Source organism: Physella acuta, unplaced genomic scaffold (assembly GCF_028476545.2).
Source record: "Physella acuta isolate Inbredline_101_S28 unplaced genomic scaffold, ASM2847654v3 ptg000661l, whole genome shotgun sequence".
NCBI classification, from domain to species: domain Eukaryota; kingdom Metazoa; phylum Mollusca; class Gastropoda; family Physidae; genus Physella; species Physella acuta.
In genome coordinates, this window is record NW_026732180.1 from 519,394 (window position 1) to 631,852 (window position 112,459).

The 112,459-nt window shown below is 33.9% G+C and overlaps 7 protein-coding genes across 14 annotated transcripts; 2 read left to right on the plus strand and 5 right to left on the minus strand.

Moving 5' to 3' along the window:
- Nucleotides 1-2,971: 2,971 nt before the first annotated feature.
- Nucleotides 2,972-5,356, minus strand: LOC131948801 (zinc finger protein 83-like). Its single transcript, XM_059310491.1, has one exon. The coding sequence runs from the start codon at nt 5,333-5,335 to the stop codon at nt 3,587-3,589; it is 1,749 nt and encodes a 582-aa protein (XP_059166474.1). The 5' UTR covers nt 5,336-5,356; the 3' UTR covers nt 2,972-3,586.
- Nucleotides 5,357-16,751: 11,395 nt separating this feature from the next.
- LOC131948796 (zinc finger protein 431) lies at nt 16,752-39,231 on the plus strand. Of its 5 annotated transcripts, none has more exons than XR_009388071.1 (3): nt 16,758-16,807; nt 33,936-34,003; nt 39,035-39,231. XR_009388071.1 is itself a non-coding variant. In XM_059310484.1 (2 exons), exon 2 carries the CDS (start codon nt 25,732-25,734, stop codon nt 28,147-28,149), a length of 2,418 nt encoding a protein of 805 aa, XP_059166467.1. In that variant the 5' UTR covers nt 16,752-16,807; nt 25,716-25,731; the 3' UTR covers nt 28,150-28,597. The 5 variants fall into 5 exon arrangements, 3 of the variants coding, with proteins under 3 accessions (XP_059166467.1, XP_059166466.1, XP_059166465.1); XR_009388070.1 differs by having other exon boundaries at nt 16,763-16,807; nt 38,841-39,231; XM_059310484.1 differs by lacking the exons at nt 33,936-34,003; nt 39,035-39,231 and adding an exon at nt 25,716-28,597 and having other exon boundaries at nt 16,752-16,807.
- A 311-nt stretch (nt 39,232-39,542) lies between these two features.
- Nucleotides 39,543-47,765, minus strand: LOC131948805 (zinc finger protein 883). Its single transcript, XM_059310497.1, has 2 exons — nt 47,559-47,765; nt 39,543-42,559 (listed from the first exon to the last, which is right to left on the minus strand). The coding sequence occupies exon 2, from the start codon at nt 42,531-42,533 to the stop codon at nt 40,821-40,823; it is 1,713 nt and encodes a 570-aa protein (XP_059166480.1). The 5' UTR covers nt 42,534-42,559; nt 47,559-47,765; the 3' UTR covers nt 39,543-40,820.
- A 5,473-nt stretch (nt 47,766-53,238) lies between these two features.
- Nucleotides 53,239-59,878, minus strand: LOC131948795 (zinc finger protein 431). Its single transcript, XM_059310481.1, has 2 exons — nt 59,556-59,878; nt 53,239-56,433 (listed from the first exon to the last, which is right to left on the minus strand). The coding sequence occupies exon 2, from the start codon at nt 56,415-56,417 to the stop codon at nt 53,934-53,936; it is 2,484 nt and encodes an 827-aa protein (XP_059166464.1). The 5' UTR covers nt 56,418-56,433; nt 59,556-59,878; the 3' UTR covers nt 53,239-53,933.
- A 3,504-nt stretch (nt 59,879-63,382) lies between these two features.
- Nucleotides 63,383-68,267, minus strand: LOC131948797 (zinc finger protein 883-like). Its single transcript, XM_059310485.1, has 2 exons — nt 68,160-68,267; nt 63,383-66,422 (listed from the first exon to the last, which is right to left on the minus strand). Exon 2 carries the CDS (start codon nt 66,377-66,379, stop codon nt 64,307-64,309), a length of 2,073 nt encoding a protein of 690 aa, XP_059166468.1. The 5' UTR covers nt 66,380-66,422; nt 68,160-68,267; the 3' UTR covers nt 63,383-64,306.
- A 5,840-nt stretch (nt 68,268-74,107) lies between these two features.
- On the plus strand, nt 74,108-82,790 carry LOC131948798 (zinc finger protein 260). 3 transcript variants are annotated; one of them, XM_059310488.1, is made up of 2 exons: nt 74,108-74,136; nt 79,208-82,790. In XM_059310488.1, exon 2 carries the CDS (start codon nt 79,252-79,254, stop codon nt 81,283-81,285), a length of 2,034 nt encoding a protein of 677 aa, XP_059166471.1. In that variant the 5' UTR covers nt 74,108-74,136; nt 79,208-79,251; the 3' UTR covers nt 81,286-82,790. The 3 variants fall into 3 exon arrangements, with proteins under 3 accessions (XP_059166471.1, XP_059166470.1, XP_059166469.1); XM_059310487.1 differs by lacking the exon at nt 74,108-74,136 and adding an exon at nt 76,385-76,532; XM_059310486.1 differs by lacking the exon at nt 74,108-74,136 and adding an exon at nt 76,385-76,532 and having other exon boundaries at nt 79,231-82,790.
- A 14,617-nt stretch (nt 82,791-97,407) lies between these two features.
- LOC131948800 (zinc finger protein OZF-like) lies at nt 97,408-105,664 on the minus strand. Of its 2 annotated transcripts, none has more exons than XM_059310490.1 (2): nt 105,580-105,664; nt 97,408-99,472 (listed from the first exon to the last, which is right to left on the minus strand). In XM_059310490.1, the coding sequence occupies exon 2, from the start codon at nt 99,449-99,451 to the stop codon at nt 97,721-97,723; it is 1,731 nt and encodes a 576-aa protein (XP_059166473.1). In that variant the 5' UTR covers nt 99,452-99,472; nt 105,580-105,664; the 3' UTR covers nt 97,408-97,720. The 2 variants fall into 2 exon arrangements, with proteins under 2 accessions (XP_059166473.1, XP_059166472.1); XM_059310489.1 differs by lacking the exon at nt 105,580-105,664 and adding an exon at nt 100,127-100,194.
- Between the last annotated feature and the right edge of the window lie 6,795 nt (nt 105,665-112,459).

Below are 112,459 nucleotides of genomic sequence, written 5' to 3' on the forward strand. Positions count from 1 at the left end.
GGATGGTAGGTATATGAATTGGGTGAGTTGTTCTGTGTGATCAGTGGTTCCATGAGGCTTGTGTGCCATACTCTTCAGTTAATTTGATTTGTAAATTTTGTACATGAATAATTTTGTCCACATATTTTTTTGCTTGATATTACAACTCCAATCAAAACTTTTATGACATAAATCACATTCATGTTTCTTAACCCTTTCCTCGGCAACATATTTGGTACCCTGTCCCCGGCAACTGGGTGGATCATACCTGGACACTTTTTATAGTGGGAAATACTATTTCTTCTGATTCCTGGCAACTGGGTGGATAACACCCAAAGACTTTCTTATAGTAAATTCTTTTCTTTGTTCATTGTGGAGTGGGTAACAATACTGAAATAGTTAAGTATTCAGGACATTGTAGTCATGGGGAACACAAGACATCTTTTTGTCAATGGGAGAGCTGTAATATACTACAGGTTGATGGGATTCTCAAGCAAGAGTTAACCTGTGGGTGGACACATGTAGTGATTTATACTCTTTGCTGGAGCTCAGACTTGCAGCTACAGACAGAACTGTAGTTAAAAAACTAATTTATTTTCCTAGCTAAAAAAAAAATCCCATGAGTTACCAAAGCTTTTATGAAAGAAATTAAATTATTTTTATTTTCTTAATCTGTGCATTTAAAAGCTTGCTATTTGGAAGGTTTTCTTTGTATTTGTTTTATTTTACTGTATTTTACTACAAGGTAGGTCAATTTTACCCATAGCCTATAATATTCCTAAGAATCTATTATAGTATTATGTCATATGTATATTTTAATGCATAACTTTTATTTTAATGATGAATTGACACTAAATACAAGGTTAATACACACTTCTACAATAAATTCTTAGTTTTTTATTATTGTAGGATGTCCCTGAGTTCACTCTGCACTAGTGGGTACCTGACTCATGTTTGGGAATCTAAAGCTGCTGGACATAGTGATTACAGCACTATCTCTTCACATGCTGGGTTAAAAGTAACAGGTGAACTCTACTTCTTCTGCTCCGTGGATCAGCAAGTCCAAATTTATTTTAGTAATAAAAATATGAAACAAATGTTAAAAACATGTTTTCAAAAAAATTACAAATGAATTAAACATACATTATTTATTTTAATGCAATGATTTGGTTTCAACTAATTTAAAATTTCAGAACAATTTTGATAAGGTTTTAATATTTTACATTTTGGCATCTGGAAGAATGTACCAAACAGGACAGAGCCCTATCAAGTATACAGTCTAATTAGTATTTTACAATCCAACATAAGAATTCCTCACAAATATATTCAAGACATAGTTAAAACAATTAAAATATTTGTTTTTAAATGCTTTTTAATTCTAAATTATCAAAAGCATAAAAAGAAAATAATTTAAAAGCATTGATCTCTCATACTAATCAGTGATCATTTCATGCTACAATACAGAAAATGTTTTTCGCGTATTTTTTTAGGGATTCATATTTATATGTGAAACTAAATAATATCCTGGTTTTTTTTTCATTTCATTAGTTATTATTTGATTGTAAAATTAAAAGTGAATTCATATGTTATTTTTATAATAAACAAGTTATTAAAAAGTCTAGTGACAATTTAAGCGCAATTTCCTTATGTTATCCATAACAATTTTAAATCGAGATAAATCATATATTCAGCAACAGTGCCCAAATATTAAAACGTTTATATCAGTATTTGGCTATGATTAAAACCCGCCCTCTTGTTTGTAAACATTAGCACGTGGAAAAAACCAAGCGACGCGTAGCTCTCTATTGCCGCGCATTTTTTTCGAGGTTTTTTGGCTTTTCCGGGAAATCCAGGAAGGAATTCCGGGAATTTTTTTGGCCTATGTTCATCCTCGGAACTTGCTTAACATATTTGCTTTTGGAACTAGTCCTCGATATTGCTTCGTTGAGGAGGAGATACGACTTAAAGACGACTTAAAGCTGCGGACACACATCCATCCATCCATTTATACATTCCCAGAAATGACGAGTTAATAAACGCAATTCTCCAAAATGGAAATTGCGCTAAAAATTTACAGACTTAATGCAATCAATGTGAGTGATTCATAGAATTGTGTAAAGTTTGCTAACATGCTATTCTTGCTAACGAGAACTAGAGGACTTATTTCCTTATATATGTGAAATAATCAGATGTTAACAATGTTTGAAGGAAAAGGTACAAGTTAAGATAGTATGCATTTGAAATTTGACTTAGTAACTTAAGATTGTTAGCTTGGTATATTTGTTTATTCCTATTAGCTTCTGGCTGTTTCAAGTTCTTACAAGCAACTATATTGGCTCAAGAAGGAAGACAAGATTTGTCTCGTTTTGTTGTGTCTATTGTGTCCTAGCTAATAACATATTAGGGATATTTTATTAGCCTTTATGGGGAAGGGGGTATGTTAGGATATAAGTATTGACATTGATTTAGAGTAGCGTCCCTTTTGTTTACATGTTTTCATTAACCTTGAAGCTATAGTTTATTTTAGTTATATTGAGATTAAAGTTTGTAAATAAATAGTACGCACACATTTTGTAGCATAGGAATGATTGGGAGGAAAGTGACATATTACGCAGAAAACTTAGATGTTAGGTAGGGTATAAAAGGCGGGGTTAGGAAAGTTTGGGGGGTCCTATAGGCAGCCTAGGTTTTATTTGATCTTTCAACCAATAAAGAAGTTAATTGTATACAGACTTCGTGTTTAATTATTATCGAACCTGCAGACTTCGTGTTTAATTATTATCGAACCTGCCCTCACCTCACATCGCAACAATATCCTGGGTTTTTTTTCCAATTAATAATTATTTGATTGTAAAATTCAAAGTGAATTGATGTTATTTTTATAATATAAAAAATGTATAGATTGTATGCAATTAATGTAAGTGATTAAGTGAATTGTGTAAAATTTGCTAACATGCTATTCTTGCAAACTGGAACTAGAGGACTTAAACAGTAAGAGAATTTTGTAGAAAAAAACACATACAATAGATAGAAAAAAAAATTATATTCTTTTGGTTGAAAGAACATTGTTAACATTCAGAAAAGAAAAAGAGTGTTACTGTTATATCTTTCTTGAAGTTCATTGAGCGAAGATTATTGTGTTAATGACAAATATCGAAACATGCATATTTTAAGGTTCAATCAATAAACAACATTGTATGTCAAACTTTTAACTTCAGATGGTCCATTTACTATGTGAGAATTTTGACACACAACACATTCATATTTCCTTATTCCCAAATGATACTTTTATGTTGAGCTAAATGATGCTTCAGAATAAACATTCTTTGACACACATGACATTCATGTGGACTGTCTCCTTAATAAATCTTTTGATCATATGATAGCTGACCTTTCTCACTAAACATTTTGAGAAAAAATGATATTCATATGGATTAAATCCAGAGTGAATATTTTTGAGATTAGATAAACTATACCTCTGAAAGATCGCTTTTTGACAAGCATGACATCAAAAGTGGATTAAGTGCAGAGTGAATATTTTTGTGTTTAGTTAAAATATACATCTGATAAACTTTTTATGACTAACATCAAATTCATGTGGTTTAAATCAAATATGAATTTTTATATGCTTAGCTAAATTAGACTTTTGATTAAACGTTTGTTGACAAACATCACATTTGTGTGCCTTAAGGACTGTATGAACATATTTATGTCGAGATAAATGATCTTTTCTTTTAAACTTCTTATGACAAACATCACATTCATGTGGCCTCTCATCTAAATGAACCTTTTTATGTCCAGATAAAATATGCTTTCTAATAAACTTCTTATGACAAACATCACATTCATGTGGTTTACATCCAGTATGGATTTTTTTATGTTCAGATAAATAATTCTTTCTACTAAACTTCTTATGACATATTTCACATTCATATGGCCTCTCCTCTGAATGAACCTTTTTATGTAGAGATAAATGATTCTTTCTAAGAAACTTCTTATGACAAACATCACATTCATATGGTTTAAGTCCAGTATGAATTTTTTTATGATGATAAAAATAATTCTGTGTACTTAACTTCTTATGACATATTTCACATTCATATGTCTTAAGTCCAGAATGTTTAATTTTTTTATGCATAGATAAACTTGACCTGTAACTAAACTTCTTATGACATACCTCACATTCATGTGGCCTCTCTCCTAAATGAAGCTTTTTATGATCTGATAAATACCACTCATAAATAAACGTTTTATGACAATCATCACATTCATGTCGCTTAACTCCATAATGAACAAATTTTTTATGTTGAGATAAATTCCACTTAGAATTCAACTTTTTGTTACAAATATTACATTCATATGGCTTAAATTCAGAATGAATATTTTTATGCTCAGATAAACTTCTTTTACAGCTAAACACTTTATGACAAATATCACATTCATATTGTGTAAGTCCAAAATGAATATTTTTATGCCGAGATAAATTAGACCTTTGTTTAAACATTTTATGACACATATCACATTCATATTGTTTAAGTCCAGAATGAATATTTTTATGCCGAGATAAATTAGACCTTTGTTTAAACATTTTATGACACATATCACATTCATATGATCCATCTCCAGTATTCAAACCAGACTTTTTGTGTATCTGTTTTGTAACTATTTTCTTATGTTGCTTAACATGATTAATTATAACAGTTTTTTGTTGATGCAAATCATACCCACATGGAATCTCTCCGGTGTGAGTTTTCAGATGTTGTGTAATTTTATCAAAATGTGAAAATGTTTGACAACACATATCACACTTGTTCGTCTTCTGTCCCTTATTATTAAGGTTATGTATTGATGGGAGATTATCAATAAATGTTGTATGAAGATCTGAGTTAAAAACAGTACTATTTTCATTGAAAGCAGTTGAATTTGGTGAAATTTCAAGCTGTTGAGGTACCTCTAAACCATGATTCTGCTTACCCTCAAATGATGAAAGTGTCAATATATCTGGTTTAGTATCTTCAAACATTGAAAAAGATGTTGGTTTCATATCTTTGAGAGTTGAAAATGTATTGTCCAAATTTTCATCTTCAAAATTTGAATATAATGTTAAATTATCTGATTTTATTTCATTTGAAATAAAAAATGGCTTTGGTTCATTTGATTTAATATCATCACAAGTATAATGTTGCATTTTTTCAACTGGTTTTTTGTTGTCTAAAGTTGAAAATTGTGTCAATAAATTTGGTTTAAAATCTTCATTTGTTTGTAATATATCACTTTTCATATCCTTGAGTATTAACTCCAATTCACTCTGACAAGCACTTTGCACTCTACCATCAATTTCGTTAGTGCTTTGCATTGTACAATTGATCAAAAGTTGTCAAAAACTGAAAATAAAATTAAAATTGACGGTAAATCAAATAAAAATTAAATATTAAAAAAAAATTTCATTTTAATAAAATGTTGATTTTTCTTTCTCTTAGTTTCCTTAGACAAAAATACTATTCATTTTATTTTACATATATAAATCTAATATATTTAAAGCTAACTTAGATATGATTATATAATTGCTTTTTCCCCAATAACATGTTGTAATTGCACTTTATATGAAATATGGATAAATTAGAAAGGAAGGGTGGTTAGATTCTAGTGGATATACTTAAACTGACATCAGAAGGTTGACTTATAGTTACTATTAAAATAAAATATATTTATTATGTTGCATAATTTGGCTGTTATTAACCACAGTATTTTGCCACATGTCATTCATTCAGAAATCTTTTTAATTAATTCAATAATCCAAGTAATAGTGATAATCCATTTTGAAGCTATTCTATTATTTAAAAAAAAGCCTTTGTGATATATATATATATATATATATATATATATATATATATATATATATATATATATATATATATATATATATATATATATATATATATATATATATATATATATATATATATATATATATATATATATATGTACATAATCTTCAACATATAAAAAAAGTAACTAAATTACATAAACAGGAAGAATTTTTTTAAATGAAGAATGGTGCTTCTATTCTACTTGTAAACATTTAGTACCACAGTGATTACATAATAGTTTGAGTAGTATTTTTTTATACCAGACCTTTTTTGCAACTAGTTGTTTGGTTACATATTTAAATATATTTTTTTTTCAAGCTGAGATTATGTACTAGGTTTTAAATTTGTTTTACAAAATTCACAAACATAAATAATGAAAACTTATATACAATAACAAAATGACAAAACACTTCAAATTTTTTAAAGTTTTTATATATATTTATGTAAATATTACCTGAAATATGAATAGGTGCTATTTTGAATTTTAAATCTGACAAACTAAGTGCCCCACTTTTTAGCACCCGTACATTTTAAAAGATTTTTACTAATCCAAGTAGTTTTTAATATTGAAAATAATGCACAATTATTCAACACATATTAATAATAACAAAGGCTATTAAATTTACTTTAAATTGGTTTAACCTAGCATTTAAATCCATAACCCCCAAAATCAGCTTTTGGGGCTTATGAAGCCAGGCCATGTGTACACACACTTTAAATGATACCAGCTATCACTAGGTCCCATTGATCCAGTACACAATTTATACAATTGTACTCTACATAGGGACTACTTTCTAGTAGTTTAGAGTAGGCACATAGGTATAGCTAGTGTGTAGCTGTTCAGAGTTAGGATTCTTTGATGTAAAAAGGCTGGTACTAACTAATCTACCTTTATGTTTCCCCCTGATATATTGCAAACAATGTTTTTTAAATTGAATCTCAATGGAAAAAAAACACACTAAAATATTATTGGATCTAGAGGTGTGTAAAGTAAAAAAAAAAACTTAGATTGCCTACTGACAGATCTGTATAGATCTATAAAGGACCTAAAGAAAAAATGATAATGCCAATTTTTATAGGCTACAGTATATAGAGTTTTAGTTATAGGCAACTGTAATGGAAAGAAAAGTTTAACACAGAAAAATTAACACTTTAATTGATGTGATTTTAGGAATGTATCAAAGATTAGGTCAACTTCAGTAAATATTTTATAAATAAGAATATTGTAATTGTGAAATGTCAATCTTTGAGTTTTAGCATATCTCAATATTTTGCTTCAGAAACATTATGAGAACCATAATTTTCTAAATTAATAATAACATTCTAAGCATGCCACACACTGACACAAATGCAAAGTTTATGTCAAATCGTGAAGTATCTTAATCATTGTATTGTATTTAGTAGCCTCTAACTCTATACATTGCCTGTACAATATGTAGAGCCTATACTAACATTCTTATTACTTACATAGGAATCAATATGCAAAGTTCAATCATCATTTTTTATAGCAGCACCAAAGAAATACAATATTGAAATTAGCCTGTAGTTAATCATCATAATCTGACAGTGCTGCACCATTATTCATGTTCATTATTTTTAGTTTTCCTTTAGCTATGTTTATTTTACTTGCATGTTTGTATTTTTACATTCTCTAGTCCTAATATCTAAAGTCTCATGGTGGTATATGAAATAACAACCTATGGCAGTCACTATAGAACAGTGAACTGTGCAACGCCCCTAAATTTGACTTCATTATTGGGGTCGTCCATAAATGACGTCACACTCGTAGGGTGCAGGGGAGGGGGGTTCAGATGGTGTGACGCCACTTTTTTGCATTATAAAAAAGCAATGTTAGAAAACTAGTATTAACCGTTATTTCACGTTTTAGAAAACGGATTTAATAAATTGTAATAGGATTTATCAAAATACTCAATGTTGACAGAGTTCTGACAAGATTTTGGAAAAATATCAATGTTTTAAAAAAATTCTACAGCAATTTTGAGGGGGGTTATAGGCTGAGGTGTGATGTCATTTTATGGGGGGGGGGGGGGGGTCTTGCTTTTTGTGATGTGTGACAGAGGGGAGGGGGGAGGTAAAAATCGTCAAAAAAAGCATGACGTCATTTAAGGATGACCCCATTGCTTGTTATCATTTTTTCTAACTTTTATTTTTTTACAGACTTCTATTGCCTTTATCCTGGCAAAGTTTATCATGTCTTTAATAGCAACAAGGGTATGCAAGTTTAAAACCAATCACAACTCTTGAATGCAATGGAGGCCAGCAAGTTGATGAGAATACTTCTATCTTATCGCTGACATGGATAAATTTCATTTTTTTTAAAGGCCGTAGAAGTAATAAAAAATAAAAACTTAAACCTAAAAATAATCAGGGATGAGACCAGACAAGGAAAAAAAAGGAAATTTTCTTTGTATACTCAATATGTTTTATCTATTTTTGATTGCAGTTAAAGCAGTCTCACACTGTTTATGTACTAATTGTTTAATGAGCTGATCTTTTAAATAAAAGAAGTTTATATTACTCTAAAATAACATTGAAAGTCTTGTCTAATTGCAATTTAATGTTAACCTTATGAATAAATTTTTTTAAAAATGTTTACAATGTAACAAAAGAGGCAATTAAGTTTTATTTTAGCATCCAGCTAATTTAAACTGTACTAATCTAGTCTTGTTTTAATCTTGTTTTCAATTTTAAATTATGCCTTTATTCTTTTAAAGATTGGTATGGTAAAAATGTTAGTCTTTAACTGTAATGAGCCTAGAGTTATTTTAATTGTAATTTGAAATTGTTAGGCTCATGTGATGGAAAATGAAATCGACCAGATTAGCTGAAATTAGAAAGGGTCTGATATGTAAACCAAAGTTAACAATTTTGGTAGCCAAGCCACATTGTTATTTATGTTTTTGGAACCAGGAATGGCTCCCCCAACCCTCCTCAAAATTGAATTAGAATTTTTTTTCTTCTAAACATCGATTCTTTTTTCTAAAATATTGACTGAGCTCGACCAACATAGCTTATTTTAATCAATTTCTATTACATTTTATAAAACTGTTTTCTAAAATGCGTAGTAGCGGCTAAAATTCAGTTTCTAACATTACTTTTTTAAATACAAAATTATGACATTACACTATCTAACCCCCCCCCCCTATCATACGCCACAAAATTACGGATACCCCCCCCCCCCCCCTTTCGTGCGACATTATTTATGAAAGACCCCTTATTAAAAACAGCCCGTATCATATTTTTTTCATCCACAAACAAGACACTGTTGGAGACATGGTGAGTTTAGTTGTTTTTTTTTTTTATCTGTAGGCTTATAGCATAGGTATTGCAGGAAAAACTATTTGAAATTGTCTTCGATAGTGACATCATTTTTATTTTTTCCCCCATAAGCAGTATCAAACACGTATTTGGGGTCATGGTGAGGCCATCGCTGCTAACCAAATAGTCAGGATTTTATAACCCGTATTAATTTTAATTACATAGCTTAGGCCTATGATTTTTAAAATATTTTATGGGTTTCTCAAACACCTTTGGAGACTATTCTCGCTCGGGTCCATTTACAATTAAACCTAATGACTAATGAGTTACATAACTTTGAAAATTTGTACTTAAAAACCTATTTGGCCGAGAATGATAATTTTTTATTTTTGTGTAGGGCCTATTTAGAAATGGGTTATAATTTTCCATAAATCTACGTCATAATCAGGGAAATTTTCCCAATGTCAATGTACCTTTTAAATTAAGTAGGCCAACGCAGTAAGTGAAAATGAACTCATAGTATAGTCAATATGATAGTGAGTTATAGTTATAGTTATAGGCAGGCCAGAGGCGTAGCGAGGGGGGTGCAGGGGGTGCGGACCGCACTGGGTGAGTGACACCATTTAGGGGGGTGACACCAAGGCAAAAAATAGCAAAATGTATAGAGAAAAATGATAATTCCACTTAATTTAGTGATTAATTCGAGTGTTAAATACTTTTTTAAGAGGTAAGAATTGAAAGTTTGAGGGAGGGGGGGGGGGTGCAAATCAAAAGTTTGAGGGGGGGTGCAAATCGAAAGTTAAAAGTTTGTCCCCGGGAAGGGTTGCTACGCCTCTGGGGCGGTGACACTATTAAGTGCAGCACCGGGTGACACCCAACCTCGCTACGCCACTGAGGCAGGCTACTACTACTAACTTAACTTTACTTAACTCAACTCAATAACTGTCCTGATACTTAACTACTAATAACTAGTCTACTTTTACTAGATTCTACTAGTTACTAGATACTAACCGTAACTAGATCTAGTTACACTAAGTTACAGTTAATTTACAGTAGTCAGGAATGCTTACTAATTTTATTATCTAGAATCTCAATCTACTTCAATCTAGGCGTAATACTTAATACTTACCGTTAATTTTTAGTTCAGACTAGTTCAGATATTTAAAAAATTAGATTGAAAATGAAAGGCAGGTATGTTCGGGGATTAAGTCGGTTCACAGCTTCCAGGTTGGTAATCTATAGTTTTAGTTAGACCCTATATTAAATATTATATTTAGATCTATGTCAAATTTGACAAAATATAATACCTAGGCCTAATTGATTTAAAATAACAATCAGTGACCAAAACAATTTAAAATATCATTAAACTAACTTGAAACAAGCGGCAATCTTTGCAAACAAAAATTAGAGTAGTTTCCCTTGAAAAAAAAGTGTATGTATATTGTTTTGACTTTTGTTGTTAATATTCTTAGCTGATTTATTTAATACGAGCCGACCCGCAGCGTATCATACGCCGCTATTTAGTTGTTTTATTTTCTACTTTTCAGTAATTCATAATTTGTGAATTCGACAGTACCAATGCTGCCACTGAAAATATTTGCTTCACAACACTAACCCCCCCCCCCCCTTTCCCCTAACCCCGACCCTATACCCCCCCCCCCCCCCCCCCGTGAGGGAACTGCAAGGAGGCGCTTGCAGCTTGTTTTCTAACGGCTCCCAGAAGAGAATTATATATATAGATAATATAAGTAACTAGCGTACCCGTCACCGCGCGTTGCCGCGGGGATAGAAGAAGGGTTTCATCCATACGTTACCAATCCTATATTCTTAGACGCGTCACCTTTTTTTCTAAAAGTGAGTTATTTAAATGTAAACAATGCCTGCGCTTGGATCATAAATACTGGGACACGGGTTTACCTACACGACCGCGTTAAATCCTTATGTGTACATTAATCACTAACCGAAATAATCAGGTAGAACACACTTCGGTGACCACCCATGTGTTAGGGACGTAAAGGGGCGCTCTCAGGAGCACATCCCCCCCCCCTTGATTACACTACCGCATAGGCGCCACGTAGGGCCCTTGGCTCCTTAAAAACTAACAGGAGCCATCGTGCCAAATAGCATCCTGTTAACAATGATGCAGAATTCGTCATTCGCAAAAGTGACACAAATGAACAGAATTATTTTTTTAGCACGTAAAAAAGTATTTGCAGAACCCTACCAGGTAGTGTTCTAATCAACTCCCCAAAGTCTCATGGCTATCGGATCTTCTTCTTCTTCTTCTTCGTTCTTAATTATTAGTGTTGAAGGGGATCGAGATTTATCTGCCATTGGGTTTGAACTCGAGACTTTGTTCGAATTTTATCAACCATGAGCTTTTTGCCGACTCGACCACGCCTCCAACACAATTAAGTGTTACGTGTCAACTGGTTATGCGCCATTGAGGCCATTGACTCCGATTTCAGCCTGCTTTTCTTTTTGGATTTGCTTCCATAGCCTTTGTCCAACCAAGAACAAACTACAAGGCAGCAGTTGTTTGATTTTGGAGTTGTCTCTCCTAGAAGAGTGGCTTTCCCCAGCTAACGAGCCTCATCTGCCCGAGGGCTATGGGATGAAATGTTTTGTTTAAAGAACCCTTTCCTGGAGAGTTCAAAGGGACTCACCAAAGTCTCATGGCTATCGGATGAACGGTGTCAAACCAAAATCGACATTTATTTTTATATACTATACATAGAGAAAAATCGCACCCTCCCGTGGCGCCGCCCTTGCAAAATTATGTATGATTTTTACAGAACCCTTCACCAGTGTTCTAATGAACTCCACAAAGTTTGATGGCAATCGGATGAACGCCGTGAAACCGCAATCGACGTTTATTTTTTATACCGTATACAGAGAAAAATCGCACCCTCCCGTGGCACCGCCCTTGCAAAATTAAAAATTATTTTTTACAGAACCCTTCCCTAGAGTGTTATTATGAACTCCCCAAAGTCTCATGGCTATCGGATGAACGATGTCAAACCAAAATCGACTTTTATTTTTATATACCGTATATAGAGAAAAATCGCACCCTCCCGTGACGCCGCCCTTGTGAAATTAAAAATGATTGTTTTACAGAACCCTTCCCGAGAATGTTCTTATGCACTCACCAAAGTTTGATGGCGATCGGATGAACGGTGTCACTGCAATTCACTTTTATTATTTTTATACACCGTATATAGAGAAAAATCATCGCACCCTCCTGTGGCGCCGCCCTTGCGAAATTAAAAATGATTTTTTTACAGAACACTTTGCTAGAGTGTTCTAATCAACTCCCTAAAGTCTTATGGCTATAGGGTGAGCGCTGTCAAACCAAAATCGACTCTTATTTTTTTTTATATACCGTATATAGAGAAAAAACAAATCGCGTCTGCCGGGGCGCCACCCCTGCGAATTTGATTTTTTTTTTCCACAGGAACCTCCCCAGGAATATTCTTAACAACTTCCCAAAGTTCAATGGCGATGTGGCAAGTGGTGTGGTAATGCATAAAAGACACACAGACACACAGACACCACACACACACATACATTGCATACAGAGTTTCTTCCAGGCATCTCTTCGGGGGGGGCCAAGCCCCCCCCCCCCCCGAAAAATTTTTACCGCCCCCTCCCCCCCGAACGAAATGAAATTTATATAATTTATATAGCAAATAATTACTTTTAACAGTGTCCGCCCCCCCCCCCCCGAAGAAAGTTTACCGCCCCCCCCCCCCGAAGATTTCAAGTGCCCCCCCCCCCCCCCCCGGAAAAAAAAGTCTGGAAGAAACGAAGAAACACTGATTGCATTATATATATATAGATGAGTCGGAAATGAAACCGCCTTCTTCTTCAATTTCAATTGAAACGAAGGCTAAGACCTCAAAATCTGTTGGAAGGTCCAACATTCAAACCTTTTTTTGTGCTGATTAATTTGTCAATATTAGGTCAGTCAATATATTTAAGGTTTTTAGGTTTGTCATTATATGAAGGACAGGTTTTTTTCGTTAGAAATAGTGATTTAGGGTTGAGGGTGTCGCAGAACTTTGCAATATGATATTAAACGAGCCATCTGGTATTTTAGTTACCATTAGGGGAGGGAGAATCGATTTTTTTCAGATATTTTGTTACAAAAAAAAAAAAATTAAAAATCCGCTGCCGTTTCATCCCCCACTTTGCACAACCTCACCAATTTCACGGTTCGCGTGACGAAATTTAACGCTGGGCAAATTTTAAAGAAAGAGATACAGTAATTTTTAAGAAAATCAAAACAGGTACTAGATCTACATTGTTGGGACTTTAGTCAAACGAATAGATCTAAATGATGTCTAGTTCGATAAATTGTGTTAAATTAAACATGGTGGCGTGCGATTTTCCGCCCACCTTCGTCCATACAAATGTACGTAATTTTAATATGCAGGCTAGATGTCCTGAGATTGTAGGCTCTAAAACGGTTTCCGTAAATGCGCTTGTGTCACTGACAACAGGAGAGGCCACTCCGCTCTTGAAGATGCTCCACGCTTTATTATAGACAAAACTGATGTTCTCATTACGTCGGACTTAGTCGTAAAAAAAAGTTTTGTCTTATTTTGCCTGCAGCCAATTTTATATTGGAGTGTCGAATACTGTGTTAGGAGATATCTGGTTAAAACCTTTTTTTCAGAAGTGGTTTCACGAGGGGTCAATTTGTTGGGACCTATTAGTCGGCAGGTTTTTTTTTTTTGCAGGGATGATGTGTGAAGATCGTTTAACACGTCTCAAGATGTCAGGCTTGAGATAGTTACGATCATTCGTTGTGAACAAGGTATGCATAAACACTAACTTTATGTGTTCATCACTTTCAATGAACATAGCATTATAGAGGTCTTCCATCAGTGATGTCACGCGCGTTCCCCGTGTATCCCTTCTTTATATAATACATGTTGATTACGTACCCGCCTGAGTTGACGACACAGACCCTCTCCCTCCCGTAGCATGTCATATGTGACAGCATTTATGGACAATCCCATTGTGAGTACTCATTGTGAGTATTCAATTTTGACAATAAATATTCAAAATGTGTTTGAAAGACTTGGGGATCGATCATACAAAACATCACACACCTAAATGGTGGAGTAACTGATTTTTGAGACATTGATTTACGTCTAATTCGAAAATGATGAAAAACGATGGATTACCGGTTTAGCGTAACTGCTTTTTCTCAATATCGTGCACTATATGTAAAGCATAATTATAGATTTTTATAAAAAAATAATAGTATTTTATCAAATCGGAGCATAAAATGAACAGCTTCATGTGATAACAGTCATAACTATGCTAAAATTAATGCTGAAAGTCATAAAAATGCTTAGAAAAACAATACCAAAAGTCATAACAATGCTGAATAGCAATCTGCTGCTACTTAGTTCCGATGTCATTTTATTCTCGAATTGTTCAACAAATAATTACATTCATAAACAATAAGACAAACTTAATAAATATGACAAATATTCTTTGGATATTGTTCCGCAATGATGAACAGAAACTCAGCAAAAATGTTGTCATGAGCAAATCGGCTTTGAAATTCGTTTTCCCGAAGGTAAGATGGAAACAATGCACGAGCAGTACTAAACTGTCTCTTAAGCTTTCTCTTAGTTCTCATCCAAAAGTTTTCAATATTCTGAGTGTGAATCTGGGCATCGTGTGGATTGACAAAGTTGTGGTCAGAGTTTCTTCCAGGCACCTCTTCTGAGTCTACCGCCCCCACGGACGAAATGGAATTTATATAGAAAATATATACTTTTTACAGTGTCCGCCCCCCCCCCCCCCCCAAAAAAATTTCAAGTGCACCCCCGGAGAAAAAAGTCTGGATGAAATACTGGTTGCGGTCATGAATTACGACTCCATGCTAGTAAATACCATGGGCTTGTTGTGTAATGTTTCTATACTATACAACCATCAGACATGATACGAGTCCCAGGAAGAATGCGACGAAGTGTTTATGATTCAAGTGTTGCCGCATCGCGATTAGGTACTTCTACAAGAAAACAACGTACGGATCCTCGCTCGATTCCACCGAATACCCAATGTTCTTCGTGCCAATGTCCGCGATTGTATTTACGGTGGAAATACTTGGTTTTGTCAATCTCGGCAATCACGGAATCACCGTTTGCATCGAAGCCCCCGATTTGAATTGCATGTCTATCTAGATACACAGCAATGTCTTCCCTACAGAAATTGAAACAGTCCACAATGGTATTGGGTCGTAGGATGTCAGCTCCTCTCATTATTAAAGCTTGCGGGAAATCCTGCCTGAAACAGCACATGGAGACGGTTATTTTTTTGAGGTGTTAAATGACTCCTTGCAAAAAACGATCCGTCTCGCACACTTGTTTTCGTATTGCACCAATTACAGGACCATCGCTTTCTATCTATACCTGCATTGTTAACTTGCAGCTTGCATTGGACGTTGCAGACTTTGCAAATCATTTGGTTCTTTAGCAGCTTCCGCTGAGCAAGCCAAACGAGTGCAGCCTTTGGGGTTCGGAGGTGTTCTGACAGCGTTATCAGCCGCCATGACTCAGCACGGATATCAACATCGTTAATACATCACCCTCTGGATTTATTGTTCGTCGATCAACTCGTGGTCTCCCTGCCATGGCGAAATAAAAACGGATGCCATATGTTTGAATTTTTAAAATTTCAGGAGAATTCCAGGAGGTTTTTATATTTTTTTAATTCCAGGAGAATTCCATGAAGTTTTTACGTTTTTTAAGATTTCAGGACTTTTTCAGGACCTCCTGGAATTTCAGGAGGCCGCACGAACCCTGTATGTGACTCTTGCCAGAGGCGTAGCAAGGGTGGGGCGGGGGGTGTGGACAGCACCGGGTGACACCATTTAGGGGGGTGATACCAAGGGGGGTGTAGCAGGCATGAAGACTTTTTTTAAATTCTTAGAAATATTTTTATTGACTCGCCTCTAACGATCTGGCCCAGACGATAATATCTCCTTGTGGTCATCGGAATCAGGCTTCGACCTGCAGGCCATGAGTAATGATTCTACCATGTATTCCAGCGGCATGTTCTGACTCAACTTTAGACATAAATCATTGCGGGTGTCTTCTCATCATTACGTGTCACTCATGCACCTGCATAGAGCTTGTAGCCCTTGACGATCAGCGTGAGCCGATAACATTTAATTAAATTTTAGATTTTGGATTTCCCCTGACTGAAAATCTCCAATATCTTATATTAACCCCTTGGGCTTTTGTAACGAGTACTTAGTTACCTAAGCCCTTTTAATGAGCGACAAAGTGAATATATGTTACTTAAGAATAAATGTAAGGGGCTGGGGAGTTATTTAATTATTTTATAACAAAAAGGTGAATGTCTTTTTGTATTCCTCAGGATTGTTGTGGTTTCTAGTTAAGTAGTCCGCTATTCTGGCGCTGATATGATTAGGATTTGAAAATGGTTTATAATTGCTTTGTCTTGTTTATATTTTGATGTAATTTATGCAAACATTGTTTAAGGAGTGTGGCTCCACTTTGCTTTAAGTCCTGAATGTTACTTATTATTGTATTAGGGACTATTTTTTTCTTGTGCGTATTGTTTTTTTTTGTTCGTGAATGTAGTGTGTGGACAGGGAGTGGAAGAGTTTCTGTGTCACATTAATGTGGTGTATGGTAACGTAGGGTTATTTTTATAGTGTTTTATTATGTTTTCCTTTTAATTTGTATACAAGGTGACGGTAAAATCACGATATAGCGTCGGTTATTATTCCGGAACTGTACAGCAGTAAAAAACAGTAAAACCATGGCTAGGCTTTTTGATGAGAATTACAGAATGATTTTTTTATTAAAAATGTATCAATAATAGCTTGCACACTAGTAAACTAAGCCAATTTAGCATATTTTAACTTTCTGTGCAAAGTCATTATTACTGAAAAAAATTCCAAAGTCAGGTCAGCCTGTGGCACCCTCCACTGAACATGACAGAAGGAAAAAAAAACTTGACCCGTGACCTTCATTAAATCAGAATTTGCTTTTGTTTTTTTTTCATTTTTAGTAAATATGTGCTTAATCTTACCCAATAAGTGATAAAAATTAGAAAATTAATTTTAATTACTGTTGTAAAGTGAGATAAACAGCTTAATAAACACGTGTTTTCTTGAGGGGGTGTGGCACATCCCGACATCGCATTGTTTGTAACTTTATATTTGTGTTTTATGACTATATTTGTTCACAATCAGCATGCTATGCTTTTAATTTTGATAAAGGGTAAGTATACCAAGTTACAAAACCTGAAATCTAACTAATAATTCATACTTTCAGTTTAAAAAAATAATGAAAACGATCATCAATGAAGAAAGCGTAAACATTCTATTTTTAGGTGTGACATAAAAAACAGTCATAAATCTAGCCGAATGATTGGATTCTTGCGCGTCACACATTTTCCCGCGCTTCGTGTTCACCAAAAAAGATTATAATAAAATGGCATTATTATTCTTACAGAGCATATCTCATGCCTACCATAAATTATTACCAGTTTATTGTAACGTGTGTAAAATTAATGCTTTCAAGTAAAAAATAGCAATAGTCTGGTTAAAAATACCTGCGGTATTTTATAGTTATTTGATTCGAAAGATAAGAATTATATAGAGCTACTTTCACTAAGGCGCCGCTTGCGAGACAAACATAGAAATTAGGCCAAAAGTAGATCCGACAATTCTTAAATAACAGACTTAAATAGAAACGGATAGTTCCGATTTCTTAAATTAACGATGGCTTCGTAATCATTAGTTTTATCGCTCTACCCATTAGTGAAAGCGAAACTGGTCGCCATTTTTGGTAAGCGCATGAGCCGTGAGATGGCTTCAAAACAACAAACCCGGAAGCTGTGAATTCGAACGGCCTAACCATGGCGTAGTCTGTCGAGCCGTTCCGGAAACCACCGGAAATACTGTAAACCATCATTTATTTGCCGCCATATTATTTTTAATACATAATGTTTAAAAATGTGCAAGGATTGATTTTAGTTGCATTTTAAATACTGTTTTGCTAATTATTTTGTATTTCTAATTATTTTAAGTGTATGTGCTAATTATTGCTGCTACTAAACATTATTCTAGTTTTAACTTTAGTTAATCTAATCGTCTTATTTACTAACAGAACTAGAGCTGGTTGTCGCAAATCTTCTGCAGGTTTTTTTCTGTTTCTTAAAAAAAAAACATTAATTACTACACTCGACTTTATTAATAATATTTAGATTTAGGCCTACTAATTGTTGCTAATTTTTTTGTCAGTTAAACATTAAATTAAGTTAAAACAATAATTTAATGCACTTGACTCTATTTTTATTTCACCGGTCAAATAAACTATGGTTTACAGTAACGAATGTTACCGAAACTCAACGAACATTACCCAATAATTTCCGACGCTATATCGTGATTTTACCCAAGGGGACTAAGTACTAGATCTATCGGGGGGAGGTAAAAATCGTCAAAAGAGCGTGACGTCATTTATGGATGACCCCAATGAGGTCCCGCGCCGGGTTACACGCGACTTCGCAACGCCATTGACTTTACATATTTGATGAGGACTGTTGTAGATTTACATTGAGAGCTATTTCTTTCATTCTTGTCTAAACATGTGTACTTATTATACAGGATTTTTACAAAGTAGGAGCTCCATTTCTGAAAATAAAGATTATATGTTTGGAGAGATGAGAGTTGTGTATGAATACCTGGAAAGGGGGGGTTGGGGGGGGGGGGTGGGTGGGGTAAACGGAAAAAAGTCACAGGAAAAAAAAACACAGAAAAAAAGTCACAGTTTTTGCTAGGAAAAAAAGTCACAGAAATAAAGTCACAGAAAAAAAGTCACACAAATCTTTTTAGAAATACTTTGATTTATTTGTTAAGAATTGTAAAATTGTGTATGTTTATTGTTGTGGGTTGTATTTTTTGATAGCTTAAATTATTTATAGACGTTAAAAGCATTATGGTTTATACAAATTGTAAGTAAAAATACTCTAAGATAATTTACACAACAATCTTAACTTTTGTTACGTATTTAGTTACATACGCGGTAGAAAAGTTAACTATAAAAGAAATTTAGGCACATCATTGTGTTTTGCATAGGTTTTGCCGCAGGCTATTCTATGGTCGGCCTCTCCTCAGTCGGCATTGTCTGAACATATTTTGTGTTGTTGACGTTTTGTGTCAATGACAGCCTATGAACCTTGTCGGCTCTCTGTTTTGATCCTAAGTTTTGTTATGTAATGAGTGTGATAAATGTGGGCAGTAAAGGTGGTTGAACTAAGCATAACTATTGTTGCGATGAGTTGAGGGCAGTAATTCAGATGACCTTACCATTTCACGGTAATTTAATTTTAAAAAAACACGATGAAAACAGTGGACATTCTATTAAATGCTATAAATATTATGTTTAACATAATTACAATCTACATAATTCATATTAAATAATTTTAGATGAATTATAAAAATTACTATACGTATACATCCTACACACATTACATTACATTTAATTAATCCTAAGTTAATTTGCACTCTCTGAATATTTAATACATAAAAGTATTAACAAATCCCATGCAAATATATATTTGTGACTTTTTTCCTGTGACTTTTTTCTGTTTTTTTTTTCCTGTGTTTTTTTTTTCCTGTGACTTTTTTTCCTACAATCGGGGGTGGCGGGGGAGAAATATGTGGGCCATCTTATTATCTTATTGTACAAATAGATGTTCCTTTTAGTGGTGGCGGATACAATTTCTCCTTATGTTGAATACTTATTTTTATTCATTTTTGGTTGAAGAGAATTTCTATGCTTTGGTTTTCACTCTACGTCAAATAGTAACAAAATTAGGTGTCTCGAACCGGAAATGAGTCTCCTTTTCGTGCCTGTGAATAGCCCCACTACGGCTATTCACAGTCGGCTGTCATTTCATGCTTAATACGACTGAATAATATCTTAAAATAATAAAAGCATTTATTGTGACTGGGGAGTGAGGTATAGATTAAGTGGGAGTTTTACCGATTAAGTAGGGTAAGAGAGCAGTGCTATTTTTATTTTTGATAGGCCTATATTTTTATAAAAAAAGTTTTTAGGCCTATGGTTTAAGTTGAGTTTAGCTTTTAGGCTCATATCAGACATATCTGCTACAGGCTACGTCTACGTAGGTCATAGACTTGTGCACTCTAAATCTATACACTAGAATAATAGATCTAGTAATTTTTAAAATAAATAATACTTATTAGGCCTAAGCATCAGTTTAGTTCGTTGTTCACATTGCTATTTAACTATCAATTACCATTAAAAATTCACATTATCACATAGTATAAATATCAGGTGAAATAGGATGCCCTTTTTCATCAGCTATAATTCACAGTTTCCATGACACTTTTGTGTTTTTTCTCTTAGCAAAAATCTACGGGACAGTTATATTTTTTTTTTTGCTGATATGTCAACAATTACGTCACAAAAGAAAAAAAATTAACAAAAATAACCCTTCAATGAGTAACTCAAGTAACTGTGAAAAAATATTTTGTTAATAAGATTAAAAGGCATAAGATTAAGAGTCATAGCAATATGTCATCTGATGGAGTTGAACCCACGCCTTCTGGCATGACAGCCACTGCCCATGACTGCTCATCTACACATCTTCTTGCCCAGTTGGGTATTTTTAACATTAAATCTATCAAAAACGGTCACGACTGTGAATAGCCCCAATACGGCTATTCACAGTCGGCTGTGAATAGACACTTCGCACAAATATATCAAAATATACTTCTATTAAAGCCTTGACAATGAGGTAACTTTTTTGTACATTACTAGCCGCGGGCGATTTTACGTACCCTAAACGATAGATAACCGGTGCCGTAAGACGTTTGACAAGGCCAAGGGATGCTTATCGCTGTTGAGGTAGATCTAGATTAGATTTGTCTTGTAATTTTTAAATTTTTTAAAACTAGAATCTAGACCTAACCCTAGATCTAGACTAGAATAAAAAAATATAGGCATATTGGGAAATTTTTCCTAATTATTAATTACCACAGAATGATAAAATGGACACAGATTAATCCTATAATATACCCCATTGATAAAAATACCAAATTTATCATTCTAGGCCTAATAGTTTTTTTTATATGAATTATCAAAGTTATGTGTTTAACTTGTTATGTTTCATTGTAAACTGCATTCGAGGCGTGTGATTGGCTTTAAACTTGCATACCAATGTTGCTATTAAAGATATAATGATAAAACTTTGCACATTTGTACTCAATGATATTGGCAATAGAAGTCTACAAATAAAATAAAAATTAGAAAAAAGATAACTTGAAATAATGAAGTCAAATTAAGGGGTGTGGCACTGTTCTATAGTGACTGCCATAAAAGGATTTCCAGACTGCACAGCTAGGTTGCTATTCCATATACCATCATGAAACTTAAAATAATAGGACTAGAGAATGTAAAAAATACAAACATGCAAGTAAAATAAACATAGCTAGAGAAAAACTATAAATAATGAACTTGAATATGGTACAGCGCAATTAGATTATGATTAACTACAGGGTAATATTGTACTTCTTTGTTGCTACTATAAAAATAAAGATTAAACTTTACATATTGATTCTGGTGTTAGTAATAAGAATGTTAGTATACATATTGTACAGGTAATGTATAGAGTTAGAACGTACAAATACAGAACAATGATCAAGATACTTAACGATTTGCCATAAACATTGCATTTGTGTCAATGTATGACATGGTAAAAACGTTATTATTAATTTAGAAAATTTTGGTTCTTGTAATGTTTCTGATGTTGAGATGTGCTAAAACTCAAAGAGTGACATTTCACAGTATTCTTATTAAGTTATTTATAAAATGTTTACTGAAGTTGACATATCCTTTGATAAATTCTTAAAATGACATTAATGAAACTGTTCATGTTTTCTTTCTACTATTATATAGTTGCCTATAGCTTAAACTGTAATGCAGTGCAGCTTATAAAATTGGGCATTATTATTTTTAATTTAGGCCCTTTATAGATTATATAAGATAGGCCTGTCAGTATTTACATTCAGGCCTAAAAGGTTTTTTTATATATTATTTCACATCTCTAGACCAAATATTATTTTAGTGTTTTCATTTCCATTAAGATCTAGATTCTATTTTTTTTTTGTTGTTTGCAATAAATATAGGTTTATTTCTACTTGAAAATGCCTTCATAATATAATCTATTTATCTGCAATTCGTTAATTCTAGTTTGCTAGATCTAGTAAACCTGGTATTAAGAAGGTTAATAAATTTCTGGCTAATTTAAAATTTTAGAATTTAGGCAGAAATTAATTACGTTCTTTCCATTTTTAATTTAATAATTTAGATATAGATCTACCGTATATTTATTTTAAAGCCAATTTTATTGTAACAGTCCATTTAAAAACGAAAACAGTGCGATAGACTATGGATAAGAAAGGTTACTATAGACTTTAAGTGAATGAAATCCGGGCGTCCTCCGGCACCCCGACAGGGTGCTATTTGGCGCCCTGGGCCTTCCCGTGTACGCTATGGTACCTACGTTTGCGTGAGTTCAAAAGACTATGAATAAGTTATGTACTATAGTCGTTTACTAAGTTGAATCAGGCGGTTACGTCATTGTGCATCCTCTGTCGCCCAGACTGGGTGCTATTTGGGGCCCCGGGCCTCACGTGTCGGTTTGGCGCCTACGCTCGTTAAAGTGAGTGCAAAAGACTATGAATAAGTTGGGGTACTATAGTCGTTTATTAAGCTGAAACATGCGATTCCACCCCGGGCTAGACTGTGGGCACATTGCATTTATGTTCGCGTTGGTGTTTTCTTTGTGTTTAGGTTGGGTTTGCATTAGTGGTTGCGTTTTGATTTGGTTCGTTTTTGTTCTTTCTTTTTTCGTTTGTGTTTTTTTCATTGGGTTTGTGTTTGTGGTTGGTTTTGCGTTTGGATTTGGTTTGCTTTTTCGTTTGTGTTTTTTAATGTTTTTTTCTTTGGGTTTGGATTTGGTTTGTTTTCGTTTGCTTTTTCGTTTGTTTTTTTCTTTGTGTTCGTATTGGTTTTTGTGGTTGGGTTTGTTGTTAGGTTTTTGTTTTCGTTTGTATTTGTAATTGTGTTAGCGTTATGTTTGCGTTTTGTTGTTTTGGTTTTGGTTGGTTGTGGTTTGGGTGAGCAATGCTGGGCTTACCATGATTACTTAACACACAGGTAATGGTCTTTAACAGAAAGGTTTTTCACAGAAGCCAGAGCAGGGCCTGGCCGGGACGGCTAGTATAACATATAATACACTGTATATGCAGCTAGGCATAGTGCTGACCACACAATCACTTTTCGCTTGTTCGCAAAAAAACGGATGTTCAGTTGCTACGACAAAGGGAGAGGAGGGGAAGGGGAGGGAAGATATATTTTGTGGTGCGACTGACCGTGTGATTGTGTGCGAGTATTTAAAAATGTCATTTAATGAAAGAATGGTAGCCCTCAGAATTGTAAGGCTCTCGATTTTCCTGCTATTTTTGTATTGTTTGAGTTTGCATGCAGGCAGTCATACCAAAAATTTATGGGGGAGGTGTGTGAGTGGTAGTTAAGATATAATTTATCAGTCTGTAAGGGGTTATCCATTTATGACGTCCAAAAATTTTTTTCGGATTTTAGACCCCCCCCCCCCCCCACATGCGTTCACTTTCGTTGGAAGTAATAATTGATATTAGCATTTATAAGATTAATAAGTCGCAAGGCCTCCTGTATTTCTGTTTGCTTCATCGGTCGCTTACCAAAGAGGTACTATTTTTATTTAGGAGTCGTCCATAAATTACGTCACACGTCGGGAGGAGGGTTTTAGAAAGTGTGACGACGCACCCTTGCAATATTGTTAGGGTAGTTATAAATACCGTGTTTTATTTACACGCTGTGATGGTTTTTAAAATACCAGCACAGTCGTCTTAATTTTACGTTCCACACGCAGGATACGAGTTTTATGTTTGTTTTAGAATGGAAGCACTTCGATGTTAAGTGTAACTTGTGGATATCTGCATGAACCCGAACACCCCAGCCCACTTAAGTCTTTTTTTACCCCTTTCCCCCCCCCCCCCCCCTCTATGTGGACCTCATAAATGGATGATCCCTTCCTTTAAACTGTTTTTTGAAATCTTTGCAAATGCTGACGATTAAAGCTAGACTACCACGCCCCTCCTTGTAACTACCGTCACTTGTTGCATTTTCAACTTCAGAGGATCAACAATCAGATGAAACATTTTCTTATTCTAAAGATATGAAACCAAATGTTTCAACAGTTGGTACTGCTTGGTAAGGAGGGTGGGGAGGGTATAAGTCACTTTACAGTTCATGCTATGACGTATTAAACCAGCATACTGAAGTCTAGACTACTATGACCTCACAGTGACCCCTTCATCATGTGTTGTGGGGGGGGAGCAAATATTAGGCTACTCAACAAGAGCAGAAGGGGTCGGCGTGGTCGAGTCGGTAAGCTCATGGTTGCTAAACCGAAAAGTCTCGAGTTCGAACCCCGGGCAGATGAGGCTCGTTAGCTGGGGACAGCCACTCTTCTAGGAGAGACAACTCCAAAATAAAACAACTGCTGCCTTGTAGTTTGTTCTTGGTTGGACAAAGGCTATGGAAGCAAATCCAAAAAGAAAAGCAGGCTGAAATCGGAGTCAATGGCCTCAATGGCGCATAACCAGTTGACACGTAACACTTAATTGTGTTTAAGGCGTGGTCGAGTCGGCAAAAAGCTCATGGTTGATAAATTCGAACAAAGTCTTGAGTTCAGGCAGATAAATCTCGATCCCCTTCAACACTAATAATTAAGAACGAAGAAGAAGAAGAAGAAGAACAAGAGCAGACCTAAATTAATACATTGCATTATTATTATTAAAAGTAATTAGCTCTCACTATTATGCAATACCAATTGAAAACATAGGCAATGAGATCATAAACAGATTATTTAAGTCTAATGTTAGAAACAAAATAGTTGCATCATTTTAATCAATTATTTTAATTATTAAAATTTTAGGTGGAATGGAGTAGGAAAAGTGATTTTCTGTCAATTTGGCTAGAGAAAATTCAATATGAATATAGCTCAATTGCCTATAATAAATGTCTATTTAGTATAAGTAATTATAATGAGAGTACAAATGTTGCATCATTTTATAAATTATTCGCTGACATATTATCTGCATAAAGTCTGGAATTTTTCCCAAAAAGTCTGGAATTTCATTTTCAAAAAGTAGTACAAACCCTGTATTCTGAGTCAGTGAGTCAGAATATTCCACCGTGTATCCTAGTCATTTCCCATTTGCGCTTGGAAAAAAATTATTTAATCTGATAAAGATTTTCCAACCAGCAACTTGTGGTCTAGTTTTCATAGACCTTTCTACATCGTATGAAGAGAGTTACTAAAAGTTAAAAACTTTTTGAATATTATTCTTGTTGATGTATTAAAATAAAATAAAATGTAGATATTTTAAGGGGAAAAATGTTTAAAAAAATTTTTTTTTTTTTCTGATCATGTCATTTTTTATTTTCTCTTTTTAAGCCATCCATTTAAATTTATGCAGAACAGACTGGGAAAATCAGCCATGTCTTTACAAAGTGCATTTGTGGTTAACCAGGAATCAAGTGACCAAGCAATACAATTTATGGATTTAAAATCAGATGTAACATTGGCAATTTCAACTTTAGAAGATGTGAAACCAAATTTATCAACATTGATTTCAACTTCAAATGTTATCAAACAAAATTTATCATCACAATCTTTACCTTTAGAAGACAAGACAGTTGCATTTTCATCTTCAGAAGATCAAAAATCAGATGAAAAATGTTCTTATTCTAAAGATATGAAACCAAATGTTTCAACAGAATTTTTAAGGTGTGATGTTATGAAAAAAGATATCATGACATTTTCAACATTTAAGGGCAAAAACGAAAATCGCTTAGATGTTCAACAACAGCTTGAATATTTACCAGATTCAGATGCTTTTATTGAAAATTTTGCAGTATTAAAATCAGATCTTCATCATGATTTAAAAGAACTCAAGGAATTGCATAAAGAAGTTATTGATAATTTTCCAAAAAATTATGAGCTCAGGGATAAGGGACTGAAGACATATAAGTGTGATATGTGCTGTCAAAGATTTACTCATTTTCATCATATCACACAACATATGAAAACTCACACAGGAAAGAATTCATATGGGTATGATTTTCATCAGCAACAAGGTGCTATGAACAGTCATGTAAAACAGCTTAAGAAAATAAACAAGAACCTTTCTTTGCATAAATTACATTCTGAAGACAGATGCAATGAATGTGATGTGTGTCATAAAAAGTTTGCTCATAAATCTAGTTTAAATACACACAAAATTATTCACTCTGGACATAAGCCATATGAATGTGATGTTTGTCATAAAAGTTTCAAGCGTAAATTTATTTTATCTCAACATAAAAATATTCATACTGGAATTAAACTACATGAATGTAATGTGTGTCATAAAAAGTTTAGTCAGAAAGGTTATTTAAAAGTACATAAAAATAAACATTTAAGTCACATACCTTATGAATGTGATTTATGTCATAAAAAATTTACTGAAAAGACAAGTTTATCTATACATATTAAAATTCATGTCGGATATAAATGTGGTGTGTCTAGTTTAAAAGCATACAAAGTCATTCACTCTGGACTTAGGCCATATGAATGTGACGTGTGTCATAAAACGTTTTTTCGAAAAAATTATTTATCTCGACATAAATATATTCATCTACAATTAAGACCTTATGAATGTGATGTGTGTCATAAAAAGTTTGCTCTTAAATCTAATTTAAAAGCACACAAAATTATTCACTCTGGACTTAAGCCTTATGAATGTGATGTGTGTCATAAAAGTTTTAGTCGTAAATTTATTTTATCTCAACATACAAATATTCATGCACAAATAAGACCACATGAATGTGATGTGTGTCATAAAACTTATATTCGAAAAATTGATCTGTCTCAACATAAAAATGTTCATTTACCAATCAGACCGCATGAATGTAATGTGTGTCATAAAAAGTTTATTCATAAGTCTAGCTTGTCTTCACACAAAAAGATTCACTATGGACTTAAGCCACATGAATGTGATGTGTGTCATAAAAAGTTCACTACGAAGAGTTATTTATCTGTCCATAAAAATACACATTCTAATCTCAAGCCATATTGTTGTGATGTTTGTCAAAAGCGATTCAATCTTAAACATTATTTATCTCAGCATAAAAAAACTCATTTACATGTGAAACCATATGGAGGTGATGGACTAAAGCCACATGAATGTGATGTGTGCCATAAAAAGTTTTCTCAGAAAAGTCAACTAACAACCCATAAAACAATTCACTCTGGAAACAGACAATATGAGTGTGATGTGTGTCATACAAAGTTTACTCAGAAGTCTAGTTTCATGATGCACAAAAATAGTCATTCTGGACGTGAGCCACATGAATGTGATCTGTGCAATAAAAAGTTTATTAAAAAAAGTCAATTAGCAAGACATAAAAATATTCATTCAGGAAAGAAACCATATGAATGCGATATGTGTCATAAAAAATTAGGTAGTAAATATAGTTTATATGGACATCTAAAGTCTCATTTAGGAATTAAGGCAAATGATGAATGTGATGTGTGTCATAAAAAGTTTGTTTCAAAAACTAATTTAATTCAACATCAATTGTCTCATTCTGGACTTAGGCCCCATGAATGTGATGTGTGTCATAAAAAGTTTGCTCAGAGGTACCACTTATCTCGACATCAAATGACTCATTCTGGGCTTAGGTCACATGAATGTGATGTTTGTCATAAAAAGTTTTCTCGGAAAGATATCTTATTGCAGCATAAAAAGATTCATTCAGGCGTTCTACATGAATGTGATGTGTGTCACAAAATGTTTTCTAGTAAACCTTCTCTATCTCGTCATCATAAGTCTCATTCAGGAAATTAGCCACCAGCATTTCATTCTAAAGAAAAGCAAATACAATTTGTTTAACTTAAGTGTTTAAATTGTGAGGATTTTTCTTGTAAACATTTGAAACATCAGCCTGTAAATAATATGTTTGATGTCACTACACTGTGGCAGGTTCGATGACTTCTGCAAAATAAATCTTGTACAATGCAGTTTCAGATATACATGTTATGGACATACATATTTATGTTATATTCATACAAGTGTTTTTTTTAAAATCATACAACCGCTGTTTCTCTGACATCATTTCATTTACTTCTTTGTATTAGTATACTTTTTATAATTTATTTAAATGTATATTTTTTTTTCAAAATGCGAACAATTGAAAACATGAAAACTTTTTATATATAGGCTACAATTGTACATTTATATATACCAATTTTATATATATATATATGTGTATATATATATATATATATATATATATATATATATATATATATATATATATATATATATATATATATATATATATATATATATATATATATATATATATATATATATATGGTGAGAGAGTGAGTAAGTAAGGTACTGTTAGACTAGAGGTGACAAGTTTCTGTAATTGGGTGACAAAGTGTGAAAGCGTAAGATTGATATATCGGTCATATTTTAATTTGTCTTGATTTTAACGTGTGTTAATCAAATAAGCATTGTGTTTTTTTATTGTTTTTTTTTTTATCTTTAATCCATTACTATTTCATTCACTTTACCATGTGTTTTACAACAATTATGCATTGTCACTTTTCATCCTTGAGGCCCTCAAAACATGGACTAAAATTAAAATTATGTAATTGAAATAATTTCCATTTGATTACTGAACACTATGTAGTGTTAAGACTTTTCATTAGCTCCTACAAGTTTTTCTATATCCTAGTTCCTAAAAAAACTAACCTTCTAAAAATAATGTTGAGATATCCGTTGCTGATTATAATATTAACAACCTCTTTGTCTTCATTTGAGGACATTTCTAACAAAGTATTGAAGATTTCTTCAGCTCCAGTTATCTCTGCATTGCCAAACTGTTATCCAAAACATTTAAGAATCCAAAGATAATCTACACATAAAATCTCAAATAACTACAGACCAATTTCTATACCTTCTTACCTTTCCAAACCATTAGAAGATAGGCCTGTGTATTAACCGATGCATGTCTAACTACTAAGAAAAACACAATCTAGGTTTATTTTATTGTCTTACGGCTCATCTTTTATAAAATGAATGATAGCCAGTGGCGTCGCTAGATAGGGTGTACTTTATAAAGTAATGTTCACTATTTCCAATTTCTCAAAAACCGCATGTGAATTTATAAAGTACTAAATAATATTCCGCACTATTATAAGCATCTTTATTCGGCGCTCTCTTGGTGCACAATTCTTTTTTTCTATGAGATTCTATTTTAAAAAGTTTAAGTATTTAAAATGGATTAAAAATCATAACTATATCCCGAGTTCCCATCCCTGTTGTTTTATATAAGAATATTCGAGAAAGTTTAGGGGAGAACACTCCCGGTTTATTTTATTTGTATGTATCAATGATACTTCTAATGCTTATCGATGATAGACAGTGTGAGATGTTTGCAGTTTATACTTATGTACATTTTTCAAACAGCGTTTAAACACGTTGACTACCAGCTACAAATATAATATATGTCAATAAAATATGTCTATAAAAATGATATTTCTAACAACACTTTTCATTCATTTGACATTGTGTTCTTGTGTTTAGCGCAATTTCCATTCTGGAGAATTGCGTTTATTAACTCGTCTTTTCTTGGAATGGATGGATGTGTGTCCGCAGCTTTAAGTCGTATCCCCTCCTCAACGAAGCAATATCGAGGACTAGTTCCAAAAGCAATTATGTTAAGCAAGTTACGAGGATGAACATAGGCCATACAAATTCCGGGTTTCTTTCATGGATTTCCCGGAAAAGCCAAAAAAACTCGAAAAAAATGCAGTTTTTGGCCCATATCTCGGCAACCAGACCACTTAGCGACTTGAAACATGTACCAATCGATTCCTGCCATAATTTAGAACAATATTGCCGAAGAAAGTTTTCAAAAATATCCTTTCGTTCGGTCACAAAAAAATGTTTGAATTAATTAAAATTTGGACCGAATTAGTAGGCATTTTATGCAACCACACCACACGCGTCATCACGTTCAATAGCTGCGCCATCACGTTCAATGGCTGCGACGTCACGTTCGGTAGCTGGGCGCGCAATGGTTTTTAGTCATGTTACAAGGAAATTGCGCAAAAATTGTCACTAGACTTTTTTTAATTACTTGTTTTAGTGGAAATGCGGATGTTTCTTAATAAAGCTGTAAAGAAATAACTGTTTTCTAACGAGTATTTAAAAAGGTTTTTTTACCGGAGCCTCCCCCCTTAAATTCATACACCGTAGTTACTAAGTCTTATCCGGACTGTCACGCACACAGACACACACATATATACAGTGGCGTAGCGAGGTCGAGAGTTACCCGGTGCGGCACTTAATGGTGTCTTCCCCCCCCCCCCCCCCCCATAAAAAATTACATATATAGGCTATTTATATAATGCAAAAAAAAGGCTCCGCGCGGAGGTCTGCAAAGAAGTCACCAACCAGTTCTATGGCTCATGCAGGTTTTATTGAGCCGTAGAGATGGTTGGTGGCCTACTTACCAGCCCGATTGGCACTATGCCCCGCGTATTCCTAACGCCGGCTATGATTACATTAGCAATTATTAATATAGCAAGGTACACATACATGTAAATTTATTAGTAATTTTGCAGCATAGTTTAAAAGTAGTTGGACGTCCACATTGAAGGGGAGGGGGGGGGGGGGTTGTGTTCGTCTAAAGTGGAAGCGTTTGGAAGTCATTAATGGATGACGACCCCGGAATGCGGGGGATTAGCCCGTAGTGGCGAAACGGAAGTACAGATATTTTAAACTTGGAATTAGGTCATCAGGGGAAACAAGTCTAAATAATATTGTTTGTAAAGATGGCCGCTGTTTGTAATCGGTATGAACTATGAATAGTTTTGTTGATTTTAACATTAATGGACACCAGTGAGTTTACGAAAATCCTTCCGTAATGTTGTTGACATGGAATAAAAATGTTTAGTCATTCCTTGGACCAAATTGCAGTGGAGAATGTTAACACTTTACGAGTCTAGATTAGTCCAAAACTTGATCACATTTTGTTGTTGATGTATGTAGAATAGGCTTTTTGATGAGAATTACAGAATGATTTTTTTATTAAAAATGTATCAATAATAGCTAGAACACTAGTAAACTAAGCTAATTTAGCATATTTTAACTTTCTGTGCAAAGTCATTATTACTGAAAAAAATTCCAAAGTCAGGTCAGCCTGTGGCACCCTCCACTGAACGTGACAGAAGGAAAAAAAAACTTCACCCGTGACCTTCATTAAAACAGAATTTGCTTTTTTATTTTTTTTATTTTTGGTAAACATGTGCTTAATCTTACCCAATAAGTGATAAAAATTTGAAAATTAATTTTAATTACAGTTGTAAAGTAAGATAAACAGCTTAATAAACACATGCTTTCTTGAGGGGGTGTGGCCCGGGTGTGGCACATCGCAATTATAACTTTATATTTCTGTGTTTTATGACTATATTTGTTCACAATCAGCATGCTATGTTTTTAAAATTGATAAAGGGTAAGTATACCAAGTTACAAAATCTGCAATCTAACTAATAATTCATACTTTCAATTTAAAAAATAATAAAAACAATCATCAACGAAGAAAGCGTAAACATTCTATTTTTAGGTGTGACATAAAAAAACAGTCATAAATCTAGCCAAATGATTGGATTCTTACGCGGCACACATTTTCCCGCGCCTCGTTTTCACCAAACAAGAATATAATAAAATGGCATTATTACTTACAGCATGAAAAACATTGTTGTCAGCCTAATTATATTAAACAATTCTATTTTTATTTGATAGTAAAGATGTTATAAAAATTGGGTCTAATAAAAAAGTTATTGGATAACGCACCTGCTTTAGTTTATTTGACTTGAAACGCAAGCTAAGTAAGCGTGACTTTCTCTCGACGGCCTCGTTAAATACAAATAAAGAAATTAGGTCAAAAGTACATCTGGGAATTCTTAAATAACAGACTGAAATAGAAACGGATAGTTCCGATGTCTAAAATTAACGATGGCCTCGTTATTATTAGTTTTATCCCTCTACCGTTTAGTGAAAGCGAAACTGGTCGCCATTTTGAGTAAGCGCATGAGCCGTGAGATGCCACAAAAATGACAAACCCGGAAGCGTTGAACCGAACGGCCTAATGTAGAATTGTAGATTGTAGCCTAGTATTTTTGTGTGGTGCTCCTGCACTAACAGTACATAATATGATTTTTAACATATACAGATATTTTGCCTGGAGTTGGGTACGGTGTATGTGTATAGTTCTGCAAGCACTGGATGCAGGATTTAATTCTCAGCAAGTAGGCCTAAAGTGTTTTAGAAAGTGAATTCTGAGAGCTATACTTTTTCTACTTCGTTCTTAATTTTAGTGTTGAAAGGGATTCCCTCCAAAACAATTAAGTTATTGCTAGGCTTTTCGATTCGTCAAGTCTTGTTCTCGCGGTTTCGTGGCCACCGTGTTTTGGGCGGACATATAAAATATCGAATCATTTCTTTCTCATGAAGTACATGATAGTTAAAAATAAGGATTGTATTGTAATCGGAAACATTTGTACTCGAAACCGCCCATGTATTTACGGGGCGATTAATTAACATTTTAATAATGATAGCGTGACCTGATTTCTTCCTTTGTCTTAAACGAGGCAGTCAAGAACAAGTCACTCATATATTAGCGCGTGTTCAAAGTCGAATAAACTAAAGCAGGTGCGTACGGCGTGAACTTTATTAATATTGTTTCAGATGAATTTTATAACATCTTCACTATTTAATAAAAATAGAATTGTATAATAAATCATCTGTGTAAATTAACCATTAATTTGGGTGGCGACCATAGTAAAAAACCCATAGGACGCCATTTTATAATAATCTAGTCGCCGATCCCGGAAAAGGTTAAGGGGTGGGAGGGGGGGATGGGCTTTGACGGACTGATTGAGTAAATAAAGACACTTCACTTGAGTAAAAAAAAACTTTATTCGCGCCTACAATATGAAATAGTGTTTATAATTCAGCCCTTTTAAGAGGCAGATAGGTTTTATTAACTTATTTAAAAAACGGATTAAGATGTGGACAGAATTTTGTTATAATGGAGTATGACACAGTGAGTGTTTATGTCGTGTAGTACTGACGACGACGTAGTTTCACTAGTAGTTTTAGTTTAGGATAGAATCTAGCTTATAACGTCGATGGCTGAGATGAGAAGATCTCATAATAGTTAGCATAGATTTTCTCTTAGCTAGTTAATTACTAATTACATACCACTTACAACTGCCAACAGTTTTGTATTATTTTAAGTAATTCATACCTTAATTAATAATTTGCTAATTGTTTCTGAACTGAAAAGATATTGCATGGGCCGTCAATAAATCTTCTGGAGGGGGGGGGGGGGGGGGGGTAAAGAAATGTCACATACATCTAGGATGTTATTTTGTCATTCTATTGAGGAAATTGTGATTTTTGTTGGGGGAGGGGGGGGGGGAGGGAGGACATAGTGAGAATTTGGGTGGTGATTAGTGAGCATAAATTATGCCATAATTATAGTAACAGCAGGATATCTTTTATAGATGATATTCAGTATTGTTGAATTTTGTAAATCCTTTTTTTTTTCTCAGAATGGCAGATCATGTAAGTACTTCCTCTGGTTCAGCAGAGGTTACAAACATGGAAACTGAATGTTCAGGTGAGTATGAACATACTGCTAAAGATGTGAAGAACTTAGTCAATACGTACAATAATATTCACCAGGCTGTTGAAATTAAACTTGGGCATCTCATTTATCTTTGGATGGAAAATACTAGAAAAGTTATTCCAGCTGCAAAAATACTGAAAGAAATTCTTAATGCCAGACAACCTGTGAGTTTCAGTTGTACAACTGATACGTTAAGTGGTTCTGTGAGACGTTTTTCTAATGAATTAAAAAAATTTAGACCATCAAGGAACATGCCTGAAATTGTTGAATTTCTAGAAAGACCATTTATTTTGCCACAAACTAAACCTAAACCAGTGGTGGTCCAAGAAGAAGTTCAAGTGATGCAGCCAGAGCAAGAACTTGTAGTTGAAGAAGGAACTAAGAAATTAAAAACTGACTGTCCAAAGTGTTCTCTAAAAAGAAAATCTACAGATAAAATTGCAAGTCAAGGAATTTAAAATGGAACTACAAGCCAACAAAGTTTATAAAATTAAACACTTGAATCAAAAAATAAAAAGACTAACAGCACAACTCGAACAACAAAAACAAATAAATGCCCAATTAAAAACAGCACATAAAAAGCCTACAGCCAAAAAGTCCCCGCCCAAATGGTCCCCACCCAAATGGTCCCCCACCCAAAAGTCCCCCACCCAAAAGTCCCCTTCCAAGACCTCACCATTCAAGTCCTCTCCTTAAAAAGTTTGTAAGCCAGCTGTGGTAAATATTGAAAAGCAACGTAAATTTAAAATTAAAAGCTTAAGTGAGGCTAAAAGAAGAATGATCGGGAAAATAAATTCTTTAAAACAGGAGCTGAAGGAAAAGGATAGCATTATTTCCCAGTTAAAGAAAACAGTAAAACAAACCAGCGAGATGTATGATTATTTGTTAGCTGAACTTGAAGAAAGTAAGGCAGAAAAATCAGAAAAAAAATATCATTGATGGATGGTAAGACATATTCTACAGAGACGAGGATCTGTATGTACAGAGCTCTCATAAATAATGTCTCTGTAGGTGCTGCTGGTCAGCTGCTAAAGTTTTTCCTGGAGCAGGAAGCTGGACTTGAAATTGACTGTGTGCCTCAGCAGTCTACAGTGGCTCAAATGGCCTATGAGATAGGCATTTTGGCTGACCTGCAGATTGCTAAGGCACTGGCATCTCATGAGAGCATAACGTTGTCGTGGGATGCTACTACCATTGATGGAAGTCATATTAATGAAGTCCATATTTCTGCTCCAGGAAAAACTTTAGCTCTTGATGTGAGACCTTTACCAGGTGGCAAGGCCGTGGACTATGTTGAACACATCAGTGTTGAACTTAGAAATGCTGTAAATATTTATTGTAAATTTATGAATGTTGAGAATACTGAGGAGATGAATTTCTCACTGATATGCTCAATACAGTCCACACTAACAGATAGGGCGTCTGTCAATCATAGTGCTGTCACTCAGCTCAGCACTTTGTTTGACACGCACCTTCTGGAATTAAACTGTAATGTTCATGTCCTGGATGGATTAGCTATGGGTGCTAAAAAAGCGCTGGAGGTTGATATGGGCCCTAAGACATTAAACTGTATTTTAAGCATATCAAAGCTTAGGTACAAACAAAGCAGTGGGGACCCATGTGGGTTCAAGGCCTTTTGCAGAGAAAAAGGAATTGTAGTAGGAGAATTTGTCCGGTATGTGGGTAATCGGATGCATGTCCTGTTCCATTCAGCAGGCATCATCATTTTTCATCTGGATGCCCTCAAAGAGTTTGTAAACTCAGGAACATCCAGTTTAAAAGTAACTATAGGTGAGCAGCTAAATGACCCTAGGGTAATAGCTCAACTCACTGCTCTTGGGCTTATTGGAAAATCCATAACTGGGCCATGGATGACTAAGTTTTATTCAGATACCAAGAATTTGGCCATGGTTCCAGTGATTCAAAAGGCAGAAAAAGTTATGGAGAGATTTTCAAATGACCCAGAAGAGCTAGTCAGACCCACTGTGAATGTCTTCAATGAGCTCCTTAGTGCTGACAAGGATTTGGTGTTGTCAGCCCTCATCAAAATTGGTGAAACCCCCAGGGGTGAAGTAAAGAAGACTCTGACAAATATCTTGAAGGAGATCTCAAGCATATTTAATCGCAAGTTAGCTTGATACACCCATGGTGATCTGTCTGACCCCACCCCCCAGCAGTTGGCACAAGCTTCAACTGCTTTATCGCATAACATGGCATCTGAGCGGATCTTGGGCATGACGGACTACTTGTTGCGACGTGCCCCCCATGTGACTAGTGGTTTTATAGATGGTAAGATTAGAGGGAGGGTTAATGTCGGGTGGCTTTTAAGACTTGATGGACAGGAAAGACAGAAGCTAGTTAAGTTTGCTATTGGTGAAGGAGTAGGGCGAGGAAACTGGCAGTTGAGAAGAAGAAGTTGACAGAACAGGAGATAAGTCAGAGGCGTAAAGATGATAAGCAGAAGAGAGACAAATCCAACCGTAAGTCTTTGGAGGCTGCGGTTGGATCTGCTCTTGATGCTAAAAATCTGAGGGCTGATGTCTTTTCTGCTGCTTCTGCTGTGGTTATGGATTTAGTATCTAAATCTATAGCTACAGACGACCCTGTCTCTCAGCTGTCAGAATCCTTTGTAGGCAGCTTAGTTAGTCATTTATGGGTAGAGGGGAGGGAAGAGAAAATGTATTTTGGTAGGTTTGTAGATTTTAGACAGTTGAAGGCAGGTATTATGTGTACGATAGCTTATTGGGGGCTCGATGACTTAGAAACAGCTAGTGAAGACTATGACTTGACAATGAAATCTATAGTAACGGACTTACTGCTAGGGGATATGACGTTTATTAGTTAGGTTGACTGTCCCTAAGAACTGCCTAGGTGTCCATGTTATACTGGGCCACCCCTGATAAAGTCTCACTATTGTATATACTTCTTTACTTTGTTGTTTCTCTTTTTATGTAATATAATTTTTTAATATTTCATGTCCTATACTTATGGTGTACATACATTTTTACTTAGTTTTTTTGTTACATGTGTTTATTTTTACACAGTTATGTGTTTATCGATTTTGTAAAAATGACAGTTGTGTTGCAATACCAAACATTGATTTAAACAATTAAAAATTTAAGTCAGTTTGCCTTTCAATATAATACACACCACTGACATATTACATTGTCAGCGGTAAGTTGTCTGGCTAAAGTTTACAGTAGCTGACAGCAAAATGTTAATCTGTTTTATACTACATCATGTTGATTCTGAACATCATTGTCAGTTTGCCATTCAATATAATACACACCACTGACATAGTCCATTGTCAGAGGTAAGTTGTCTGGCTAAAGTTTACAGTAGCTGACTGCAAAATGTTAATCTGTTTTATACCACATCATGTTTATTCTGAACATCATTGTCAGTTTGCCATTCAATATAATACATACCACTGACATAGTCCATTGTCAGAGGTAAGTTGTCTGGCTAAAACCATCAAGAGTTTTTAAAAATTTGAACTGAAATGAATGTTTGGTATTGCAATACTTCACAGTGAATCTGAACACTGAAGACAATTTAATGTCAACCTTACTGTTTGAAAAACACAAAACTGCTGGTTTATGTATATATTTTTAATTTTGACTTTTCCAACTTAAATTACATGTACATTAATTACAATTTTTATTGTCTTGAATGTGTAAATATGTACATAAAACATTGGTTTTTTAAAGAATTTACTTGTTACTTGTCCTCTGTTTTGCATTGTACAGAAATGCTGGTTCATTAACTTCATTGACATGTATATTGATTACAATTTTATTGTCTTGTATGTGTAAATATGTACATAAAACATTGCATTTTAGAATAATTTACTTGTTACTTGATGTCTGTGTTGTTTCATACAGAAATGCTGGTTCATATAACTGATTTTAAACTTTTTCAACTTCATTGACATGTACATTAAATAAATTTGTATTGCCTTGTTTGTGTAAATGTGTACATACATTATACATAGGCCTATTTTATGATTGTAAAATTATACTTGTTTGTTATTGATTATTGTGTTTATTGTGTTGTGTAACTCCACCATTGCCTGGTCCCCAGTCCAGGATGAGAAAGGAGGAGGGGACATTCACAATTGTTTAAATCTAATTTCATAAAGTTTCTTTTATATTTATGCATACTGTTGTGTCACTTGTACCTAAAAAAATGTTAGGTCAATTTACTGAATTTAGTGTGCTTTACAAACAAAGCATTCTTTCAAATAATTATCTTCTATAGAAAGGAAACACCCATTTATTAAAAGAAAACACCTATATTTTAAAATATAGACTCCCATTGTCAACTATCTACAGTTGTGCACAGTGTAAGTAATTAAAATACATAAATATGGATGATCTTAAAATTAGAACTATAAGGCCAATTTTTGGTATTTCCAATATCTGCCAACCTTATTCATTAATATTTTTTTTAAAGTTATTAATCAATCTTGGTTACTTTTAGCTATCTACATTCATTTCTAAGCTATTTTAATATGCTTCTGTTAAGTTTCATTGAAAAATGTTAAAAAATAATCCAGATATCCACTCATGAAATCAGGTCACAGGTCTAGGAGTTATTTCTTCATTAGCTATGCCACACGGACCCATGACTTTGGAATTTTTTTTCAGTCATAATGACTTTGCACAGAAAGTTTATATATGCTAAATTGACTTAGTTTATCATTGTCCTAGCTATTACTGATACTTTTTTTTTAAAAATTAATTTTTCATCAAACTGCCTAGTTATTGCCCATAAGGCCGTTGACTCTGATTTCAGCCTGCTTTTCTTTTTGGATTTACTTCCATAGCCATTGTCCTACCAAGAACAAACTACAAGGCAGCAGTTGTTTGATTTTGGAGTTGGTCTCTCCTAGAAGTGTTACTGTCCCTAGCTTATCGAGCCTCATCTGCCCAGGGTTGAACTCAAGACATATCGGTTTAGCAACCATCATCTTTAACCGAATCGACCACGCCAATCCCTACATGTTGGTTTTTTTTTCAGTGGATGGAAACATGAGAGAAGACGTGTGATAAGAATTGTGACGTATATAGAATAAAGTAGGCCTACAAAGGCGAAGACGTCTCCTTTTATTGTGAGAAACTAGTAATGTAACACAGCATTCCTAGCCAACTCAGTAACATCAACAACTAGGCTACACAGTACAGAGACTACGCATTCAAGGGAAATCACTAAGATATATATATATATATATATATATATATATATATATATATATATATATATATATATATATATATATATATATATATATATATATATATATTTGTATGTATGTATATATATACACATATATCACATTTTAACTATAACAAGCAAGACATAACATATCAGTATATAATCCTTGTAGTTTTCACATTAGCTTTAAGCTTTAAATATATATATATATATATATATATATATATATATATATATATATATATATATATATATATATATATATATATATATATAGCAACTATTACTAACTCACATTTTTAATAATGATACATGGAAAAAGAACATAAACAACTTTTATAAATATTAATAAATACATATAATAGTAGTAAATCTATATCAATATTTACAAACCACCACCCACCAAAGTATTACTAGAGATGTAGCCTCAACCCAATTCACACAACACCATTCTTAATTTCTATACAATAAAAAATTCTGAATTTTGAAACAAAATATTGCAAACAACTTCCTTTATAAAATAACATGTGACATCCATATTTTAAAAAGTTGTCATAATATATATATTTTTTTTTTAATTTATAGAGAATATTTTTTTTGGACATAGTGCTGACCACATACTTCATGCACTGAATTCATAGTTACAGGTGAACTCCACTTCTTCTGACTCATGAATCACCAAATCCAAATTAATTTTAGTAACAGAAATATGAAAGAAATTTTAAAAACCAATTACAAATGCAATTATCACACATTATTTTAATGCATTGATCTGTTTAATTTGCACTACTTTAAAATTTAGGTAGTCCTGCTATTTTGATAATGTTTTAATATTTTACATTTTAGCATTTGGCATACTGTACTAAAAATGGACAGTCTAACTTATTTCCAAAATCCCATTTAGAATAGACGCTAACTTATATCTAATCATCCTTGATATGAATTCCTCAAAAATATATCTGAGATATTGTTAATAAAATAAAAATGCTTTTTGTTTTTTCTGAGATATTTTGGGTATTGTTTATATAACAAAAAAGTTTTTTTTTGTAAATGTTAAATAATTTATCAAGAGCATAAAAAGAAAAAAAAAATGTATTTTTATGTGAATTGAATTGTCTAAAGTTTGCCAGTATGCTATTCTTGCAAACATGAAATAAAGGTCACAAAAAAGTATGAGACATCTTATAAAAAACACATTCAATAAATTAAAATATTCATTTTCTCTTGGTTGAGAGAACATTGTTGCTCCACACATATTTTGTAACAGTGTACATATTTTGCCTATATGTCAGATACACAAATTCTTGGTCAAAATGTAGCACACATAACAAATATGAAGTGAATATTTTAAACAAACTTCATTCTGTAGATAAAAACTGCATTTACAATTTGGTGGTATATTTTTAAAATGGATGATGCAATAAACATGCATTAGAGAAAAAAAAATGTCATATCTTCCTTGAAGATTTGTGTGCGTGTATGTGAACATTTAGATCACTAAAGGTTTTACGACAACCACAACATTCATGTGGCTTAAGTACAGAGTAAAAAAAAATTGTGTTTAGATAAATTATACTTCTGAGTAAACATTTTATGGCCTCATTTGTCCAAAATGAGACTTTAAATGTCTAGACAGATGAGACTTCTGGGAAAAGGTTTTATGACAAACATCACATTCGTGTGGCTTAAGTCCAAAATGAATATTTTGTTTATGCCTAGATAACCGTGACTTCATACCAAACGTTTTATGACAAACATCACATTCATATGGCTTAAGTCCAGAATGACTACGTTTATGCCAAAAAAAATTAGACCTATGATTGAATGTTTTATGACAAACATCACATTCATGTGGCTTAAGTCCAGAATGAATATTTTTATGTTGAGATAAATGATCCTTTCTAATAAACTTCTTATGACATATTTCACATTCATGTGGCCTCTCTTCTGAATGAACCTTTTTATGTTCTGATAAATGACATCCATAAGTAAATGTTTTATGACAAATATCACATTCATGTGGCTTAAGTCCAAAATATATATTTTTATGTTCAGATAAATGACTGTTTCTAATAAACTTCTTAATCATATGATGTACATCACATTCATCTGTACACTCTTCTGAATGAACCTTTTTACATTCTGATGAATGACCTTCATCATATGTAAACTTTTTATGACAAACATCAGTTTCATGTGGCTCAAATCCAGCATGAATGTTTATTTCATGTTGAGACAAATTACTTTTGAGGTTAAATTTTTTATGACAAACATCAAATTCATGTGGCTTAAGTCCAGAATGAATTTGTTTATGCCTAGTTAAATTAGACCTATGGGTAAACTTTTTATGACAAACATCACATTCATGTGGCTTAATCCCAAAATGCATAGCTTTATGTTCTGATAAATTACCTTTCTGTCTAAACCTTTTATGACAAACATCGCATTCAAGTTGCTTTTGTCCAGAATGAATATTTTTATGCCGATGTAAACTACTCTTACAGTTAAAATTTTTATGACAAATATCACATTCATACTGCTTGATTCCAGAATGAATATTTTTATGCTCAGCCAAATGATTAGACCAATGATTAAACATATTATGACAAATATAACATTCATATGATCCATCTACAGTATGCAAACCAGACTTATCGTTCACCTGTTCTGTATCTATTTTCTTAAATTGCTTAACAGCTTTTTGCTGATGTAAACCATACTGATAGGGAATCTCTCCTGTGTGAATCTTCATATGTTGTGCAATATTATCCAAACATGAAAATGTTTGACAACACATATCACACTTGTATGTCTCCTGTCCCTTATCATTGAGCTGATGTTTTATTGGGAGATTATCAATAAATGCTGTATGATGATCTGATTTTAAAGCAGTAAAATTTTCATTCATAGCAGTTGAATCTGATGGAATTTTTAGCTGTGGTTGTACTTCTAAACCATGATACTGCTTACTCTCCCATGATGAAAGTGTTAATATATCTGGCTTTACATCTTCAAACATAGGAAAAGCTGTTGGTTTCATTTCTTCAAAAGTTGAATATAATGTAAAATTATCTGATTTAATCCCATCGGAATTAAAAAGTGGCTTTGGTTCATTTGATTTTTCATCCTCACTAGGTAAATATTGTAATGTTTCATCTGGTTTCTTGTCTTCAAAAGTTGAAAACTGTGGCAATATACTTAGTTTAAAATCTTCTAAATCTGATTTCATATCTTTGAATTTTAACTCCATTTCAATGTGACCTGCACTTTGCACCATACCATCAATTTCGTTTGTGTTTTGCATGGTTTGGATTGATCAATTGTCAAAGACTGAAATAAAATAGAAATTAGCTAAATAAATCAAATATTAAAAAAAGAATTTTATTTTTATAAAATGTTGAAAATCTTTCTCTTGGTTTTCTCAGATGTAACAATATTAATGTTTGTAATTGCTTCTTTTTTTTCACTTTGCACTTTATATCAAATATGCATCAATTGGAGAAATTGTGTTTAATTACTGAAAATTTTAAAACGTTGAATACATCCCCTCTTTTAAGTCAGAAAAAAAAACTGTCAGGATTTTATAAACATATTAATTTTAATTACAATGTGCATGATTTTAGATATATATATTTTAGTCCATCTCATTTCCTAAACTGGAAATTACATCTAACCCAGAAACGTAACGTTTTTTTTTTTTAGGGGGCTATCTACAAAAATGAAAAAACTGCTAATCTCGTCATTATTATAATGCGAAACACTAAGGAAATGGACAATAAGCCTTTTTTTTAAAATCCCAGAAATGTTTTGCGAGATATGTAGTTCTAATTGATACAAGCATTTCTGGTGGAGCACTCTCTGGAAAAACTAAACTGCGCCAAAAACTTTGTGGCCTACTCAACTAGTCTATATGATTTATATGAAACGAGCCGGCCCGCGGCATAAGATACGCCGCTATTTAGTTGTTGTTTTTTCTACTTTTCAGTAATTCAAAATTTGTGAATTCGACAGTACCAACGCTGCCACTGAAAATATTTCTTTAAAACACTATAAGTAGCTCGTTAAGGACCATAACCCCTCCCCCTCTTCCCCCCCCCCCCCCTACGTTTAAAATCGTTGGCTCTGCTTGTAAACATTTAGAGTGAACACAGCTCACTAAAACCATGTAGGGGAGGAGAGGTAGGGAGCGCGTTTACAGCTTGTTTTCTAGGCGCGTTTGCAGCTTGTTTTCTAGCGGCTCCCAGAAGAGAATTATATATATAGATTATATGTAGTATTTAATTAAGTAGTATATTTTAAACAATGATTGTTTTGTAACCTTTTTTTTTTGGTGCTAGATCTGATTAGGCCTCTGGGCAATTTTTTATTTTAAGACTCGGTTAACCTCGTCAATGCTGCTCAGTCTATCCATCATAATATTACTGCAAACGTTGTGTTCGTTAAAGATATAGGAATTGTGTAAAATGTATACAGCGGCTACATGAAACAAGTGAGTGTTAGAGTATTTTTTAATTCTGTATTGGAAAATCTATTCAATACTCCAAATATAACTAATAAACTCTAATATAGAACTAGATACTCTACTATTAGTAGTATAGAAATAGATTCTAGATCTAATACTATTTACTCATACAAAACAATAATTTATGTTTGGAATCACGATATATTTAGTCTTGCTATTACAAAAAGAAGCAGTGTTTGGTTTTAGTTTTAGCCGTCTTCTGATTGAAAAAGCCTACTATTTTATTTTTTAACACATCGTGGCATGGCAGAGTGAATAAATTAATTCGGTAGCTGATTTGGAATCAGAAGTGGTGAATCAGTCTTGTTTTGTTTTATTTTTTCACATAGAAATTATCACTAGTGGGTTTTTTTTCTTTTAAAATCTGTTCTAGATTTAAATAAAATATTAAAAAAAAAGGATTATAGATGTTTTTCCAACATCATTGCTCCCGAGATCAAATGCTTACAATTTCTTGTCTGCTGGAGAAAAATCCTAACATGGTCGAAGGTTCACCATAAATAGACACGAGCGAGTAAAGTTTCAAAGGTATTCTAGAGGCCCATTAAATATTTCAAAAATCATACACTGCGTAATTATAATGAATATGGTTATAAATTCTTGTCTGTCTGGTTTTTTTTGGACTTTACTAAAGATTTGATGTTTTTAATACATTCGGTAACTAAATAAAAATTTTAAGAAAGCAAAAATAATTTAGTTTCACGTGAAATGGCGACATAAATAATTACATCCTGCTATTCAATAGGCTACCGTAAATTTTATTGTACACATTGTAAGCGAAAAAAAGGAAAACTAGATCATGGGGTCAAAATTTGAATTGTTATTTTAAAACTTTATCTGCAAAGTTTTGTAAACAAAAAGCTATAATGAAATGTGGGGCTGTCGGAAATCGATCACAGGGTTCCTGTATAGCCAATCAATGTTTGTCTTACGAAAGTGAAACGTCGAGTTATAATGCCTTGATGAAAATACATAGATCTAGAAATGTTTATGTTTAATGTAGCCTTAAACTAAAAAAATTCTTTAAGTTCTCTTGATTTGCAACTTTTATAACATTGATTCTAAAATTATTAAATTTCTGATTTTTTTTTTTTAGGCTTAAGTTTTTATTTTTTTATTATTTTACGGTTGCTTTCATTGCAAAATCTAAAAAAGCACTAGATCTAGATTTCTATATGAGTATATGATGGAAGGATTCTCGTCAACTCGGTCGCCTCCATTCAGCAGGCCTTTTGGTAAAAATTTAGAGAAAACCCTTGATATTTCATAGTATCCGCCGCCAACCAATCAAACGCGCGCTTTCAACGCGTTTTGGTTGGCGGCTGACGTCACGATGACGTCACGCGACCCGTAAACACGGCGTTTTTGGAGCTAAAAAGGGCCGAAAAAGCCATTTTTTCTACGTGTAGTTCGGATTTTTTTACGTTTTTTAAAATGGGCCCGAAAATGACCCTTTTTAGAAATGGACATAGCCATTTTTTCGAAGAATTAATTCAAAAAAGGGCTGTTTTGAGCTATGTTTCGATGTAAACAAAGGCCCATGTCAACACGTGTCAAACCACGTGAAGGCACCCGATCGACGATTTCGGTCACGCATGAGTGGTTTTCGTACGTTCTCGTGAACTAAATACCAGTTTCTTGACAACAAATTGGAAAACGACAATTTCGTGAAAATAACGACCCTAGCCTAGAGGAATGGCTTTTGAAGATTATTAAATAAAAATCGATGTATTGGCTACATGTGTTGATTCTAAAGTTGTCTATAATTGACTAGTAGGGCATGCTGAAACAACGGCCTTAGGGCGCCGTGTAGTGTGTAGTTTCGCTAAATGTAAATTAATCAGCCCGGCCGCAGATCGACCGCAAACTGTTAAGTTGGTTGAATGTGAAAAGCATACTACTTACAAATTACTTTTGATTATTCACATCACACAAAATAATCCCAAAGAAAGCACAAAATAAAATCCGTTAGAAAAGCATCACCATGAAATTTGAAAACCACAGTATGTCAACCTTAACCAGCCATCTTTGGCTCGATCTAGATCTAGAGGTCATTCTTTAGCCTACACATGTGCCTTGTCAACCAATTTAGTTTCTGACGGTACACGACATTTAGATCAATATATTAATTAACAAACTAACTGAATTCCAACATTCTATCACTCTAATCCTAAAGTGAAACAGAATTTGAAGCACAATGATCTAACGAATAAATCCCACTCTAAGTAAGTGTCGCAGCTTTAATCCTGGATAGAACCATAGTGTGTAGTCGTGTTGTGAGTAAACTTGCACGAGATAAAACGCCGACCTAGACCTTCCTGATGTGTATGGCCCCAAAGTTAAATGCTGGGAGTAGGGGAGGGGAATTTAACACCAGAATAGATTTTTTTTCAATAGTTCAGTAGTTCACGCATCCTAACGGGGTTGAAAGTGTAACTTTACTATATTCAACTAGGCAAAAGGTGGAGGGTGGGGTCATTTAAACGACGGAGCTATATTTGTAGTCCACAAATACGGGGAAGCCGGTATTTGAAGCCGGCATTTCATTATCGTCATTGCTATTGAGTACAACCCTTTATTCTAGTTTAATGCTCGACTAGGCTACTCATTACGAAATCTAAAAAATGCCGTAGTGCTACCATGCAAAAGTAGCCTAATATTTCTACTGAATGGGGTAGGTATTTGACTGTGTTTATTTAAATGCAGATCCCGTTAGCCTAAAAATATTTGGATACACATTTTAGTTATATAGTAAGGATTAATTTTATAATACAATGCATATATTCTGGTAGTCCTTCAAGTATTAGTAGTTATTGGACTATCCATAACTTGTATTTCAAAGATTTATAATGAGCGGGATGCACTCGATGTTTTAAGTGCTACATTCGGTAGCTGTTACTTTGTGTATGACAGCATCCCAATAGTTCACTGTTAATAATGTAACCTGAGCTTGACGAGACTCCCATCGCCAAGCAATCGTATGATAGACCAAGCAAGCATCACTCGTTAAATTCGACATCATGACTATACCAGTCCTTGATTTTCATTACTGCCTTGAAACGCCTAGTTCTTGGTTTTAAAAAAAAAAAACGTCCCCCCCCCCCCCACCCCTTCCCGCTAGCGCCGACGTCATCATAGGCCAATACCACGGTGCATTTTTTTTTCACCGAGTATAACACACACCTCTCTCCCCCTCACAGGAAGCGCCAACAACGGTCGCCCAAGGCCAATAACACGCACCACGGTGGATTTTTTTTTCAATGAGTATATACCCTACCCACCCGCCGCCTTACAGCATACCGCTAGTCTTTACAAACGGGGTTACAAGTTTAACTTTGAGTTCAAGAAGGGGAGAGGGTGGTATTGAAACAACGATGTTCTTTAATAATATGTTTAATAGTACAAATACATAGTAAAAATTATACTTACCTACTTCTATAGCATCATACATAATTTTATAATTAGCAAATTAATTAATTAATTAAGTCTAATGATAATGAAGGGAGATAGTTTATTTTGGTTAAGGCACGACACAAAACACTATGCGTGCGTGGTATGTGGCCTGACCGACCGAAAGGAGATTGTTTATATTATTGTTTTGAGTTTATATTTAACTCAATGCAACGAGCCCGCCGGTTGGTTGAGGCCACGCCGGGGGGACGATATGTCCGGGATTCAAATGGTCGATTCTAAATATCATCCGGCCTGCCTTTTTACTGAGTTTACTCACTCAGAACTCTGTGAGTCACTGAGTTGGAGTGTGTTACTGTTACTTGTTACGTTAGTCTATTATTTACAAATACCTACCGCTAAGTTTAGTATAGAGTTTAGAATTTTAGTTTAGATTGTTAGATAGGCGTAGAATGAACGGGTTTGTTCAGGTTTGGTAGGCGTTTCCGTTCACAGCTTCCGGGTTTATTTATATCCATCTTTCAGCCCTAGGCCTAACACTAGACCAGAATGGAACTATTTAACAAGATGGCAGTTTGTTTCGTTTTCATTAAGTGGTAGAGGGATAAAACTATTAAACCAAATATTTTGAAGCCATTGTCAATTTTAGTAATCGGAACTATCTGTTAATAATGAACTTCGTCTTCACTTCTAGAGTAGATCTAGATCTATGTTTGAAAGCAGCACTCTCTGTAGATTTCTACTGTAATATTTTCATATATTTTTTGTTTATTAATTTAACCAAGCTGCCAGTTTATTCATTCTCCTAAGAGCGAAAAAGGGGGCACGTTGCTGGGGGGGGGGGGGCGGTCACTGTTAAAAGTATATATTTTCGATATAAATTCCACTTCGTTCGGGTGGAGGCGAGGGGGAGGGGGGCGGAGACCCTCCGAAGAGATGCCTGGAAGAAACACTGCTTCCTACTTGAGACATTGTGTGCAATTTCAGCAGAGAGAGTGCGGTTTTGCATTAACAGTACTGGTCTTCGCCAACATTAAACTTTAAAGCAGCCAAATTCGAGTTTTCAAAGTGGGTTTAAAAAAAAAAAAGTTATGAAAAACAATTTGTCAAAAATTGTTGTAGAGCCAATTGACATACTGAGTGAGGTTAGAAGTCCAATTTGATGTCAGATTACATCTTGATCGGGTCCTGACCCACGTGCCAAGTTGGAAACGAATTGGTCAGTGAGAAGTCAGTGGCGTAGCTACTGTAAAGCTTGCGTAAGCAAGGCATAGGAGGGGCCCAAGGAAAATAGGGGACCTTTTCCCTCTTTAAAGAAAATTATAACTTTTACACTGGAATTTTAATATTTCTCTTATAAAAATAATTTAAAAAAAAAAATGGAAATCCAGTTTCTTTTCTACTGTAGAAAAAAAATCATAAGTTCCAACCCCCCCCCCCCCCAGACCGTTCTAACTGTAGAGGTAATGGCATTCAGTTTGGGTGTGGGGGGGGGGGGCTATATAGCTCCCCGGTAATAACACTACAGGCGTTGCTTCATTGTCGGTAAAGCCGTTGAGAGAATTAGAATAAAAATGAACTCTTTTGTGCGATAGGCATCCGGCACCCGTACATTTGCAAGCATCGCTACAAACCTTCAGCAGACTGGGAGATTCTCTACCTTGCCCCGACAAACCTTTACCCCCCCCCCCCCTCAAGGGATCGTCCATAAATGACGTCACACTATTAGGGTGGAGGGGGATCCGTAATTTTGTGACGGTGTGTGATGAGGGGGAGGGGGGGGGGTTCAGATAGTGCGACGTCACACTTTTGCAATATAAAAAAGCAATGTTAGAAAACGAATTTTAGACGTTATTTCGCGTTTTAGAAAACTGTTTTAATAAATTGTAATAAGAATTGATTAAAATACTCTATTTTGACAGAGTTCAGACAAGATTTTGAAAAATATCGATGTTTTAAAAAAATCAACTGCAATTTTGAGGGGGGTTGTAGGCTCAAGTGTGACGTCATTTTAGGGGGGGGGGGTCTAGCTTTTTTTGACGTAGTGTGACGGAGGGGAGGGGGTAGGTAAGCGCGACGTCATTTATGGATGATCCCCAACTGTCTGTCCTCACCGAAATTCCATCAATCCATGATTACAATTGAGCCATTTTTACTTTCTCGTATATACGAAGTATAGAGAAAGTATTGTAATCGTGCAAAAAAAAAAATATTTACACCTCACTGATACGGAAAAGCATAATTTTGCAATCTTGTCCGTATGTCTGTGTGTGTGTGTCTGTGTGTGTGTAAACACGATAACTTGAGTACCGTTACAGCTAGGTTGATGAAATTTCATATATAAGTATTTTATCAAAATCGTAGATCCGTATCAACTTTTGAGCGATTTCCGATAACTGGAAGTGGTACTTTTTCTACTTTGAATTTTTCAAAAGCCTATAACGTGAGTACTATTTCAGATAGATAAATGAAATTTCACATGTAAGTAAAACATCTAATTCTCTACCTTCTGTTAAATTTTGAGTAATTTCCGTTGACGGGAAGTACTAATTTACGCTATTTCCGATTTCTCAAAAACGCATGTAAATTTATCAAGTACTAATAATAATGCGCACCATTATGAACATCTTTATTCGGCGTTCACTTGGTGTACAATACTTTTTTCTATGAGATTCTATTTTATTTTAAAAAGTTTATGTATTTAAAATGGATTAAAAATCATAACTATATCCCGAGTTCCCATCCCCTGTTGTTTTATATAAGAATATTCGAGAAAGTTTAGGGGAGATCACTCCCGGTTTATTTATTTATTTTTTAAATAACAGCTGTGGACAGATAAGTCAAAAATTTGTCAATGTTTTTCTACTAGTTTTAATCTTAACAACATTTTTTTGATTGATTTAATTTATCTTTGATAATATGCCGCTACTACTAAAAGATTTTTGTTTTCTGTCTGCCTGTCCTTTATGCATTAATACAAAACTGAACCAATCGCCATAGAAAAACTAGGAAGTAGTTTAGAATACTTCAAACATACTTCAACTTACCGTAACATTTCCTTTGCAACCCCACACACTAGGAGCAGTGGCTCCCCTCAAAGAGAAGCCAGAAAGAAACACCTGTAAAGTTTTCTGCAATTAATGTTGTCTTTGTTTCGTTCGGAGAGCAGCGCCCTGGCAGTAAGGCGGTTTAGTTCGTCACCCAGAGTTTCCCAGCGGCTGTATTAGCACCTGGGGTCAGTTGATTAGGCGTCCTGCACAAGGGGTTAGGGCTACTGCTTTATTCAAGGGCCAAACTGCACAAGCGCACCAGCCGGCACCCCTGGCTCCCTTGTGAGCACTACGGCACATATACTTGTTTTAATGAGCACCATGCCATAGAGATACGGAGAACTACTATATTCGATGACTTAATAAAATAAGGGGTGTCCTCCAGCGCCTCAACAATAGCAGCCTATACTGTTGGGCGCACCGAGTCTCTTCATTATGATGATGTTATGAATCAAGTTGTAGATATGCCCTTTGGGTTAGTAACTTAGCCATTCTTAGTATCGAACATACAAAAGCAAAGGGGCCACTGTGAGAAGTGCTCGAAATTTCGCTTGGCAGTCTCGATCTATTACGACAGAGGAAGCAAGTTAAAAATAAGCTTCAAATTAAAATGTTTAAGTTAATTTTACTTGTTAATTTTCTTTAAATGGTTCAAATATTACAAATAGACAGCATTGTGACTTCTAGCTCAACCCTCCCATAATGAGATGTGTACAAATTATTACAACGTGTCACAATAGATTATAATGTCAGTAAAAAAAAGCCGTATATAGGACTAAAATATTCATAATCGAGACAGCAGAATCTTGAAATAAAGATGATTGTAATGTAAGAAATGCACTGTTGATTAATAAAAATCCATGCATCAAGTAATTTCATATTTAAAAATCATATAGGCCTATTTGTAGCTACGTAGCCAGAAAAATGATATCAAATAAGCTGATTTTGATAAAACTATAAACACATTTTTATCTCTTTTTAAAAATTCTTTTTAAAAAAATTCATAAAAAACGTTTTAATAACAAGCTTTTATGTAATAATGCACTAAAAAGTAGAAAATAAATTATCGATTACTATTTAAATAACTATAAAGAAAAGCGTGGGTCACTTTAGTATCTATTGGATACCTTTACTGATGTTAAGGAAGACACCCACGCTTTTCTTTATAGTTATTTAAATAGTAATCGATAATTTATTTTCTACTTTTTAGTGCATTATTACATAAAAGCTTGTTAATGTTATTAAAACGTTTTTTATGAATTTTTTTTTCAGTTCTTTACATGTTTTATTTACATTACAGTTACATGACTAAAAACCATTGCGCGCCTACTGAACGTGATGGCTCAGCTATTGAACGTGATGACGAGTGTGGTGTTGTTAGATAGACATGCCTACTAATTCGGTCCAAATTTTAATTAAAAAGTAATTAGGCATCCAATTAAGGCAAATTTAATTTCAGATTGCATTGTCTTCATGTCTTGACCCACGTGCCAAGTGTGAATAGTATCGGTGAAGTTTCCGAATTTTCACTCCGGCGTTTCGGTCTAGACAGACAGACAGACAGACTGTCGAGGAAGTGAGTTAAATAAAAGCTTGTTTATATGTAAAAACAATAATTAATCCACAAGAAGCTTTTAATACTAACTAGACCATGGATTCGAAAACTGTGGGTCGCTACAACCAAGAGGGTCGTGAAGGGCTTTCTGGGGGATCGCAAACTGGTCGACCAGTGTTTCTTCCAGACTTCTTTCTCCGAGGGGGGGGGGGGGGGGGCGGTAAACATTTTTCGGGGGGGGGGGGGGGGGGGGGGGGGGACGGTAGAGCCCCCTTCCCCCAGAAGAGATGCCTGGAAGAACAACTACATAATATTTTTACACAATAATCCAAGCGTGGTTATCTCCTCTGAATATTTAAAATTCATTCGAAGGTATTCCTTACTTTTTCTTTTGGACTTCGGGGCCATTTCTCTTTTATTTTTTTACGGGGACTTGCGGGTCACTTACTTGTTATAAAAGGGGGTCGCAACTAGAAAACGTTTGGAAACATATGTTCTAGCACTTCACAATTGTCGTTTTAGACTTTTTTTGGACAAAGGGAAAGAACCACATAAATATTTTTTTGCAATATAGTCCAAACGTGGTTATTTCCTCTGATTATTCATATCTCTATACTACTAAAACTCAAGTTTGTTTACATGTTTGAATATTTATTTGTCTGCTTGACTACTGGAGAGAATCTGCTCTATGCGGAAAGCTGACTAAGTCAGTGTTTCTAAAAGGCGAAAACGTCTGAAAAAAAAGTTTCATAAATATATATAACACTATTTACTGCATATGTTTCGGGTTCATGTAATGGAAAAGTTTTTAGTAATGCAACTCTATTGTATTAAATATTAAAAAGTACTCTTAAAGATGCTTGCAATAATAAGCATATATGTAATAACTAGCCATCTGTACCTGTTACATGTGAATTATACTTATAGCCATATATTTTTTAAATGTTACACTTGTTTTAATATAACCCAAGCTACCAATACCTATTGGAAAAATTAAAACTAAATTATAATATAATTATATACATTAATACAGTTTAGTTAATATATTTAATACATCCAACATATAACTTTTTTTTTAAAAAGCTGTATCTTATAGTGCTCCATATATTGCTTAACCTTATGTTCTCAAAGGTAAATTTCCCCTCCAAAACTGACGGTCTATTAGGCAATAACCCTTAACAGAGCTGTGTGGACTGAGGGATGGTCTATTGACTTGAAGTAGAACGTGGTTTCAAACTTGAGACTAACGAGTTAACAGTCTAGGCTACTCTGTCCCTTCACTGATCTCATAACCTCAGAAAATATGTTGAGAGAGAGAAGTGCGTACACAGGTTTTTATATATTAGGATTGTTGGATACTGTCACCGAGTGTATATTACAGCTGTGGTTGTTAGTACGTTGAATGCCATTAGACCTTATTATTAATTGTAAAACTATGTTTACACAATACTTAATACACAGAGTACATATGAATATGTCCATAATTTATTAAATCATAATGTAGTTATGTAAAAAATATTTTACAGAAAAATCATTTGTAAAAAAAAAAAATTCTTTGCTTTTTTATATAAATGAATACAAAAGAGGTTTAGAACACAAGTATGGCATGTTATCTGACACATAAAAAAATGGTAACCCTATAACCAACTTAGATTTTACATGAATAGATTCCTGTTAGATTAGTTACAATTTTCATCATTAAGACTATGGAGGTCAATAACCTTGCCATCTGATGAGGAGGTATTCCTATATATATATACATATATATATTTAAAATAAAATTCTTAGATAACCAATATATTTGTATAGAACAAATTATACTATGATGAGGATTATATCATGTATGCAACACTTAACGACAATGAGAATTTTTTTTTATGACAAACATCAAATTCAGTCATGTTTTCTGTATTCACATTGTGACCTCGGCACAAAATTCAGCATTTTATCATAAACACATTAGTGATCCTTGTGAATAAGAAATTTATGACCAACATCAAATTCAGGTGGCTAATTTCCTGAATGAGACTTCTGATGGGTAGATAAAGAAGATTTCCTAGAAAACATTTTATGACACACATCACACTCATTTTTTTTTTCTGGAGTGAATTGATTTATGTTTTTTTCATGTGGCTTTAGCCCAGAGTGAATAATTTTGTGTTTTTATTATGGTTTCTCATGTACATGAGTTTTTTTGTGTTGAAATAAATCACGTTTACAATTGAAAAGTTTTTGACAAACATCACAATGTGTATTTTTATGGTCAGATAAATTACTTAACCTAATGAACTTTTTATGACACACATCACATTCATGTCTTTTAATTCCTGAATGAATCATTTCATGTATAGTTAAAGAACATTTCTCTCTAAACTCTTTATGGCACACACCACATTTATGTGGCTTCAGTCCAATATGAATATATAAATGTCTAGATAAGACACACCTTTCAGTAAATTTTTTATGACATAAATCACATTGGTATTGTCTGTGTCCAAAATGTTTATTTTTATGTTTTTCTAAATTACCTTTCTGTCTAAACTTTTTATGACATACATCACATTCATGTGGTTTAATTCCAGCATGAATATCTTTATGTATAATTAAACTATTCTTCACAGTGAACTTTTTATGACACACATCACATTCATATGGCTTAAGCCCAGAATGAGTCTTTTGATGTTTAGATAACTGGGACCTCTGAGCAAACATTTTATGGCACACATCACATTCGTGTGGCTTTAGTCCAGAGTGAATAATTTTGTGTTTAGATAAATAAGACTGCCTGACAAACTTTTTATGACACACATCACATTCATATTGTTTTTCATGAGTTTTTTTATGCTCAGATAAATAGAATTTAAGATTGAAACGTTTTTGACAAACATCACATTCATATGGCTTGAGATTAGAATGTGTATTTTTATGTTCAGATAACTGAGTCTTCACAGTGAACTTTTTATGACACACATCACATTCATGTCTTTTGTCTCCTGAATGAATCTTTTCATGCATAGATAAAGAACTTTGCTGACTAAACATTTTATGGCACACACCACATTTATGTGGCTTCAGTCCAAGATGAACATTTATATGTTTAGATAAGACACACTTTTCAGTATATTTTTTATGACACAAGTCACATTGGTATGGTCTGTGTCCTAAATGTTTATTTTTATGACTTTTTAAAGTAACTTTCTGTATAAACCTTTTATGACACACATTACATTCATGTGGTTTAATTCCAGCATGAATATTTTTGTGCGTAATTAAACTTTTCTTCAGAGTGAACCTTTTATGACACACATTACATTCATGTGGTCTAATTGGTAAATGAACATTTTTATGTTGAGACAGATCAACTTTTCGAACATAAGTTTTTTGACACACATCACATTCGTGTGGCCTTATTTGTGCATGAATCTTTTTATGTTGAGATAAATAAAATTTACGCTTGAAACTTTTATGACACACATCACATTCATATGGCTTATTTCCAGAGTGAATCATTTTGTGTGTATATAAACTAGATTTATAAGCAAACTTTTTATGACACACATCACATTCATATGGCTTAAGCCCAGAATGAGTCTTTTGATGTCTAGATAAATTGTACCTCTGAACAAACTTTTTATGACACACATCACATTCATATGGCTTAAGCCCAGAATGAGTTTTTTGATGTCTAGATAAATTGTACCTCTGAACAAACATTTTATGGCACACATCACATTCATGTGGCTTTAGTCCAGAGTGAATAATTTTGTGTTTAGATAAACAAGACTGCCTGACAAACTTTTTATGACACACATCACATTCATATGGCTTGAGATTAGAATGTGTATTTTTATGTTCAGATAACTGAGTCTTCACAGTGAACTTTTTATGACACACATCACATTCATTGCATCTGTCTTCAGAATGTAATTTATGCAGAGAAAACGTCTTGTTCATTTTCTTAAGCTGTTTTACATGACTATTCATAGCACCTTGTTGCTGATGAATATCATAACCAAACAAATTCTTTCCTAAGTGAGTTTTCATATGTTGTGTAATATGATGAAAATGAGTAAATCTTTGACAACACATATCACACTTATATGTCTTCAGTTCCTTATCCCTGAATTCATACATTGTTGGAAAATTATCAATAACTTCTTTATGCAATTCCTTGAGTTCTTTTAAATCATGATGAAGATCTGATTTTAAAACTTTAAAATTTTCAATAAAAGCATCAGAATCTGGTAAATATTCAAGCTGTCTTTTAACATCTAAGCTATTTTCGTTTTCAACCTTAAATGATGAAAAAGTTAAGATATCCTTTTTCATAACATCACACCTTAAAAATTCCGTTGAAACATTTGGTTTCATATCTTTAGAATAAGATAGTCTTTCATCTGAGTGTTGATCTGAAGTTGAAAATGCAACTTTTTCATTTGACTTGTCTTCAAAAGGTGAATTTTTTAGTTTTATAACATTTGAAGTTGAAATTAAATTTGATAAATTTGGTTTCACATCTTCTAAAGTTGAAATTGCCAATGTTACACAAGATTTTAAATCCATAAATTGTATTGCTTGGTCATTTGATTCCTGTTTAACCACAAGTGCACTTTGTAAAGACATGGCTGATTTTCCCAGTCTGTTCTGCATAAATTTAAATGGATGGCTAAAAAAGAGAAAATAAAAATACATATGAACAAAAAAAAATTTTAAAACATTTTCCCCCTAAAATATCTATATTTTAATACATCTACAAGAATAATATTTAAAAAGGTTTTAACTTTCAGTAACTCTCTTCATAAGATGTGGAGAGATCCATTACTTTAGGCCTAAATATTTTTTAAAGGTTTAATAATTATATATTTGCTTGTATTAGAACAATAACAATATTAAATACATACAATTATATATATTCTTGTATAGGCTTATGATCAGAGGCTAGGGTTTACACTAAAAAAATATTATATCAATCAATAGGCCTAATTTTCTCCTGTTGTGGTATAGGGGTTCAAAAACAGTTCAAATATACTTGCTACAACCCTGCTTGCTTATCATAAAGGTATCAATTTATCTTTGGTGCATGTATATCCATGATAAAAACCAGAAGTACTGTCCTAAAATAAACTTGGCCGCAAAAAACAGATATCAGGACTGCCCGATTTTTTTTCCGTGGTAACAATTTAATGTTGACATAGATCTAGATCGAGTTAAAATGTATTTAGCTCTCTATATTATTTCAACACCTAAGAATCTAGTACATTTTAAAAAAAAACAGTACAGTGTAGTGTCAAGGAAAGTTTGTGAGGTCAGATGATAATCCTAGATCTAGCAGCAACCTAGCTAAATCAAACTGTCCTTTAACCTTTAGGCCTAGCTGTCTAGCATGCGTCTAAGTCTATATTGTTTATCCTACGTGGACTTAAAAAAAAATCAATTTGCTTGAGGGGGGTGGGAGGAAGAGAGAAGTAAAGACAGACGATCTTGTGTGAACGTCTATGACGTATGCTTTAGGCCTGCTGAGATTTTCCACTCACGGGATAGTAAACGTAAGGCAAGCAATCATGACAGTGACGATGTTTGGAAATTTTATTTCGAATAAACTTTTGAAAACAATATTTATTTGATCTAAGATTCCAAATTATTAAACATTATATTATATTGATAGCAGTTGCAGCGGTCATGTTATGTTTTTAAATACTATTATCTACATAGGTCTAGATCTGCTGTTAAGCACTGAATTATTTTCATGTTTTTAGCTTTGCCAGATATAGATCTATTTCTTTTCAGTAGTCCTACACTTACTATGCTATGCAGCAAAACGATTTATATCCTTTTAGCCTACCCATTTCTGATTGAAAGCCCAACACAATAATATTAATTTTACTTATTTAAGTAATAATTTTTATATGATAATTACTAGGTTGAATTATGGATTTTTTAAAATAAAATATTCTGTTATTTTAAATACACCATTAACTTCCTTACCCCTTAAGAGAACATTTGACACCACATTTAAATATCTAGCTTACTCGGTTGACAAAAAAAGAGAGAATTTAAAAATTATCTTAAAATGGAAAATGAACGAGGAAACAGCATTCTTACTCCTGGACCGGCATAACATTACGTCGTGGACTCGTGTCCACGAGCTTTTCATTCCCGCCATGGTAATTGCGTCAGCTTAGGTAATTTACTCACCGGAAAATAACAAAAAGCAACTGGTTGATAATAAAACTAGATCTAGTTATTTTATTATTTATTAAGTTCTACTCTACATGTTATTCATACCATTTTATGAAATAATGAACACCTGCATAAATCAAATGACCATAATAAATATTTTTATTTCAAATTCTAATTTTCTAATTTTAAATAATAAATATGCTTAAAATGATATGATAGTAATAGTTATGATAGTTTATAAATTAACAGTGTGGCAGCTGAGGTTCATACATGGTATTAGTGTATTTTTTTTTTTTTTTTTACATTACATTTTTTTTTTCATCTTGAAAGCATGACGTATGTGATTTTTTTTAAAAATAAAATCTCCAAACATCGTCACTCGCGTGATTGCTTGCTTACGTTTACTATCCCATGGATGAAAAATCCCACCACGGTCACGGGGTCACCGTGACTTCAGCAGGCCTATAGTACACGTCATAGAATGAACACGCGTACACGAGATGGTCGGTGTCTTCACTTCACTCTCTCTTCCCCCCCCCCTTCTTCAAGCAAATTGAAAAACAGACCTACTTCCCTACTTCTGGACATTTTTTAAAAAGTTCGGTCATTTTTTTTTTAAAGTTCCATATCAGGCATGCTAGATTATTTTTTTTAACTAGATCTGTCTATGTCTAGCTTAAAAAAAAATAAATAAACGCTTAAAATGCCCGTAAACAGATTATTTAGCGCCAAAAAAAAAAAAAGGCCGCTGAACGAGCATTTTTTTTTTAAATACGCAGCAATGAAAAAGGCTAACGGCCGATCAATTAAGTCTAAAAATCGCCCGTAATTAGGCCTAGCTCTGAAAAAGGCCACTGAACGAGCATCACTAATTATATAAACGAATAGGCCACGCAGCGTTGACGAGGTTAACCACCGGTCACGAATGCAACTGTTGGCCCACAGTGAAGAAAAAATCAATATACTAATAAAATTACTAATACAATAATAATGTCCATAATTTTCCGCACATGCTACAATTGAATTATAATAAAAATACTAGACTTAACAGTTCATTCCGTAAAAAACAAAAACTAGTTGTTTCTGTCTGGCAACTAGCGTAACAATGACGCAACGTTACTAAAAATAGCAGAGAGAAATTTTCTCATGGTTACTTACGGGGTAATTGGATTTTTGGTAAAGATCATTCATAATACTGTAAATATACATGGTAAATATCTCAATTATATATTAATCTACTGTTATACGGGCCGTTTTCCAGGTTATACGGTCGTTTTTGGCCGCGGTTCAGTTTATACGGAGAGTGCTCCACTAGAAATCCTCTCATTATTTACAACTACAATTCTAGCGATTTTTTCTGGCATTCTAAGGCATATTATCCATATTATTAGCATCTTGTGTTAAAATAATGATAAGAATTTGCGAGATTAACAGCTTTTTCATTTGTCGTGGATAGGACCCCTAAAATAAACGTAAAAACCGTCAGAAAACGACGCGTGACGTTTCAGGGTCAGAGGTCAATCCAGCCATCTAAGCAATGAGGCGGCCTAATAATTACTTAGTGTTTACAAAAATCTCAACTATTTTACAAATGAGTAACTAGCTTACCAAGCTTAATAGAAATGATTTGAGAAAGTTAAAAATATAGATGGTGCGGTGCCGACTTCTGCTGTACCGGAGAGTCTAGGCTCTCTAAACACACAGACAACCTTCCTGTTCCTTCAACATCTGCCGGAAACTGACTTCCACACACCTCGCAGACTACACGTAAACAAATAGTCCCTAATTCACAGATAGCAAACAACACGCCATGAAACATACGACAGAATTATACAAAAAGATACTTTATACAAACATTGACAACAATATAAACAAAATATATACAAACTAATCGTAGACAGCAACATAAACAATTATACAGCAGCGCCATTATACAGGACTACATAACTAAAAAGAACGAACAGTTTACGAGATGAAACGAAACGATACATTCGCCATTTTAAGTTATAGATAAAATAATAATAACAACACTCCAGCCGCTCACATACACGCCCCTTACAGCTTGTGGTCACCGCAAGCCAAATAAAAAACAAAGTACTATAGCTAGTATAACAAAATGCCAATGCCAGGGTAACAGTTCAAACAAGTAAAATAAAAAAAATTCCAACCTTAGGGTTCATAAGAACCAATAAAAAACTTACATCAGATGTGTTCATAAGAACCAATAAAAACTTTCACAACAATACATATCTTACATAAACGTGGAGTTCATATGAAACATAAAACTTTTACAAAAATGAAATTTTACACAATTCAACCAGTAGCGTACGCAGGGGGGGGGGGGGAGCAGGGGGAGCGGCCGCTCCCCCTCTGGCCATTTTCAGCAAAGTAGCGCCTTTTTTGGAAACTTTTTAAACTCACAGTTTTAAACAATGATATTTGTTAAAAAATATTTTTGGTCGGCACATCTATGCAAATCACAAGATTTCTTTTCATGCAGCAATTAAGCATTATTGTACTAGTCTAGTAGTGTCTACGCCTCTGAATTCAACACACATGGTACATTTATAAATCTAGCCTACTTGGGGGGGGGGGGGGTGCGCTCCATGTTTGACCTGCTCAGAGGTGTGCCAGGTACTGTGGGGTTACCGGGTTTAACTGTTGCTCGGGGTCCCGGTATTGATACTGTATAAACTACATGTCTGCGTCTTGGAGCTGCCGGTGGACTTAACTTCACCGGCCTTGGGGAGAGCGTCTGAGCTTTGGGAGGCACATATCTTCTTATGTGGGTGCTGGCCACCCTGCGGGTGCCGGAGGGTCTATCCCTTTTCTTGATGGCATAGCACCCGCCAGTGATCGGGGGCACTTCGACCACCACATATAATATGGTTGTGCCATATAGGTCTTCCATTTTGTGTCTGCCAAGGGGGTGCTATCTCAACAGGACCAGGTCGCCTGTGACTAGTTCAGCTACTGGCCTATTGCTGATCTGTTTGTCCGTCCTGGTTGCCTCCATTTGTAGCCTCTCCTGCGCCAGATTGTGTAGGCTGGCCAATCGTGCTATGTGTTGCTAGAGGTAATCCCCAGCACCACCACTACTGGACGCAGGGGCTTGGTATCTCTAGAGGTATCTCTGCTTCACGTCCAAACAAAAGCTGGAACGGGGAGAAACCTGTAGACGTGTGTCATGTCGTGTTGTAGAGGAAGACAAGCTCGGACAGGTACCGAGGCCAGTCTTTCTTCTTGTCCACAGGTAGGGTCCGTAGCAGATCGTGTAGTGTCCGCTTGAACCTCTCTGCTTGGCCGTTACCTTGTCCTGGACCTCTGTATACCATAATGGTCGCACAGTTGAAGTATGACGGCTGCCCCAAAACATTTGCCCTGGTCAGAGTGTAGTCGCCTAGGGACACCGTAGTGAACTATCCAGTTCAGGACCAGGGCCTTCGCCACGGTCTTGGCAGTCTGGTCTTTAGTCGGAACAGCGACAGTCCACTTTGTGAACACATCTGTGAGTACCAACACATCTGCCGCTTTGTCCATCAGGGTGAAGTCGATGGCCACAACCTCTAGGGGCATGGTGGCTAAAAGATGATCCTTAGGTTGGTGCACCTTCAGACCAGCCATTTTGGCATGCAGGCAGCGGTCACATGCCTGGCAGTACTGGACACCACATGTCCCAGGTAGTGCACGCTCTCCACCCCAAATACACATTTCTCAGGGCTAAGTTTCAGGCCGATATCCCTCAGCCGTGCGAGTATCGTGCGCAGGTTGGCCAGGTGTGAGGTGAAGTCTGGGGCATATATCAAGATGTCGTCCAGATAGGCCAGCATGATTCTCATGATGTGCTCACCCTTCACCCCCTGCATCAATCTGGAAAAAGTCTGGACTGCTCCACATAGACCAATGGGCATTCTGGTCCACTGGTACAGACCAAAGGGCGTTACGAAGGACATCTTTTCCTGGTCTTCTTCAGCCATGGCAATCTGGTGGTAGCCACTGGCTAAGTCCAGCAATGAGAAGAAGGTCGACCCAGTCAGGGCATCTAAAGTTTCATCAATTCTGGGCAGCGGTAACGCATCTTTCCGGGTTATGCCATTCAGCCTCCTGTAATCGCAACATAATCGGATCTCGCAATTCTTCTTCTTTACAATGACCATTGGAGCTGCATTGGGGCTGGTGCTGGGTTGGATAATGCCCTGGCCATCAACTTTTCTGTGCGTTTTTTTTTTACTGTAGCGAACTCTGTAGGTGGAACTCGGCGGTATGGCAACGCCACTGGTACGTCGCTGGTTAGTGGGATGCTGTGTTTTATCTCTTAAAACCCAACTGGTCGTCCGTCCAAGCAAAGACATCTGTGAATACCCGGAGTAATTTCTCCAGAAACGCCCGCTGTGGTGGATCCAGGGTTTCTGCCATCAGGCTGGAAAATGAAAGCTCTGGTGTGAAAGGGTGAGTCGCGGTTGACAGGGACGAATCTATGACCACCTCAGCCACTAGAGAGTTAACCCTCTACTACAGGTTTGGAGGGACCAGCTCGAGCGGGTGGATCGTGGCTAGACAGGTCCTACTGGAGATGTAGACGGGCTCCCCAGACAGGTTGGCCACCTGTACTTTGGTCCACAACGTACAAAATGACCCCAATGACACATCCTCCTTTTGTATTCATTGTTTTTTTCTGTAAATTTATACTTACAATTGTTTTGTTAACTTTAATAACGTATATGATCTTATTTGAACTCTTTTATGAGAAAATTTCCCCCAACCCACCCCAACACTTTCGTCTCGTTTGTATTCATATTCTTTGGTATTTACTATGTTTATTGTACAGAATGGGATGAAATTTGAAATCCACGCAAATCAGCTTTGTTTTCGACTATTCTTCCATACGTTATACTCTTTCACCACTTTTGTTTGCAAAAATGTTCCAAACCAGCCTCTGTCCAATTTTTTAACCTACAAGCTTTAAATTCAATGTATCTTATGCATTCCTTTACTTATTTCGCTATTTATTTACTATACTCTGTACATCAATGTAACTACCTAGTAAATATCCACCCAAACGGCGTGGAATGTTACAGGTCTATTTATAATGGTTTGGAAAGGGAATAAGGTATAGAAATAGGCCTGTAGTTATTTGGGTCTTGGGTGTTACTCTTTATGTGTAGTCGTATAATCTTTGAATACTTAAAATGTTTTGGATAATAGCTTGGCTATGCAGAGATTACTGGAGCTGAAATCTTCAATACTTTGTTAGAAATGTCATCAAATGAAGACACTTAGTTTCTTAATATTATAATCAGCAACGGATATCTTAACTTTATTTTTAGAAGATTATATTAGTTTTTCATAGAAGTCAAGATATAGAAAGACTTCGTTGTGTTCAATAATCAAATGGAAAATATTTCAAATATGGCAAAATTTTAATTTTAGTCCATGTTTTGAGGGCGTTTCAAAGATGAAAAGTGACAGTGCATAATTTTTGTAAAACACATGTTAGTAAAGCTAATAAAGAGCAATGGATTTGAGATTATACAAAACGTTAAAATCAAGATAAATTAAAAACGTTAAAACCAAGGTAAATTAAAACAGATTCGATATATCAGTCTTAATCTATCATTTTGTCACACAATTACACAAACTTATCGCCTCTAACTATACCTTATTTTTCCTCTCTCTCTCTCTCTCTCTATATATATATATATATATCAAACTATTACATATATTTATATGTACAATTGTAGATTATATATAAAACATTTTGATGTTGTAAGTTGTCCGTATTTAAAAAAAAAACATATATATATACATTTAAATAAAGTATAAAAAGTATACTAATACATGGAATACATAAAATTATAAGTGAGAAACAACGATTCTATGAAAAAACTTAAATAAATATAACATATAAACATATATGTCCATACCGTGTACAAGATCCATTTTGCAACAAAACCGTCATCAAACCTACCATGGTGTATATATAAATATACAAGGTAATCTTAAAGTATGTGCTGTGATGATTAATGACATCCATTCTTACCTTGAAGTGCTTTTTCTCTTGTGTGAATATTTATAAATTATTGTTGCAAAAATTTAATAAAATTAATTTTTCAAACTAGCATTAACCTCTTTCTTAGTGGCATCATACAAATGAACTACAGGCTGATGTTTCAAATGATTATAACAACAATCATCAAACTTTAAACACTTAAGTTTAAAAAACATTGTATTTGTTTATCTTTAAAATGAAAAGTTAAAATAAACAATAGACCTATTAATTTCTATTACAAAAATACTAGAATGATGAGGATTATTATAAGCCTATCCTGTATAAGACACCTATTGACAGTGAGAACATTTTAATGACAAACATGAGACTTCTGATGGGTAGATAGAGAAGATTTCCAAGAAAACATTTTATGACACACATCACATTCATGTGGAACGCCTGAATGAGTCTTTTTATGCTTCAATAATTCATCTTTCAGAGTATACTTTTTATGACAAACATCACATTCATGTAGCCTAAGTCCAGAATGAGACTTTTGATGTCGATATAAATTAGACTTATAAGCAAATTTTTTATGACACACATCACATTCATGAGGCCTAAGTCCAGAATGAGAGAGTTGATGTTGAATTAAATAGGCTTTTGAAACAAACTTTTTATGACACACATTACATCCATTTGTCTTAATTCCTAAATGAGACTTTAGATGTTTAGTTAAACTATATTTACTACCAAATTTTTTATTACACACATTACATTCATGTGGTACAATTTCTAAATGAGAATTTAAATGGTCAGACATACTACGCTTACTACTTAAGTTTTTATGACACATATCACATGCATATGGTTTGTTTCCTGAATGAATACTTTTATGTCTTGCTAATCGACCTTTATTAATGAACTTTTTATTGCACAGATCACATTCATGTGGCTCACATCCAGAATGAATATTTTTGTGCATTATTAAACTAGACTTACGAGTAAACTTTGTATGACACACATCACACTCATATTGTCTGTTTTCAGAGTGAATTGTTTTATGGGTTGCTAAATTACTTTTCTGAATAAACTTTTTATGACACACATCACATTCATGTGGCTTTAGTCCTGAGTGAATAATTTTGTGTTTAGATAAACCAGACTGCCTGGCAAACTTTTTATGACACACATCACATTCATACTGTTTCTCATGTAAATGAGTTTTTTTATGCTGACTTAAATGACGTTTAAGATTAAAACGTTTTTGACAAACATCACATTCATATGGCTTGAGATTAGAATGTGTTTTTTTATGTTCAGATAAATTACTCTTTATAGTGAACTTTTTATGACACACCTCACATTCATGTGGCTTTAGTCCATAGTGAATATTTTTATGTTGAGATAAATAAAACTTCCGAGCAAACTTCTTATAACACACATCACATTCGTATGGTCTGAGACCTGAATGAATATTTTTATGCCTTACTAATTGACATTTCTCTGTAAAACTTTTAGGACACACATCACATTCATAAGGTCTTAATTGTAGATGAACATATTTATGTTGAGATAAATGAATTTTTCGATAAAACGTTTTATGACATGCGTCACATTCATATGGCCTAAGCCTAGAGTGAATAACTTTGTGTGCGTATAAACTAGACTTATGAGCAAACTTTTTATGACACACATCACATTCATTGCATCTGTCTTCAGAATGTAATTTATGCAAAGAAAACTTCTTGTTTATTTTCTTAAGCTGTTTTACATGACTGTTCATAGCACCTTGTTGCTGATGAAAATCATACCCATATGAATTCTTTCTTGTGTGAGTTTTCATATGTTGTGTAATACAATCAAAATGAGTAAATCTTTGACAACACATATCACACTTATAAGTCTTCAGTCCCTTATCCCTGAGCTCATACATTGTTGGAAAATTATCAATAACTTTTTCATGCAATTCCTTGAGTTCTTTTAAATCATGATGAAGATCTGATTTTAAAACTGTAAAATTTTTAATAAAAAAACCATCAGAATCTGGTAAATATTCAAGCTGTCTTTGAACATCTAAGCTATTTTCATTTTCACTCTTAAATGATGAAAATGTTAAGATATCATTTTTCATAACATCACACCTTGAAAATTCTGTTGAAACATTTGGTTTCATATCTTTAGAAAAAGAAAATGCTTCATCTGATTGTTGATCTTCTGAAGTTGAAAATGCAACTGTTTCATTTGTCTTGTCTTCAAAAGGTGAAGATTGTGATGATATATTTTGTTTGATAACATTTGAAGTTGAAATCAATGTTGATAAATTTGGTTTCACATCTTCTAAAGTTAAAATTGCCAATGTTACATCTGATTTTAAATCCATAAATTGTATTACTTGGTCATTTGATTCCTGTTTAACCACAAGTGCACTTTGCAAAGACATGGCTTATTTTCCCAATCTGTTCTGCATACATTTAAATAGATGGCTAAAAAATAAAATAAAAATAGATTATTTTTTAAAACATTTTTCCCCCTAAAATATCTAAATTTTAATACATCTACAAGAATAATATTTAAATAGTTTTCAACTTTCAGTAACTCTCTTCATAAGATATGGAGAGGTCCATTACTTTAGGCCTTACATTTTTTTAGTTTTAATAAAAAACTCTCTAGCTATTATTTAATACATCAACATGAATAATAATTATTTTTAACTTTTTAGTAACTCTCTTTATTAGATGTGGAGAGGTGAAGTATTTTGGCCTAAGACAAAATTCAGTAATTTTCCTTAAAAAAAAATGTTGACACTCTATATGGTATACTTTAAAGTATGAACCCTATAATAAATACCAAGTATATAGTGATCTAAGGGAAAAAATCCAATGTGCAAGGTTTATTTTGTTTGAACGGTGTTCTAAACAACTTATACTAGGATATATGTATTTAACAAAACTACTGCGCAGTAGCGCAGCCTAGAGGGAGCATAGCTAGTGATATTGTGTAATGTTTAAACTGCCCTCCTAAAGATATAATGTAGGTCTAATTGTAATATATATATATATATATATATATATATATATATATATATATATATATATATATATATATATATATATATATATATATATATATATATATATATATATATATATATATATATATATATATATATATATATATATATATATATATATATATCTTCTTTCAGCTCTAGATGTTGATTTGTTTAAAGATTTAAATTTTGCTGGAACATTTTTCCTTTTAATTTTGGGGTAGTTAGAATCAAGTTCTCGATGTACCTGTACAGCCTGTCTATTGTATTACTGTACATTGTATTTAATTTTGTTATTGTTCTAATACAAATTATCTATATATATAATTCTCTTCATAGTGACCATACCAGACACCTTGCAGCTTAGCTTTCTACCCCGCTATCTAGGCATATCCCTACCACCCCCACCAGTCTGGTGAGCTGTGGTTCACGCCAAATGTTAACAATCATAGAGCTGAGTTTAGTGACGACTATTAGGGGCAGTTAATTTAGTTATTAAGTATTTAAACGATTTGAAACTAAGGGCAGATAATAACATGTTCTGCTTGCTCTTTTCATTGTTGCCCGTAAACCGTCGTCATAGATGGGGTGGGGGGGGGGGGGGGGAATGGAAAGTGAGGGTGAGAATCTAGCTGTTGATAGCAGTTGCAGCGGTCATGTTATATTTTTACGTACTATTATCTAGTCTAGAGTGGGTTTCCCCTTCCTTAGGTCTAGATCTAGTTTAACAAAATTAATTTTTCAACTTTGCATAAATTGCACTCTTAGTGCCTAGTGGCATCATACACATATAGAATCTATTATCTACAGGCTGATGTTAACAATGTTTACAAGAAAATTCCTCACAATTTAAACATTTATTTGACTTAAAGTCTGTAATTGTGTGGAAATTCCCTTTTCTAAATTCAAGACTTTTTCTAGACTGCGTACGAAGCCTGTGTGTTAAACAATGTGTAGTAGCAGAAATGTTTTGTTGAAACATTTAAAAATAACTAGTTAGGCCTATGCAAAATTAGGTAATCTATCGTTTTGGGTACGTAAAATCGCCCGCGACTAGTAATGTGAAAAACAGGTGACTCCTTAAATAATAAATTTTAATAATTATTTCACATTTTGAGGAAGATTTATGTTTAGAAAAATACAAAAAAGTTTCCTTGTTTCATTTATGTACCTGTTTTTTTAACCATTGAATTAAAACTTTTCAGAAATAAATGAAGACTAGTGATGTTTTCATCAGATGCAACCATGCTCATTTTCTACAGCAGCCATCTTGTTTAAGTTTTATTTTGTTAAACTTATAGCGGAAGATTCAGCCTAAGCCACGCTATTTTACAAATGGCTGCTGTTTATATAGATCTAGATCTAGTATAGTATATAGCAAATCTTGCTCTCAAATAATGCTGTTTAAAGTTAATTTCTGATATATTTAGCCATTGATTTTGGTTGATTAGAAAAATACAAAAAAGTTTCCTTGTTTCATTTATGGGTAATCTATCGTTTTAGCGTAATCAATTCGGTCGTCACTAGTAATGTAGGGATAAGGTAACTAATAAATATGGCTTAAATATGAATATATTTTTGCATATTCTACTAAAATACTAAAGATAATTGAATATTAAACCATATTTAAGGGTTAAATCAATAAAAATGTCATGAAATTAAGGTTTAACAACGATGTTTCAGATACTAAATTTGCTATTAAAAACAGCGGCCATCTTAAGAAAATATTATTTTGAGTCATTTCCCTTTAATTTCTATTTGTATGGAAATGTATTGATGTTTGCTATTAAATACGTCTGTCTTGTGTTTAAATACAAAGCATGCGTTTTTTTTTTTTAATTCTGCCCTTTAAACAATTTAAACTTTAATTGACTGACAATAAACATCAGTTCTAGAATTATTATTATTATAGATTATGACTGATTATGAGATGCAATTTTTTAAGAAACTCCCTATTTTTATATAGCTACCACTACATATCTAATGTTTATTTAAATATTAGTTTGAGTTAATTGTTATTGTTTGTGTTATTGTTTGTTTGCTATTTTCATTTCATATTTTCATGCTTTTTTCCTTTAATTAGTGATTTAATCATAAATGACGTCACGTTTTTTGACATCTCTTCACCGTAACCCCCCCCCCCCCCATTTTCGCCGTCACGAAATAGTCGTAATGTCGAAAATTACCTTTTTGCCCTGCCTGTTATTACTGTTAAAACGTCAAGCCATAATTCATAATTCGAACGAAAAAGAATTGTTTCAGCATTTTTGTATTAGGCCAAATACATAACGTTTCACGTTTCTTAACTCTCCCCTTTCCCGCGTAAAACGTCGTCTCAAAACCAGTTACTCCACCCCTCAAGTGCTTGATGTCATTTATGGTAGATGTCAAGTCCTAACCTCCAATACACATTTTGAACAACCTTTGTTGTCAAAATGTTGATACCAAATACCCAAAATGAGAAATATGGGGTTGTCCATAAACGATGTCACATATGCTATTCTAATGTGACGTCAATTTACGTAGGACTGCAATTTATGACCTATAATGAAGGGGTGATCGGGGGGGGGGGGAGGGGATGAGTGACGTCAATTATGGAAGACTTCTATAAAGCTGTGCTCATTGAAAATGAGGAACATAAAGCGTTCGTTTTCATGCATACCTTTACTCATAACGAATGATCATAACTATTGCAAGCCTGTTGTCCTTAGCGGTGTTAAACAACCTCAGCACACCATCCCCGCCAAAAAGGGCCCGCCACTAAATGCCTACCGACGAAAATAGGCCGCACTACATTGACACCAAATGTAATAACTTCTGACAATAAGGCTCAAACCAAGTAGCTCCAGGCAACGATATTCGACAAGAATCCAAGACAATTATTGGCTTGCAGGTAAAATTGGACAAAACAGCAAGTTTCGCGACATGGGGCATAACAAAAGATTAACCCTTAATACGACAGCAGCTAATGTAAAAAGCCAGAGCTCAGTATAGGCTTGAGTTTAATATAGAAATAGTGTTAGCAGTGGACGGTGCATTAGGAATACGGCAGTCGGCTAAACGCCCGAGTCCGACGATGTCTGAACATCAATTTTGTCTTTTATGAAGTGTGGAGCACCTTTAAGAGCTGAGCTTGGGGGGTGGGGGGGGGAGGGAGGCCCCCGTTGACACCACCACTAGCGCCGCTTATGTCCACATATCAATCAAAAGTTTTGCGTGGAGCTTAATCGGCAGACAAAGTTTATAGGTGGGAGCGGGAGCCTAAATGTATTTACGGAAGCCGCTGTGTCACGGGCATTTTAGAGCCGAACGTCTCAGGGCAGCAGGTTGCAGAAATTAAAAGCACGCGAATTTTTGTAGTAGAGGGAGCACAGCATGCCACTGTAATAAAATAAACACCAATATAATATACCGTACTAAAGTCATTTAGATCTATTCGTCGGACTAAACGTCGCTAAAGTCTCAACGCAATAGTGCCTGTTTTGAATTTTTTAATTACGCGGCATCTCTTTCTTTAACATTAGCCTAATGACAAATGACGTCACGCGCGCCGCGAACTTTGTGACGTTGTGCTTAGTGGGGGATGAAACGGCGGGGTTGAGAAAAATAACGTATTTCTTTTTTTTAACAGACGAATAAGTGATAGATTCTAATTTTCCTACGAACTATAGGTTGATCTAGTTTTTTTTCTATAGGGAGATATCACTATATAGTGGGTGTTTTTTGTTTTTGTAATAATGGATGGTGGGGATGGGTAAACATCGACTATTGAACAAATCAAAAAACTTATGAAAGCAGAAGGCAAAGAAAAAAGCCCATGTGGTATTCAGATGTAAATAATTAAAATTTAAAACTATTTTTATAAACACAATAATCTTAATTCAGAAAAAGTGTAGGCCTAGGACTAATGTCTACAGACAAAATAAACAACTAGGCTTAAATGGATCACCTATAAACAGTGCCGGCGCCAGGTTATTTAATTAATAAAAGCGCCCCCCCCCCCCCCCTCTGCAATTTTTTTCATGCCCCCGTATTATCAGAGGCGTAGCGACCCGGGGACAAGCTTACGTTTTGCACCCCCCCCCCCTCAAACCTTCAATTTGTTTTTCCAACCCATTTTGGCGCCCCCCCCCCCCCGCCTAAGGACAGAGCCCTAGGCGACAGCCTGGTTCGCCTTATAGGTAGCGCCGGTCCTGTCCATAAATGACGTCATACTTTTCCCGATGAATTCCCTTTCCCCCAATCGTCACTAAAAGCAAGATGATGATTTAATATCATATCGCAGTTCTACTATACCCGAACGAAGGCGTAATCACAATTTCTAACGAAAACGAATATATTCTTCATCATGTTTTTAAAAAATATTTTACCCCGTCCCATATTTTGAGTCCAACGTCATTTATGAAGAATATGGACGACCTAATAATTGACAAGTTCATCAGTACAAAAGGGTTTAATAAATGATGGACCTCCCAAAAGTTTTTGAGATCTTGGATTTACATACATGCATAACCTTAATTTCAATTGAAATTAAAGATAAGAAGATGGCCCTCTGTCCTACTTATATTAAACAAGACAACTATGTATATTAAACAACAAAGTCAACACAATATACATACGAATAGACATTTGTCTCAAGGGAAACTACTCTAAATTTTATTTGGAAAGATGGCCGCTGTTTTTATCTACTAATATTTATCTCAAACACCTAGTTTAAAGTTAGTTTCATGATATTTTAAATTGTTTTGGTCACTGATTGTTATTTTTAATCAAGTATCTGTTATATTTTGTAAAATTTGACTTAACTATTAGATCGTCTTCTGGCTGAGATGGCGGGATGACCTCTGACCCTGAAACGTCACTCGTCGTTTTTTTCGTTTTTTTTCGTTTTTTTTAGGGGTCCGTTACACGACAAATGAAAAAACTGCTAATATCGCAAAATCTCATCATTATTTTAATGTGAGATGCTAACTAAATGGACGCCATGCCTTAAAATGTTCGAAATATTCACGAGATACGTGGTTTTAATTAATACACGCTATTTTTGTCGAGTACTCTTGGGAAAAACTGAACTGCCGCCTTAAACGGCCCAGTACATGGTCGAAACCCCCTGGTACAAATGCAGAAATATATAATTGAGATATTTATAATGATTAATTACAGATCTGTTGATACATTTTTTAAAAATCGAATATGAGGATGAGGTACCCATGCAGAAATTTCTGTCCGCTTTGTTTACTATCGTGACGTCATTGTTACGCTAGTTACCTCACAGAAACAACTAGTTTTTGTTTTTTGCGGAATGAACCTTTAAGTCTAGTATTTTAATTATAATTCAACTGTAGCGTGTGCAGAAAAAGTAAAATTGTGGAAATTATTATTGTATTAGTAATTTTATTAAAATATTAGTAGGGCCTATATTGATTTTTTTTTCTTCACTGTGGGCCGACAGTAGCTGCATTGAATTTAATTCGTGACCGGTGGTTAACCTCGTCAACGCTGCGTGGCCTATTCGTTTATATAATCAGTGATGCTCGTTCAGTGGCCTTTTTCAGAGCTAGGCCTAATTTCGGGCGATTTTTAGACTTATTTGATAGGCCGTTAGCCTTTTTCATTGCTGCGTATTTTAAACAATGCTTGTTCAGCGGCCTTTTTTTTTTTGGCGCTAAATAATCTGTTTACGGGCATTTTAAGCGTTTATGTGTTTATTATTTTTAAAGCTAGACGTAGATCTAGTTAAAAAAAAATGTGCGCGAGCATCATTTTCGTCTGTTAAAATTACAATTGGTTTAAGTTCAGGATGGAGATCTTTTATCGTTTTTTTTTCTTGACAGATTTTATCAAGATAGATCGACTTCAAGTTGATATTGAATATTTAAATTACTTTACCTTACTACATTAAACTACATTTGCTTTATCTTTTAAGAGAGTAGACAAAAAAAAAATTAAGCTAAGTTTTAAAATTAGTCTTAGTTTTGTATCCATTCGGCTCTACTCTATTATAATTTGCTTGAAGAAGGGGGGGGGGGGGGAAGAGAGAGAGAGAAGTGAAGACACCGACGATCTCGTGTACGCGTGTTCATTCTATGACGTGTACTACAGGCCTGCTGACCGCACAGTGACCCCTCGACCGTGGTGGGATTTTTCACCCGCGGGATAGTAAACATAAGCAAGCAATCACGCGAGTGACGATGTTTGGAGATTTTATTTAAAAAAAATTACACGTCACGTTTTCAATATGAAAAAAAAATGTAATGTAAAAAAAAAGACACTAATACCGTGTATGAACTTCAGCTTCCACACTGTTGACTCAATATAATGTGAATTGAGTGTAAAATGTAGGCCTATTTCTTGTATTTATAGACTATCATAACAATCATATTATTTTAAGCATAATTTAATAAAATTAGAATTTGAAATAAAAATATTTTTTATGGTAATTTGAGTTATGCAAGTGTTCATTATTTCATAAAAATGGTATGAATAACATGTAGAGTAGAATTTGTAATGTACATTTTCCTTTACCAATTTAATAAATAACTAGATCTAGTTTTATTATCAATCAGTTGGTTTTTTTTTTGTTATTTTCCGGTGAGTAAATAACCTAAGTTGACACACCCCTTAAAAAACTTGTGCACACCAGTTCACGACGTCATATCTAGAACGTGGGTTTTGTCATTCATTTTCCATTCTAGACTAATTTTAAAATTCTCTCTTTTCTCGTCAACTGAGTAAGCTAGATATTTAAATGTGGTGTCAAATGTTCTCTTAAGGGGTAAGGAACTTAATAGTGTATTTGAAATAACAGAATATTTTATTTTAAAAAATCCATAATTAAACCTATTAACTATACTTATTTAAACGAATATATTCATTAGTTACCTCTCCCGCACATTACTACTGCAGCCGAATTGATTACGCTAAAACGATAGATTACCCATTTATGTACCTGTTTTTTTAACCATTGAATTAAAACTTTTCAGAAATAAATGAAGACTAGTGATGTTTTCATCAGATGCAACCATGCTCATTTTCTACAGCAGCCATCTTGTTTAAGTTTTATTTTGTTAAACTTATAGCGGAAGATTCAGCCTAAGCCACGCTATTTTACAAATGGCTGCTGTTTATATAGATCTAGATCTAGTATAGTATATAGCAAATCTTGCTCTCAAATAATGCTGTTTAAAGTTAATTTCTGATATATTTAGCCATTGATTTTGGTTGATTATTCAGTTATCTATAGGCCTAATATTTGACACAAATATTTCACAATATACTAGATCTAGATCTATATAGTAGATCGTCTCCTGGCTGAGATGGCGGGATGACCTCTGACCCTGAAACGTCACTCGTCGTTTTTTGCGTTTTTTTTTCGTTTTTTTTAGGGGTCCGTTACACGACAAATGAAAAAACTGCTAATATCGCAAAATCTCATCATTATTTTAATGTGAGATGCTAACTAAATGGACGCCATGCCTTAAAATGTTCGAAATATTCACGAGATACGTGGTTTTAATTAATACACGCTATTTTTGTCGAGTACTCTTGGGAAAAACTGAACTGCCGCCTTAAACGGCCCAGTACATGGTCGAAACCCCCTGGTACAAATGCAGAAATATATAATTGAGATATTTATAATGATTAATTACAGATATGTTGATACATTTTTTAAAAATCGAATATGAGGATGAGGTACCAATGCAGAAATTTCTGTCCGCGTTGTTTACTATCGTGACGTCATTGTTACGCTAGTTACCTCACAGAAACAACTAGTTTTTGTTTTTTGCGGAATGAACCTTTAAGTCTAGTATTTTAATTATAATTCAACTGCAGCGTGTGCAGAAAAAGTAAAATTGTGGAAATTATTATTGTATTAGTAATTTTATTAAAATATGGCCTATATTGATTTTTTTTCTTCACTGTGGGCCGACACTAGCTGCGTTGAATTTAATTCGTGACCGGTGGTTAACCTCGTCAACGCTGCGTGGCCTATTCGTTTATATAATCAGTGATGCTCGTTCAGTGGCCTTTTTCAGAGCTAGGCCTAATTTCGGGCGATTTTTAGAGTTATTTGATAGGCCGTTAGCCTTTTTCATTGCTGCGTATTTTAAACAATGCTTGTTCAGCGGCCTTTTTTTTTTTGGCGCTAAATAATCTGTTTACGGGCATTTTAAGCGTTTATGTGTTTATTATTTTTAAAGCTAGACGTAGATCTAGTTAAAAAAAAATGTGCGCGAGCATCATTTTCGTCTGTTAAAATTACAATTGGTTTAAGTTCAGGGTGGAGATCTTTTATCGTTTTTTTTTCTTGACAGATTTTATCAAGATAGATCGACTTCAAGTTGATATTGAATATTTAAATTACTTTACCTTACTACATTAAACTACATTTGCTTTATCTTTTAAGAGAGTGACAAAAAAAATTAAGCTAAGTTTTAAAATTAGTCTTAGTAACGTTAGTTTTGTATCCATTCGGCTCTACTCTATTATAATTTGCTTGAAGAAGGGGGGGGGGGGGGAAAGAGAGAGAGAGAAGTGAAGACACCGACGATCTCGAGTACGCGTGTTCATTCTATGACGTGTACTACAGGCCTGCTGACCGCACAGTGACCCCTCGACCGTGGTGGGATTTTTCACCCGCGGGATAGTAAACATAAGCAAGCAATCACGCGAGTGACGATGTTTGGAGATTTTATTAAAAAAAAAATTACACGTCACGTTTTCAATATGAAAAAAAATGTAATGTAAAAAAAAAAGACACTAATACCGTGTATGAACTTCAGCTTCCACACTGTTGACTCAATATAATGTGAATTGAGTTAGGCCTATTTCTTGTATTTATAGACTATCATAACAATCATATTATTTTAAGCATATTTAATAAAATTAGAATTTGAAATAAAAATATTTTTTATGGTAATTTGAGTTATGCAAGTGTTCATTATTTCATAAAAAATGGTATGAATAACATGTAGAGTAGAATTTGTAATGTACATTTTCCTTTACCAATTTAATAAATAACTAGATCTAGCTTTATTATAAATCAGTTGGTTTTTTTTTTGTTATTTTCCGGTGAGTAAATAACCTAAGTTGACACACCCCTTAAAAAACTTGTGCACACCAGTTCACGACGTCATGCCATGCCGGCAGGGATCGAGAACGTGGGTTTTGTCATTCATTTTCCATTCTAGACAAATTTTAAAATTCTCTCTTTTCTCGTCAACTGAGTAAGCTAGATATTTAAATGTGGTGTCAAATGTTCTCTTAAGGGGTAAGGAACTTAATAGTGTATTTGAAATAACAGAATATTTTATTTTAAAAAATCCATAATTAAACCTACTATATAGATCTAGATTCTAGATCTACTTCTGCTTGACAATGAAGTAACTTTTTCGTACAGTACTACTACTAGAGCTCTAGATCTAGATCTAGATCTTAGCTGTGGCCGATTTAACGTACCTAAAGCGATGGATTACCCTAAGCCCTAAATAAATATTGTTGTCAAAAGTTAATTTTAGGACAGTACTTCTGGTTTTTATTAAAGGTGATCTATCATTTAGTTATCTGTAGGATTATTTGGATGATTATAGATAACTGTGTCTGATAATAGAATCTTCTTTAAAAAAGGGGTGTTGGGTAATGTTAGTAGTATTGTAATGTCGACTAATTTTATGGTTAGAAATTAGGGTTAGGCGTATGGTAGGACCAGGGTTGGGGTTAGGGACAGGGTTAGCATTGACATTAGATAGCCATGTGTGCATTTAGTTAACTACCAGTAACCTAACACCCCTTTTTTAAAGAAGATTCCATTATCAGACACTGGTATAAACATTCTCCCGGCTAATTGAATTGTTCATTTAAAAGATAGCAGAAAATTAAATTTATCTAGCGTATCTACTAATTAATAATTAGTAATTATAATATAGGCCTGTAAATACAAGGCCTACTATCAATGAAGCCACATTCAGACGTTCATTTTTTTTGCTTCTTTGTGTACATTTTTAATTTAGAAAGAGTGGGCCTACCTGCTAACAACCTAGTACCTTGGACTAAATAATAGTATTTAATTAAATTTAATAGTTAATTAATAGATATAGGCCAGGGGTCGGCAACCTGCGGCTCGCGAGCCGCATGCGGCTCTTTTGATATCAAGATGCGGCTCTCCAGCTCCTTGAATAAATACTAATAATCTTAATAAAAAAATAAAATATTTGAATTTTAAAAAATGTTAGTGGCTCTTTAAAACCAGGGAAATTTTGAAAATTGTAACTTTTGGCTCTTCCGCTTCAAAAGGTTGCCGATCCCTGATATAGGCCTACACTACTTAGGTCTCATATCTATCATATTATGAGAGGAAATGTGCACTGTTTATTTCCTCGACAGGATGTAAAGGAATTTAAGCACTTTCAACATTTCCTCTATACTATAGAGTATAGAATAGAGGAAATCCTGAAAGTCTACAGCTATATAGTAGTCTACAGTATCATGAAAAACAAAGACACTACTTTACATAATAAAATATAGATCTCTAGGTATGTCAAAGTATACTTATTTCATTGATTCAGTTAAAATTCATGGTAACTGTAATCTCACGATATAGCATCGTTATTATTCTGGAATGGTACAGCAGTTAAAAGCAGTAAAACTATGTCATGCCATTCCGAAAACCACATAAAGTACCGTGAACTATATTTTATTTTGCGCCATATTTTTTTTAATACATAATGTTTTAAAATTTGCATAGATTGATTTTAGTTGCGTTTTGAATACTGTTTTGCTAATTATTTTGTATTTCTAGTTATTTTAATAACTATTGCTACTTGTAAACATTGATCTATTCCTTCTTACTACCTTAGACTTTAGTAAATCTAATCGTCTTATTTTACTTAATTACTAGATCTAGAATTAGTAGAATCTACTGGACGCAAATCTTCTGCGTTTCTTTTCAGTTTCTTGATAAAACATTAATTACTACACATGAAATTACTATTACTATTTAGATCTACTAATTGTTGCAAATTTTCAGTCAATTAAATTTAAGATTAAGTTAAAACATGAATGCATGGTCAAAAGAAACAATATTTTACAGTAACGAATGTATACGAAACTCAATACAAATATTAAGATTTTTGTAATCTCACGATATAGCATCAGAAATTATCTGTTTGAAGAAAAATCAATTGGCCTAACAATGCCTAACATTATTTTCTAAATCTATACCTAGCCCTAACCCTTGCCTCTTAGCCTAACCACTAACCCTAAACTAAGTAAGATATAATTTGTTAAAACAATTATGATAATAGTGCCTTTTGCCATAATATCATTAAAAAAAAATACAATTAAGACAGGTTTGCAAACCGAAACCAAAATTTGATAACAGCCAAACTATCTATTCTTTCACACAGTACTAGAAACAATAAGTAAAAAATAACAATTCATTAAATAAATCTAACCTCTCTTAAAAATTCTAACATTTCCATTCAAAAATTCTAAAAATATAAATGCCTACAAATGTAAGCTAAATATAGCAACAGGAACCTCATTCTTACTAACCCAAAATTAAAATTAAGGCCTAAAGGGGGAAAATGTTCAGCAAAATTTAAATCCTTAAACAAAACCACTTCAAGAGCTGAATGAAGATATAAAGACATAATGTAGGTCTATATATATATATATATATATATATATATATATATATATATATATATATATATATATATATATATATATATATATATGTATATATATATGTATTTATATATAAATATATATAAATATATATGTGTATATATATATATATATATATATATATATATATATATATATATATATATATATATATATATATATATATATATATATATAAATATATATAAATATATATAAATATATATGTGTATATATATATATATATATGTATATATATATAAATATATATAAATATATATAAATATATATGTGTATATATATATATATATATATATATATATATATATATATATATATATATATATATATATATATATATATATATATATATATATATATATATATATGTATATATATGTATATATATATATATATATATATATATATATATATATATATATATATATATATATATATATATATATATATATATATATATATCTTTAGGTGAGCTGTTTAAACATAATTTTATCTTTCTGTTCATATCTATTATTATTTTCTCTTTTTTAGCCATCTTTTTAAATATTTTACAGAGCAGAGTGGGAAAATCAGCCATGTCTTTAGAAAGTGCACTTGTGGTTAAACAGGAATCAAATGACCTAGCAATACAATTTATGGATTTAAAATCAGATGTAACATTGGGAATTTCAACTTTAGAAGATGTAAAACCAAATATATCAACATTAATTTCAACATCAAATGTTATCAAACAAAATATATCATCACAATCTTCACCTTTTGAAGACAAGTCAAATGAAACAGTTGCATTTTCAACTTTAGAAGATCAACAGTCATATGAAACATTTTCTTATTCTAAAGATATGAAACCAAATGTTACAACAGAATTTTTAAGGTGTGATGTTATGAAAAAGGATATCTTAACATTTTCAACATTTAAGGGCGAAAACGAAAATAGCTTAGATGTTCAAAGACAGCTTGAATTTTTACCAGATTCTGATGCTTTTATTAAAAATTTTACAGTTTTAAAATCAGATCTTCATCATGATTTAAAAGAACTCAAGGAATTTCGTAAAGAAGTTATTGATAATTTTCCAACAATGTATGAGCCCAGGGATAAGGGATTGAAGACATTTAAGTGTGATATGTGTTGTCAAAGATTTACTCATTTTCATCATATTACACAACACATAAAAACTCACACAAGAAAGAATTTATATGTGTATGATTTTCATCCGCAACAAGGTGCTATGAAAAAAAAAAGCAAGAAGTTACATCCTGAAGACAGATGCAATGAATGTGATGTGTGTCATAAAAACTTTGCTCAGAGGTACCAGTTATCTCGACATCAAATGACTCATTCTGGGCTTAAGCAACATGAATGTGATGTTTGTCATAAAAAGTATTCTCGAAAAGATAAATTATTGGAGCATAAAAAGACTCATTCAGATGGTCCACTTGGGCCTCATGAATGTGATGTGTGTCATAAAAAGTTTGCTTATAAATCTAGTTTAAATACACACAAAATTATTCACTCTGGACATAAGCCACATGAATGTGATGTTTGTCAAAGAAAATATTCTCGGAAAGATCAATTATTGGAGCATAAAAAGACTCATTCAGATGGTCCACTTGGGCCTCCTGAATGTGATGTGTGTCATAAAAAGTTTGCTCATAAATCTAGTTTAAATACACACAAAATTATTCACGCTGGACATAAGCCATATGAATGTGATGTGTGCCATAAAAAGTTTAGGCGGCGAAGTCATTTATCTATACATGAAAAGATTCATTCAGGAGACAAAAGACATGAATGTGATTTGTGTCATAAAAAGTTCACTATGAAGAGTCATTTATCTGTCCATAAAAATACACATTCTAATCTCAAGCCATATGAATGTGATGTTTGTCAAAAACGTTACAATCTTAAATGTCATTTATCTGAGCATAAAAAAACTCATTTACATGAGAAACCATATGAATGTGATGTGTGTCATAAAAAGTTTTTTCAGAAGTACCAGTTATCTCGACATCAAATTGCTCATTCTGGGCTTAAGCCACATGAATGTGATGTGTGTCATAAAAAGTATTCTTGGAAAGGTCAATTATTGGAGCACAAAAAGATTCATTCAGGTGGACCACTTAGGCCTCATGAATGTGATGTGTGTCATAAAAAGTTTATTCATAGGTCCCGGTTATCTCGACATCAAATGACTCATTCTGGGCTTAGGCCACATGAATGTGATGTTTGTCATAAAAAGTATTCTCGGAAAGATCAATTATTGGAGCATAAAAAGACTCATTTAGGCGGTCCACTTGGGCCTCCTGAATGTGATGTGTGTCATAGAAAATTTGCTCATAAATCTAGTTTAAATACACACAAAATTATTCACTCTGGACATAAGCCATATGAATGTGATGTGTGCCATAAAAAGTTTAGTCAGCGAGGTAATTTATCTGTACATGAAAAGATTCATTCAGGAGACAAAAGACATGAATGTGATGTTTGTCACAAAAAGTTTGCTCATAAGTCGGGTTTATCTTGTCATAAAAAGTCTCATTCTGGGCTCAATCCACATGAACGTGATGTTTGTCATAAAAACTATACTCTGAAAGATGAATTATTGTAGAATAAAAGACTCATTTAGGCGTTCTACATGAATGTGATGTTTGTCAATAAGTGTTTTCTAGGAAAGCTTCTCTATCTCATCATCAGAAGTGTCATTCAGGAAATTAGCCACCTCCATTTGATGTTGGTTATAAAATTCTTGTTCACAAGGATCACTAATCTTTATGATAAAATGATGAGTTTTGCACTGAGGTCACATTGTGAAGACAGAAAATAGGACTTTGATGTTTGTCATTTAAAAAGTTCTCACTTTCATTAGGTGTCTTATACAGGATATAATCCTCATCATTCTATTATTTGTCATAGAGAATAATAGGCCTACAAATGTATTGACTATCTAAACATTTCATTTTTAAAGATTAGCAGATACAATTTTTTTTTTAAATTGTTTAAATTGTCAGAATTTTTTCTTGTAAACATTTGAAACATCAGACTGTTGTCCATTTGTATGATGTCACTAAGAATGCAGTTAAGGCAAGGTTGAAAAATTAATTTTGTTAAATTATGCAACAACAATCCTAAATAGTCACACAAGAGAAAAAACACTTCAAGGAAAGAATGGATGTCATAAACCATCACAGCACATTCTTTACGATTACCTTGTTTGATATATTATATATAAATACACCTATATAAAACAATGAAGAAACAATGTTGTCTTCTACACTGTGGCAGGTTCAATGACTTTATTGTTGCAAAATAAATCTTGTACAATGCAGTTTCACATATACATGTTAATGTTATGCACAAACATGTTCATGTTATATTCATACAAGTGTTTTTTTTTTAAATCATACAACCGCTGTTTCTCTGATAAAATTTCATGCATTCCTTTGTATTATTATACTTGTTATAATTTATTTAAATATATTTTTTTTTTCAAAATGTGAACAGTTTAAAACGTTAAAACTTTTTATATATAGGCTACAATTGTACATATATATATATACCAAATGTATATATATATATATATATATATATATATATATATATATATGTATAAGGGGAGAGAGTGAGTAAGTAAGGTACTGTTAGAATAGAGGTGACAAGTTTCTGTAATTGGGTGACAAAGTGTGAAAGCGTAAGATTGATATATTGATTATATTTAAATTTTCCTTGATTTTAATGTTTGTTAATCAAATAAGCTTTGCGTGTTTTATTGTTTTTTTTAATCTCTAATCTACTACTATATATTACATGACTTTATTGATTTTAAATAAATCTTGTACAATGCAGTTTTAGATATACATGTTATGGACATACATGTTTATGTTATGTTCATACAAGTGTTTTTTTTTTTTTAAATCATACAACCGCCGTTTCTCTTATATAATTTCCTTTATTCCTTTTTATTAGTATACTTTTAATTATTTATTTAAATGTATTTAAAACATCAAAACTTTTTATGTATAGGCTACAATTGTACATATAAATATACCAATTAAATACATATATATATATATATATATATATATATATATATATATATATATATATATATATATATATATAAAGAGAGAGAGAGAGAGAGACAGAGTAATAGAGTGAGTAAGTAAGTTACTGTTAGACTAAAGGTGACAAGTTTCTGTAATTAGGTGACAAAGTGTGAAAGCGTAAGATTGATATATTGATTATATTTTAATTTTCCTTGATTTTAACATTTATTAATCAAATAAGCTTTGCGTGTTTTATTGTTTTTTTTAATCTCTAATCTACTACTATATATTACATGACTTTATTGATTTTAAATAAATCTTGTACAATGCAGTTTTAGATATACATGTTATCGACATACATGTTTATGTTATGTTCAAACAAGTGTTGTTTTTTTTTTTTAAATCATACAACCGCCGTTTCTCTTATATAATTTCCTTTATTCCTTTTTATTAGTATACTTTTAATTATTTATTTAAATGTATTTAAAACATCAAAACTTTTTATGTATAGGCTACAATTGTACATATAAATATACCAATTAAATACATATATATATATATATATATATATATATATATATATATATATATATATATATATATATATATATATATATATATATATATATATATATATATATATATAAAGAGAGAGAGAGAGAGACAGAGTAATAGAGTGAGTAAGTAAGTTACTGTAAGACTAAAGGTGACAAGTTTCTGTAATTGGGTGACAAAGTGTGAAAGCGTAAGATTGATATATTGATTATATTTTAATTTTCCTTGATTTTAACATTTATTAATCAAATAAGCATTGCATGTTTTATTAGTTATTATTTTTTCTATCTCTAATCCACTACTATTTCATTCACTTTACCAACATGTGTTTTACAACAGTTATGCATTGTCACTTATCTTTGTGGCCCTCAAACATGGACTGAAATTAAAATTATACCATTGAAATATTTTCCATTTGATTACTGAACACTATGAAGTGGGCGAGTGGGTGAAAGTCACTGGAAGCTGATCTTAAATGGCCTTGTTATATATCGAAAAAAAATTTTTCTCAACGAACGCCACTTTTGGGTATTATTAGTACAGTGGTCAAACTGTATTTTCCTAATGTTGTGTTTTGGCTCTTGGATATAATTTATGTATTTATTTCAACCATGGACATATTTATATGTACTCTGTGTATTCAAGTACTCTATTAAACAATGTTTTAAGTTGAATAATCAAGTCTGATGTCACGTGAATTCAATGTGAATTCATCCTTTTATATAGCTATATCTATATCTACATATATATATATCGATGGTCTCGGTCGCAAACCGTCTAACTCCGAAAATGTAAATTTTACAGGAGAGACAAAAAACTGATTATTTCCTTCTCGATCGCTCTAATACAAATTTTTTTTAAAGATATCTCCGAAGACACTCTCTACCGACTATACTGTAGCGTTTTAAAATGTGTTTTGTTGATATTTACAAAACTATAGCAGGTTTAAAAAGATAGACGGTTTGCTCGGTCTAAAATTCTCGGTGCAAACCGTCTATCTGTGCGCGCGCAGACTTAGCTGTTTTGAGCCGAGAATTTCGGTCTCAGCCGCGTTCGTTCGTTTTGTCCAATGAACGTGATGTAGTTATGTTTATGTTTTTAAGTTATAATTAACACTTCATAATATTTAGATTATAGTTTTGGGCTCATATTTTAATTATTTGAGTTTATTCTACATTATGGGGTCAGTTTAATTTTTAATAGAGATGTTTTAGTATGGCTTTATCGCTTTCGAGTGTATTCATTATGTCTTTATTTAGCACTAGACTTGTTAACCGCTGAAGGTTATGCTTTATTTATTACATCCTTCTATTCTCACAGTCTATTTTACTAAATCTGGTGGGTGCTGGGTTTGTAGAATGATAATAGTAAAACCAGAAACCGTATTGTCAGATATATTATGAATGAGACATAACACACTAATCACATTAATACTGACTTAATGTTTACTTATTTTACAAAAATGTAACACAAAAATGTGTTTATTTTTAAAATTTATTATTTGAATAAACGTCACATAAAGAAACATTAAATTGCAACATATTTTTAAAATCAGGGAAATCATCATAAAAAGGTGTGTTTATTACTTGCTTTTAGGTGCTCAAATATCTTTTTTTTTCTGCTCTTGTACAACTTGACAGATGAGATCATAATCTTACGACCCTAGCTTAGCAATAGCCAGCTTTCTGCTAATTCACTTTGAAGTAGACAGTAGCATCAGGCTAGTACTGCAGTGCACGAATATTTGTAGCTTGTATGGTAAGAATGGTCTGTTGAGAGAGGCTGGTATCTTGGAGGGTAAGATTGGTCAGTTGAGAGAGATTGGTCGTTTGTATATTACGACTGGTCTGCTAAGAGAGACTGGTCTCTTGTGAATTACTGGTGCCTTAATGTTACGACTGGTATGTTTTGAAAGGCTGGTCTGTTGAGAGATGCTGGTGCCTTTACGATTTGTCAGTTGACAGATGCTGGTTTCTTGTATGGTAAGACTGGTCTGTTGAGAGAGACTGATATGTTGAGAGGCTGGTCTGTTGAGAGAGGCTGATATGTTGAGAGGCTGGTCTGTTGAGAGAGGCTGGTCTGTTGAGAGAGACTGATATGTTGAGAGGCTGGTCTGTTGAGAGAGGCTGATATGTTGAGAGGCTGGTCTGTTGAGAGAGGCTGATATGTTGAGAGGCTGGTCTGTTGAGAGAGGCTGGTCTGTTGAGAGAGACTGATATGTTGAGAGAGGCTAGTCTTTTGAGAGAGGCTAATCTGTTGAGAGAGGCTAGTCTTTTGAGAGAGGCTAATCTGTTGAGAGAGGCTGGTATGTCGAGAGGCTGGTCTGTTAAGAGAGGCTGATCTGTTAAGAGAGGCTGGTCTGTTGAGAGAAGCTGGTATGTTGAGAGAGGCTGGTCTGTCGAGTGAAGCTTGTATGTCGAGAGAGGCTGATCTGTTAAGAGAGGCTGGTCTTTTGAGAGAGGCTGGTCTGTTGAGAGAGGCTGGTAAGACTGGTATGTTGAGAGAGGCTGGTCTGTCGAGTGAGGCTGGTATGTTGAGAGAGGCTGGTCTGTTGAGAGGGGCTGGTCTGTTGAGAGAGGCTGGTCTGTTATGTGGTAAGACTGGTATGTTGAGAGAGGCTGGTCTGTTGAGAGAGGCTGATATGTTGAGAGGCTGGTCTGTTGAGAGAGGCTGGTCTGTTATGTGGTAATACTGGTCTGTTGAGAGAGGCTGGTCTGTTGAGAGAGGCTGGTCTGTTATGTGGTAAGACTGGTCTGTTGAGAGAGGCTGGTATGTTGAGAGGCTGGTCTGTTGAGAGAGGCTGGTCTGTTATGTGGTAAGACTGGTCTGTTGTGAGAGGCTGGTATGCTGAGAGAGGCTGCTATGTTGAGAGAGGCTGGTATGTTGAGAGAGGCTGGTGTGTTGAGATAGGCTTGTCTGTTGAAAAATTAATCTTAAAAGCATCTACTAAAAACAACTAACCATGTCGTTGAACATGTACGCCAAACATTTTGTATCCTACCATATAAACATTTCTTAACACGTATCTAAACCCTCAATCTAAAGCCAGTAGTGAATTAACAATTATTAAATTTATTGCACATTCTTGTGGAAATATAATTCGAATTATATTGTTTTGATTGATATTTAGATTCTAGAATGAAGATCTAGTTTCAAAGCATTGTGTTAGCCTAAAAAAATGTAAACAAATCAGTTTGGTTATTGAAAATCTGGAAATAGGCTATATTAAACAAATACTATTTGTTTATTATGATTTAAAATGATAAAATGTCATAGAATAGTTGAACATAATTAATCAAATATCCTTACTTATAAGTACTGTGACTGCTGTGCTGTAAAATTGTGTGATTACGGCCTGCGACTGCGTTCCCGATCAAAAGTTTACTGACAAATACAGCGATATTCGTTTTGCGCCGAGATTTTTAGCGCTAGAAATAATAGGCGGTTTGTTCAAATGATTATATCTCAATAATCATTCTACAGATTTCTCTAATATTTTCAGGCATTATGGGGAATCATATTGGCTTTTGATTTATGTAAAAAAAAGAAAATCGAATTTTTTTGAGTTAGACGGTTTGCGACCGAGACCATCGATATATATATATATATATATATATATATATATATATATATATATATATATATATATATATATATATATATATATATATATAATTCTTTAAAGATTAATTTAGCACCCAATTAAGTATAATTTCATGTCAGATTGCATTGTCACTGGGTCTTGACCAACGTGCCAATATCACCATGAAACTTTAGGAAGCTCTTGAGAACACTCCTGGTAAAGTTTCTGTGAAAAATAAACAAAAAAAATGCTTACCAGAATCATAAGGAGTTTTATTGAATTTTTAACATCGGAGGAAATTACCAGGCTTGGATTATTTTACAAAAAAATATTAACGTGGTTGTTTCCCTTTATCCATAATAATTCTACATTAAACTTAAACCGGTATGGGCTACAAATAGACTAAGTTTGAATTTAAAGATTAGTAATACATAAAGTATAAATGCATCGTTACACTTCTAAAAGAAGAAACAATCCAATAAATATATAGACTGCTTTGATGGTATTATTTTCTCAATTCCGTTGGAACAGGAAGGTCTAATAGACCTGAGCAAAACTAACTACTTCACATAATACAACATTAATATTAACTAAAACTAAAACTTAGTAACACACAGTTAATACATTTATTTATCTTCATTTGACGCCACAAAGATATATATGTTAAAAGCAAAAGAAACAACACAAGACCTGGCCAGTCTTTCATATTCAAGAAAACATCACCTGAATTCCTAATACAAGTCAAAAATGACAAGAAAATCAAACTTACATGTTTAGATACAATGAAAACAATACACTGAGACCCTGTCCGAATTTCGCATATCAAGATATTATTTTACAAAAAATATTAACATGTTTTTTTCCCTTTGTTCATAAAAATTCTATAATAAACCGGTATGGGCTACAAAAAGACTAAGTTTGAATTTACAGATTAGTAATACGTTAAGTATAAATGTATCGCTACACTTGTAAAAGAAGAAACAATCCAATAAATGTATAGACTGCTTTGATGGTATTATTTTTTCAAATCCGTTGGAACAGGAAGGTCTAATAGACCTGAAGAAAACTAACTACTTCACACTAATATCTCGGCAAACCAGACCACTTAGCGACTTGAAACATTTACCAATCGATTCCTGCCATAATTTATAACAATATTGCCCAAGAAAGTTTTCAAAAATATCCTTTCGTTCGGTCACAAAAAATTAATTACTACTTTTTTAAACTGAGCATCGTGTAGGCTTTTTTTTCCACCTTTTTTTTCGACTGATAGGGAGGCTAGCATACGCGACGTGGGATCGTTCGCGTCACTGCGCGCGGCAAGAGAGAGAGAGAGGCGAGCTACGCGTCGCTCGTTTTTTTCCACGTGCTAATGTTTACAAACAAGAGTGCGGGTTTTAATCATAGTCAAATACTGATATAAACGTTTTAATATTTGGGCACCGTTGCTGAATATATGATTTATCTCGATTTAAAATTGTTATGGAAACATAAGGAAATTGCGCTTAAATTGTGACTAGACTTTTTATTAACTTGTTTTTCAGTAGGCTTACACTATCTAAACGACTCATATCTTTTTAGCCTACCCATTATATATATATATATATATATATATATATATATATATATATATATATATATATATATATATATATATATATATATATATATATATATATATATATATACAGTGTTTCTTCCAGACTTTTTTCTCCGGGGGGGCACTTGAAATTTTCGGGGGGGCGGTAAACTTTCTTCGGGGGGGCGGACACTGTTAAAAGTATATATTTTCTATATAAATTAAATAAATTTCATTTCGTTCGGGGGGGCGGTAAAAATTTTTCGGGGGGGCTTCGCCCCCCCGAAGAGATGCCTGGAAGAAACTCTGTATATATATATATATATATATATATATATATATATATATTAGAAGACTGTCTTACTAAATTCTAAATTAAATCAATTCATTGCAAAGTATATCCATCATGAAACAACAAACCACACAGAGATAGGCTCGAACTCATTTCTGGCTTGGAATAATCGTTTTAAAATTTCTTATTTATAAATTATGAATAGTGTTCCTTCTTATTTGGCAAGTCGGTCAAAGACTATGAATGATGGAAACTTGATAGGTGTTATGGTTGCCCGCGTTCTGTTTTTTTTTTTCATTTATTCTATCAATTTGGAATTAATTCCTTTTTATAGCTAAGTCATTTATATTTTTAATTCGCTTAGTAAAAAAACTGTTTTAATTAGTTTTAACGGCACGCCAATTCGACTATTTAAAGAAGAGAATAAGTCATGGAAGTGGTTTAAAGATTTGCATATCTTTCATACACTACAATTTGTTTAGTTATTTTCTTCTCTACGCAACAGAGTGTTATAGTTACTGTAGAACAATCACTGCTGCAATCGATTAGTTTTTTTTGTTTTTTTCATAACCACTAGTCTATTAAGGTGTAAAAAATATTATTTTTTGTCAGATTTTGCCCCCCCCCCCCCTCCCTAAACGGGCTGCGTTATGCGCCGACTCAAAAAGGGCGCACACGTGATTGGTAATAATATAAAGAGATCATTACTGAATTTTATACAGTCCTAAATAAAGAATGTTGACTGCTACTTGGCATTATAGACTTATTTAATTGTTTTCTACGTCAATTATGTGACACCAAAATAATAAAGCGGGAGTGATCTCCCCTAAACTTTCTCGAATATTCTTATAGAGTCCTTGCAAACACGTGACCTAAATCACGTGATACCTACGCCCGCCGCCATAGTGGTGTACACCAGACGTAAACACAATCAGCTGTTCACCAGCGCTGGACGTGTTCACCAGCGCTGGACGTGTTCACCGTATGTAAAGAATCGCGCCCGCGGAAAAGGAAAAATATGTTAAAAAACTTGAACTCTTAGGAATTGAAGATCCTTATACAGTTATTGACAGTTTCGTGGATAATATAAATATGTGGCCGAAATTTCTAAATAAAAATACTGTTAGTAATACCGTTTGCGTTTAGAGTTTAAGTAGACAAATCTGATCAAATGCAGTAATGTATTATAGGTTATCTACTGTAGCAAACGTGAGACCACTTAACTTCTACAAAACCCACACTTCAACGACTAATATAATCCATGGGTAATAACCAATCTGGGTAGCATGTTATACAATTTATAAGACCCTTATAATCCAGCAGGGAAGTGATCAGACACATTAATACTGATGTTCAACCCTCATGATGGCTGCCCCCACCTGTATCTAGCCCACAATAAAACCAAAGAGGAGTCTGCCCTGTCCTCCCCTGAAAATGTCTCACCTCCGTGATACCAAGCCCCACAGAGATAGTATTTCTTATATAATTTTGACCCTCAGGGCCCAGCAGGGAGAACAAAGGGGAAAGTCCCACTGCTCTCCCCTCAACATTTCTCACCTCGATGTCATGTTATGTCATTTATAGCACACATGGCTTATCAGGGGAAAGCATTAAGAATCTTAACTCTGGACAGCTACACACTAGTATACTAGCTACACACTAGGTGCCTACTGTAAACTACTAGATCTAGACTGTAGGCCCTATGTAGACTACAATTGTAGACTGGGTCCATTGTTATTATTCTAAACCATCTCACTTATAATGTTTCTAGCTTGATTTGTTTCTTTTATAAACAGTGCATTTTAAAAAAATTAGCCTAATCATTAACCAAATAATAATAATGTGGTTATTTGTTGTTGGCTGGTATGATCTAGATTGTACTACTAGGCTACAAAAACTTAGTAGACCAATTACTATATATGAATTTGAATTTAATTAAACTCAGTCCAGTATCAGATACATATTGCTGTAAAAAGACAACAAAGTAGGTAGGCCTTAGTAATTTATTAAAGCCTTCTACTACAGTAATATCAACTACATGCTTGTATAAACTTTTTACAATTTAATTTAAGTAGCAGATTCTAGATATAAGTCTAGTCATACAATCTATTTCAATTTCAGAAAATTTCGTTTGCTAAAAAATGATTAGATTATAGAGCGAGATTTTAGATCTTAGAGACAAATAAATGCTTTATTAGGCCTATTATGACTACTTTTGATTTATTATGGGTGTATTTTGAATCGAATGTAGATCTAAATTTTGTAATTAAATTTAAGTAAAGAAGTAGATTCTAGATTCTATGTTTACCCAGCGGAGTCAGCACCCTAAATCCAGAATCTAGATCTGTGGTCCGAATTTTGTTTACGCCATGTTTAGAGCTAGATTCTAGATCTAGATATTAAAACACTATTATTAGGCCTACTATTAGATTTTATTCTTCTTATTATTACTTTTGACTTTGTCTTTTATTAATAGTTATCTTTTATAATTAAAATGAAATTTATTATTTTACTGTCCTTACCTGAAACAAAGTATCGAGAACTGCATTTGATCAGATTCGTCTACTTAAACTCTAAACGCAAACAGTATTACTAACAGTTTTTTTATTTAGAAATTGTGGCCACATATTTATATTATCTACGAAACTGTCAATAACAGTATAAGGATCTTCAATTCCTAAGAGTTCAAGTTTTTAACGTATTTTTCCTTTTCCGCGGGTGCGGTTCTTTTCATACAGTGAACGCGTCCAGCGCTGGTGAACACGTCCAGCGCTGGTGAACAGCTGATTGTGTTTACGTCTGGTGTACACCACTGTGGCGGCGGGCGTAGGTATCACGAACGGACGTGACGTCATATGAAAGGACTCTATATTACACTACGAAATTTTGATAAATCTGGATTTACAACTTTTGCCCGATTAAAATAAGTGCCATAAACTCTGTGTATGATGAAGTACTATGGTGTAAAACGGTGAAAACTGTCAAAATTTCATGTGATTTTTGTGCACGATTACAATATTTCCTCTATATTCTGTACACGAGAAAGTAGAAAGGCAGTCATCTCTTAGGGGGGGGGGGGGGGATCCCCCGAAGAAAGTTTACCGCCCCGAACGAAATGGAATTTATATAGAAAATATATACTTTAAACAGTAACCCTCCCCCCCAACTGAAATTTTAGCCAGTCCGCCGTCCGCCCCCCCCCTCGAAAATTTCACGTGCCCCCCCCCCCCCCCCTCGGAGAAAAAAATCTGGAAGAAATACTGGTAAAAAAGTGTCATGATCTTTTCAAATAAGGGAGGTGGGTGCGTATTTTCAGCAACGCGAATACATATATATATAGGTCTGGGCACCTAAATATATTGCTACGCCTTTGTATATAGTTAATGTAATCTAATCACGTTATCAATTATTAGGTATTTTTTAATAATTGCGATTTCATATTTTTGCGCACCCCTGCGGACAGCGCCCTAGGCGACCGCCTAGTTCGCCTTATAGGTAGCGCCGGCCCTGATGCCCAACAAACTAATATTAATTTTAAGTTTTAGTAATCATTTATAAAATACGAGCCGACCCGCGGCATATTATACGCCTCTGTTTAGTTGTTTTATTTTCTACTTTTCAGTAATTCATAATTTGTGAATTCGACAGTACCAATGCTGCCACTGAAAATATTTGTTTTATAACACTATCAGTAGGTCGTTAAGGATGATACCCCCCCCTCCCCTCCTTTCCCCAAACCCCTACTAATAATATTCCGCACTATTATGCCCATTTTATTTGGCGTTCACTTGGTGTGCTATACTTTTTTCTATGGGATTTTATTCTATTTTAAAAAGTTTAAGTATTCAAAATGAATTAAAAAGCATGGCTATATCCTAAATACCAAGCAACACTTCCTAGATGAATCAACCTCATCTGATTCTGCTGGTAGAACTGTCAGGCATTAATAATAATTACAAAATATTGACCAGTGGAGAGTATGAAAACTATACCACAAGTTGTTGGTTTGGAAAATCGGAATCCATCAGATAAAATGATTGTTTTCCAAGCGCAAATGGGAAATGATTAGTATACACAGTGGAATATTCTGAATCACTGCCTTAGAATAGTATGCTCAGCATGAATAACTAGGACAGACTATTCAAACCCAGGTTTTAAATCCCTGATTTTCCCACCTAAATTAAATTTTAGCATTCACTCTACCTCCTTTATTGTTTTTTTTAAACAGCACCAACTCTTAGAATGCAACAGCAGATGGTTAAGTATAATTTTACAAATATAAACCAGAAGAAAGTTAATATTTTAGTTAGACGACAACAAATCTGGACAAGCTCAGATTGCAATGGTCTTGCTATGATGTATGCTATACGGTATACGAGTATACGCCTACACTATTCACATCTAAACCAAAGTGAACTCACAGTGGCCCTAGCTAGACCATGTCGATATTTTTCTCGTGCTAACGAGTAAAACGTTAGCGGGGGTAAATGGAGCAACGATGTTTTTAAATGGCGTGTTTAAAAATCTAAACCTTGAAATGATATAAATTAAAAAAAAAACACACCTATGCAAATAACAGTTAAAAGAAATCGCCTTGAGGTGTGTGTGGAGGGGGGGGGGGTAGGGAGTGAGTGAGTGGGAGGTAGTTACATTAACTCAACTGACCAGTCGTATTTCCCTATATAAATTATCTTCTATATATATAATTCTCTTCTGGGAGCCGTTAGAAAACAAGCTGCAAGCGCGCGCCTTGCAATCCCCTCTCTTCCTCTCTATCGCTAACACCTCCACCCCCCCCCTGACATGGTCACATGGTCAGGTGAGTTGTAGTTCACGCTAAATGTTTAGTTTGGTGACGGCTATTAGGGGCAGATAATTCAGTTTGAAGCTATTTTAAACTTAGAGGAGGTAACTAAGAGGAGACTGCTTTCAGGGGGGGGGGGGCGGATGGGGGTTTAGTGTTTTAAAGCAAATATTTTCAGTGGCAGCATTGGTACTGTCGAATTCACAAATTATGAATTACTGAAAAGTAGAAAAACAACTAAATAGCGGCGTATAATATAATATTTGTATTTTATGTCAAAAACAGGGTAATTTCAACACAAATTTTAGGGTACTAAACCTCTTTACATTTGGCTAAAAATAACGAGCCTCATCTGCCCGAGGCAATTGACTCCGATTTCAGCCTGCTTTTCTTTTTGGATTTGCTTCCATAGCCTTTGTCCAACCAAGAACAAACTACAAGGCAGCAGTTGTTTAATTTTGGAGTTGTCTCTCCTAGAAGAGTGGCTGTCCCCAGCTAACGAGCCTCATCTGCCCGAGGGTTCGAACTCGAGACTTTTCGGTTTAGCTTTACCGACTCGACCACGCCGACCCCATAGAGTATGGATAAGACAGGTTACTATAGACGGGGCTATTTGGGGCCCCGGGCCTCCCGTGTTCGGTTTGGCGCCTACGTTCGTTTAAGTGAGTGCAAAAGACTATGAATAAGTTGGGGTATTATAGTCGTTTATTAAGCTGAAACAGTCGAATCCGGGCTAGACTGTGAGCACTTTGCGTTTATGTTCGCGTTAGTGTTTTCTTTGTGTTTAGGTTGGGTTTGCGTTAGTGATTGCGTTTTGATTTGGTTCGTTTGTGTTTTTTTTCTTTGGGTTTGTGTTTGTATTTGGTTTTGCGTTTGGATTTGGTTTGTTTTCGTTTGCTTTTTCGTTTGTGTTTTTTCTTTGGGTTTGTGTTTGTGGTTGGTTTTGCGTTTGGATTTGGTTTGTTTTCGTTTGCTTTTTCGTTTGTTTTTTTCTTTGTGTTCGTATTGGTGTTTGTGGTTGTGTTTGTTGTTAGGTTTTTGTTTTCGTTTGTATTTGTTATTGTGTTTGCGTTTTGGTTTTGGTTGGTTGTGGTTTGGGTGGGCAATGCCGGGTTTATGATGATTACTAAACACACAGGTAATGGTCTTTAGTAGAAAGTTTTTCACAGAAGCCAGAGCAGGGCCTGGCCGGTTAGTATATATATATATATATATATATATACATTTAAATAAATTATAAAAAAGTATACTGATACACAAGAATACATAAAATTATGTGAGAAACAATGGTTCTATAAAAAAAAAATTAAATTAATATAATATAAACATTTATTTCTGAAACTGCATTGTACAAGATCAATTTTGCAACAAAAACGTCATCGAACCTACCATGGTGTAGAAGACATAATTTCTTCATCTGTTACATATACATATGTATATATTTATATAAATATACAAGGTAATCTTAAATGATGATTAATGACATCCATTCTTACCTTGAAGTGCGTTTTCTTTTGTGTGAATATTTATAAATTATTGTTGAAAAATTTAATAAAATTAATTTTCAACTTTGCATTAACTTCATTATTAGTGACATCACACAAATGAAATACAGGCTGATGTTACAAATCTTTACAACAATAATCCTCAAAATTTAAAGAAGTTTAAAAAAAAACCATTGTATCTGCTAATTTTTAAAATGAAATGTTAAAATAACCAGTAGACCCAGGGGCGTAGCGAGGGGGGGGGGGGGGGGGGGAGGCTGACCGCACCGGGTGACACCATTTAGGGAGGTGACACCAAGGCAAAAATAGCCAAATATATAGAGAAAAACTTGAGGAGGGGTGCAAATCGAAAGTTTGAGGGGGCGGTGCAAATCGAAAATTTAAAAGTTTGTCCCCGGGAAGGGCCGCTAGGACTCTGGGGGGGGGGGGGTGACACCATTTAGTGCCGCACCGGGTTACACCCGACCTCGCTACGCCACTGAGTAGACCTATTACTTTCTATTACAAAAATACTAGAATGATGAGGATTATAGGCCTATCCTGTATAAGACACCTATTGACCATCTTTCTAAGTATAGTTTTTATGACAAATGTCACTTTCAAGTGGCCTAAGCCCAGAATGACACTTTTGATGTCGATATAAATTAGACTTATAGGCAAATTTTTTATGCCACACATCACATTCATAAGGTCTTAATTTTAAATGAATCTTTTCATGTATAAAGAACTTTGCTGACTAAACTTTTTATGACACAAATCACATTCATGTCTTTTGTCTCCTGAATGAATCTTTTCATGTAAAGATAAATAACTTTGCCGACTAAACATTTTATGGCACACATCACATTCATATGGCTTATGTCCAGAGTGAATAATTTTGTGTGTATTTAAACTAGATTTATGAGCAAACTTTTTATGATACACATCACATTCATATGGTTTCTCATGTAAATGAGTCTTTTTATGCTGAGATAAATGACATTTAAGATTGAAACATTTCTAACAAACATCACATTCATATGGCTTGAGATTAGAATGTGTATTTTTATCGTCAGATAAATTACTCTTCATAGTGAACTTTTTATGACACACATCACATTAATGTGGTTTTATTTTTGCATGAATATATTTATGTTGAGATAAAAGATATTTATTATTAAAATTTTAATGACACACATCACATTCATAAGGCTTAAGTCTAGAGTGAATAATTTTGTGTCTATTTAAATGAGATTTATAAGCAAACTTTTTATGACACACATCACATTCGTTGCATCTGTCTTCAGGATGTAATTTATGCAGAGAAAACTTCTTGATTATTTTCATTAGCTGTTTTGCATGACTGTTCATAGCACCTTGTTGTTGATGAAAATCATACCCATATGAATTCTTTCTTGTGTGAGTTTTCATATGTTGTGTAATATGATCAAAGTGAGTAAAGCTTTGACAACACATATCACACTTATATGTCTCCAGTCCCTTATCCCTGAGCTCATACATTGTTGGAAAATTATCAATAACTTCTTTATGCAATTCCTTGAGTTCTTTTTAATTAAACTTTTTATGACACACATCACATTCATATGGCTTCTCATGTAAATGAGTCTTTTTATGCTGAGATAAATACCTTGTAAGATTGAAATGTTTCTGACAAAAATCACATTCATATGGCTTGAGCCATGGTGGATTAGGTAATTAACAGTAGTAGTTAAAAAATTGAAGCTAATCAAAAATGCTGTTAGATAAGCATATACCTAGACTACTACTCATGCTACAATAGTGGCAAAGAAATTGGGTTCAGGATATGTAGATTTCCTTTATACAAAAACATAAGCATTTAGTATGTTTTATCAGCACTTTTGGTGAAATTCATAAAAACCACACCATTAAATATGGCTTCCTAAGAACCAGACTTTTCCGATTCCACTTTATAAAATGTTTACAAAAAAGCTTGAAATTTAGCTTTCCTTAACATTTCTATGTAAAGCATTTGGAGATAGAAATGAAATGGTTGTATAATTAAAGAAGGAGAAATTTTTACCATGACCCTTTGTCAGATTTAGAATAAAATCCTGTAGAAATCTTAAAGAAAGTGAAAAATGCAGTCCGAACAGTTTGTCAAATTCAAACATATCATACCTAACCATCTATACAGATAGATATATATAAACTATAACCATATATTATATCAATTTTAGTTTTAATATAAACAATATATTTGCTTCAATTTATATGTAGAAATTGATTACATTCTTTCAAATATATTGTATCTTTCCATCCATTTGTTTATATATATATAAAAATATAGGAGGTATTCCTATATATATATATATACTTTTAATAGCCATCATAGAAATGATCTCAAATAATTAAAACAATAATCCTAACAAATTAAACACTTAAGTTAAAAAACACCAGCTTGTATTTGCTTATCTTTAAAATAAAATGTCTAGATAACCAATATATTTGTATTACTCTCTAGAACAAATTATACTATGATGAAGACTATATCATGTATGCAACACTTAACAACAATGACAATTTTTTTAATGATAAACACCAAATTCAAAGTTATGTGTTCTGTATCCACATTGTGACCTCAGTGCAAAATTCATCATTTTAGCATAAAGATTAGTGGTCCTTTAGAACAAAAATTTTATGACCAACATCAAATGGAGGTGACTAATTTCCTGAATGAGACTTCTTATGATGAGAAAGAGAAGATTTCCAAGAAAACATTTTATGACACACATCACATTCATGTAGAACGCCTGAATGAGTCTTTTTATGCTCCAATAATTCACCTTTCCGAACATAGTTTTTATGACAAACATCACATTCATGTGGCCTGAGCCCAGAATGAGACTTTTTATGTTGAGATAAACCTGACATATAAGCATACTTTTTATGACACACATCACATTCATATTGTTTCTCATGTAAATGAGTCTTTTTATGCTGAGATAAATACCTTTTAAGATTGAAACATTTCTGACAAACATCACATTCATATGGCTTGAGATTTGAATGTGTTTTTTTATGGTCAGTTAAATGATACTTCCAAGTGAACTTTTTATGACACACATCACATTCATGTGGGTTTAGTCCATAGTGAATATTTTTATGTTGAGATAAATCAAACTTCCGAGCAAACTTCTTATAACACACATCACATTCATAAGGTCTTAATTGTAGATGAATATATTTATGTTGAGATAATTGAATTTTTCGAAAAAACACTTTATTGCACACACCACATTTATGCAGATGAAGTCCAAGATGAATTTTAATATGTCTAGATAAACTAGTCTTTTCAGTAAATTTTCTATGACATAAATCACATTCATATGGTCTGTGTCCTAAATGTTTATATTTATGTACTTCTAAATAACCTTTCTGACTAAACTTTTTATGACACACATTACATTCATGTGGTTTAATTCCAGCATGAATATTTTTGTGCATAATTAAACTATTCTTCTGAGCAAAGTTTTTATGACACACATCACATTCATGTGGTCTTCTTAGTGCATGAGTATATTTATGTTGAGATAAAATAGATTTATGATGAAAACTTATATGGCACACATCACATTCATATGGCTTATGTTCAGAGTGAATAATTTTGTGTCTATTTAAACTAGTTTTATGAGCAAACTTTTTATGACACACATCACATTCATTGCATCTGTCTTCAGGATGTAATTTATGCAGAGAAAACTTCTTGTTTACTTTCTTAAGCTGTTTTACATGCCTGTTCATAGCACCTTGTTGCTGAGGTATATTATACCCATATGAATTCTTTCCTGTGTGAGTTTTTATATGATGTGCAATAAGATGAAAATGAGTAAATCTTTGACAACACATCTCACACTTATATGTCTTCAGTCCCTTATCCCTGAGCTCATACATTGTTGGAAAATTATCAATAACTTCTTTATGCAATTCCTTGAGTTCTTTTAAATCATGATGAAGATCTGATTTTAAAACTGTAAAATTTTCAATAAAAGCATCTGAATCTGGTAAATATTCAAGCTGTCTTTTAACATCTAAGCTATTTTCGTTTTCACCCTTAAATGTTAAAAATGTTAAGATATCCTTTTTCATAACATCACACCTTAAAAATTCTGTTGAAACATTTGGTTTTATATCTTTAGAATAAGAAAATGTTTCATCTGATTGTTGATCTTCTGAAGTTGAAGATGCAACTGTTTCATTTGACTTGTCTTCAAAAGGTGAAGATTGTGATGATATATTTTGTTTGACAACATTTGAAATTGAAGTTAATGTTAAATTTGGTTTCACATCTTCTAAAGTTGAAATAGCCAATGTTACATCTGATTTTAAATCCATAAATTGTATTGTTTGGTCATTTGATTCCTGTTTAACCACAATTGCACTTTGTATAGACATGGCTGATTTTCCCAGTCTGTTCTGCAAAAATTTAAATAGATGGCTAAAAAAGAGAAAATAAAAATAGACATGAAAGGTGTTCTAAACATCAAATACTAGGATATATGTATTTAACAAAACCATTGCGCAGCATTGCAATTGTGCAGCCTTGAGGGAACATAGCTAGTGATATTGTGTAATGTTTAAACAGCCTTCCTAAAGACATAATGTAGTTCTAATAGTAATATATACATACATATATATCCTCTTTCAGCTCTAGATGCAGTTTTTTTTTAAGGTTTAAAATTTTGCCGAACATTCTTCCCCTTAATTATAATTTTGGGGTAGTTAGAATCAGGCGGTACAACCTGTCTATTTTTATAGTGCACATTGTATTTAATTTCGTTATTATTCTAATACAAACTATTAAATATATACAGGGGTGCCACTCATTTTTTAAATTAATCCTGAAAATCAATCCCAAAATCTTACGAGTCCGAAACTTAAAATTTTTAAACCCTAAACTAAACTTCGCAAAGAATTTCAAAATAAAATGGATTAGCCAACTGTTAAGTAACAAATGTTTTGCAAACTTCTTATCTTGCTATTGAATAATAAGCCCACTATTTGCACGACCCCTAATAAGATTGTCACTGCAGACTTTAATTATCAACAGCCAAAACAAAAACCTATTACCCAATTAACCACCAATGGCGTCATTAATAAATGATGTCACGCTTTCTTTGAACGATTTTTATCTCCCCCCTCCCCTCAATAACAAAAATCCAGACCCTGCCCTCTAAAAGCGTACCAGCCTGTTTCTCAATGGTGATTACGTCATGTCTAAAAATAAAAGTTCAATCTAATAATGGCACATACACTAGCACCAATTTGGTTGAGTCTAGATTAGTATTTAGAATTTTTACAAAGCTCAAAGTTGACCAATTTTTACGTTTGGTCTTCATTATTGGGAGCAAACTTAAATTTTTTTCCTGGCATAGATAGTACTATCATCTAAAAATAACTTGAATTACACAGAAAAACAACCATATTTCATGAAGTAATTATTTTTAAAGTTAATGTTGACTTGAACAAAGCAAAAAAATTGTCAAATTGTATGCCATATGTATGAGGTAGCCATATTGTTGTTAGCAACGACCAATCCTTTTTAGGCTTGTGAGCATCGCTAGAGTAACTAACACTATCTGATAGTATTACTCGGAGGCGTGGCCGGTTGCTAACAACAATATGGCGTACAGACTGGATGCATGATTTCCGACGATTTTTCGTCTTAGTTCCAGTTACCATCTTAGAATTACTGTTTAAAATGTTTACCACGAGCAAAATGGCGGGATTTTCGTGTTATAACAAACCATAGGTGGCAGGGTTAGATATGCCAGAAAAGCATTTTAAAATTTAGTTTGGAGAAAGGAGGTTAAATTCAAAAGTTGGTTTCATTAAAATTGATAGACTTTGAAAAATATCAACTTTGTAGTTACAAAAATGAAAATAGAAGTAAAGCATTATTCAGGGTTCATGCTCAAAAGTTCAAATAAAATTCCAGGAGTTTTCCAGGAGTTTAAAAAAAATTCAAGGAGATTTTAAAAACAAAAATAAACCCAATTTGTACATTTAAAAAAAAAGCGTACTTAGTAATATATTTAATTAGCTAAGCCAATGCAAAATTTAATTTCAGTAAAAGTAAAACAATATATTAGTTACATATTAGGATAGAGGCTATCAATCTGACTACAGACCAGTTTGAATTTTCAAAATCTGACCATAAACAAAAAAGTTATGATTTTTTTTTTGTCATTAAAAAAAATAGATTTTTCAAACAAGCGGGATAGACCCTGAAAGAGGAAAAATACTGGGAGGGTATGGACCAAATTTTAAAGAGTTTTTCACTATAAAAGAGGTATAAATGCAAGTAGACTTCACCAATTAATATCATTTCTTGATATTTTATTGATTTTTGGATGCCAAATCCAATGATGCTAGGCTAGTCGGCCAACCCGATGAACGTGTCAGACGAATATTATGTAATTTCAGAGACAAAAGTCTGGCAAGATTTCTTGATCTATGCCCAAGGATTAGTAACATCAGCTCCACAAAGTGAAGGGGGAAGGGAGGTGGGGTATGAAACCACCGTACGAGTGTTACACAACATCAAAGGCGCCGACCGTCGGCTTGTCGCGTCACGGAGTAGTGGGGGCGGGTTGAGGTTATGGATGTTACATTGGGTGTTACATACCGTGTAGGATGGTCAGTGTCTTCCCCCACCAACCCCAGCCCATTTTGGTCGATTTGGCAAGCCAGTATTAAGCGTATTACAATTATTAGTCAACCGAAAAGAAGAGCCACTGGAAAAATTTAATTTATTTTCTATAGCCATTTTTACGAAAAATTAATGTATAAAATAAAATAATGAAACGTTACGCAAATCAGCATTGTTTGATCGGGTCGCAGCTATCCGGGTTTTTTAAAGAAGATTAATTTTGACAATTAGTCCTGAGCCGTAAATACTACTACAACTTTTTTTTTGCTGTTTCAATAGTTTAAGACAAAGTATTGAAACATGCCTGTCTACTTTAAAAATCCAATAGCCGACAAGTCAAACACGGGAACACATGTATCTATCTTTAGAAATTGTTTATAGTATCATCCAATCGGGTCAATCGCCTAGCGTCACGTGATCACACACTCGGCTGTGCCACACGGTGTGTAGATCACGGCAGTGCGATTCAGTCGGACGACGGCCGATGCGTTTATTTTTATTTTCGTCCCATTTAAAAACTACTATTCAATTATTGGCGGAACAAAATCAAATAATTTCGGTCGGATTTTGCGCCGCGGGTTAATAAAATTTCATGAGATTTCAGGGGATTTTTAAAATTTCAGGAGAATTCCAGGAGGTTTTTATATTTTTTCAAATTCCAGGAGAATTCCAGGATATTTTTACGTTTTTTAAGATTCCAGGAGTTTTCCAGGACCTCCTGGAATTTCAGGAGGCCGCACGAACCCTGATTATTAAGTCTATGTAAAAAGAAAGCAAATTAATTTTCAAATTTTTATCACTAAAAATAAAATAATAACAAGCAAATTCTGTTTTAATGAAGGTCACGGGTCAAGTTTATTTTTTCCTTCTGTCAAGTTCAATGGAGGGTGCCACAGACTGACCTGACTTTGGAATTTTTTTCAGTAATAATGACTTTGCACAGAAAGTTAAAATATGCTAAATTAGCTAAGTTTACTTGTGTTCTAGCTATTAATGATACATTTATAATTAAAAAATCATTCTGTAATTCTCATCAAAAAGCCTATTTAGCCGGTTCGTTGCTTAGATGGCTGGATTGACCTCTCACCCTGAAACGTCACACGTCGTTTTCTGACGGTATTTACGTTTATTTTAGGGGTCCTATCCACGACGAATGAAAAAACTGTTAATCTTGCAAATTTTCATCATTATTTTAATGCAACATGCTAATAAAATCGATAATATGCCTTAGAATGCCAGAAAAAATGGAGAGATGAGAGGATTTCTAGTGGAGCGCTCTCCGTAAAAACTGAACTGCCGCTAAAAAAGACCGACCTCCGGGTAAAACGGCCCGACAGACTCTAAAATAATATATAATTGAGTTATTTACCTTGTATATTTACATTATTATTGATTCTGCTTTCCAAAACCGTATCCCAAAATGAGGTACCCACGCTGACATTTCTATCCGCTATTTTTAGTATCATGATGTCATTGTTACGCTAGTTACCTCACAGAAACAACTAGTTTTTGTTTTTGCGGAATGAACTGTTAAGTCTAGTATTTTAATTATAATTCAATTGTAGCATGTGCGGAAAAAGTAAAATTATGGACATTATTATTGTATTAGTAATTTTATTAGTATATTCATTTTTTCTTCACTGTGGACCGACAGTTGCTGCATTCGTGACCGGTGGTTAACCTCGTCAACGCTGCGTGGCCTATTCGTTTATATAATCAGTGATGCTCGTTCAGTGGCCTTTTCAGAGCTAGGCCTAATTACCGGCGATTTTTAGACTTAATTGATCGGCCGTTAGCCTTTTTCATTGCTGCGTATTTTAAAAAATGCTCGTTCAGCGGCCTTTTTTTGCGCTAAATTATCTGTTTACGGGCATTTTAAGCATTTATTTATTTATTTTTTAAGCTAGACGTAGATCTAGTTAAAAAATTTTTTTTTTATATAGCTGGCTGTCTAGCATGCCTGATATGTGAATTTTAAAAAAAAATGACAGAACTTTAAAAAAAAAAAAAAATGACCAGAAGTAGGGAAGTAGGTCTCATTTTCAATTGGCTAGAAGAAGGGGGAGGGGGGGGGGAGATAGAGAGAGAAGTGAAGACACCGACCATCTCGTGTACGCGTGTTCATTCTATGACGTGTACTATAGGCCTGCTGAACTCACAGTGACCCCGCGACCGTGGTGGGATTTTTCATCCACAGGATAGTAAACGTAAGCAAGCAATCACGCGAGTGACGCTGTTTGGAGATTTTTTTTTTTTTAAATCACATATGTCATGTTTTCAAGATGAAAAAAAACAATGTAATGTAAAAAAAAATACTACACTGTTGACTCAATATAATGTGAATTGAGTGTAAAATGTATCTGTATTTATAAACTATCATAACTAGTACTATCATATTATTTTAAGCATATTTATTATTTAAAATTATAATTTGCAATAAAAATATTTATTATGGTCATTTGATTTATGCAGGTGTTCATTATTTCATAAAATGGTATGAATAACATGTAGAATAGAATTAATAATAAAATACGAAATAACTACGCGTCTCGCAAAGCGTGGCCCCTAAAGAATATACTACGCGTCTCGCAGGTTTGATTTACCATCTTGTAATTGAAAATGCTTACTTTAGAAATTTCTATCACAACCGCTGTGGTTGAGTCAAAAGTGAGCCAGCTGTAGTCTGAAATTCGTAGACCCGGAGTTAGAGTTCGAACCCGGGTTTTTTTTTTTACATTTTTTTTCATATTGAAAATATGACGTAGACTATGATTTTTTTTTTAAATAAAACTTCCAAACATCGTCACTGTCGTGATTGCTTGCCTTGCGTTTACTATCGCATGAGTGGAAAATCCCACCACGGTCCACGGTCGGCGAGGTCACTGAGTTCAGCAGGCCTAAAGCATACGTCATAGACGTTCACACAAGATCGTCTGTCTTAACTTCTCTCTTCCTCCCACCCCCCCCCCCCCACTCAAGCAAATTGGATTTTTTTTAAGTTCACGTAGGATAAATAATATAGACTTAGATCTACTATCACGCATGCTAGATAGCTAGGCCTAAAGGTTAAAGGAGTTTGATTTAGCTAGGTTGCTGCTAGATCTAGGACTATCATGATATCATCTGACCTCACAAACTTCCCTTGACACTACAAGACTATACTGCACTGTTATTTTTTACAAGTACTAGACTCTTAGGTGTTGAAATAATATAGAGATCTAAAAAAAACACTTAAACTCGATCTAGATCTATGTCAACATTTAATTGTTACCACGAAAAAAATATTGGGCAGTCCACTGATATCTGTTTTTTTAGATCGCGTGCCACCTAGGGTAAAGATTAAGCGTAACGCGGAGCGAACCGCGCAAATGCGGCCAATAAAATAACTAGATCTAGTTTTATTATCAACCAGTTGCTTTTTGTTATTTTCCGGTGAGTAAATAACCTAAGCTGACGTAATTACCATGGCGGGAATGAAAAGCTCGTGTACACAAGTCCACGACGTAATGTTATGCCGGTAGAGGTGCAAGAATGCTTCTTCGTCATTCACTTTCCATTCTCCGATAATTTTTAAATTCTCTCTTTTCTCGTCAACCAAGTAAGCTAGATATTTAAATGTGGTGTCAAATGTTCTCTTAAGGGGTAAGGAAGTTAATGGTGTATTTGAAATAACAGAATATTTTATTTTAAAAAATCCATAATTTAACCTTTTATTTAGTACGTAGCCTAAGAAAATCTACTAGGCCCTATCTGAAGTATCTGTTTTAATTTTATTACTACTAGATCTATATACTATACGTACAGAAAAAGTTAGCCCATGGCAAACAAACATTTAAAAAATAGGAAAATAAAATGACTAGATCTAGCTTACCAAGCTTAATAGAAATGATTTGACAAGGTTAAATATAGCTCGTGCGGTGCCGACTTCTGCTGTACAACTTTCCTATCCCTTCAACCTCTGCCGGAAACTGACTTCCACTTACTTCGCACACTACACGTAAACAAATAGTCCCTAGATCTAATTCACAGATAACAAACAATACGCCACGAAACATACGACAGAATTATACAAAAAGACATTTTATATAGATCTAACATTGACAACAATATAACAAAATATATACAAACTAAACGTAGACAGCAACATAAACAATTATACAGCGGCGCCATAATACAGGACTACATAACTAAAAAAAAGAAGAAAATAATAAAATTTTTATTAAATACAAAAAAAAGTTTTTAAAAAAATTTCATAAAAAACGTTTTAATAGCAAGCTTTTATGTAATAATGCACTAAAAAGTAGAAAATAAATTATAGACTACTATTTAAATAACTAAAAAGAAAAGCGTGGGTCACTTTAGTATCTATTGGATACCTTCACAAATGTTTAGGAAGACACCCACGCTTTTCTTTCTAGTTATTTAAATAGTAGTCTATAATTTATTTTCTACTTTTTAGTGCATTATTACATAAAAGCTTGTTATTAAAACGTTTTTTTATGAAATTTTTTGTCAGTACTTTACAGGTTTTATTTACAATAGAGTTACACTAGGCATGCTGCCTAGCTTCGCTTAGGTTTCCAAAGACATTGAGAATTTGAATGCTTAATTAATTAGTGATTTGCTGTTATGTGTAGTGCTCATATAAGGCGCTGGTCAGTCTTCGTAGACTTTTAGACCAACCGGCACTGGCCCCCGTGTCCTGTCGCACCAAGGCAGAATCCTGCCAAATTTGAAGCGACTGCGGCGCGGAGAAGTACCCGACAACTTTGCTTTATATATATAGGTTAGCAAATTGCATAGCTAAACAAAGATTTCAATAAGTTAATTAAAGCCTGAAATAGTTTTGTATTGACATTTATTATTTGAGTAGTTTCTAGATCTAGGTAGGGCCTGGTAGGGTCTAGATCTAAGTCTAGTTTCTCCGTAGATCTAGATAATCTAGATCTAGAATATCTAAATCTAGATCTAGAATATCTAGCGTCTGCGTCTAATTTTTTTTCTAGATTTTAGAAGATCTAGATCTAGAATCCAAATAGATAAAGTTAATTTTATAAGCTTAAGCCGAGAAAATTGTATTGTATAGATCTAGATTTCATAGCGTACGTAGATATAGATCTAAACCAAAGTTGAATGAAATGGTTCCTTTCTTTCTAAACTCGGTAGATGACGTCATTAGTTTCGTGCTCTATTAGTGTAAACAATAGGCGACGTCATTGTTAAATGCGTTCTTTTTCACAACCATTTACGTTTTTCCTGTTGCATAAATAACACTGTTTTTTTACATTCGAATACGCCTTTATTTTTTTATTTTTCTTCTTTAAATACAATTGTCGTTATACATTTAAAACACGTATTATATTATTTTCAACAAAATTCCGTATCAAGTTCTCAATATCGCTTTAGATTCTGATATGATGTCCGGCGAAAATATTTTGCGGACAGAGAGAGAGAGAGAGAGAGAGAGAGAGAGAGGGGGAGAGAGAGAGAAGTGCGCACGGGGCCTTTTATATATTAGGATGACTAAAAACCATTGCGCGCCTACTGAACGTGATGGCGCAGCCATTGAACGTGATGGCGCAGCTATTGAACGTGATGACGCGTGTAGTGTGGTTGGGTAGACATGCCTACTAATTCGGTCCAAATTTTAATTAATTCATAAAAAATTAATTAGGCATCCAATTAAGTCAAATTTAATTTCAGATTGCATTGTCTTCATGTCTTGACTTACGTGTCAAATGTGAATCGTATCGGTCAAGTAGAAGTGACCGAATTTTCACTCCTGCGTTTCGGTCTAGACTGACGACTGACGACAGACTGACGAGGAAGTGAGTTAAATAAAAGCTTGTAAAAAAAATTCATAAAAAACGTTTTAATAACAAGCTTTTATGTAATAATGCACTAAAAAGTAGAAAATAAATTAAAGACTACTATTTAAATAGCTATAAAGAAAAGCGTTCTGGGCTCCACAGGTAGGTTATGTCTTGGCCAAATTGTTCATGGGTATTTGTGACCACTTGGTGAAGGGGTTGCACGATGGTTGCAAAACCCGTAACAAACCTTCAGTAGTAGCTGGCAAGGCCCAAGAAGGGACGGAGTTCTTTTATGGTGTTTGGGGGCTGCCACTCGCTGATTGCCGTTATCTTCTCTGGGTCAGTCTTCTCGCCATCCTTGGACACCGCATGTCCCAGGTAGTGCACGCTCTCCGCCCCAAACACACATTTCTCAGCTTTAAGTATGAGGCCGATATCCCTCAGCCGTGCGAGTATCGTGCGCAGGTTGGCCAGGTGTGAGGTGAAGTCTGGGGCATATATCAAGATGTCATCCAGATAGGCCAGCATGATTCTAATGATGTGCTCACTCATTACCCCCTGCATTAATCTGGAAAAAGTCTGGACTGCTCCACATAGACAAAATGACATTCTGGTCCACTGGTACAGACCAAAGGGCGTTACGAAGGCAGTCTTTTCCTTGTCCTCTTCAGCCATGGCAACCTGGTGGTAGCCACTGGTTAAGTCCAGCGTGGAGAAGAAGGTCGACCCAGCCAGGGCATCCAAAGTTTCATCAATTCTGGGCAGCGGTAACGCATCTTTCCGGGTTATGCTATTCAGCCTCCTGTAATCGCAACATAACCGGATCTCGCCATTCTTCTTCTTTACAATGACCATTGGAGCTGCATTGGGGCTGGTGCTGGGTTGGATAATGCCCCTGGTAGTCAACTTTTCTATGTGTTCTTTAACTGCAGCGAACTCTGTAGGCGGAAGCCGGCGGTAGGGCAACGCCACTGGTACGTCGCTGGTTAGTGGGATGCTGTGTTTTATCTCTTAAAACCCAACTGGTCGTCCATCCAAACAAAGACGTCTGTGAATTCCCGGAGTAATTTCTCCAGAAACGCCCGCTGTGGTGGATCCAGGGTTTCTGCCATCCGGCTGGAAAATGAAGGCTCTGATGTGAAAGGGTCAGTCGCGGTTGACAGGGACGAATCTACGACCACCTCAGCCGCTAGAGAGTTAACCCTCTACTACAGGTTTGGAGGGACCAGCTCGAGCGGGTGGATCGTGGCTAGACAGGTCCTACTGGAGATGTAGACGGGCTCCCCAGACAGGTTGGCCACCTGTACTTTGGTCCACAACGTACAAAATGACCCCAATGACACATCCTCCTTTTGTATTCATTGTTTTTTTCTGTAAATTTATACTTACAATTGTTTTGTTAACTTTAATAACGTATATGGTCTTATTTGAACTCTTTTATGAGAAAATTTCCCCCAACCCACCCCAACACTTTCGTCTCGTTTGTATTCATATTCTTTGGTATTTACTATGTTTATTGTACAGAATGGGATGAAATCCACGCAAATCAGCTTTGTTTTCGACTATTCTTCCATAAGTTATACTCTTTCACCACTTTTGTTTGCAAAAATGTTCCAAACCAGCCTCTGTCCTTTTTTTAACCTACAAGCTTTAAATTCAATGTATCTTATGCATTCCTTTACTTATTTCGCTATTTATTTACTATACTCTGTACATCAATGTAACTACCTAGTAAATATCCACCCAAGCGGCGTGGAATGTTACAGGTCTATTTATAATGGTTTGGAAAGGGAAGAAGGTATAGAAATAGGCCTGTAGTTATTTGGGTCTTGGGTGTTACTCTTTATGTGTAGTGGTATAATCTTTGAATACTCAAAATGTTTTGGATAATAGCTTGGCTATGCAGAGATTTCTGGAGCTGAAATCTTCAATACTTTGTTAGAAATGTCATCAAATAAAGACACTTAGTTTCTTAATATTATTATCAGCAACGGATATCTTAACTTTATTTTTAGAAGATTATATTAGTTTTTCATAGAAGTCAAGATATAGAAAGACTTCGTTGTCTTCAATAATCAAATAGAAAATATTTCAAATATGGCAAAATTTTAATTTTAGTCCATGTTTTGAGGGCTTTTCAAAGATGAAAACTGACAGTGCATAATTTTTGTAAAACACATGTTAGTAAAGCTAATAAAGAGCAATGGATTTGAGATTATACAAAACGTTAAAATCAAGATAAATTAAAAACGTTAAAACCAAGGTAAATTAAAACAGATTCGATATATCAGTCTTAATCTATCATTTTGTCACACAATTACACAAACTTATCGCCTCTAACTATACCTTATTTTTCCTCTCTCTCTCTCTCTCTCTCTCTCTCTCTCTCTCTCTCTCTCTCTCTCTCTCTCTCTCTCTCTCTATATATATATATATATATATATATATATATATATATATATCAAACTATTACATATATTTATATGTACAATTGTAGATTATATATAAAACATTTTGATGTTGTAAGTTGTCCGTATTTTAAAAAAAAAACATATATATATATACATTTAAATAAAGTATAAAAAGTATACTAATACATGGAATACATAAAATTATAAGTGAGAAACAACGATTCTATGAAAAAACTTAAATGAATATAACATATAAACATATATGTCCATAACATGTATGTCTGAAACTACCGTGTACAAGATCCATTTTGCAACAAAACCGTCATCAAACCTACCATGGTGTATATATAAATATACAAGGTAATCTTAAAGTATGTGCCTTGATATGCGAAATTCTGACAGGGTCTCATTGTATTGTTTTCATTGTATCTAAACATGTAGGTTTGATTTTGTTGTCATTTTAAAACTTGTATTAGGAATTCAAGTGATGTTTTCTTGAATATGAAAGACTGGCCAGGTCTTGTGTTGTTTCTTTTGCTTTTAACATATATATCTTTGTGGCGTCAAATGAAGATAAATAAATGTATTAACTGTGTATTACTTAGTTTTAGTTAATACTAGCCGTCCCGGCCAGGCCCTGCTCTGGCTTCTGTGAAAAACCTTTCTGTTAAAGACCATTACCTGTGTGTTTAGTAATCATCATAAACCCGGCATTGCCCACCCAAACCACAACCAACCAAACCCAAAACAACAAAACGCAAACATAACGCTAACACAATTACAAATACAAACGAAAACAAAAACCTAACAACAAACCCAACCACAACCACAAACACCAATACAAACACAAAGAAAAAAACAAACAAAAAAGCAAACGAAAACAAAAACCTAACAACAAACCCAACCACAACCACAAACACCAATACCAACACAAAAAAACAACGAAAAAGCAAACGAAAACAAACCAAATCCAAACGCAAAACCAACCAAAAACACAAATACAAACCCAAACAAAAACGAAAAAAGAAAGAACAAAAACGAACCAAATCAAACCGCAACCACTAACGCAAACCCAACCTAAACACAAAGAAAACACTAACGCGAACATAAACGCCCGGGGCGGAATCACCTGTTTTAGCTTAATGAACGACTATAGTACCCCAACTTATTCATAGTCTTTTGCACTCACTTAAACGAACGCGCCTGTTTCAATTTAATGAACATTTATAATACTCCAAGCTTATCCGTAAAATACCTACAACATTTGCACTTGATCAATCCCCGCTAATTATGTAATTATTTTTTTTCCCAACACCAAAACAAAGTAATTAAAAAGTAAATTCTTTTCAACTAATGCAATGGTTTTATAAAGGGAAGTAATTGTGTTTTGCCTAATTTATCAAAGGGAAGTAAGTGCTATAGGACTAAATAAAGACATAATTAGAATTTTTGTAAAAGATGATATTTTTTTTAAAACTTGTGTTTAACGAACATGCCAACAATTATTACTATCAGTTTGAAAAATGAAAATTATTTCCCAACACTTTCAACAGTAATTTTTAACTCATAAATTTAGACTGTGAGCACGGTAAATAGTCTAACACTTAAATCCATCGAAGTATGTCAATGACAAACATATGTATTTTTACATACAGAACTGAGCTTTATATATTAGATTAATGTTGTATTAGTGTGAAGTTTTTCGAACACTCGTTCATCAACAAAGAAAAAAAATTCAATATGTCTGGTCGAGGCAAAGGTGGTAAGGGAGATCTTGGAATATCCCCCCAAGTGGAGAGAATTCTGTCTTTGGCGAAGGAAAACACCAAAGCAACTGTAAGTACAGAATCCTCACTAATTAAGCGCATTACTCTGACCGGAGGACCTGTTGGTACTCACCTAAAGAATACCCTAAGACTAGTTATCAAAGGGAAGAAAACATCAAAATTCAATGAAATCATTCTAGAAGACATTATAATGCAAGAACTAGGAATCCCACAGCGCCAGATACAAAAACTGTACAACCTCGGAAAGCCCAATGAATGGTTTGTCACCATTCTGTCGGAGGAACTTTTTAAAAGCCTCCACATGAGGGAGATTGCTAAGAACAGCAGCATCTGCTCGAGCATACTGCTGCTCGACGTAGAGAGAAACGGACAGAGAGGAGTACTGAAATGGGTACCCCCAACATTTACCAAAGAAACAGTTAACACCATCCTTGACAACCTTACCATGCCCAATGAACCCAAAACAGCAGTGCAGATCGGGAAAAGCGATAAGTGGGCCGTGGACTTCTGTCCTATGGTACCCACAGAAGAGCTGCCCCACTACATTGAAGTTGAGGCAGGAGAGGAGAAACACACCTTGTTGCTCCAGCTCGAGGGACGGAGGACGGTGTGTCCTCTGTGCAAAACGACCAGGCACGGGCCAATGGCATGCAGAAACCAGTACATTAGGGAAAGAGACAACATACACCTGGACAGGGAGGGACAATACATAGTGGACCGAGAAGACGAAGAACTATCGA

Coding starts and splice junctions, on each gene's coding strand:
- LOC131948801 (XM_059310491.1), bottom strand. CDS start 5,335: ATGCAAAGCACTAACGAAATTGATGGTAGAGTGCAAAGTGCTTGTCAG.
- LOC131948796 (XM_059310482.1), top strand. CDS start 24,432: ATGAAACCAAATGTTTCAACAGTTGGTACTGCTTG. Junction 24,467..25,715: donor TCAACAGTTGGTACTGCTTG/GTAAGGAGGGTG, acceptor TCTCTTTTTAAG/CCATCCATTTAAATTTATGC.
- LOC131948805 (XM_059310497.1), bottom strand. CDS start 42,533: ATGCAAAACACAAACGAAATTGATGGTATGGTGCAAAGTGCAGGTCAC.
- LOC131948795 (XM_059310481.1), bottom strand. CDS start 56,417: ATGCAGAACAGACTGGGAAAATCAGCCATGTCTTTACAAAGTGCACTT.
- LOC131948797 (XM_059310485.1), bottom strand. CDS start 66,379: ATGTCTTTGCAAAGTGCACTTGTGGTTAAACAGGAATCAAATGACCAA.
- LOC131948798 (XM_059310488.1), top strand. CDS start 79,252: ATGTCTTTAGAAAGTGCACTTGTGGTTAAACAGGAATCAAATGACCTA.
- LOC131948800 (XM_059310489.1), bottom strand. CDS start 100,150: ATGACGCCATTGGTGGTTAATTGG. Junction 99,473..100,126: donor CGCCATTGGTGGTTAATTGG/GTAATAGGTTTT, acceptor AAATTTTTGCAG/AACAGACTGGGAAAATCAGC.